Here is a 144,179-nt window from a genome sequence, read left to right as displayed (position 1 = left end):
ACAAGATCACCATGTGAGCACAAAGGCTGCGAAGAAAGGAAGAAAAGTGTGTGATGAAGGTGGTGTGGGTGTGGCCACGCTGCTGTGCAGAAAAAGTCGACTCCCACGCAAACATTCCTCTGCATTATGCAGACGTCCAGAGGAATGACGGTGTGGAATCAGGACGGACACGAGTACCTGCAGCAGGGAAAAAAGGACAAAGAGCGTGTCAGAGGTCACAGAGCCTGACACCGCCGCTGTGTGTGCGCCCACACGTGACAGGACGCCACAGCCACATCACTGACTTCAGCCTCACAGTGGCAGGTGCTGAGCAACGACACACACAGAACCCTGGGTAATCACATAGCTACAGGTCGTCGCTGATCAGCTTCAGCTTTACGACAAACATGAAACAACGTCATGCCAACAGCTCACGTGGACGTGTCCTCGTGTCCGACACACGTTTCATCAAACCAAAGCCCAAAAATGAGACTTTACTGAGCAATGATGGCACACGATGAGCACGTGGCACAGGATCACGTGGTATAGGATCGCGTGGCACAGGATCACATGGTATAGGATCATGTGGAACAGGATCACGTGGCACAGGACAATGTGGTACAGGATCACATGGCACAGGATCACATGGCACAGGATCACGTGGCACAGGATAACATGGCACAGGACAATGTGGTACAGGATCAAGGTGGCACAGGATCACATGGTATAGCATCATGTGGCACAGGATCACATGGCACAGGACAATGTGGTACAGGATCAAGGTGGCACAGGATCACGTGACACAGGTTCACACTACACAGGATCATGTGGTACAGGATCATGTGGCACAGCATCATGTGGAACAGGATCATGTGGAACAGGATCATGTGGTACAGCATCACATGGCAAAGGATCATGTGGCACAGGACTACGTGGCACAGGATCACATGGCACAGGATCACGTGACACAGGATCACATGGCACAGGATCATGTGGCATAGGATCACATGGTACAGGATCATGTGGTACAGGATCATGTGGTACAGCATCACGCGGCAAAGGATCATGTGGCACAGGATCATGTGGCACAGGATCACATGGCACAGGATTGCGTGGCACAGGATCACATGGCACAGGATTGCGTGGCACAGGATCACATGGCACAAGATCATGTGCCACATGATACTGCCACGTGATGCAATACAACATACCAGGACAAACAACCACACATGAGCCAGCAGTGACAGCAACAGTGAGCATCCATACCCTAATGTAGGACACCAGAGTCTTGATCCCCTTTGAGAACACCCAAAACTGAATTGTGGTGACGGTCACAAACACAACCATCCACGCACAGAGACCCAGATCACAGCTAAATATCCGATCACTACTGTGGCTGGTTTGTTGGCCCAAGACAAAAGTATAGAACCTTACTATACGACGTGGACCACTCTGGCATGTCAGGAGCCATACATGAACCGTGCCATCAAGGTAGCAAAGTGGGCCTACAGACAGAAGATCCAGCATTTCTTCTATGACCCCAGCAACACCAGACAACTGTGGCAGGGCATACAGACTGTCACGGGCTACAAAGCCACACCCTATCCCTGCCAAACCAACATCAGCTTCCTCAATGAGCTCAACAACTTCTTCGGGAGGTTTGAAGTGCTAAACAACACCACTGAGGAAAGCTACTCCCCACCACGATGAACAGGTCCTCAGGCTCGAGACCACTGCTGTGCAGAGAGCCCTGAGGAAGGTCAATGCACAGAAGGCTACAGACCCTGATAACATTCCAGGTCGGCTGATCAAAGAGTGTGCAAACCAGCTGGCCGACATGCTCACGAGCATTTTCAACACTTCACTCATCCAAGCCCTCATCCCCCCGTGCTTCAAGTCAGCCACAATCATTCCAGTGGCCAAGAAGCCAATTATTATGTGCCTTACTGAATTTCACTCTGTTGCGCTCACATCCACAATCATGAAGTGCTTCAAGCGGGTGGTTAAGGACCACATCCTCTCCATACTACCCCCGTTGTTTCCATCTGAGCCTGGAGCACCTGGAGGAGAAGAACACCCAGGTGTGGATGCTGTTCCTGGACTTCAGCTCAGCATTCAACACAATCATCCCCCAGGACTTGGTATGTAAATTGGGCCAACTGGGCCTCAACACACCCCTGTGCAACTGGATGCTGGATTTCCTCACTGGCAGAAACCAGTCTGTCCGTGTGGAGAACAACATCTCCAGTGTCATCTCCCTGAACACCGGCTCCCCCCAAGGCTGCGTCCTGAGCCCCCTGCTCTTCACCTTTTTGACCCATAATTGTCGTCCAAGGTACAACACCAACCACATACTGAAATATGCAGATGATACAACAGTTGTGGGCCTCATACAGGACAATAATACACTGGCCTATAGAGAGGGGGTGCGACATCTGGTGGACTGGTGTAAGGCAAACACCCTGCTCCTGAATGTCGACAAAACAAAAGAGCTCACTGTTGACTCAGCCACACAACACTCCTCATCAACGACACAGCAGTGGAGATTGTCAGCAGCACCAAGTTCCTGGGGGTACACATTACAGACAACCTCATCTGGTCACTTCACACTGCCTCCCTGTCAAAGAGACCTCAGCAGCGTCTGCATTTCCTGCGACAGATGAGAAGAGCCCCCCCCATCATCTCCACCTTCTATAGAAGGACCTTCAAGAGCCTGCTGACCAGCTGCATCTGTGTCTGGTCTGGGAGCTGTAAGGCTTCAGACTGGTGAGGACAGCGGAGAAGATCATTTGGACTGCACTCCCCCCCCATCCAAGCCATTGCCAACAGGCAATGCCTAGCCAGAGCTCAGCGGATCCTCGCTGACCCCACCCATGCTGCCAGAATTGACCTTGACCTTGGTATCTCCTGTTTGTGACTGTGCATTACCAAGAACAGTTACCAAGAACTGTATGAACTGTTATGCAGAACGACTAAGAACTTCCAAGTCGATTCTAAAGCCAAGTCCAGCTTAATTGAACTGCATCATAAGACGTGCTGTTGCTGACCTCTGACCTCTATGAACAATTCCTGAACAGTGAACAATTCTTTTATTAAGCCTACCATGAACATTCTGTTGTTAAAGGCTTCCAATGTTACAAGTGCATTCACTCACCTTTGTTCTCCTCATCCTCCTAGAATGTTCCTCATCCTCGGCTCTGTGCGTTCCACCTGGCTCCAGTTCCAGTCCCAATATCCAGGATTCCAATTCACTCTCTAACTCCCAAGCCTGGCTCTGTGTGCATTGCAGCTCCCTGATTTCCACCGCTACAAGCAGGCCCTGTCTCGGCTCTGCAGGCACCGTCTCCAGCTCAGCATTTTAATTCCTGAGTTATTCATTATGGTAAATAAATCTCTTTTGTTCACTACCTGTTCTTATCCTTGCTCCCAGCATTTGAGTCCATTGCCTGTAACAGTCCGGTCCCATCCGGACACCTAAACACAACAGTTTTTGAGTGACAGGAATATGCACATGAAAAAAATTCATTAAACAATTAATTTTGTCAATACAAAACATAAATGTGTTGTTTGTTTTGTTTGTTTTGTTTTGTTTTGTTTTTGGATTTGCAGAACTCCTACTTAACTTAAAACAGTGTAAAACAAAATATAGAAAAATAAAATTTCAGTACCAGTGCAAATATATATTTTTCATGTAATTTAAGTTCAATACATAATCAGTGTTCATGTATCCATCCCCTGACTTGTCTGAAGAGGACTGGATGTAAAAGTGATGGTCATCATGAGTTATACTAAAGGATGTGTTTGGCTTTTAGATTTTATTTCTGCTAATTCAAGGTGTAGATTAGTATTCACTGTGAGTTTAAAGGGTATCATTTTAGAAATTTCTATACCCATTTTTTTTGTTTGTTTGTTTATTTTCATGTGATAAAAAGTTGAAACATGGCAAACCTCAACTTTTCCACAGCACTGTATATTAATCACATGTATTAACCGCTTCACTTTTTCCACATTTTGTTCAGTTACAGCCTTATTCTACAATGGGATATTAGAGGATTAAAAAATACATACCTTTTTATACAAACCACATCTATCCCTGGAGTTGCTTTGTGAACAGCAAACTGTTGTTTGAGTTTTTGGCTGTCGCGTTCCTTGTGTGTCCATCACTGGAGACATGCTGTTTGACTTTGGACAATCCACCATGAGCTCTTCGCCCTGTTCATGTTTCAAATCCTGCAAAATCCCGCAAAACTTTGGAGAGTTTACCACTCTGTGAGATGTCAGTTACACTGAGAAATGCATTGAGACACTGTGATCAGGCTGCAATTTAACCGTTGCACATGGACAACAGCATTAACATTGCAACATAAACTCTTTGTATATTGTGCCTAAAACTCTCGTGAACACGAGGTCTCTTAGATAATAAACCGACCCTTTTATTTTTTTTTTAACTATAGGGATTTGAATGACATGCGATTACACCAATCATGCTTGAACCCTCGTGCGCATGCATGAGTTTTTTTCACGCGTGTCGGTGACGTCATTTCCCTGTGGGCAGGCCTTGAGTGAGATGTGGTCCCGCCCTCTCGGCTGAATTCCTTTGTTTCACACGCTGCTCGAGACGGCGCGCGTTGCTTTATCAAAATTTTTCTGGACCTGTGAGGAATATCCGAGTGGACACTATTCGAGAAATTAAGATGGTTTTCTGTGAAAAGTTTAACGGCTGATGAGAGATTATGGGGTGTTTCTGTCGGTGTAAGGACTTCCCACGGAGCGGGACGTCCTGCAGCGCTTCCAGGCGCTGTCGTCGGCCTGTTTCGAGCTTAAAACATCCTAATTTAAGGCTTAATTCACCCAGGACATCGTGAGAGAACAGAGAAGATTCAGAAGAGGCCGGCATGAGGAATTTATGCGGACATTCCACTGTTTAAGGACATTTTTTTAATGAAAGATGTACGCGCAAATTCGCCGAGTCGTTTCCGGCAAATCTGTGTGCGCCGCGACAGGAAAAACACCTCCGTGTTGAAAACCATTTGTAGAATTCAGGCGGCTTTTAATGGCTTTCAACAAGTGAGTAACTGAGAAATTGTTTAACAGCTTGGGCATGTTCCAACTTGCCGGTTAAGATTTCCAACGGAGGTGTTTTTCCTGCCGCGACCCCCCGCGGTCGGGTCCAGCCCGACATGCGACTCTGCCCGCACGTTCTTTCATTACAAAATGACCGTAACAATGGAATGTCCGAATAAACTCCTCATGCCGACTTCTTCTGAAAGTTCTCTGTTCTCTGACGACTTACTGCGTCAACAGAGCCTGAAATGTGGAAGTTTTCAACTTGAAACGGCGAGACGCTGCCGCCTCGAAGCGCAGATCGCCGTCAGGCGCCGTGGACCGTCTTAAAGCGACACTACCAGACCAAAATCTCTCATCAGCCGTTAAAATTTCTACCGAAAACCAGCTGAATTTATTGAATGGTGTCCACTCAGTTGTGCCTTACAGTTTTGAAAAAATTTTTATCAAACAAAGCAACAGTCTCTGAGCCATTCATAAACAATGAAAAAAAATCGACGAGCGGGTGGACGACTCCTCACTCAAAGACTGCCCACAGGCGAATGACGTAGCCGACAGGCGTGAAAAAACTCTCGCATGCCCACGAGGGTTCAAGCATGTCTGATGTAATCACACGTGATTCAAATCCATATGGTTTTTGAAAAAATAATAAGGTCGGATACTTTTCTAAATAGACCTCGTATATGATCTGGGGTTTATAGACATTGTTATTGTGTTTGTTTTATGTAAATGTGAGAAGCTCATGTTTCTCCGTTATTTTCAATGGGAATCGCTGTGAGCTGCGATCGCTTCCTGTTCGTGTCGTTCTGTGAAGTGAAGTTTGCTCTTTAACACCCTGCTTATTGTCCTTTTGCAACACTGTTTGTCCAGTTTGTTCCAGAGTAATATAAAGATGTCTGAATTCAGTTTGTGTTTATGAAGATCCATGCACATTAAACGTAGCAGACACGGATTATATACATAATGGTCTGTCTGTCTGGTCTGTCCGGATAAACTCCAAACTATATCTGTAGCCCTAAAAAACTATATATATTCTGAATCCTCATGACATGGGGAACAAACTGGTACCATTTTTTTTTTTTAAAGTTGAACTGAAAATTACCCCCAAAATAGCCATTTATGTAAGACCATACAGTGTTGTACCATGTTCTTTTCATGCTGCCACTCTGTCTGTGTTTCTGTCTGTCCAGGATAAACTCCCAAACTATAATATGTAGCCCTAAAAACTATACATTCTGAATCCTTATGACATGGGGAACACAACTGGTACCATTTTTTAAATGTTGAACTGAAATTTACCCCCAAAAAATAGCTGGCTGTGGGTATGACCAGGCAGATTCAAATTTCCAGCTCTGTATATGTGTTGGCCATCTCTGTTTATTTAATCCCTTTCTTCAGCTACTTTATGTTCTTAACTGTTAAGACCGGACTGTCCTGTACAACCCAGTTGCCTTCCTGTCTGAGTACATTCATTTTATGTTTGTAAAATTGCAATGTAAAAACAGTGAAATACACCACTACCTCAATTTTGATTCATTGACATTTACATTTACTGTTACCTACCTTTTGTGTGTAATTTTGTTATAAATTTGATTGCAAAACAACGTCTGCTTGAAGGACTTCAATGTGTTTGTCTTTTAACCAAGTATTTCCACTTAGTTTGGAGAGCCCACCTCTTATAGTTCTGCTGGACAAAATTTAGCCCATTAACTATTATATTTATAAGACATCAGCATTACAAAAACAAATGTTGGGCAATTGTTTTGATTAAAATGATTGGCATTTGGCCTATGTCTAAAACAGGATAACCCAGGCAGCATCAGGTACCCCAGCTAGTATTTGGAATATTTGTTTTAGCAAGTTTTCAGGGTCTTATTAACGTGATGAAATGCTAAAAAAATTACATTCTGGTCAGATAATGTTCATTTGCAATTGTTGTCATGTGGATTCTGTATGTTGTTTGACTGCAGCGAGTCTGTGGCACGCAAGGGATCATGGGATATCTCAATAGGGTGAATTGAAACAGTTTGATGGCAGAAGGTGCAGTGTACCTTGTAAACATCATCATGTACCTTTTCAAGCCATGCATTTCCCTTTTCTCTATTCAGGTCCACAGTTTTGCAGCCTTCTCCTCTTCTTCCTTGGGGGAGTATTAACGGAGAGAGTACTGTCTGCTGTGCTCAATTCCTGTACCGCCACATCCAAGCTGGTGTTCTGTCAAGATGAGGAGCGTCATCGAGGTGAGGTTCTGCACTGAAAAAAATTACTTGATGAAGTTCGCTTATTTTGATGGGCAAGTAAATGTATAAATTGTTCATCCGACCGTAGTAATGTATAAAATCTACTCACTATAAAATGATAAGTATTTTTATTCATTTATTCATTTCCATTTATTTGTACAAGGACAGCATACAATTACAGTATGCTCATCAAGCAGAGATGTTTGTACCAGATTGTAGCTGCAACAGCTAATTTCCATCTGTAGTCCTTGAGGGTCAGGGGGATACACATAGGGCTATTAAATACATCACAAACGAACCTAGAAAATATATAATACTAAATTCATAAATATATAATATTAAATTCATTCTTACATCATTCATTTCTAAAATACTGTGTCATATCAAAACGTTTAAAACAACCAATTATAATTAAGCCCTGTCCCTCATAACATGCAGCATCAAACATCAAATTGTCAAGACATTCATAAATTCATCTAAACCTCTCATTATACTGTACAATATCAAAACCCACTTGTAAAAAATATTCACCCTTCATACAGTTCATCTCTCACACTTTCTATAATAGAATCAGACATACTTATTTACACATGTCTTCAGTGTTACCTTTAGCAGTGTATATATTTAGTGCCTACCATCTTTGGTTTGAAGAAGCATGATGTTAACTTTACAGAAAAGTCTTAAACCGTTCTGGTGTGTCTTTTATTCCTCTGATAATATATTCCACTTCTTTGTGGCTCTGTAAGAAAATGTCGATTATGAAAATGTAGTCTTACATTTGGGAATGGTACACTGCCTCCGAGTGGTTGCTCTTGTTACCCTTGTTGTATCAGAGGACAGGTGAATGAAGTTCTTCAGAGGTGGCGGAGCTTGATTATGAACTATTTTGTATACCATTTGAACCTCATGGAAAAAGATAAAATTTTCAAAGCTGAGCATAGCATATTTGCTCAAAATATGACAATGATGATATTGAATACTTTTTTGATCAAGGGTTTTAAGAACCCTTTTATACAGGGACTCCAAAGGTCTTAATGTTGTTAGATTTGCTTGAGCCCAACTTGTTATACAGTAAGAAAATGAGGTATTATCATTGCATTTAGAAAGCATTTTGCAGCCTCTGTTGTTAATGTGTTTCTTATGCTTTTAAAAGTAACTAAATTAAATTTCAAAGTGTTTGAGATCTTTTTTATATGCTTCTTAAAACTGAGAGTTGAATCTAATGTAAGCCCTAAATATTTGAACTCAGTTACATTTTTTTAAAATTTGATCATTGATAATATATTTGGATATACTGTTGTTTTATTCTTAATAGTGAAATACATGGCTGCTGTTTTTTCCAAGTTTAATGTTAGACAGGATTCCTGTAGCCAGGTAGAAACTCTTCCCATGGCTATAGTTAATTTGCTCACAACCTCAGTCATATTTGTTCCGTGTGTGTATATATTGTATCATCTGCGTACATTTGTATGCTCACATTGTCACATACTGAAGGTAAATCATCTATATATAAAGAAAATAATGCCATAGGTATTAAAGGCACTGCGCTGCGGTGGTTTGAATCATATTTATCTAATAGATTACAATTTGTTCATGTAAATGGGGAATCTTCTTCACAGACTAAGGTTAATTATGGAGTTCCACAAGGTTCTGTGCTAGGACCAATTTTATTCACTTTATACATGCTTCCTTAGGCAGTATTATTAGACGGCATTGCTTAAATTTTCATTGTTACGCAGATGATACCCAGCTTTATCTATCCATGAAGCCAGAGGACACACACCAATTAGCTAAACTGCAGGATTGTCTTACAGACATAAAGACATGGATGACCTCTAATTTCCTGCTTTTAAACTCAGATAAAACTGAAGTTATTGTACTTGGCCCCACAAATCTTAGAAACATGGTGTCTAACCAGATCCTTACTCTGGATGGCATTACCCTGACCTATACTGTGAGAAATCTTGGAGTCATTTTTGATCAGGATATGTCATTCAAAGCGCATATTAAACAAATATGTAGGACTGCTTTTTGCATTTACTCAGGCTGGACTATTGTAATTCATTATTATCAGGTTGTCCTAAAAGTTCCCTGAAAAGCCTTCAGTTAATTCAAAATGCTGCAGCTAGAGTACTAACGGGGACTAGAAGGAGAGAGCATATCTCACCCATATTGGCCTCTCTTCATTGGCTTCCTGTTAATTCTAGAATAGAATTTAAAATTCTTCTTCTTACTTATAAGGTTTTGAATAATCAGGTCCCATCTTATCTTAGGGACCTCATAGTACCATATCACCCAATAGAGCGCTTCGCTCTCAGACTGCAGGCTTACTTGTAGTTCCTAGGGTTTGTAAGAGTAGAATGGGAGGCAGAGCCTTCAGCTTTCAGGCTCCTCTCCTGTGGAACCAGCTCCCAATTCAGATCAGGGAGACAGACACCCTCTCTACTTTTAAGATTAGGCTTAAAACTTTCCTTTTTGCTTATAGTTAGGGCTGGATCAGGTGACCCTGAACCATCCCTTAGTTATGCTGCTATAGACTTAGACTGCTGGGGGGTTCCCATGATGCACTGAGTGTTTCTTTCTCTTTTTGCTCTGTATGCACCACTCTGCATTTAATCATTATGATTGATCTCTGCTCCCCTCCACAGCATGTCTTTTTCCTGGTTCTCTCCCTCAGCCCCAACCAGTCCCAGCAGAAGACTGCCCTCCCTGAGCCTGGTTCTGCTGGAGGTTTCTTCCTGTTAAAAGGGAGTTTTTCCTTCCCACTGTCGCCAAGTGCTTGCTCACAGGGGGTCGTTTTGACCGTTGGGGTTTTTACGTAATTATTGTATGGCCTTGCCTTACAATATAAAGCGCCTTGGGGCAACTGTTTGTTGTGATTTGGCGCTATAAATAAAATTGATTGATTGATTGATAATGCCGGGCCCAAAATTGACCCTTGTGGTAAACCTATATTGCACAGTTTTATCTCAGATACTACATTATTAATTCTGACACATTGATTTCGCCCTGATAAATAAGATTTTAACCAACTTATTGTGTTTTCTGATAGTTTGAATCTTTGTAATTTTGAATAGAGAAGTTCATGATTTACGGTATCGAACGCTTTGCGTAAGTCTAAGAAAATTGCTCCAACAACTCCTCCTTTGTCTAAATTTGATTTTATGTTTTCCAAGAAATAGCTACAGGCTTTTAAACCTGGAGTAGCTTATTTCGACTTGCAAAATATACATATACATACATTTATGCTCCTAACGTAAAATACAGAAAATGTTTTACTTACTAGGCTATAAATACACTGAATACAATTAATTAAAAAAAACTGTGACGGGAAAAAAAAAAAGCGCAGTTGCACGTCGAGCGAGTTACATCATCTCCACATGTGCAGTTGCACGAGGCACCTCATCTCGACGGGTGACGTCTTCAAGTCCGGGATAGAGCGATATGCGCATACGCACGCATGCGCAGTAGCGCAACGCACCTCATCTCGACGTTCAACTCATCTCAACGGGTCACCGGTACCATCCATGTTTGTTTTTGAGACTCTCTTCCAGTATCTTCTACAAGTTACACTGAGTGACAGCGCTTCGACCAATGAAATTAGCGCATTACCGTAAATTCTAATATAAATCGCTCTGTCATTCATCGATTATAAAGCATCCATGTTTGAGTCTCTCCGAAACAAAGGACAAAGTGCATCCTTATCGACTCAATACAGGACATGTATTTTAATTTCCAAATACAGGACAGTTGTGTTTTTCATGGGACAGTCAATAACCCGACTTGGGGCACCTTGAATTGGCTTGAGTTTCAACCTTGCCTGGAGTACCCATTTGGCCTGGATCGAGTATGCCCATAACAGCCAGGGTGTCTTCAGCCACACGGCCTCTCCCCTTTTGAGGTGTGTCTGGGGTATCAGCCCCGTTGTTTCCGGTGGTTGAGGGAGAGGTCGTGTGCCCTCGGTCCAGGCCCACCTACGGAAGTGCCGTCGAGGTGTGGCGTGCCGCCCGTTCTGCTTTGCTAAGGCCCGGACGAGGGCAAAAGCCCATGCAGACCATCGGCGGACCCGGCCCCTGCGTATCGGCCAGGGCAGGAGGTGTGGTTACCACAAAGGACATTCCCCTCAAAGTGGACTCCCCCAAGCTACAGGACCGTTACATCGGCCCCTTCACGATCCTTAAGGTCATCAGTCAGCCGCAGTGAGGCTTCAGCTTCCGGCTCACTGCGGATCCATCCTGTGTTTCATGTGTCCCGAGTTAAACCGCATCACACCTACCCCTCTGTACTCCGGGTCCGGCGCCGCCTCCTGCCGGATCATCGATGGCGAGCGGCTTGGACTGTACCCGGCTCTTGGATGTCCGTTAGGATGGGGGGGGTCTTCCAGTATTGGTGGAATGGGAGGGGTACGGTCCCAAAAGACGCTCCTGGGTGAAGAGGAGCTTCATCCTGGACCCGGCCCTCCTGGCCGATTTCTACCGCCGCCACCCGGACAAGCCTGGTCGGGCGCCAGGGCACCCGTTGAGGGGGGGGTCCTGTTGTGTGGGCCGCCAGAAGAGGAGGTACTGCTGGCCCACCACCAGAGGGCGCCCTGTCTGGAGTGCGGGCTCCAGGCACCAGAGGGCGCAGTCGCCTCACAGGAGCAGCCAGGGTGACAGCTGTCACGCATCACCTGCAACAGCTGTTACCAATCACCTGATCAGCAGGGGTACATCAGCAGGACGACGTCTCCACCTCTTTGCCGAGATATCGCTCTACCTGGAAGGTAACGTTCTCAGCTGACTGTGTGTTCTTTCGACAGTAACCTTTTCTGACTTTTGTGCATTGTATAGCAGACTCTTTTTCCAACGAGAGGTGGAGGTAGTTTTCCTGCCGTGTGGATTGCTGGGTGCAAGCGCGCCCCATTTAATTGTTTTTTGTTCCTCGCCAGCAGTACCAGGTCCGACACGCGGAGGCAGTGGCCACCTGGGAGTTCGGGACTTGGCGGCTCCAGTATTCCCGGGGTCTGGTGGCGGAGGAAATCGTGTGGTTCCGGTTCTACTTTGGACAGACGTCTTCTATCTTCAAGCCTGCCCACACGACACCTTTTGTGATTTGGCTTTTTGTCTATTGTTGTAATCTGTTGTATTTGTTGTGCCCATTCACAACAGTAAAGTGTTGTTATTTGACTTCCTCCATTGTCCGTTCATTTGCGCCCCCTGTTGTGGGTCCGTGTACCTACACTTTCCCAACAGAATATTGGATTTGGTCAGACTTTTACACCGGATAACCTTCCTGACACATCTTCTATTGTCCAAGGAGAAACATGTGAGCAGCTCCTGGTTTTCCTGAATGATCTCCCAGCCAAGTCAGTCAAGAGAGCATTTTCCTCACAACGATTAGCTGCGAAGAATCAGGACCTACAAGCATGAAAGATATGTGAAACCATTGTGTGTTTTGGTAAAAGTGGCAAATTTTGCACAAACGTTCAATATATAATAACAGTATTTCAATATCATGCCAAAATAATTTTTAATTATTACTTCCATGTTTTCTTAACATGTTGCATCCATTCTAATGACAATTATATTGATTAAAGAAATGTGAAAGATCGTGGTATGATACCTATTTTTTTATTATTACATATATATCAAACAATATCTGCATATTTGCTGCTTTTACCGTGTTTTATTGATGCTTGACACATATCTGCTTTGTATCCTGCTTCACTTTTGTGAGTTGACAGGATTTGTTGTGCTTTTAAATTTCATAAATTTATGTTATACAAGATTTTACATATTGATCAAACATTTAAGAAATTACATTTACATATTTAAAAAAACATCCATACATTTATGAAGCAAATTTATAAAATAATATTTGAGAAATAATGTTTTACAATTTTATATAAATCATTAAGCTATTAAATTTTGAAATATGTTTTTACCAAACAAATGTTAATAATTACTATGATAAGAATAATAATTTCTCAATCTGTCCTTCAGGGATTTGACACTTTTTTGGTTGTTTTTTTTTTTTTTGTTTGTTTGTTGTTTTTTTTTTGATAATTGTAATTCTGATGGACTAAATTTCATTAATGTGTCCCTGTATGTCCACACTAATGAGACATTTTGTCTATTTGTTGTGTAATATTTTGCATGTTTTTTTTTTTTTGAATGCTCATTGTCCTTATTTTTATTGTCAGATGTGTTTGTATTTGAAAAGGCTCCAGATGTTCGATTTGTTGTGTCTTTGAGTTTTATGAAATCATTGTTAAAGGTCACATGGTCTGCAGTCACTGCAGCTGAATGAATGTAATGAGCGTCTGACGACCTCTGTGTCTGTCACAAAGTGGCCTTAATCAATCACTGCCTCCTACTGATCACTGGCTATCAGAAATCAAGGCCAGGCTTTTTATGGGGTTTTTGTTGTTTGTTTATTGATAAGTGATTTGGTCATAACTTAAGGCACAGTTCACAGTTTGGTTTTTCCTGTTGAAATATTCACAGTCAGGACTCGGGCGTGTCCTTCAGTTTTAGTGCTGCTGCATAGCCTGCTCGATCAATAAGGGCCAGTCATAATTTATCAGAGATCAATACGCCAGGGCTTTAAAATGCAGCTGTTATAGGGTAGGTGCTGTTTTTTTTGTTTTTTTTTTTTTTTTAGATATACTCAACACCTGATAACATTTGCACACTTTCGGCACAGATCAAAAACTTTGTACTTAAGAAATGATATAAAATGAGAACACTGTCTTGGAATGAAGAATCCATGAACCAATGCTCGGTGAGACTGAGATGGAATTTTTTGCTTTTAGTTCTGTTAGTAGCTTAAAAAAAGAGATTTAACTGTTTTCCCCAAAATGTAAAACCATTTAAATTCATAATTTATGTAACTATTTGTCAGTGCTTCATTTATTGTCTGTTATGAGCCGTTCTATTCCTGTGGTTTTCTTCCACTGCTCTGTTGTATCAGAGTTACTCTGCAGATGAATAACAAAGCCATATCAGAGCTGATATGATGTAACAGTCTGACCTATGACCCCAGAGCAGAGACACCACAGGTACCAACAAAGACAGCAGTCCGTACAACATTATCCATGTGGATGATAGAGGACATAGGCGATGGTTTGGAATACAGGAAGGCTGTCCGTCCAACAACAGTGTCTGTGAGGGAAACCGCAATTGTCTGGTCCAGTAAAACAAGCTTTGATTTCAGTGTACTGTCACTCAGCATGGACACACTTCATTGCACCATTAATGATGTCACTCTTGTTGCCCTATGATGTCACAGAATCAGTCACAGTCTTTTATATGGTAATAATTTCACATTAAACACAAACAGATTCACACCATTTTCCACACACTGTAATAAAAAAGGTTTTCTCTTTTATCAGCTGCGCTTTCTTCCCATTTTCCACTGCTCTTTGTCCCTCAGAGTATTGTGTCCCATAGCCATTTGACACACATCTTCCACATGGACACCATGCCTGTTGCCATGGTTGCATTAAAAAATATAGGGCCACCAACCATCAATCAAATCTTCTGCTAATCTGTTGATTTATAGGGAAGGACTTTAAAATTTAAAGCCCTTACATCATTATGATGGCTATGTTTTAGCTGGGAGGACAGTTTGTGAATTTGTTGGATTCAGTGTATGTTCATCTGTTTGTCCATCTGTCTGTCGGTCTGTTTGTTTGTTTGTCCATCTGTCTGTCCGTCCGTCTGTCTGTCTGTTTGCCCGTCTGTCTATTTGTCTGTCAGTCTGTTTGTCCGTCAGTTTGTCCCTCTGTTTGTCCGTCTGCCCGTTGTCTGTCAGTCTGTTTGTCCATCTCTGTCCAAAATCATTTGCTGGATTTCAGTGAAGCTGCACACAAAAGGCAGCAAATCATATATGACAGAAAACAGTTCTGGTCTGACATCATCAAAGGGACTTTACTTATTGTGTACTTAGTGTATTTCTTGAAGTATAAGTCACTGTAGTTTAGTAGTTTGGGAGGTCCAGTGATTTATGTTCCACTGCAACATACATTCTGAAAAATGACACATTCATTATTAACAATAACTATTTATGTTGGACTTTCCCAGGAATCAACAGACCAAACACAATAAATTCTAATAATAGAAGAATAAATTCCAAGAATAAAAACTACACCATAACAATTCACAAAAATCCAAATTAAAGAGCTGAAAATACAGAAAAACTGTGGGACTTTTATTCCACTGTGACTTTATATGTAGTTTTTCATCTTGAAGAGCCATTTTTATACTCCAAAAACTACAGTCATCATATGATACTGAGTTCAGGTAAAGAGTGAACATGATAAGAGGAGGAACTGGTTCCTGACCCCAGCAGCTGAGGTTCTGACTGAGTGCTGGAAGGTCTGAAACCTACCAAGCAGAAGAGTAGGATCTGTGTGTGAACACATGAATGACAAAGTGAAAAAACAAGCTTTGCTGCTGTGGTTTTGACTTGGCTGGAGAGTCGACGTGACACTGCAGAGTTTCCTGCTGTGCTTCCTTCCTTGGAGGACAACGACACAAAATCGACACACGTGGCCATTATGGCTGATGTTTTGTCGCTCACATCTTGTCCTGTCCGCAGAACAAAGACAGCCAGAGACGGACGAGCGCCGGGTCTGTAAAGAGCAGGCATGTCCAAAATGTCTTCCCCGTCCCCTGACTGACGGCTCCGACATCACGACGCTCACGAGTCGTCAGTAAAATCTGTGGACGGTACTTTGTTTTCACACTCAGATTACATGCCAGGAAGTTTCGTGATCGTTCACCTTCATCGTCACAGTGACCAGAGCTTACTGTTTCAGTTTCTGAGCATCCAACGGATAGAGTTCGGTGAGAGGGACCCCCAGGCACTGATGGAGAAAAGGTTCCTGACTCATCACTGATGGTAGTGTTGACTGGGTGTGATATGTGTTGAAGTAATCCTGATGATGGCGCTGATCCGAGCTCAGCAAATGATGACCCGAGTATCGGTGTAACGCTCCTCCCTGTCCTCCTCCATACTTCGCTGACTGAGTTCCTGTGCAGCAGCAAAGTTCAGATGGGGCGTGATGGCTGATGTGTCGTCAGGCCGTCTCGTCCACACATACAAAGGCCGAGGGTTCTGTGGTCCCGTCTGCCTCAGCGGGACACCAGGACGCAGCAGCCAACGCTACATTCACATCCACGCCACAGGGTTAATCTTCAACCAGGAACTGACACGCCCCCTTGTTGCACCATTCAACAATGCACTCCATTAGTGTATCCTCGGATTACGACAAGAACAACATGCAGTACCACACACAGTCTCACATATAGTACCACAGTATCACATACAGTATCACAGTATCATAGTATTACATACAGTATCAGTATCACATACAGTATTTCATACCGTATCACAGTATTGCATACAGTATCACAGTATCACATACAGTATCACATACAGCATCACAGTATCATAGTATTACATACAGTATCAGTATCACATACAGTATTGCATACAGTATCACAGTATCACATACAGTATCACATACAGTATCACAGTATCACATACAGTATCACATACAACATCACAGTATTGCATACAGTATCACAGTATCACATGCAGTATTGCATACAGTATCATATACAGCATCACAGTATTGCATACAGTATCACATACAGTATCGCAGTATCACATAGAGCATCCCAGTATCACATGCATGTACCACTCTATGACATACATTACCACAATATGAGATGCAGTAAAACATACAGTATCACATATGGTAACACAGACAGAATAACATACAGTAGTCTGACTCCACAGCTCTGTGCTCATTTAATGTGTCACAAACATTTGAACAATGATGACAAACTACTAAAACATCTTCTTTTTTTTTTTGGACATAAAACTTCACACATTTTAGAAGTTTATCAGGTTGTGTTGAGTCTGGTGTTAAAAGACTTAGTTATCATTTGCAGTGGTGTGTGGTGTGTGTGGTGTGGTGTGTGTGTGTGTGTGTGTGTGTGTGTGTGTGTGTGTGTGTGTGTGTGTGTGTGTGTGTGTGCGCATGGGTGGGGTTGACAACTATTAGGTTTTAAAATGGATTTGAAACAAAATTCACAATTTGGGGGGGGGGGGGGGGGGGGTTAGTGTGCCTCAATAGAGAGAGCAGTGTCAACTCAGAACATGCATAAAATACAAGCATAAAATGTGCATGTGACAGACATAAAACGATGGAGCAATTTTTGTAAAATGTTGCTAAACAATTGTCTCATCTGTAATACTAATGTTTAAATTTTGTAATGGACCCACCTTAGAGGCATTATAAAATTGTGTAACCTTCAATCTGACTGGCTGGTGCGAAGGTATACACTCTACTGAATGCCCTTCTATATAACATTTAACACATTTAATGCATATTATTGTTATTAGAATTAGTGTTCAAATGAACATAAGATGAATTAATGAACTGAAAGCAACCAGAAATACTTGTATATGTGGTATAAGATTTAATCTGTCATTCTAGTTAAGATGTTAACCCAATAATTAAGATTAATAATTATGTAAAATAAAATGTATTTTTCTGCAAATAAAAAATTTGTCTGGCAGAAATGCAGCAATATTATCACATGTTTGAGAATGATTTTGATGTATATAACTGGTTGTTTGAATACTTGGGACCACACAAACTGCCTTTTATATTTGCAGGTGTCTGACCAAAAAACTTGTGAGACTGGGTTGTTCTCTGAACACTGGATTGACATGTGCATGCTGTACGTGCACCTTCCAAAGCTGTAAGAACAAAATCATTGAATAAAAAATGACTGTGAATAAACAATGACACAATACAAGTATAATACAACCCCAGTTCCAATGAAGTTGGACGTTGTGTAAAATGTAAATAAAAACAGAATACAATGATTTGTAAATGCTCTTCAACCTAATTTAATTGAATACATCACAAAGACAAGATATTTAATGTTCAAACTGAAAACGCTATTGTTTTTGTGTAAACTATTTGGCTCATTTTGAAATGGATGCCTGCAACACATTTCAAAAAGCTGGGACAGTGGTATGTTTACCGCGTGTTCTGTTTTATTTACATTTCACACAATGTCCCCAACTTCATTGGAATTGGGGTTGTATTATTATTATTATTATTATTATTATTATTATTATACAGAAAATTGCATTTAAATTATGTTTCTAAGGCAAACCTAGTTAAGGTGAAAGTTAAATGCCCAGATATGTGACCTTCAGAACTGACTCGCTCACACATCTGGGCACTCCATCTGTGAGCTCCTAGCAATGTGCTTAGCAACACCGGCTGGGGTGTAAACAATCAGTAGCAAGTTGTTGCAAGTTTTTCATTTTCACTATTGTTTTTGTTTTATTTATTAAATGCCTCAGCAATGTGAGGCAGTAGGTTGTACCAACAAAGCCAGAAAGAAAATTTTCTTTCACGACACACCAAGAGGATTATTCATCAAATCAATTATGTGTTATTTTGGGGGGAAAAATAATTAGCAGCGTGGTTTGTCCTGAGGCAGAGCAGCAATTCATAATGGCATACACCACATAAATGATATAAATACAAAATACCTGGTGTGTCTGAGGTAGGAATAAATATCAGGATACTGAACGTCTGGCCGCTGTGTGGGATCATTTTTCCATTGTCCAGCTTCGTGATGGTACAGACGAGATTCCAGTCCTGCTGCTAATTGGTTTTATATAAAGGCTGAGTGGATCCTTGTCATTTGTTTGGTGCTTTGTATGTCACATGACATGGATTATTCATCCCATTTGTGTTGCATTGCATTTACAGTGCAATTTGGTTCCATTTAGCGTGCAAATTTGGTTCCATACATTTGGTAACATACATGCGATACACACAACACACGTGCGCTCACACAGAACAAATCTGCTGCGTTGTAAGTTGTCTGGAGCCTTGAAAAGCTGTCAGGAGGAAGTTAAAATGAAAAGCTGGACTAATTTCTGACGTGATTATTTTCAGTGCACTGAGGAAGTACGCAGTCTTTTTTTTTTTTTTTTTTTGGAAGTACAGGTGTGCACAAGCACCGTCCCACTTGTGTGAGTGCATGCACAGTGCTTAGCTTTAAAACAAACATTTTCACTGGACTGAGGAACTACACAAAGTCTTTTTTTGTTTTTTCTTGGAGGTACAAGTCAGTGCACAGCATCACTGGACTACACGTTACAATTTGGACTCCTATTTAAAGTTAGTGTTGGACTTTAGCAGCAGTGGAACACCAAAAAGTAAGTATGTAAATGTAAGTATGTTGTTTATAAATTGAATAAAATATCAAATGACAAGGATCTATTTTAGCTGTTCCATAAAACAAATAATGAATGTTTTTACATTCTTTCAATGGAATGAATATTTAATGAGGTGAAAGCTGGAACATACCATTCGACTCGTCTTGTTGAATGGTATGTTCCAGCTTTCACCTCATTAAATATTTGTTCCACTGAAAGAATGCAAAAACATTCATTATTTGTAGATTATATATCGCTCCCTGGCGATATTATCCAAACTTTCTGAATAGCTGAAGGACACACTAAGGTCCCAACAACAGCAATATAATGAAATTCAAACAAATAATTATTTAAATCTGGAATTCAAGAGCAAATACCACTCTCACATACCACATGTATCTCTATTGTAAAACATGTCAACAGCTGCATATTTTCACTCATATTTCATTCCAGCAACGGAGCTGACATGGAAGTAAACCGGCAGTGACGTGGCCGCGACTAAGTCAATAGTTCCACGCATTTCTGGAGTAATGTCAGTTTTGAAAAACTGACATTACTGAATATACTGAAATATACTGAATATAATGAAAATAGTGAAAACACCAAAGGAATGTTGCTGAAAATGAGATTACTCCAGAAAAACACACAGTGTGCTTTCAGGTTTGTGCGCTTTATTACCGATGCTAATTTATTCATTAAATTTCAACAAGTTCTGATTCAAACATGAACCAGTGCTCATGATCCTCAAAACATATTCATTAGCTTCACTGTTCTGAAATTGTTATCAATACGAAAAGCTAAAGGTCATTTTGAGGTCACTACACACTTTGATTTTTGTGGGGGTTTTTAGCAGTTTGTAGCATAGATTAGTTTGCAGTAGCAATAGGAGTTGGACTGCTGGTACATCTACTGAGGTTTGGTTCCAGATTTGTCCACTTTAGGCTGCTTGTCTGGATCCATGAATAAAACACCAAATTAAATTAATGAATAAAACACCAAACATTGTTCTAGTCCACCCAGGAAATGAAGACCAGCCTCAGCTGAGGTCGTACCGTGTGACAGATTATCATCCTGTCCGAGGAGTCGCAGACTCGAACAACACTGGCCCAATGGATTTACTTATTTACAAATGTTTCTATTTGTGGGTTTTTTATGTTAAATACACTGACTTTGGTGTCATAATGAAGCCATGTCTGCAGGATTGTAGGTAAATCTGAGAAAGCCAACGGCGTGTCGCTGATGTGAGAGGTAATCAATCGCCATCACACGTTTCAGGTCTGTGTCCACGACAGAAGAAGGAGCAGCTCTTTGTGCCCATTGGATCCCTCCTGGGCGTGTGGGTGGCGCGTGGCAGCGGTGCGTGGGTTCACCTATACACACAGACACTAAAGGCCCTCCCACACGCTCAGGATCCGCCTCCATTCCAACCATAGCATCCAGCTGGAGTTCATCAGCAAAACAGCAAGTGAGGCAGAAACCATAGAGGAAGAAGACAACAAGATCACCATGTGAGCACAAAGGCTGCGAAGAAAGGAAGAAAAGTGTGTGATGAAGGTGGTGTGGGTGTGGCCACGCTGCTGTGCAGAAAAAGTCGACTCCCACGCAAACATTCCTCTGCATTATGCAGACGTCCAGAGGAATGACGGTGTGGAATCAGGACGGACACGAGTACCTGCAGCAGGGAAAAAAGGACAAAGAGCGTGTCAGAGGTCACAGAGCCTGACACCGCCGCTGTGTGTGCGCCCACACGTGACAGGACGCCACAGCCACATCACTGACTTCAGCCTCACAGTGGCAGGTGCTGAGCAACGACACACACAGAACCCTGGGTAATCACATAGCTACAGGTCGTCGCTGATCAGCTTCAGCTTTACGACAAACATGAAACAACGTCATGCCAACAGCTCACGTGGACGTGTCCTCGTGTCCGACACACGTTTCATCAAACCAAAGCCCAAAAATGAGACTTACTGAGCAATGATGGCACACGATGAGCACGTGGCACAGGATCACGTGGTATAGGATCGCGTGGCACAGGATCACATGGTATAGGATCATGTGGAACAGGATCACGTGGCACAGGACAATGTGGTACAGGATCACATGGCACAGGATCACATGGCACAGGATCACGTGGCACAGGATAACATGGCACAGGACAATGTGGTACAGGATCAAGGTGGCACAGGATCACATGGTATAGCATCATGTGGCACAGGATCACATGGCACAGGACAATGTGGTACAGGATCAAGGTGGCACAGGATCACGTGACACAGGTTCACACTACACAGGATCATGTGGTACAGGATCATGTGGCACAGCATCATGTGGAACAGGATCATGTGGAACAGGATCATGTGGTACAGCATCACATGGCAAAGGATCATGTGGCACAGGACTACGTGGCACAGGATCACATGGCACAGGATCACGTGACACAGGATCACATGGCACAGGATCATGTGGCATAGGATCACATGGTACAGGATCATGTGGTACAGGATCATGTGGTACAGCATCACGCGGCAAAGGATCATGTGGCACAGGATCATGTGGCACAGGATCACATGGCACAGGATTGCGTGGCACAGGATCACATGGCACAGGATTGCGTGGCACAGGATCACATGGCACAAGATCATGTGCCACATGATACTGCCACGTGATGCAATACAACATACCAGGACAAACAACCACACATGAGCCAGCAGTGACAGCAACAGTGAGCATCCATACCCTAATGTAGGACACCAGAGTCTTGATCCCCTTTGAGAACACCCAAAACTGAATTGTGGTGACGGTCACAAACACAACCATCCACGCACAGAGACCCAGATCACAGCTAAATATCCGATCACTACTGTGGCTGGTTTGTTGGCCCAAGACAAAAGTATAGAACCTTACTATACGACGTGGACCACTCTGGCATGTCAGGAGCCATACATGAACCGTGCCATCAAGGTAGCAAAGTGGGCCTACAGACAGAAGATCCAGCATTTCTTCTATGACCCCAGCAACACCAGACAACTGTGGCAGGGCATACAGACTGTCACGGGCTACAAAGCCACACCCTATCCCTGCCAAACCAACATCAGCTTCCTCAATGAGCTCAACAACTTCTTCGGGAGGTTTGAAGTGCTAAACAACACCACTGAGGAAAGCTACTCCCCACCACGATGAACAGGTCCTCAGGCTCGAGACCACTGCTGTGCAGAGAGCCCTGAGGAAGGTCAATGCACAGAAGGCTACAGACCCTGATAACATTCCAGGTCGGCTGATCAAAGAGTGTGCAAACCAGCTGGCCGACATGCTCACGAGCATTTTCAACACTTCACTCATCCAAGCCCTCATCCCCCCGTGCTTCAAGTCAGCCACAATCATTCCAGTGGCCAAGAAGCCAATTATTATGTGCCTTACTGAATTTCACTCTGTTGCGCTCACATCCACAATCATGAAGTGCTTCAAGCGGGGTGGTTAAGGACCACATCCTCTCCATACTACCCCCGTTGTTTCCATCTGAGCCTGGAGCACCTGGAGGAGAAGAACACCCAGGTGTGGATGCTGTTCCTGGACTTCAGCTCAGCATTCAACACAATCATCCCCCAGGACTTGGTATGTAAATTGGGCCAACTGGGCCTCAACACACCCCTGTGCAACTGGATGCTGGATTTCCTCACTGGCAGAAACCAGTCTGTCCGTGTGGAGAACAACATCTCCAGTGTCATCTCCCTGAACACCGGCTCCCCCCAAGGCTGCGTCCTGAGCCCCCTGCTCTTCACCTTTTGACCCATAATTGTCGTCCAAGGTACAACACCAACCACATACTGAAATATGCAGATGATACAACAGTTGTGGGCCTCATACAGGACAATAATACACTGGCCTATAGAGAGGGGGTGCGACATCTGGTGGACTGGTGTAAGGCAAACACCCTGCTCCTGAATGTCGACAAAACAAAAGAGCTCACTGTTGACTCAGCCACACAACACTCCTCATCAACGACACAGCAGTGGAGATTGTCAGCAGCACCAAGTTCCTGGGGGTACACATTACAGACAACCTCATCTGGTCACTTCACACTGCCTCCCTGTCAAAGAGACCTCAGCAGCGTCTGCATTTCCTGCGACAGATGAGAAGAGCCCCCCCCATCATCTCCACCTTCTATAGAAGGACCTTCAAGAGCCTGCTGACCAGCTGCATCTGTGTCTGGTCTGGGAGCTGTAAGGCTTCAGACTGGTGAGGACAGCGGAGAAGATCATTTGGACTGCACTCCCCCCCCATCCAAGCCATTGCCAACAGGCAATGCCTAGCCAGAGCTCAGCGGATCCTCGCTGACCCCACCCATGCTGCCAGAATTGACCTTGACCTTGGTATCTCCTGTTTGTGACTGTGCATTACCAAGAACAGTTACCAAGAACTGTATGAACTGTTATGCAGAACGACTAAGAACTTCCAAGCGATTCTAAAGCCAAGTCCAGCTTAATTGAACTGCATCATAAGACGTGCTGTTGCTGACCTCTGACCTCTATGAACAATTCCTGAACAGTGAACAATTCTTTTATTAAGCCTACCATGAACATTCTGTTGTTAAAGGCTTCCAATGTTACAAGTGCATTCACTCACCTTTGTTCTCCTCATCCTCCTAGAATGTTCCTCATCCTCGGCTCTGTGCGTTCCACCTGGCTCCAGTTCCAGTCCCAATATCCAGGATTCCAATTCACTCTCTAACTCCCAAGCCTGGCTCTGTGTGCATTGCAGCTCCCTGATTTCCACCGCTACAAGCAGGCCCTGTCTCGGCTCTGCAGGCACCGTCTCCAGCTCAGCATTTTAATTCCTGAGTTATTCATTATGGTAAATAAATCTCTTTTTGTTCACTACCTGTTCTTATCCTTGCTCCCAGCATTTGAGTCCATTGCCTGTAACAGTCCGGTCCCATCCGGACACCTAAACACAACAGTTTTTGAGTGACAGGAATATGCACATGAAAAAAATTCATTAAACAATTAATTTTGTCAATACAAAACATAAATGTGTTGTTTGTTTTGTTTGTTTTGTTTTGTTTTGTTTTTTGGATTTGCAGAACTCCTACTTAACTTAAAACAGTGTAAAACAAAATATAGAAAAATAAAATTTCAGTACCAGTGCAAATATATATTTTTCATGTAATTTAAGTTCAATACATAATCAGTGTTCATGTATCCATCCCCTGACTTGTCTGAAGAGGACTGGATGTAAAAGTGATGGTCATCATGAGTTATACTAAAGGATGTGTTTTGGCTTTTAGATTTTTATTTCTGCTAATTCAAGGTGTAGATTAGTATTCACTGTGAGTTTAAAGGGTATCATTTTAGAAATTTCTATACCCATTTTTTTTGTTTGTTTGTTTATTTTCATGTGATAAAAAGTTGAAACATGGCAAACCTCAACTTTTCCACAGCACTGTATATTAATCACATGTATTAACCGCTTCACTTTTTCCACATTTTGTTCAGTTACAGCCTTATTCTACAATGGGATATTAGAGGATTAAAAAATACATACCTTTTTATACAAACCACATCTATCCCTGGAGTTGCTTTGTGAACAGCAAACTGTTGTTTGAGTTTTTGGCTGTCGCGTTCCTTGTGTGTCCATCACTGGAGACATGCTGTTTGACTTTGGACAATCCACCATGAGCTCTTCGCCCTGTTCATGTTTCAAATCCTGCAAAATCCCGCAAAACTTCGGAGAGTTCGCCGCTCTGCGAGATGTCAGTTACATTGAGAAATGCATTGAGACGCTGTGATCAGGCTGCAATTTAACCGACGCACACAGACAACAGCATTAACATCACAACATAAAACTCTTTGTATATTGTGCCTAAAACTCTGGTGAATACGAGGTCTCTTAGATAATAAACCGACCCTTTTATTTTTTTTTTAACTATATGGATTTGAATGACATGCGATTACACCAATCATGCTTGAACCCTCGTGCGCATGCATGAGTTTTTTCACGCGTGTCGGTGACGTCATTTCCCTGTGGGCAGGCCTTGAGTGAGATGTGGTCCCGCCCTCTCGGCTGAATTCCTTTGTTTCACACGCTGCTCGAGACGGCGCGCGTTGCTTTATCAAAATTTTTTCTGGACCTGTGAGGAATATCCGAGTGGACACTATTCGAGAAATTAAGATGGTTTTCTGTGAAAAGTTTAACGGCTGATGAGAGATTATGGGGTGTTTCTGTCGGTGTAAGGACTTCCCACGGAGCGGGACGTCCTGCAGCGCTTCCAGGCGCTGTCGTCGGCCTGTTTCGAGCTTAAAACATCCTAATTTAAGGCTTAATTCACCCAGGACATCGTGAGAGAACAGAGAAGATTCAGAAGAGGCCGGCATGAGGAATTTATGCGGACATTCCACTGTTTAAGGACATTTTTTTAATGAAAGATGTACGCGCAAATTCGCCGAGTCGTTTCCGGCAAATCTGTGTGCGCCGCGACAGGAAAAACACCTCCGTGTTGAAAACCATTTGTAGAATTCAGGCGGCTTTTAATGGCTTTCAACAAGTGAGTAACTGAGAAATTGTTTAACAGCTTGGGCATGTTCCAACTTGCCGGTTAAGATTTCCAACGGAGGTGTTTTTCCTGCCGCGACCCCCCGCGGTCGGGTCCAGCCCGACATGCGACTCTGCCCGCACGTTCTTTCATTACAAAATGACCGTTAACAATGGAATGTCCGAATAAACTCCTCATGCCGACTTCTTCTGAAAGTTCTCTGTTCTCTGACGACTTACTGCGTCAACAGAGCCTGAAATGTGGAAGTTTTCAACTTGAAACGGCGAGACGCTGCCGCCTCGAAGCGCAGATCGCCGTCAGGCGCCGTGGACCGTCTTAAAGCGACACTACCAGACCAAAATCTCTCATCAGCCGTTAAAATTTCTACCGAAAACCAGCTGAATTTATTGAATGGTGTCCACTCAGTTGTGCCTTACAGTTTTGAAAAAATTTTTATCAAACAAAGCAACAGTCTCTGAGCCATTCATAAACAATGAAAAAAATCGACGAGCGGGTGGACGACTCCTCACTCAAAGACTGCCCACAGGCGAATGACGTAGCCGACAGGCGTGAAAAAACTCTCGCATGCCCACGAGGGTTCAAGCATGTCTGATGTAATCACACGTGATTCAAATCCATATGGTTTTTGAAAAAATAATAAGGTCGGATACTTTTCTAATAGACCTCGTATATGATCTGGGTTTATAGACATTGTTATTGTGTTTGTTTTATGTAAATGTGAGAAGCTCATGTTTCTCCGTTATTTTCAATGGGAATCGCTGTGAGCTGCGATCGCTTCCTGTTCGTGTCGTTCTGTGAAGTGAAGTTTGCTCTTTAACACCCTGCTTATTGTCCTTTGCAACACTGTTTGTCCAGTTTGTTCCAGAGTAATATATAAAGATGTCTGAAATTCAGTTTGTGTTTATGAAGATCCATGCACATTAAACGTAGCAGACACGGAATCTATATACATAATGGTCTGTCTGTCTGTCTGTCCGGGATAAACTCCCAAACTATAATATGTAGCCCTATAAACTATATATATTCTGAATCCTCATGTCATGGGGAACAAACTGGTACCATTTTTTTTTTAAAGTTGAACTGAAAATTACCCCCAAAATAGCCATTTATGTAAGACCATACAGTGTTGTACCATGTGCTTTTCATGCTGCCACTTCTGTCTGTGTTTCTGTCTGTCCAGGATAAACTCCCAAACTATAATATGTAGCCCTAAAAACTATACATTCTGAATCCTTATGACATGGGGAACAAACTGGTACCATTTTTTTAAATGTTGAACTGAAATTTACCCCCAAAAATAGCTGGCTGTGGGTATGACCAGGCAGATTCAAATTTCCAGCTCTGTATATGTGTTGGCCATCTCTGTTTATTTAATCCCTTTCTTCAGCTACTTTATGTTCTTAACTGTTAAGACCTGACTGTCCTGTACAACCCAGTTTGCCTTCCTGTCTGAGTACATTCATTTTATGTTTGTAAAATTGCAATGTAAAAACAGTGAAATACACCACTACCTCAATTTTGATTCATTGACATTTACATTTACTGTTACCTACCTTTTGTGTGTAATTTTGTTATAAATTTGATTGCAAAACAACGTCTGCTTGAAGGACTTCAAATGTGTTTGTCTTTTAACCAAGTATTTCCACTTAGTTTGGAGAGCCCACCTCTTATAGTTCTGCTGGACAAAATTTAGCCCATTAACTATTATATTTATAAGACATCAGCATTACAAAAACAAATGTTGGGCAATTGTTTTGATTAAAATGATTGGCATTTGGCCTATGTCTAAAACAGGATAACCCAGGCAGCATCAGGTACCCCAGCTAGTATTTGGAATATTTGTTTTAGCAAGTTTTCAGGGTCTTATTAACGTGATGAAATGCTAAAAAATTACATTCTGGTCAGATAATGTTCATTTGCAATTGTTGTCATGTGGATTCTGTATGTTGTTTTGACTGCAGCGAGTCTGTGGCACGCAAGGGATCATGGGATATCTCAATAGGGTGAATTGAAACAGTTTGATGGCAGAAGGTGCAGTGTACCTTGTAAACATCATCATGTACCTTTTCAAGCCATGCATTTCCCTTTTCTCTATTCAGGTCCACAGTTTTGCAGCCTTCTCCTCTTCTTCCTTGGGGGAGTATTAACGGAGAGAGTACTGTCTGCTGTGCTCAATTCCTGTACCGCCACATCCAAGCTGGTGTTCTGTCAAGATGAGGAGCGTCATCGAGGTGAGGTTCTGCACTGAAAAAAATTACTTGATGAAGTTCGCTTATTTTGATGGGCAAGTAAATGTATAAATTGTTCATCCGACCGTAGTAATGTATAAAATCTACTCACTATAAAATGATAAGTATTTTTATTCATTTATTCATTTCCATTTATTTGTACAAGGACAGCATACAATTACAGTATGCTCATCAAGCAGAGATGTTTGTACCAGATTGTAGCTGCAACAGCTAATTTCCATCTGTAGTCCTTGAGGGTCAGGGGGATACACATAGGGCTATTAAATACATCACAAACGAACCTAGAAAATATATAATACTAAATTCATAAAATATATAATATTAAATTCATTCTTACATCATTCATTTCTAAAATACTGTGTCATATCAAAACGTTTAAAACAACCATTCATAATTAATCCCTGTCACTCATAACATGCAGCATCAAAACATCAAAATTGTCAAGACATTCATAAATTCATCTAAACCTCTCAATTACTGTACAATATCAAAACACTTGTAAAAAATATTCACCCTTCATACAGTTCATCTCTCAATTTCTATATAGAATCAGAATACTTATTACACATGTTCAGTGTTACCTTTAGCAGTGTTATATATTTAGTGCCTACATCTTTGGTTTTGAAGAAGCCATGATTTTACCTTTACAGAAAATGTCTTAAAGTCTGGTTGTGTTTTTATTTCTTCTGATAATATATTCCACTTCTTTGTGGCTCTGTAAGAAAATGTCGATTATGAAAATGTAGTCTTACATTTGGGAATGGTACACTGCCTCCGAGTGGTTGCTCTTGTTACCCTTGTTGTATCAGAGGACAGGTGAATGAGGTTCTTCAGAGGTGGCGGAGCTTGATTATGAACTATTTTGTATACCATTTGAACCTCATGGAAAAAGATAAAATTTTCAAAGCTGAGCATAGCATATTTGCTCAAAATATGACAATGATGATATTGAATACTTTTTTGATCAAGGGTTTTAAGAACCCTTTTATACAGGGACTCCAAAGGTCTTAATGTTGTTAGATTTGCTTGAGCCCAACTTGTTATACAGTAAGAAAAATGAGGTATTATCATTGCATTTAGAAAGCATTTTGCAGCCTCTGTTGTTAATGTGTTTCTTATGCTTTTAAAAGTAACTAAATTAAATTTCAAAGTGTTTGAGATCTTTTTTATATGCTTCTTAAAACTGAGAGTTGAATCTAATGTAAGCCCTAAATATTTGAACTCAGTTACATTTTTTTAAAATTTGATCATTGATAATAATATTTGGATATACTGTTGTTTTATTCTTAATAGTGAAATACATGGCTGCTGTTTTTTCCAAGTTTAATGTTAGACAGGATTCCTGTAGCCAGGTAGAAACTCTTCCCATGGCTATAGTTAATTTGCTCACAACCTCAGTCATATTTGTTCCGTGTGTGTATATTATTGTATCATCTGCGTACATTTGTATGCTCACATTGTCACATACTGAAGGTAAATCATCTATATATAAAGAAAATAATGCCATAGGTATTAAAGGCACTGCGCTGCGGTGGTTTGAATCATATTTATCTAATAGATTACAATTTGTTCATGTAAATGGGGAATCTTCTTCACAGACTAAGGTTAATTATGGAGTTCCACAAGGTTCTGTGCTAGGACCAATTTTATTCACTTTATACATGCTTCCTTTAGGCAGTATTATTAGACGGCATTGCTTAAATTTTCATTGTTACGCAGATGATACCCAGCTTTATCTATCCATGAAGCCAGAGGACACACACCAATTAGCTAAACTGCAGGATTGTCTTACAGACATAAAGACATGGATGACCTCTAATTTCCTGCTTTTAAACTCAGATAAAACTGAAGTTATTGTACTTGGCCCCACAAATCTTAGAAACATGGTGTCTAACCAGATCCTTACTCTGGATGGCATTACCCTGACCTATACTGTGAGAAATCTTGGAGTCATTTTTGATCAGGATATGTCATTCAAAGCGCATATTAAACAAATATGTAGGACTGCTTTTTTGCATTTACTCAAGGCTGGACTATTGTAATTCATTATTATCAGGTTGTCCTAAAAGTTCCCTGAAAAGCCTTCAGTTAATTCAAAATGCTGCAGCTAGAGTACTAACGGGGACTAGAAGGAGAGAGCATATCTCACCCATATTGGCCTCTCTTCATTGGCTTCCTGTTAATTCTAGAATAGAATTTAAAATTCTTCTTCTTACTTATAAGGTTTTGAATAATCAGGTCCCATCTTATCTTAGGGACCTCATAGTACCATATTACCCCAATAGAGCGCTTCGCTCTCAGACTGCAGGCTTACTTGTAGTTCCTAGGGTTTGTAAGAGTAGAATGGGAGGCAGAGCCTTCAGCTTTCAGGCTCCTCTCCTGTGGAACCAGCTCCCAATTCAGATCAGGGAGACAGACACCCTCTCTACTTTTAAGATTAGGCTTAAAACTTTCCTTTTTAGCTTATAGTTAGGGCTGGATCAGGTGACCCTGAACCATCCCTTAGTTATGCTGCTATAGACTTAGACTGCTGGGGGGTTCCCATGATGCACTGAGTGTTTCTTTCTCTTTTTGCTCTGTATGCACCACTCTGCATTTAATCATTACTGATTGATCTCTGCTCCCCTCCACAGCATGTCTTTTTCCTGGTTCTCTCCCTCAGCCCCAACCAGTCCCAGCAGAAGACTGCTCCTCCCTGAGCCTGGTTCTGCTGGAGGTTTCTTCCTGTTAAAAGGGAGTTTTTCCTTCCCACTGTCGCCAAGTGCTTGCTCACAGGGGGTCGTTTTGACCGTTGGGGTTTTTACGTAATTATTGTATGGCCTTGCCTTACAATATAAAGCGCCTTGGGGCAACTGTTTGTTGTGATTTGGCGCTATATAAATAAAATTGATTGATTGATTGATAATGCCGGGCCCAAAATTGACCCTTGTGGTAAACCTATATTGCACAGTTTTATCTCAGATACTACATTATTAATTCTGACACATTGATTTCGCCCTGATAAATAAGATTTTAACCAACTTATTGTGTTTTCTGATAGTTTGAATCTTTGTAATTTTGAATAGAGAAGTTCATGATTTACGGTATCGAACGCTTTGCGTAAGTCTAAGAAAATTGCTCCAACAACTCCTCCTTTGTCTAAATTTGATTTTATGTTTTCCAAGAAATAGCTACAGGCTTTTAAACCTGGAGTAGCTTATTTCGACTTGCAAAATATACATATACATACATTTATGCTCCTAACGTAAAATACAGAAAATGTTTTACTTACTAGGCTATAAATACACTGAATACAATTAATTAAAAAAAACTGTGACGGGAAAAAAAAAAAGCGCAGTTGCACGTCGAGCGAGTTACATCATCTCCACATGTGCAGTTGCACGAGGCACCTCATCTCGACGGGTGACGTCTTCAAGTCCGGGATAGAGCGATATGCGCATACGCACGCATGCGCAGTAGCGCAACGCACCTCATCTCGACGTTCAACTCATCTCAACGGGTCACCGGTACCATCCATGTTTGTTTTTTGAGACTCTCTTCCAGTATCTTCTACAAGTTACACTGAGTGACAGCGCTTCGACCAATGAAATTAGCGCATTACCGTAAATTCTAATATAAATCGCTCTGTCATTCATCGATTATAAAGCATCCATGTTTGAGTCTCTCCGAAACAAAGGACAAAGTGCATCCTTATCGACTCAATACAGGACATGTATTTTAATTTCCAAATACAGGACAGTTGTGTTTTTCATGGGACAGTCAATAACCCGACTTGGGGCACCTTGAATTGGCTTGAGTTTCAACACTTTAAGCCCCTCCTACACAGAAGGCAGGTGCATGGCACATTAGTGCCAACCTTCGGCATTCTATACCAGCAGGTGCGTACAGGTGTGTGTGCGTGTGACCGCTGCGTGTGAGTGACGTTCAGTGGCGTTTAATGTGTAAAACCCGGCCTGCTGCTTCCTGGCCACTGTTGATCAACTGTGTCTTTTTTGTTGTCATGGATGTGGAGTTTCTGAACAGCCTGGTGCTTTTCAACCTCTCATACAGACGGTGTGGCGTTTGTCAGTGGCATGTGCATGACGTGTTAGACCGACTGTGTGAGATGGGCTTTAGTTACTCTGACAGTAAAAATACACTATAATAATATTGCACTCACTCATCTTCAACCTCTTAGTCCAATTACAGGTCCCAGGGGGCTGGAGCCTATCCCAGCAGGCACAGAGCGTGAGGCGGGGTACGCCCAGGACAGGACACCAGTCTGTCACAGGGCCACATATAGACAAACAAACACAGTCACACTCGCACGCACACCTACGGACAATTTTTTTTTAAGTTTCCAATCCACCTGACCTGCATGCCTTTGGATGTGGGAGGAAGCCGGAGCACCCGGAGGAAACCCACGCAAATACGGAGAGACACGCAAACTCCACACAGAAGGGTCACAAGTGGGAATCGAACCCATGTCCTTCGCTGTCGCTGTGAGGCAACAGTGCTAACTACTAATTCACTGCGCTAATAATAATAATAATAATAATTTTTTTACACAGTACTTTAAAAACATCAAAATACCAACAAAAAATTTGAATTACACATCAAACAACATGAAGAACACATGTAAACATTCACATGAAGAACAAAGGCACCATTACCTTTGAACATGGCATATATCATCATGGCGACAATATATGACGCAACAGGCACTACTCTGGTCAAAGTCTAGTTAACAGGACTTGTCAAAAAACACATCAAGGTCAGCGTTTGACTGCCAGAGGTAGAAAATCCCGGCTTTAAAGGTTCAGCCAGACTTTTTTCCATTCACCCAGTAAAACAGCTGATTTGCATTTGTTCAACTCTTTGGGCAGGTCAATGGAATCACCTGTTTTAGGTGCACAGGCAAAAAGAGCACGTGGGTTTTTGACCCCCTGAAGCCAACGTTTTCCTCGTCTGTTGGCTCCATCCGAGACCACAAAACACACATAAGAGGAGCGGATAAAACTCTCTGTCCCTGCATTTTCATATGCAAATGATATTTTGAGAGACTTTTTGGATTTGCAATCATTTTTAAGTCAAGTGAAGAAAAAAGGTTTGTCTTGCAGAGATCACACTTTGGCACCGATTTATGATCAATCTCTTTGACAGTAGGGCTGTGAGACGCGTTTAAAGAGTTTGTCATGAGAGCAGCCTGCAGTCGATGTGTTTGGTGTCCGACTAAAGAGTTCTGGACCTGGTAGTTCTGACAAATAATCTGCAGTATCGGTCACTGCCACAGCTGGTCAGGTGGCGCCCTCTGCTGGTGATATATTAGTAACGAAAAGGACGAGACGAACTGGGACGTCGAACCGGATCATTTCATCCAGATGGCTGCAGACACGAGTGACATCAGAACTTTGTGTAATCTCTCTGTGTGTGTGTGTGTGTGTGTGTGTGTGTGTGTGTGTGTGTGTGTGTGTGTGTGTGTGTGTGTGTGTGTGTGTGTGTGTGTGTGTGTGTGTGTGTGTGTGTGTGTGTGTGCTTTCATTTGTTTATGCCATTTCAAAACAAATACAGAAAAATAAAAATTTCTAAAATGATCTTCCTTAAACTCAAATTGAAAGCAAATATCTACAACTTGATATAAATTAATTGAAAATATAAAAGCTAAGATAATGGGTTGCATAAGTAATGAGCCCCTTTGGTATAATACCTGTAAATAATCGGTTTTATTGCCAGTTTCTTCAAACAAGTCAGGAGATGGACACATGAACATTTCCAAGTAACTGAATATGTCTTGGACTTTTACATGTGCAAAACATTCAAAGCAGCCGCGCGAATGGGCCCACCCATGTAAACTGCTGTCTGACGTATTCAGACGGCACCTCAACACTTTTTGTATGTGGGCCAATTTGTCATTCTGACGTCATTCAGCTTCATTCATGCTATGTGGGATAGGGGACTTAAGATGAAATATATGGATATGATTCAGTGATTTACAGATGGGTGTAACGATCCAGTCACAGGAAAGAAAGCATGGTTAAGCTATAGGACAAGGAATCTAAGAGTTTTTTTTACATAAAATTCAGGGCCAGGTTGTATCAAGGAGACAAGGGAGATGGAGCCAAAGGAAAGAAGAAGGAATCACAGGACTACATATAGGTCACATCATACTCTCAACATCACTGTAAATCATGAAACCGGTCATTGTTTGAGATGCAGGAGGATGGAGACAGTTGAGTGTGTGTTATTGGAGTGACAAACAGCAGGCAGCGAAGAATTTTATTGGACAATGTCACAACACTAGGACAGACCAGTTTAACACTTCAGGGATTACCTTATTTTTCTACAATTACACCACCAGGTTGGAGGAATGTAATTGCATATTTAAAGAAACGAGGTTATTCAAATGAATATAGTATGTAATTTCCTCTAACTTTTTCCCCTCCCCTCCTTTATCTCTTTTTAATATATCATACGTCAGACTCCATTAATGCGCCCCACCCAGTTGGTGGCGGTAATGCACCTTGTCGGTTTGCAAGCCTGCCAATAAACTCCACAGAAGAAGAAGTCAGACGGCGGCAGTGACCGTGTCGTTTCTGTTAGCTACAGCTAGCTGTCTGCTCCTCAGAACACATTAAATTTCACTTTTTAATCCTCTAATATGTTACTTTAAAAACCTTTCTGGAGACATAAAAGTCGACAATAAACCGGATGAAGACTAAGCACCGAAAGTCCAGCAGCCGATGAAACAGCAGCTAACTGCTGCTAACAAAGAAAGTAACAACAAGAAAAAATTAGTGGTTTAAAAGAAGAGAGAGAGAGAGACAGAAAAAAAAAAACAAAAGTGCTGGACGTCGTTTTCAAGCCTGAAGTTCGCTGATACAGAGCAGGTCTGTTCAAATTTTATTTTAAAGCAACTCTGCAAAACGGACGATGTTTTGGGTTTTTGTTTTCCCCACGGAGCCTCCTGCCGCATCTCAAACTCTGAGCGCTTTCATGTTTTCGGTGTTGTTCATTCAGAGCAGGGGTAGGCAACCTGTTCCAGAAAGAGCCATGAGGGTGCAGGTTTTCTTTGCAGCCACTGACTCCACCAGGTGATTTCACTGATTAATATCACTTTGAGCAGATGGAATCAGTTAATCAGTGAAATCACCTGGTGGAGTCAGTGGCTGCAAAGAAAACCTGCACCCTCATGGCTCTTTCTGGAACAGGTTGCCTACCCCTGATTGAGTGTGATTTTAAACCCGTGTGATCGATACGTAGTCACGTGATTACTCCTCTACCCACCACAGTGCCAGCAAAACTTCTAGTAGTTCCACAGAAAAGATGGCTAAATCTGTCATTTTATGATCGACTTATTAAATTGGGACATTACACAGCTGCTTTTCAATTTAAATTTTTCAGTTTTATACAGCGATAAATCACAACAAAGCTGCCTCAAGGCGCTTTACACAAGCATGGTCTAACCTTACCAACCCCTAGAGAAAATGCACAGGCGACAATGGTAATATAAGGAAAAACTCCCTCTGATGAGCCATCTGATCCATTAGTATGTTTCACCACACAACAAGCCATATTAGTTCAGGTGTTTGTCGTAAAATACTCCAAACAAGCAGACGGTACGGTCTCCTCGACCAGCGACATGGAGCAGACAATGAACTGAAGACAAGATGCGGAGATGCTCCAATAGAAGCTATCACTCAAAGCTACCACGCCCTCAATTATACCAAACTTTTTGGCTTAAAACATCTTAAACCAAGACCTTAAAAAAATTCATCCCCCATACAGTTGTCATGGAGGCAGAAAGTGTTGAAAGAGACCAAAACTGTTTTTTGTTTGTTTGTTTGTTTTTTGTACCAGGCTGTAAACATGTTTATTTCTGCTCTAAAGTTGAACGTTTTAATACGAGTCCTGTGGGAAAGTGCTCTGTTTTGAAGGTAGCCTCAAGCGGCGAGTCGAGGTACTGCACTTCCTTGTCAACCTCATTTGTCGCGTGCTCAGGTTGACACTTGGTTTATACTTTCTGTGTGCAGACCAAAATCAGGTTTAATGTCAATAAATTCTGATCTTATCTCTCTTAATGATCTGGCTTCTTAATGAGGTGTTTAATGTGAATAAATTCTGATCTTGTCTCTTAATGACAGGGTTTAAATCAAATGAACAGGTTAATTATTTTTCTACTGGGAGGTGATGGTGTAGTGGTTAAGCAATGGGCTTGAGACCAGAGGATCCTTGGTTCAAACCCCCATCTGGTTGGAAAATCACAAAAGGCCCTTGGGCAAGGTCCTTAATCTCCAAGTTGCTCCATTGTGTAGTTAGTGCCTTGCATGACAGGTGTGTGTGTGTGTGTGTGTGTGTGAGTGAGAGAGAGGCATTATATGACACCTAAATACATCCTTGTCATTTGATTGGTGGTTTGTATGTCACGTGATATGGATCATTTGTTCCATTTACTGTGCAATTTTGGCTCCATACATTTTGCATCATTGCACGCTGCAACCACCTTGACACCGTTACGGTACGGTTTTGGTGACATACGAAGATTTGAACAAGCTTATTGATGGTGCTCCTTCTTCCAACACAAAAAAAAAACAAATCCAGTACGTAAGCCTGGAGACATTTGCAGTATTTCCTGGAATGTCTCCAGCTGAACTAGAACCACTGTCAGATGAAGAGCTCGACAAATTTCTGTAGTAATTTTTCGCTGGACTGAGGAAAGCAGATGGCAGTCTGTACATGAACGATTGGATTGTTTTTGAACTTTATGACTTTTTGCAAGTTGGCTAAGAACAGTTTTGGATCGGATAACTATTTAAAGTTCATGTTGGACTGTTTGGAACCTCTTGACCTCAAAGGACCAGTGACACACACCAAAATGTAAGTCCTTTTTCTCTTGTTTCTAAATGAATAAAATTGCTGGCCAAGTGGTTAGTGCACTTGGTTTCATTGCGGAAGGTTCACGGTTCAAACTCCACCCCTACCACACTTCTCCATGTAATGTGGAGTTGTCAGGTAGGGCATCCAGCGTAAAACTTGTGCCAATTCAACATGCAGATGCACCTCGGATTTGCTGTGGGGACCTCAAGTGCAAAACAAAGGAACAGCCGACTTATTCTTGTTGAATGGAACATTCCATCATTTACCTCATGAAATGGCAAACCCTGCACAGCAGAAGTTTCTTTATATTGTACAAAACAGGTGTTTCACATGAAACCAGATTTTGGTCCACACACAGACAGTGAAAACTCGATACAGAACAAACCTCCGGTTTTCATGGAGGGTAAAGTCAGGATAGAACAAACTTCCGGTTTTTCATGAATGTGCAGATAGTGAATATACAGGGGATGAAATGATTAATCGAGTAATTCAATTACGAAAAATGTTCGAAGCAAATAATTGACTTTGACTTTGGATTGAGCTGCACTCTGTCTGTACAGCATGTATACACTAAACACTGAATAAATCACAGTAATAAAAAGTGCAAATGAAATGTGCAATAAGAAAAAAAAAAGAATGTCCTGTCCGCAGATTGAAGATTTCACAGACTGCATGGGCCTATGGTTTGGCAAAGCTCCAGAACTTTTAATAATGTAAAAAAATAAATAAGTACCCAGGAAAACAGAGAGAGAGGGAACACCCTAAACTTCAAAATCTACATGATGGCACAGCGACATTGTGCCATTGCTTAGGGAGACCCCTGCCACTACTGATATTAAAAACACAAAAGTACTTTTTATCCCATTACTTGATTAATCGATAAAATACTTGATTCCAAAAATATTCAAAAGCTGCAGCCTTAACATGGAGACATGCAGGGATAGTTTAATTGGTACCCTGTTAAATGGAATAATCATGAAACTGGAAAAATTATCTTTAAAGAAAAAAAGAGAGAGAGAGAGAGTAGAGCTACTTAGGTGCCTGGTCTTGAGAAGTAGGGATGGTAGGTTCAAAAGCTTTTTTTTATCCCATGGGAACTCTCCCTACCCACCAGAATATGGACAGCATGTATATAAGTGACATTTACATGACAATTTATATGACAATATTGAGATACAATAATTTGGCCATATTGTACAGCCCTACTGTCAACTAGCTGAAAACTTTGAATATTAATTTACATCTACATTAAAAAAAATGCTTAAAGTGGCAGGGGGTTAAGAGGGCTGTAATGAGGGGGGGTCAGCTGAAAAGCAAAAAAAGAAAAATGCTTAAAAAGGTGGATAGTATGGGGGACAGAGCCCCTCCAGAAGCTGAAAGGTAAAATAAGGAAAATGCTTAAAAAGGCGGAGAGTCTGCTAAAGCTAAAAGGTTTTAGTCATGCTCATGCTCCCAAGAACCATTCTACTGAAAAATGTCTGAAGGGCCTAAAGGATATGGTTAGATGGCGAGGAGCTTTTCCAGGCACATGAGAGGCAAATAAAGAAAAATGCTTAAAAAGGTGGGGGGGTTGCCATGTTAATGCTCCCGTGAAGCATTTACTCAAAATAAAGTCTGAAGAACCTAAATGACATAGTGAGATGCTGACGAGCTTCGCTCGTTCATGTCCGCGACATATGCATATTATTACATGTTGTAAGCTATACCACTGGTCCTGATAAAGTGATGCAAGTAATCTGTCAGAATATTTAAAATAGGTATGCCATAAATTATTGCAAAAAAAACACTGAAATTAAGTAATTAAGTAATGACTATTGCAGCTAGCTTGCACATGTGCAGATAGCAAATATACAAATCTGGTATGGTGGTCATCTCAGTCTGTGACACCTGTAACCCCGCCCTCCATCTTAAAAGTGGTCAAAATATAGTTTTGTTTGTTTTTTAACAACTTTAATGAAGTATGTTTCAATTAACAAACATGACTACATTTGAACAAACTTGTGGAACAGCATGAGGGAACCAAGCGGCAAACTGAGCCCGCTTGAATTCAGGCCCACACGGAAGTGTAGTACCTTGACTGGATGCTTGAGGTTTTCTCCAACGGACGTGGCTATTTGCAAGGCAGCCTTGCGAATAATTTCTTCTCGTGTAATTAAAACTACTGCACTGATTTTGATGAAATTCACCACAGATAGATATTAGGCCATGGAAGACAGGTGATCCGGTGTTGCCGACCGAACGATGCCCCCTCTAAAAATTAGGCCACCCTTCCTTCACTGCGCACGCGTCATTTCGGACCACAGCAGCTTGTCTGAGACTGACTCTTTACACCCTATGCGATCAAATGGATTAATGTGATTGTTAACCATCAGATGACAAAGTAAAAGCTCTTAAATCATTCTAAAGTCAGTTTTAAGCAGAAAACAAGGCGATGATTGGCGAGTCGTTACTGATGCTCTGAAATGACGTAGGCAGCTGCTGCTGCTCTCCATCTTTTATTATAAAATAATGCTGAATTCATGTATGATTGTTGTACAAAAGCTTCAGATATCTGTAAATGGTAAATGGACTGCATTTATATAGCGCTTTTCCATCTGCATCAGATGCTCAAAGCGCTTTACAATTATGCCTCACATTCACCCCGATGTCAGGGTGCTGCCATACAAGGCGCTCACTACACACCGGGAGCAATAGGGGATTAAAGGCCTTGCCCAAGGGCCCTTAGATTGTCCAGTCAAGCGCGGATTTGAACCCATGATCTTCTGGACTCAAGCCCAGCACCTTAACCACTGTCTCTGAGATAGATGATGACTGGAGTGCAGTTTGAAGCAGAAACGAGGTGCTAATCAGCAAAAAGCTGGTGACACTCAGAAATAACACTGCTGTTGTCCAAAATGACGCATGCACAGTGAAGGCAGGGTGGACCGATTTTTAGGGGGACCATTCGGTCGGTGACACTGGATCCGGATTTGGGATCAAGTTTCACTTTATATAGGCTTTGAAGGATTACTTTTAGCAGCATTTCGTCAAAACTACTGCACAGATTCTCACCAAATTTGCACCACATATTCATATTAGGCCATGGAAGACTCCATTAAATTTGGGAGGGTATCTGAATCCGGATTCTGGATCAAGTTTCACTTTATATATGCTTTGAAGAATGTTTTTAATTTTATGTGTGCAGTTGTTTTTGTACAATATCTGTTTTCTTTCTATTTGATGCATAAAAAACAATGGGCTTACATGGACCGTAACTGCCACACCTGGCTGTTTATGGTATGCTTTTTGATTAAAATAATATTATTAATCGAATTTGAATTAAAATCAATTTCTTACCTTCCTGGCAGGAATAGTGGGGCTTTGGTATCATAACACCCTGGCTTAACACTGACGTGGAAACACACTCGTGACTCGATCATCGCTAAACACAGCACGGTGCATCATGAAGTGTCAATAAATTCACGGATAAATTCTCGTGATGTCGTTGTCCCAAGATCCTAATGACATGAAATTTCCAGCTTGCCACAATATGCTCAATAATGCTCGAAGCACACTCTGGAATTCATGTGGGATTAAAGAGACAGAATGCAAAATGTGTCCAAGTAAAAGTCCAAATCCAAGTAAAATCCGTCTGAAAGCAGACCGCAGCACGATCACACCGTATCACTTCTAGCATTGAACTGTGCGATAAACATCACTTTCTGCCCTCTGTGGACATGGCTTGACTCTGCCCTCCAGTTTTCATATATCTAACTCTATGCCTTTGACTTGTCTCTCTGGCTAGCGTCTTATTTTATTTACCCATAATAATATAATGTCACGGATAACTCTCTTGTGAAGTCGGACTCAGCTAATGCATGCTTCAGATGTTGAGCTGCAAATCAGTTTTTGACAGGGAGCAATTATAAATGGACGGAAATCAATCTAACACACATCAGTCTTATATGTGCTTATGGAGCTCTGTTTGCTCACACTGTCACCGCACATATGACACAAGGTGATTGATTTATTTATTTTGATTTGTTTGAGACATGAAATGCTCTTTCCCACACACACACACACACACACCCACACACATATATATATATCATAGATAACATCTGCTGAGAAGCAGGTAACTCATTCCATAGCAAAGCACCAGTATGGTTTAAACTATGCCTGGTAACGGAACCAATGTGATTTATGTGATAACAACCAAAATTATGAACTGATGAGCTGAGGGGGGAAATGTGCACAGATTTAGAGAATCTGCTTTCATTTATCCAGAATTAGTAGATCAGAAAAATGCATTGCTTGGCACGTGCACACACGGAGTACTCCACAAGCTGCTCCACATGCCACTCATGCAGGCCCTGTGTAACTACACGGACCACGCTGAATCTGGATAACACTGCAGCAACTGTGCCTAACTTTCTCAAAGAAGGGTGGACAAAGTCTGTTAAACGTGTCCCAGATGTGACAATCAGAACAATAAGACAATATTTAATAGATAACATTTCCACCAGCAGCTGTAATCCTGTACACACTATGCACACATTTTTCTTCACAGATTTATTTTTTTACACAGTTTGAAGAGTTTTATTTACTGCCCACATGGGCTTTTCTTCTAACAAAATTCGACCACAAAATGCTTTTTTCAGATTTCAGAGGTTTCTCCCACAGTAACTATTTACCACAGATATGCCAAATTTACATATTTCATAGCCAGTATAACTGGCATTAAGGAGCCAAGAAATGGAAAGGCTTCTTTGAGTGTAATGGTATGCTTCAGTGTCTCAAACATGGATGCTCGTAATAGTCAGTGTAATATTTTCCATAGTTTGAGCATACATAAACTTCACAGTTTAGTGTCAATGTATGTTGTTTGACTATAGTCCAAGTCTGGGTGTCCATGACAACTGCCACAGGAAATTTCAGGCCTCTAAGTCCATTATTTGCTGAGATATTCTACCTTGAACATGGCTCCAGAAATGACGGCCATAATTTTTGCCTAAAAAATGGCAGACCCCATGCACATTAAATTGGCCATATCTCACAAACTACTTGGCCTACAGGCCTCAAACTTCAGATTTGTTGTTCTGAATAGTAAGGGAATATGTGTTTACAATTTGAAGAAAATCTGAGACAAAGTGCGTGAGGCCCTCGTTGAATTGACATGGAATGACCCTAAGGTGATCGCCGGCCACTAGCCCTAAGCTTCACTGAAAGACCCAGAATTTAGATAAAGTTGAGGCCGCGGCCCGCTCCATTTACTAATAAAATGAATTTAAAAGAGTAAAAAGCATAGTTACATACTATGCCATTATGCTGGCCATACGAAAAGGGAAATAAGTGCGTCTTAAGTCTGGACTTGAAAGTCTCTACAGAATCTGACGGTTTTATTGATGCAGGAAGATCATTCCACAGAACAGGGGCATGATAAGAGAAAGCTATGTGAGCCGCAGACTTTTTATTCACCCTAGGGACACAAAGTAGTCCTGCACCCTGAAAACGCAAGGCCAGTACGTAGGGTTTAATTAGGTCAGCTAAATAGGGAGGTGCTAGTCCGTGAAAAATTTTTTAGGTTAGTAGTAGAACCTTAAAATCTAATCTCACAGGCACAGGAAGCCAGTGAAGAGATGCCAAAATGGGTGTAATGTGGTCAAACTTTCTGCTTTGTGTCAAAATTCTGGCAGCAGCATTTTGAATCTTATTGGTTTACACTGTGGCCTCACAACACGAAGGTTCTGGGATCGTTTCCTACCTGGTCCATTCTGTGTGGAGTCTGCATGTTCTCCCCGTGTTCGTGTGGGTTCCCTCTGGATACTCCGGCTTCCTCCCACATCCAAACACTCACAGCTTAGATGAACTGGTGACTCTAAATTGGCTGTACGTGTGTGTGTGTGTGTGTGTGTGTGTGTGTGTGTGTGTGTGTGTGTGTGTGTGTGTGTCTGTCTGTCTGTCTGTCTGTCTTTGTGACTCTGTGATAGACTGACATCCCATCCAGAGTGACCCCCCCCCCCCCCCCCCCCCATGACCGTTGACTGGAAGAAGCGGGTAGACAATGAAGGAATGTAATTTGACTTTTACATGACTTTGTCTTTATCAAGAGTAATTAGATCAGAGTTTGCATTTTTGCAGTGATGTTTGACTAATTATTCACTCAACTGTTGTGAAAGTGTCGTGACACGGACCCACAACAGGGGGCGTAAATGAACGGACAATGGATAAGCCAAAAGTAACAATTTAATGTTGTGAATCGCACAACGACGTACAGACAATAACAATATAGTGACTCTCAATCATACACCAGGTGACGTGTGGGCAGGCTCGACGATAGAAGACGCCTGGCGAGAGAAGAGCCAGATCCTACACAGCTTCCACTGCCAACGGAGCTGAAGAACACTGGAGCCGCCAAGCCCTGCGCCCCAGGTGGCCGCTGTCTTCAGCAGTCAGACCCGGTACTGCTGGCAGAGAACAGAAACAGTCCTGATGAGTGTGAGGTCGCACACTCAGTAATCCCACAGTCTGTATTCAGTAAGGAGGGAGCACCTCCACCTCCAATCACACACTCGTGCAGCTCCTGTCTAACCACTTATCTGGTTGGGGTGTTAAGCGAAGCCGTCGCTGATCACACCAAACGCCAATCCCACAGATAAGGCAACACCACAGGAAAACGGCTGCAAAAGAAGTTCAGACTATTACACAAGGTTTTGTTCAGCAGAGAAAATTACCTGATTGGTAGTTGATTTCTCGGCGGGGAGGTGGAGTTGCAGTCCGGCCTTTAAGGTGGTGGTGATGACGTGGATGAGTGACAGCTGATGCTGATGACGAGTAACAGCTGTCACTCCCGGTTGCTATGACGCCCTCTTGTGCTTGAAGCCCCCACTTCAAGCAGGGCGCCATCTGGTGGTGGTGGGCCAGCAGTACCTCCTCTTCAGCGGCCCACACATGGGCAAAAACCAAATGACAGCAAAAACCAAATCAACTGTTTTGTGATCATCCTTGGAGGACTGATTTTGTGTGAAATGAATTATTACTTCTGGAGATTCAAGTGAGGAGTACTTTGTGCCATGACACTACAGCTCTGTGGACTGAAGTTAGCGGTATCTTGAGAGCTGGTGACTCCATGTAGATGACACCAGGACCTGGAAAAGGCTAAGGACACGCCCACCCATAATTTTATCCATTTAAATGCTTCCTTGCAGACATGCAGCAGCTATTAGAGAAAAAACATGTTCTTCCTGAGCAGCTGGAATGGAATGGCAGTCCAGATCAGAAGGATTCAGAGCCTCTAAAGAGTAAAGAGACACAGGAGGAACTTTGGGTAAGTCAGGAGGGAAAGCAGCTTCTTGGACTGGAAGAGGCTGACATCACTAAGTTCCCTTTCACTGTTGTCTCTGTGAAGAGTAAGGATGAAGATAAACCACAGTCATCACAGCTTCAACAAACCCAGAAAGACGAGAGCACAGAAGTGGAGCTTCTCACCAGCAACTCAACTAAACCTGGAACACTGAAAACAGAAGCTGATGGAGATGACTGTAGAGGGTCAGAACCAGCCAGAGACTCAGGTCCATGCAGTCATCTACAACCACATCCTGATGGTAAGACCTACATTATTTCTCAAAACTCGAGATGATATATGTTTTACTGATCTCTGATACGTGATACTTCAATACTTGTGCACATTTGCTTTTATCTAAAATTGAGGTCAACAGCCAACATGTTTGTTTGGTAAGATGACTAACTTCCCCAAGCCTTAATCATGTTCATGTCTTCCCTAACCCAGACTGACCGGAGTAAGAACCCCAGACAGACCCAGTTATGCCCGACCTTACACATTACTGTAAGAAAGAAAAAACTGCTTTTCATCCCACTTTATGCAAAACATATTTTTATACGGTTCATCACTTCTTGGAAGGTGGAACATCACCTCTCTGGGGGGAGCCTGAACTTGTGCAGGCGGTTAAACAATACCACGATACGCACAGCACAGGCTCTGGAACCAAACTCCTGGAGAGGAACTCCCACTGTCTCTTTCACAAGTCTCCAGCTGAGTGCTTTTATTTTGGAGTTTTCACCGGAGAACCAGAGGGCTGCCTCTATGCGACTTTGTGTCGCAGAGAGAAATCTGACTGTACTTTGTGTGTATGCACCAAACAGCAGGTTGTTTTTTTTAACTAGAGGGGAAACTCAAGAGTGTTAGTCGAACCTCAGATTCAGCTGGAGTAACATTGTGGAACAGTGGACCAGCTCTTTATCCTCACTAGGCCATTAGAAGGGTCTTGGGAGTATGATCACCTACTTTACGTGTGCTGTGTGGACTTGGAGAAGGTCTATGACCGGGTCCCTTGAGCCATCTCGTGGGGGTCATGTTCATAACATGCAGTGAGCCCCAATGCCACAGTCCAACCAAACTGTACACATCCAGAAAATAATGATCTGATGTACAGTAGTGTTCAGAATAATAGTAGTGCTATGTGACTAAAAAGATTAATCCAGGTTTTGAGTATATTTCTTATTGTTACATGGGAAACAAGGTACCAGTAGATTCAGTAGATTCTCACAAATCCAAGAAGACCAAGCATTCATGATATGCACACTCTAAAGCTGTGTTCACACCGGGCGCAACGTGAGCGACAGCAGCGACAGGTTGCCATGTAATCCCTATGGAACGACGCGTTTTGGCGCCAAGTCACGCAGCGCGACGCGATGTACGTGAATGAAGTGACGCGAGTGAAGCAATTTTGAGCGATTTGCGCATTTGTGGCGCGATAATGCGTCGATTTACGTCGCGTTGCCCTCCTCCCCAAGTTGAAAAATGTGAACTTTTTCGTCTCGTCTCGTCGCGCTGTGATGACCAATCAGGGACTGAATATGTAGTGACGTGGAGATGTCTGGAGTTTGACTGAAGATGTGAACATGTCCTGTATCTGGTAGCAGCCTGTGAGCAGGACTTATGTCTCTTTTGTCCTTTATTTCACAATTATGACAGAGTTTTTGGAGCGAGCAGCAGCCCCACAGCAGCGGGAGCGGAGTTTCTTTTTCTTTTTATTCTGTGTGTGCGCGCGAGCAATCGTCTGTGGAGATTATTTTACTTATTAATTACACAGATGTATAATAAAACAAATGGTGACTGGTTTATAAAACACAATAATGACAGAGTTTGGGGGAAGAGCGAGCTGCAGCCCCGCAGCAAGCAACGGATTTTCCTTTTTTTTTTTTTTTTTTTTACGTGCGCGCCCGCGAGCGAATCGTCCGTGGAGATTATTTTAGCTACTTATTAACTACACATATGTATAATAAAGCAAATGGTGACTGGTTTCTAAACACAATTAGAACAGAGTTTTTGGAGCGAGCAGCAGCCCCACAGCAGGCAGCACAGTTTCGTTTTTTTTTTGTTTGTTTTTTTACGTGTGCGCGCGAGCGAATTGTCCGTGGAGATATTTTAGCTACTTATTAACTACACAGATGTATAATAAAGCAAATGGTGACTGGTTTTTAAACACAATTATGACAGAGTTTTTGGAGCGAGCAGCAGCCCCGCAGGAGGGAGAGCAGAGTTTCTACAGAGTTTTTACGTGCGCGCACGAGCGAATCATCTGTGGAGAATATTTTATTAATTAATTACACAGATGTATAATAAAACAAATGGTGACTGGTTTCTAAACACAATTATGACAGAGTTTTGGGGGGAAGAGTGAACAGCAGCCCCACAGCAGGCAGCAGAGTTTCTTTTCTTTTTTTTTTTTTTTTGTTTACATGTGCGCGCGTGAACGGGACAGGAGGTCCTCAAACTGGGTCCTGCAGAGGTGGAAGGACCGCTGAAAGCGGCCGTCATCCTGACGCAGCTCCTGCAGCAAATAATGATACTCCCTGAATTGGGAATGTCTTATGACGTTTGTCAGCTTTCCACAACAACTCGCTTCCGTCTGATCAAGGTCCGTCATGTTAACTTGACTGACAACCGGAGCCGGCGACCGGAATGGAAGCTCCTCCTATTTGATGATGCACCGGGGCAAATTTTCGCAGCAAAAGCAGAGCGACACACCAGGCGATGGTGGCGCATCCGTCGCCACGCGACCCCCATGAATTTGTAGCGTCTGATCGCGCCCGATGTGAATGCGGCATAAAGGCTATGAAATTGGGCTATTAGTACAAAAAAGTAGAAAAGGGGATGTTGACCCTTTTTTGTTGAGTGTGGTTCTCCACTTTTTGCATTCTGAGAAACCAACCTTTTGGCAAATAAATAAGAATGAAATAAGAGAGTAGAATAGAAGCAGAAACAATGTGATAATCAGTGAATTGCTGCTGACGCACCGAAATGACGCATGCACAGTGAAGGCAGGACGGGCCGATCTGTAGGGGGGACTGTTCAGTCTGCGACACTGGCACCAACGGGCCTCAGGGTCTACATAGGGTTACTTCTTCTATACAAATGTAGGGACAGGTTTATAACACAAAGTAGAAGTACATTTTTCTTTCATGACCAGTGTAATTGAGTAAGAGTAAAAAACACCTACTCTTAAAAGTACAGTTAAAAAAACTACTCAAATACATGTAACAGAGTTAAATGTAGTGCATTAGTACCCAACTCTGTACCTGACACCAATATACAATCCAGTACAGACTTAAACCACTAGATGTTATCCACATATGTGTTGGATAAGGCTCAACAAAACTTGGAATAGTCACACGGCTACAAAAATAAATTTGTTTTTTGTTTAATGTGTCAGAGTATTTGACAGGAACTTACGCTGCTCTTAGCTGTGGCTGCTGATGTTACTTGTGTCTAGTCACATCCTATCAAGATGAGAATTGTCTGTTTGAGTCAGTTGGACAAATCACCAAAGTTGTCAAAATATCTGGCTGCAGTTCAGGAATGTGTGAAATGTCAAACGTGTGATGTACATTTCTATACCATAAATTCCATCTGTGCAATACCTTACTGTAGTCAGCTCAGCATTATCATGACTACTTTAATGAACATTGATCTAATTGATTTTTTGCAGACATGCAGCAGTTGTTGCCAGTTAAAGAACAACAAATTTTCCATGAATACCAGGAGTGGAAACTGAATGTTGACGAGGAGGACATTAAAGAGGAACAAGACAAACTATGTATCAGTCAGCAGGGACAGCAGTTTCAGCAGGAGACTGATGAAAAACCGCAGTCATCACAGGTTCATCAAGGCCAAAGTGACAAGAGCACAGAGGCTGAGTCTGCAGCCAGTGGCTTGACTGCACACAGAACACTGACAGCACAGGCTGAAGCAGAGGACAATGGAGGGCCACAACCAGCCAACTCGGGTCCAAACAGTCATTTACAACCAGATACCAATGACAGGAGTTCAGACAGTTCTGATTGTGAGACTGACAACAGTTGTGAACGGAAGCAGACCAGAGAACTTCATTCAGGTTTTAACTGCCAGGCAAATAACAGTGTCTCAAAACGACAAAGAAGAAGGCAAGCAAGTGAAAAACCATTTGACTGTTCGGAATGTGGTAAAACATTTGGACATAAGAGCAATCTGCTCAAACACATAAGAATTCATAAAGGGGAGAAACCTTTTGACTGTTCTGATTGTGGGAAAAGATTTGGATATAAGGATGATTTGAACAAACACATGAGAGTTCATAATGGAGAGAAACCATTTGACTGTTCTGATTGTGGGAAAAGATTTGCACTTAAAGGGAATCTAATAACACACATGAGAATTCATACAGGAGAGAAACCATTTGACTGTTCTGATTGTGGTAAAAGATTTGGACAGAAGGGGGGTCTGATTATACACATGAGAATTCATACAGGAGAGAAACCTTTTGACTGTTCTGATTGTGGTAAACGTTTTGGACTTAAGGCAAATCTAATATCACACATGAGAATTCATACAGGAGAGAAACCATTCAGCTGTTCTGATTGTGGAAAATGGTTTAAACACAAGGCCAGTCTGATCTCACACATAAGGATTCATACGGGTCAGAAACCATTCAGCTGTTCTGATTGTGGTAAAAGATTTAGACACAGAGGCAGTCTGAACACACACATGATGATTCATACGGGCCAGAAACCGTTTTTGTGTTTTGAGTGTGGTAAAAGATTTGGACAAAAGGCCAAACTGATCAGACACATGAAAATTCATACAGAAAATGAACCGTTTCGCTCTTAGACGTACGTACTTTGCATCCAGAAAGTATTCACAGCATTTCACTTTTTCTGCATTTTATGTTACAGCCTTATTCAAAAATGGATGAAATTCATTTTGTTTCTTAACATTCTACACCCAATACCCCATAATGGTGATGTGAATCAAGTTTTTGTTTTCGCAAACTTATGTACGTAAGTATTCACAGCCTTTGCCATGATAATCAAAATTGAGCTCAGATACATCATGTTACCACTGATCATCCATGGGATGTTTCTACAGCTTAATTGGAGTCCACCTAGAGTAAGTCTTAGTCAGCTTTATTGTCATTTCTACAATACATCACAGACATATTGAGAACTGAAATACCTGATCTCTGGACTCCCTGACCTCACAAAAGAAGGTATTTAAGAAATATAATAACAAAGTATAAGTATCAAGTGTAGAGATCTAACAGCTGTTAAAAAAAAAAAGTTGTAATAGTGTAATTGTAACAAAATTATACAAAAATAAATTGTAAACAAACAAATACTTGTAGTGCAAAGTGGCAGGACAACATTCAGCAGTAATGGATATGTGCAAATTCCATGACCAGAGCAAGAATATATACAGTTGTTGATCATTGTGCAGAGAGTATTGTATGTATAAAGTGCAATATCTTCACAGCAGCTTAGGTTAGGGAGGTTAGGGAATTGGCGGGAGTGGAAAGTGAAACAGTCCAGTTTGTGTTTATGTGTGAGTGGAGGGCAGCAGGGGGAAAGGGGGCAAAGCAGAGTGTCCTGACAGCCTGGTGGAAAAAGCTGTCTCTCAGCCGGCTGGTCTTGGCCTGGAGACTGCGCAGTCTCCTCCCTGATGGCAGCAGGCTGAAGAGACTACGTAATGGATGAGTGGGGTCACTTACGATCTTAGTGGCTTTCCGGGTGAGGCGGGTGTTGTACAGTTCTTGGAGGGGTGGGAGAGAGGTGCCCATGATCTTCTCCGCTGCTCTCACGATGCGTTGAAGGGACCTACGGCAAGTCGCTGTGCAGGCGCCGTACCACACCGTGATGCAGCATGACAGGACACTCGATCGTACCCCTGTAGAACATGCACATGATGTGTGGTGTTGCTCCGACTCTTCGAAGCTTGCGGAGAAAGTAGAGGCGTTGATGAGCCCTCTTGGCCAGTGATGCGGTGTTAGTGGTCCAGGAGAGATCCTCCGACACATGCACACCCAGGAACTTGGTGCTGCTCACCCTCTCCACAGCAGCACCATCGATGATCAGAGGGGAGTGTTGGGTGTGCACTCTCCTGAAGTCCACAACAATCTCCTTCGTCTTCTCCACATTCAAAAGGAGATTGTTGTTCTCGCACCACATGGTCAGCCGGCTGATCTCGCTCCTGTAGTGGGTCTCGTCGTTGTTCCTGATGAGACCCACCACGGTTGTGTCATCTGCAAACTTGACGATGAGATTTGAGCTGTGAAGTGGTGTGCAGTCGTGGGTCAGCAGTGTGAAGAGGAGGGGGCTCAACACACATCCCTGGGGGGCCCCCGTGTTCAGAGTGATGGTGTGGGATGTGTTGCTGCTGACCCGCACTGCCTGAGGTCTCCCGGTTCAGGAAGTCCAGCAGCCAGTTGCACAGTGAGGTGTTCAGACCCAGTTGGTCGAGTTTGATGACCAGCTGCTGAGGGATGATGGTGTTGAATGCTGAACTAAAATCAATGAACAGCATCCTAACATATGAGTCTTTATTGTCCAAGTGTGTGAGGACTGGATGGAGGACAGCACTGATGGCATCCTCTGTTGAGCGGTTGGACCGGTATGCAAACTGGAAAGGGTCTAGGGAGGGGGGGAGTGCAGACTTGATGTGTTTCATGACTAACCGTTCGAAGCACTTCATGATGATGGGGGTGAGTGCGACAGGACGGTAGTAGTTGAAGCTGGATGGTGTGGACTTCTTCGGCACCGGGATGATGATGGTGGCTTTGAGGCACGTGGGAACGACCGACTGGCGCAACAAGGTGTTAAAGATGTCCGAAAAGACATCTGCGAGTTCCCCCGCGCAATCCCTCAGTACGCGGCCAGCAATGTTGTCAGGACCAGATGCTTTCCGGGCATTGATCCTGCTGAATGTTCTCCTCACACTGTCTGCAGTCAGTGTGATCACCTGGTCACCCAGAGGGGGGGGGGGACTTGTGCGCCGGTGTGGTGTTAAGGGCCTCAAAGCGGGCGAAGAAGTTATTAAGGTCATTCAGCAGGGAGGTGGAGTTGCCACAGGTCTGTGGCGGTGGCTTGTAGTCGGTCAAAGACTGCAGTCCTTGCCACATGCTGCGTGCGTCCCTGCTGTCACTGAAGCGGTGGGCTATTCTCCTGAAGTACTCCTTCTTCGCCATCCTGATGCCGTGTGACAGGTTGGCTCTAGCTGTCCTCAGGCCAACTTGATCTCTCGCTTTGAAGGCCACATTCCGGGCCTTCAAAAGCCTGTAGACTTCACCTGTCAGCCACGGCTTCTGGTTGGCTCGGATGGTGATGGTCTTTAAGACTGTTACATCGTCCACACATTTGGAGATGTACGCTGTAACCGAGTCTGTGTACTCCTGGAGGTCGATGGTGGTGGAGTTGTGTAAGGCAGCTTGCTTGAACACCGCCCAGTCTGTGGTGTTGAAGCAATCCTGGAGTGCCTCTACAGCTCCCTCTGGCCACACTCTGACCTGCTTCCGAACTGGTTTAACTACTTTCACCCGTGGTCTGTAAGCAGGCAGCAGCATGATGGTGATGTGGTCAGAGGCGCCAAGGTGGAGAAGGGGGAAAGCTTTGTAGGCTCCTCTCTGGAAGGTGTAAACATGGTCCAGAGTGTTGTTGCCCCGAGTTGGAAAGTCTATGTGTTGTTGTACTTTGGGAAACACTGTTTTGGGGTTAGCCTGATTGAAATCCCCAGCCAAGATGAGGAAGGCATCTGGGTGGGCTGTCTGCTGCTCACTAATGTTGTGGTGCAGTTCGTTCAGTGCCTCCTTCCTGGTGTTATTGTTGGAGCTAGGGGGAATGTACACCGCAGCTATCATTACAGCACTGAATTCCCTCGGTAGATAGAATGGTCGACACTTCACGATCATAAGCTCCACAAGCGGTAAGCAGAGTTTAGTAACCACCGCAGCGTCCCGACACCAAGCGTCATTGATGTAAACACAGAGCCCCCCCCCCCTCGCGTTTTACCTCCTTCGATGAGGGCTCTGTCCGCCCGGTAGCAAGTTAGCCGCTCGAGCTGAATGGCGTGGTCCGCTACGTTGTTGTTAAGCCAAGTTTCCGTGAACACAAAAGCACAACAGTCTCTCACACTCCTCTGGGTATTCCTCAGGAGCCGTATGTGGTCCAGTTTGTTGTCCAGGGAGCGAACGTTAGCCAGCACGATGGTGGGGATCGCCGGCTTATGTGGGCTAGCTGCTAACCTCGCTCGGATGCCTCCGCGCTTCCCCCTCTTCTGTTTCCTCTCACGCCGCTTGTGGCGCCTCCACTCTCGGCGAGGTGTAGGGGTAGGGGTCGGTGGTAGTCTGAGCCTCCGTAGCAGACCATAGCTCCATAGCGTTTCCGTGACCACTGGGTGTAGATTGGAGATAACTGACGAGTTCCTGAGTAGAAACTCACGGCTGTATGTATGCCTCAGATGGTGTGAGACACGACCCAGTGAAGATGAAGACGAAGACAAACAAAAACAAGGAAAAACTCCTGTGGTCTCGGGAGAGAGAGAAGCCGCAGCGTATGCACGCGCCGCCATTTCTAAGTTTAGTTGATTGGACATGATTTGGAAAGACAGAAACCTGTCTACATACAGTTGTATGTAAAGGTTTTGGCACCCATGATTTCCATGATTTTGCTTTATAAATCATTGGTTTGGATCAGCAATTTCAGTTAAATATATCATATAGCAAACAAACACAGTGATATTTGAGAAGTAAAATGAAGTTTATAGGATTTACAGAAAGTGTACAATAATTCTTTAAACAAAATTAGGCACGTGCATAGATTTAGACACCCCAACAGAAAAAAATGCATCAATATTTAGTAGATCCTCCTTTTGCAGAAATAACAGCCTCTAAACGCTTCCCATAGCTTCCAATGAGAGTCAGGATTCTGGTTGAAGGTATTTTGGACCGTTCTTCTTTACAAAACATCTCAGGTTTGTTGGTTTCCGAGCACGGACAGCCCGCTATAATCACACCACAGATTTTCAATAATATTCAGGTCTCAGGACTGAGATGGCCATTCTAGATTTATTTTTATTTGTTCTTCTGCATGAATTCCTTAGTAGATTTTGAACAGTGTTTAAGGTCATTGTGTTGTTGAAAGATCGAGCCCCGGCGCAACTTCAAGTTTGTCACTGATTCATGAACATTGTTCTCAATAATCTGCTGATATTGACTGGAATCCATGTGACCCTCAACTTTAACAAGATTCCCAGTACCTTCACTGGGAATCTTGTTAAAGTTGAGGGTCACATGGATTTCTACAGCATGGTGGAACCACCTTCAAATTTTACTGTAGGTAGCAAGTGTTTTTCTTGGAATGCTGTGTTCTTTTTCAGCCATGCATACTGCCCCTTGTTACAGTGGGGCAAAAAGTATTTAGTCAGCCCTTGATTGCGCAAATTCTCCTACTTAGAAAGATGAGAGATGTCTGTAATTTTTATCATAGGTACAAAAAATCCATGAAATCACATTGTATTTTTAAAGAATTTATTTGTAAATTATGGTGGAAAATAAGTATTTGGTCACCCACAAACAAGCAAGATTTCTAACTTCTTTAAGAAGCTCTTCTGTCCTCCACCTGTTACCTGTATTAATGGCACCTGTTGGAACTTATCTGTATAAAAAGACACCTGTCCACAGCCTCAAACAGTCAGACTCCAAACTCAACCATGGCCAAGACCAAAAGAGCTGTCAAAGGACACCAGGAAGAAAATTGTAGACCTGCACCAGGCTGGGAAGAGTGAATCTACAATAGTCAAGCAGGTTGATGTGAATAAATCAACTGTAGGAGCAATTGTAAGAAAATGGAAGACATACAAGACCATTGATAATCTCCCTCAATCTGGGGCTCCACGCAAGATGTCATCCCGTGGGGTCAAAATGATCATGAGAACGGTGAACAAAAATCCCAGAACTACATGGAGGGACCTGATGAATGACCTGCAGAGAGCTGGGACCAAAGTAACAAAGGTTACACACTACGCAGAAAGGGACTCAAATCCTGCAGTGCCAGGCGTGTCCCCCTGCTTAAGGCAGTACGTGTCCAGGCCCATCTGAAGTTTGCCAGAGAGCATATGGATGATCCAGAAAAGGACTGGGAGAATATCATCAAGGAAATTTTATTGTCATATGCACAGAACAGAAGACCTTTCCTGCACAATGAAATGTGGTTACTGCATTTAACCCATCCTATTTGCCAGTAGGAGCAGAGGTCGCCATTAGGCGCCCGGGGACCAGCTCCAGATGTACATCCCTGCCTTGGTCAACAGCAGGGCTGAGCAAACCAACACCGACCCATAACAAACAACACACATAACACACAACACATAGGCCGGCCCGGTACATAAAACATATATATGAAGCAAAACACGAGGGAAAAGGAGATGAAAAAAAAACCCTCATAGCCGCTGCATTACACAGCGGCAATGAGGAAAAAAAAAAATCCCATCAGCACAAAAAAACAATAATCACAGAGACAAAACAAGGACACAGGACGACAACCGAGATTTGAAAGGACCAGTTTATCAGAACACTCCGGAAGGTAGCCAGTTTCGGCGCCGTCGACAGCCTTGTTCGACAGTCTGGGGGGGGGGGGGGGGGAACAGCCATGCGCAGGCTGAGAAAGTCCTGGACAGTCCACAGTTCACGTCAGGGCTGGAGAAGCTGAGGGGAGGGGGGAAGACCAGGGAGCGAGGCATAAGAGTGTTGTTCTTCTGAGGAGGTATCTTATCACAGCGACCTTGAAGTGCAGCTGTATTTGGGGAAGCCAAATGAATAGCCAGATTAACAGACGCCTGAAAGATTCCACAGTTCTGAGAACAGAGTGGCTCCCAATGCATCTGAAATGTAGAATGTGGTCTTCACAGACGGTCAAAGCGGGTTTCCAGGGCTGCAATCTTCCCAGAGATGTCATCCAATGCGCGGTTAACCCCCGCCGACTGCGCAGCCACTGCCTTCCCAATCAAATCAATCATATAGGGCAGCTTGGAACGACCAATCAAAGCTGCTTCCACTTTCTTGATTTTCCGGTAAACCAGCAAGTGCCCCGCTCCACACATCAGAAAGCCGGTCACCACCAAGCCGAATATGTACACATCTTCAACGTCCTCCACAGAAAGCATGTAAAGGCACATGACCTGCCATCTCCTCTACGAGTCCATCACGTAACCCATCACATGCGTCCCAGCAGGACAGGTCGGGTCCTCCGCTCCCGAATGTCTTGTAGAAAAAATAGTGTCAATTGCGTTCAGAGACCACTTTAACAGATCCATTTTTGTGGTTTCCAGAAGAGCAACGCTGCAGCCTCACAGACAACACGCCACAAAAGCAGGAAAGATAAGGAGGGAGGGAGAAGAGAAAAGTGCGTCCGTCTCGGTCGAGTGCAAGCTGGCAAAAAAAATGTGGTCAGATGAAACCAAAATAGAACATTTTGGTAAAAACTCAACTTGTCGTGTTTGGAGGAAGAAGAATGCTGAGTTGCATTCCAAGAACACCATATCTACTGTGAAGCATGGGGGTGGATACGTCTTGCTTTGGGGTTGTTTTTCTGCAAAGGGGACTGGACGACTGATTTGTGTTAAGGGAAGAATGAACATGGCCATGTATCGTGAGATTTTAAGCCAAAACCTCCATCAGTGAGAGCATTGAAGATGCAACGTGGCTGGTTCTTCCAGCATGACAATGATCCCAAACACACTGCTCGGGCAATGGAGTGGCTCTGTAAAAAGCATTTCAAGGTCCTGGAGTGGCCAAGCCAGTCTCCAGACCTCAACCCCACAGAAAATTTGTTGAGGGAGTTGAAAGTCCATGTTGCCCAGAGGCAGCCCCAAAACATCACTGCTCTAGAGGAGATCTGCATGGGCCAAAATACCAGCTACAGTGTGTGCAAACCTGGTGAAGACTTACAGGAAACGTTTGACCTCTGTCATTGCCAACAAAGATTATGTTACAAAGTATTGAGTTGAACTTTTGTTATTGACCAAATACTTATTTTCCACCATAATTTACAAATAAATTCTTTAAAAATCCTACAATGTGATTTCCTGGATTTTTATTTCTCATTTTGTCTCTCATAGTTGAAGTGTACCTATGTTGAATATTACAGACCTCTCTCATCTTTCTAAGTAGGAGAACTTGCACAATCAGGGACTGACTAAATACCCCACTGTATGTCCAAATAACTCAGTTTTAGTTTCTTCAGTCCACAGGACCTTATTCCAAAATGAAGCTGGCTTGTCCAAATGTGCTTTAGCATACCTCAGCCAACTCTTTTTGTGGCGTGTACACAGAAAAGGCTTCCTCTGCATTACAGTATCTCTTTGTGCAAAGTGCACTGTATAGTAGAACGATGCACAGAGACACTGTTTGCAGCAGGATCATGTTGTAGGTCTTTGGAGCAGGTCTGTGGGTTGACTATGACTGTTCTCACCATCCTTCGCTTCAGCTTATCTGAGATTTTTCTTGGCCTGCCACTTCAGGGCTTAACTAGTACTGTGCCTCCAGTCTTCCATTTTCTCACTATGTTCCTCACAGTGGAAACTGACAGCTGAAATGTATCCTTCATGATGTTGAACAAAGTTTGTTCAACATCATGGTTTACATGATGTTGAACAAACTTTGTTTTCAGGTCATTTGAGAGCTGTTTAGAGGCTCCCAATGAGCTTACCAAACCAATTTTGTGTTGGAATAATTTGTGCTAATTGTATTCAAATCAAGCAGCTCAGTGGCTTAGTGGTTAGTGCTGTTGCCTCATAGCAAGAAGGTCGTGGATTCGATTCCCACCTGTGGCCTTTCTGTGTGGAGTTTGCATGTCCCATGTTTGCGTGGGTTCTCTCCTGGGTATCACCTCTGGTCTCATCACAGTCTTTGTCGTCTCATGCTTCTTTTCCTACTTTCTCATCTAATGTTTCCCTGTTTATCTGGTGTATGGTTTGGCTCTCTATCCCCCTCTGATGCTCATTTATGTTGTACTCTCTGTCTGGGTTCCCTACTTCCCTCTGGTGTTCATTTAGCAGGGATGAAAATCACCTGCCGATCGGCGGTTTCTCGACTTTTGTGATTAATTTAGTCACCTGTCTATCATTTCAAATTTGAAGAGACAGTTCTCATATTAGCCACTGGGCATTGCTGTTACTGAACAGTGTGGTGTGCACGACACTTGCCAGTAGTAGAAGAAGAACTGCTATGCTAAATAGCTTAGCACCTCGTCTTGCAGTTTGTTTGTGTCCGTAAATGTAAATAAAGCCAGTTAAGGAAACAAAGGTTGGGTAATTCATGACAGGGCAGGGGCACCCTAAACAGTAAAAACTTTACTTTTCCTGAAAACCATCTCTCGTGCGAGATCCCGCATGCCAACATTGCTTATTATGGGATGCATAATGGCGGCAAGTGAAAAAAGTTGTAAAGTTTGGACAGTTTTTTGTGAGGAAAATGCACTGGTAAGGATAAAAGATGAAATTGGCAAGTGTGTCCAAGAAATTGATAAAGACTCTGGAAGGAAAAGTTTGCATGGACGTGGCTGGACAAAGTAAAACCGCTGACAACCTGCAGCCCTGATGTCGGACTGAATATTAACTCCTGATGTTAGTACTTATTAGTGTCAACTTGGATTTTACATTGGCCTGAGAGAAAATCAACATACCTTGGCCCGTATCCATGAAGCAGCCTAAGGCTAAAAATAGCTCAGAGTGACGTTATTCTAAGAAAATCTTTGAATTTCTTGAATTCTTAGACATTTCTTTGAATTTTTCCTTGGAAAGATCAAAGTTGTCCACAAAGCACCTTAGGCCTTAAGAGAGCTCCTGAGGTGCCAAACTGGTAAAAGTAGGGAGGACTTTTAAGAAGCCTAAGAGTGTCTTAGCAGAGAAGATGGTGGAAAAGACAGAGAGGAAGCAGAGATCTTCTCCGTGTAGGATGACAGTGAGTCGGTAACTTGCTACCCGCTTGATCTATGTAATTGTTTTATGTTAATTTGCTGTCTTAATGTATTTATAAATTGTTTATGTTCTTGTTATCATATACACACTGTTTATTATTTATTATTATCAGTATTATTATTTTAACTTCTGTTTTGTCATTTGATTTTTAAATGCGCTACAATGGAAATAAGTGTTTCCACTTTCTTGTGTCATCCATGTATCTTTAACATTTACGGTTATATTATGTACTTACATTGAACTCACTAAATAAACTCATGTACACAAGGTTTTAATGTATAAATAATCAGCATATGAATGATGTACGATCAAACATTTTTCAAGCTGTGTAACAATTTAATTTTGCTGAGTTTCATCATCATGACATTAAATTATTTTCACAATTACACGTCTTAATACAGTTCAGGTTATATGATCGCTTGATTTCACTGTCCATTCATGACTAGCAGTGCAGAGCGCATTTGTCAATCCTGCCTCCTCACAAAGATAGGCTTTTCTGTCCCCTCCTTGCTCAGACTTGCTCTCAGATACCTCTTGGGTCTCTGTTAGGCTAGGATTCCTTGCCAGGAAATTTTACGTTAAATTAGGAGCTCTTTGAGTTGCTTTGTGGATAGGTTTTTAAATTAACAAAAAAAAGTGCAGGTTTTCTTTGCAGCCACTGACTCCACCAGGTGATTTCACTGATTAATATCACTTTGAGCAGATGGAATCAGTTAATCAGTGAAATCACCTGGTGGAGTCAGTGGCTGCAAAGAAAACCTGCACCCTCTTGGTTCTTTCTGGAACAAGTTGCCCACCCCTACCTACAGTGAAGCATGTTGGTTGGCAGCATCATGCTGTGGAGATGTTTTTCAGCAGTAGGAACTGGGAGACTAGTCAGGATTGAGAGAAAAACGAATGCAGCAATGTACAGAGACTTCCTGGATGAAAACCTGCTCCAGAGCGCTCTTGACCTCAGACTGAGGTGACGGGTCATCTTTCAGCAGGACAATGACCCTAAACACACATCCAAGAAATCAAAGGAGTGGCTTCAGGAAAAACTCTGTGAATGTCCTTGAGTGGCCCAGCCAGAGTCCAGACCTGAATCAGATATCGCTGGAGAGATCTGAAGATGGCTGTGCACCGACACCTCCCCATTCAACCTGATGGAGCTTGAGAGGTGCTGCAAAGAGGAAAAATGCCCAAAGATAGATGCATCAAGCTTGTGGCATCATATTCAAGAAGACATGAGGCTGTAATTGCTGCCAAAGGTGCATCAACAAAGTATTGAACAAAGGGTGTGAATACTTATGTACGTGATTTTTTTTTATTTTTAATAAATTTGCAAAAATTTTGTTCATGTAGTCATTATGGGGTGGTTTTGAGTAGAATTTTGAGGGTAAAAATGAATTTACTCCATTTTGGAATAAGGCTGTAACATAACAAAATGTGGAAAAAGTGAAGCACTGTGGATACTTTCTGGATGCACTATATGCAGGGCTCCAGACTCACACTGGTGTGACCAGCTTTCCTGTTGTACCATAACATGATTTTGATCGGGTTTAGAAAATGGATGGATCACACACACACACTCATCTTCAACCGCTTAGTCCAATTAAGGGTAGCTGGGTGCTGGAGCCAACCCCAGCAGTCATAGAGCACGAGGTGGGGTACACCCAGGACAGGACGCCAGTCTGTCGCAGGGCCACAAACAGACACACCCACATGCACACCTACAGAGAAATGAAAGATTCCAGTCCACCTAACGCACATGTTTTTGGATGTGGGAGGAAACCCACGCAAACACGGGGAGAACATGCAAACGCCACACAGAAAAGCCACAGGTGGGAATTGAACCCATGACCTTCTCGCTGTGAGGCAACAGTGCTAACTGCTAATCCACCGTGCTGCCCATGGATGGATCATTCATCTTCTACCACTTAAATCCACTTAAGGGTCGCGGGGGGCTGGAGCCTATCCCAGCAGTCATAGAGCGCGAGGCGGGGTGCACCCAAGACAGGACGCCAGAGTCTGTCACAGGGCCACAAACAGACAAACACAGACACACACACACCTACGGACAATTTTAAAGAGTCCAATCCACCTAACCCATATGTCTTTAGATGTGGGAGGAAACCGGAGCCCCCAGAGGAGACCCCCGCAAACACGGGGAGAACATGCAAATGTCACACAGAAAGGCCACAGGTGGGAATTGAACCCATGACCTTCTCACTGTGAGGCAACAGTGCTAACTGCTAACCCACCATGTTGCCCATGGATGGATCATTTTTTTTTTAATATTTTTATTGAACATTTTCATTATTTATACAAACAGTAACAAAACAAATGCATCAAAAAATATATGAAAACACCAACACAGCACAATTGCAAATTATAGCACAAGAGCAAGCATGGGCAATTTACAGCAAATATGAATGAAACAAAGAAATCGTTGCGCATCCTCCATGTTTACAATATTGTCCTTTTAATTTTAAGACAGTCCAACAACTTTTCCCATTTCTTAAAAGCTTGAAATTTTCCAGCAAGGCAATACCTTAGTTTTTCTAGGTCTACAACTTCTGAAATTAAATTTTTCCATGTCTGCACAGAAGGGGCATCAGCCCCAACCCATTTTACCATTATGGACTTTCTAGCCAGCATAAGCAAGAATTATATTATTTCCTTCTGAGGGTTGAGGTCCTCAGATATGAGCCCTAGAAGACAAAGCAAAGGACGTCTTTCCTATTACTAAACTAATGTACCTGCATACAGCCTGCCAACATATCCCAATAATTTTACACTCCTACAAGCAATGAAATCTTGTCCCTGTAGCTATCTTGCATTTAGAACAAATTGGTGATATTCCCGGTGTGTATTTGCAGTATATGCTAGGAGGTATATATTCATTATGCAAAATATTGTATTGCATTTCTTTATATCAGTTACATATAGATATTTTAGAAGGCTGCAGCAAGATTTCCTCCCATTATTCTAAATTGATTATTGTGTTAAGTTTTGTGTTCCAGGTTGAATGCAGTTTTTCTAGTCGATCCTTCTTTAAAATTTGCAGCTTGCAATAAAATCTTGACACAAATCAAGACATTTATGACAATCCAAAATATTTTTTTCAAATAAAAAACAATCCCCTGGAAACTCCAACAATTCCATTTTTGTCTTGACATAATGCCTTATCTGAAGATATTGCTAAAAATCCCTAGAAGTAATGTTGTATTGTCCCCTTTGGATGGATCATTTTATACACTGTGTGCACAGTTATTGGGCAAGCTGTATTTGTGAGGATTAATTTTATTGGTGAGCAAATACAATGCTCTGAGTCACTCCAAAGTGTTAATAAACCTCAAATCTGAATGCTTAACAGGAAAGTGACTTTTGGCTTCCAGAGGGTATGTGTGCACCAGGGTTCTAGCTGCGGTACTGCAAATTAACGCCCTGCTCTCGGGTTAAAATTGACTGTGCTGCCCAGTACAGAATTTCTGTAAAATGAACTGAAATGTTGCTGAAAATGTACCAGTTCATCGTATTTCAAGCTTATAGAGTCATAGTTTTGCAATTGTAAACTAATAATTAAAGTAATAAGAAATCTATTTCTCATTTTCTTAGTATCAAATCGCAAACAGCAGAGATCAGAGAGTCAGCGCGTTCTGTGGCCACAGAGCTGTGAACAGGAGCAACTGAACAGAGTCTCCACTCTGAGCTGAACCATTAACCCAGGTCCTTCTGGATCCGTATCTGAAGATACATTCAGAAATTTGGTTTCAGCAGATGCGGGGGGGTGGGCACAGAGTCAGTGAAAGGAAAGTGAAACTTATTCACAAAATTTTTCATTTTAAACAGTAGGTTTGACAAATCAGTCCAGGTCTTGTTCAAACAAGGCAATTAGGTGTTGTTTAAAAGAAAAAATAATGCAATCCCACTCAAATTGTTGAAAAGAACAAAACAAAACATTCGGGATGACAGAAAACTGCCTGCTTCACTGGATTAAAAAGCTACTGTGTGTCATTTTTGAAGAAGAGAGTAAACGCTATGCCCATTAAATATTGTGTTTTTAACATTTTCAATGTTATTTAATGTATTAACTTAGACTTTGACAGAAACATGCAAAAATAACTTTGATCTTATGTATATTTCAACATAAATATTTTTGTTTATTATTCTTGTGTTCATTGCTTCTAAAACCACTGGAAATTGTTATGTGCAGACGCGAGTTGAGGAGCGCGACCAGCGTCTGACTGAACCCAGCGCTAAATAACCAGAAAGCGGTTCCAAAAACAAAACAATTTTATTTTTCCTCCCGTGCAATAATTGGTGTACAACATAAATGTGCGTTTGTCTGGCGAGGTGAAGGACGGCGTGCTCTCCAGCGCCGAAATGGATCAAAGCTCGGCGCTTCTGGACCCAGACTCACCGCCGAACACCCCCCAGGTGGATACGACAAACTGACTGTGAAGGATGGAAAAGGTAAGTCAACAGCTACAACAAATATCCTTCAAAGGCACACACTATCAGCAACACATTCAGGTCTGAATTTAAGCTTTATGTAAATGAGCAGCTTCTCACAACAGGTGGAGGATCATCAGTCCGTACGCCACGGCAGTGAGAAGCGAGCTGCACAATTGTCAATGTTCAAATATACTGCGTAACAAAATACCAAATTACTGTTAACACTTATTCAGACAATCAATCACCTCTGATGTGTGCTGACAGCATGTGTCCCTCACCCGTCCTCCTTCACAGGCACGATGTGTCAAACCCTGGCGCGGTCCTCAGCGTCTCACAAACGAACGTCACAAGGTCGAGTTCCCGGCAATTCTGCTTGAACCACTCATGGCTTAAATGCAGAATGCCATCTCATTATCTGCTTCAGCTGAAAGTCTTTAAGTTTACACGTGAGCATCATCCACAGGTGCAGCTAATAATGCTGATGAGGGTGAAGGACTCTTCTGCCAGCACCTTCTCCACAGACAAAAAAAATAGTTTGCATACCACCTGGAGAGCAAAGAAAAGAAAACAACACCAAAATGTCCAGCCAAACCCCCCAACACACAACAGTACCCCCCCCCCCATCAACGGGAAACCTCCCGGCGACCAAACAGACCAGGCCCGAGAACAGCACCTCCCTCCGGGGTCCTCGTCAGGAAGCAGATGGCGTAACGCTCCCAAGGTCCACCGCAGACAGCAGGACAGGGCACCGCGGCTGAAAGGCCGGCTGGCATCAACAAAAAAAACCAAAAAGTCCCATATACAACGCAACATACAAGAAAAAACACAAAACCCACCCAAACCCTCCCCAGGGGGCCGTCCCATCCAACCCCGGGAAGAAAAGAAAAACACCCAAATCCAAAAACCCAACATAGCCCCAACAACACAATACCAACACAAATTCACAAAGAAAAATAACAAACAACCCCCCCAGAACGACTTGCAGAGCCCAACACCCCCCAGAAGACCTTTACCGCCAGTTCCAGGAGTAACAGCCAAAGCTGGAATCCCACAGAGGTCCCCAGGTATTCATGGAGCAACAGCGCCCCCCAGAGGACCGTACCATCAACCCCAGGAGGCACCCTCCCCACAACCCAGGAACCCCAGACCCGGCCACACTTGGCTAGTTGGCCCCACAAGCCAATTCCCCCCCAGAGGACCGTCCCATCAACCCTGGAGGTGGAACCTGGAAGGAAACATAACACAAAAATCCAACCCCCGGCGGACTTCATTAAAACACCCCGGGGGCAAAATAAAACAACTGGCAAACCCTGTTACCCCCCCCCCCAGCACCCCGAAAGACCCCAGATCACTCCCAGAGCATATCATTAGCCCTATTTTGGCGAACGGCACAAAACTACTAAGCTGGGGAAGGAAACAGGAAAAACTAACCCGGTCCCATCCCCGAAGTGCAGCAGAAAACCGGAAAGACGTCCGGTGCCCCAACCCGACCATACCACCAGCCTATCGGGAGGGGTGGAACTACCGAAATGGCGAACGGCAACAGATCGGCCCACCACTCTGACTGAGGTATGTTCCCGCTGCACCACATCCCGGTAACACCAATGACGAACGGTCAAAGGCCCATCGGGGCTGGAGAGGAACCGGGCCCTAACCAAACCCAAAAAAAACGCCCCTGACGACCCCCCCCAGGTGCAGAGGTCATCTGAGAAACGCTCAGCGTGACCAACCTGCACCACCCCACAACCCAAAAGACAAAACCGTCTCAGAGCAATGTGAGGTTGGGGTTAGGGAAGCAGGGAAATAAAAAAACAACAAAACAAAACGACCCAATCCTCAAACAGAAAATACCTAAGTCCAAATAATGAAAACAAACGATACCCTGAGTCCAGCCGAGCTCCGATCTGCCAGTCGTTCACTCCACCAGAACCGCCTCTAAATCCCCAAACAATTTATAACCCCTTACAAAAAAACAAAAACAGCCCAAATAATTTTTTTTTTTTTTTGTGTCCATTATTATGCCTGTCCAAGAACACCTGGAGATATCCTTAAAGGATCCTAACAATGGAGAGTTATTACTCCACCACGCAGTGACCCAAGCTAAGACGTCACCTCGGAGCAGATTTGTCACATATGAGACACGGCTACCATCAAAAGAGAAGGAAGCCGGTCGCTGAGCAAAAACCAGAGAACATTGCATCAAAAACGGAGCACAGGCTTCGACGTTTCCCGCATAAGGCTCCGAATGACCAATAATTGGTTCGGAAGCCGACTCTCTGGGTGACGGAATTATCTGCACCGGTATCGATGGTGCCGCAGCTGGAGCAGCAGGAATCGGAACGGCTTGCGCTGCAAGCTCCGTAATGCGAGCATCTGTTTCTTTAATTTGATTTACGAGAGGCCGTAATTGCTCCTATATCTTCTCCAAGTATTCTTGAACTTTTTCAGCAAGAGGAACCACTTCTGCCGCTGGGTCCATTTTGGAATGGCCGGGAACTACTGTTATGTGCAGACGCGAGTTGAGGAGCGGACCAACGTCTGACCGAACCCAGCGCTAAATAACCAGAAAGCGGTTCCAAAAACAAAACAATTTTATTTTTCTCCCGTGCAATAATTGGTGTACAACATAAATGTGCGTTTGTCTGGCGAGGTGAAGGACGGCGCGCTCTCCAGCGCCGAAATGGATCAAAGCTCGGCGCTTCTGGACCCAGAATCACCGCCGAACACCCCCCAGGTGGATACGACAAACTGACTCTGTGAAGGATGGAAAAGGTGAGGTAAGTCAACAGCTACAACAAATATCCTTCAAAGGCACACACTATCAGCAACACATTCAGGTCTGAATTTAAGCTTTATGTAAATGAGCAGCTTCTCACAACAGGTGGAGGATCATCAGTCCGTACGCCACGGCAGTGAGAAGCGAGCTGCACAATTGTCATCAATGTTCAAATATACTGCGTAACAAAATACCAAATTACTGTTAACACTTATTCAGACAATCAATCACCTCTGATGTGTGCTGACAGCATGTGTCCCTCACCCGTCCTCCTTCACAGGCACGATGTGTCAAACCCTGGCGCGGTCCTCAGCGTCTCACAAATGAACGTCACAAGGTCGAGTTCCCGGCAATTCTGCTTGAACCACTCATGGCTTAAATGCAGAACGCCATCTCATTATCTGCTTCAGCTGAAAGTCTAAATTTACACGTGAGCATCATCCACAGGTGCAGCTAATAATGCTGATGAGGGTGAAGGACTCTTCTGCCAGCACCTTCTCCACAGACAAAAAACCAGTTTGCATACCACCTGGAGAGCAAAGAAAAGAAAACACCACCAAAATGTCCAGCCAAACCCCCCAACACACAACAGAAATTAGTTAAAATAAGGCTTGCCAAGAATGTTTTAGTGGTATAAAACCATATAGCTTTGGGGAGCTGTGAATCCACAGGCCCGCAGCCCCCCAAAGCTATGAGCTGCAATCACATAATTTACTTGGCACTAAAATGGTCCTAGCTAGAACCCTGGTGTGCATCATTATCAGGCAGCTATTAGTGTGCAAAATTATGCAGCTAAATGTGAAAGTACATTTTCTCACCTGATTTTAGGCGGTGGTTAAATCTGACTTTGTTTGCTGCCCGCTTCCCACTAAAGCCTATGCGAGCTTCGAGCTACAGCTCTTTGAAATCAGAATGGATATACCTGTTTTGTGCGCCCTCCTAAATTTAACAAAGATTTTATAAATGACTTTTCTGACTTTGTGGCAGGTATTGCTCTTAATCGTAATGCTGGGGATTTTAATATTCATGTTTGTTGTGGTGTCCTCCACCATTAGGAAATAATGCGTTCCGGCGCGCTATCTGCCCCGCTACTGTGCCACTCTTTTCTGCTGCGTTTCACGTCTTACGATTCTAATTCAAATATTGATGAGTTAGCTTGTTCAATACTACGTGTTCAGAGATTCTCAACATTGTCGCCCCTTTCACTAATCGGTGTGCAAAATGCTCAGAGCCATGGCACAATGACTTTACGCGCGCACGCAGACGGGAATGCCGCCGTGCAGAACGGAAATGGAAGAAAGATCAACTTCAAGTATCACTGGGGATTTTAAGACATTCACTTGCGAATTATCAAGATGCTGTTAAGACCGCAAAATCAGAGTATATGGCAAATATTGTGTCTACAAATCTTCACAAACCCCAGGTTCTTTATAATGTTTTGAACAAGATTGTTAACCCTATTGATTCAACTGGTGCTGTTACCTCTGTTTGTTTGTGTGAAAAATTGTGTCAATTTTTCAGTGACAAAATTTCACTCATTCGATCTTCTTTGCCAACTGTCATCACTAACCCCTGCATCATTCCTGAGTGCACAGCTGTTTTTAGTCAATTCGAGCCCATTTCTCTGTGTGAACTCGGCTTAATTATCCTGCCATGTGAACCCGGCCTTAAGTCAGTTTTAAGCAGAAACGAGGTGATGAATCCCTGCTGACACTCAAATGATGCATGCACAGCAAACTCAGACATGCTGCTGCAGTGCTTTGATCACTTCATCTTTTATGATGAAATAATGCTGATTTTATGTGGAAATGATTGTTGTACACAAAAGTTTCATATATCTGTTGCTGAGATAGATGACTGGAGTGCAGTTTGAAGCAGAAACAAGGTGATAGTGAATTGCTACCGACACGTGCAGTGAAGGCAGGGGGACCGATTTTTAGGGGGGGACCGTTTGATCGATGACACTGGATCCCCTCCAAAATTTAATGGAGGCTTCCATGGCCTTATATGTATCTGTGGTGAAAATTTGGTGAGAACACTGGTACAAACTTTTTTGGAAGTTGCATGCTTCAAAAATAGGACCTGCAAATTTTAGTTTAGTTGAATAAGATGAATACAAATATCACAATAAAAACACCAGACTGGCTATAGTTTTTAAGATATTCTAGTTTTTAAGTTTTTTATCAATATAGAAGGAATCGCAATGATGTCACGCGCTGGGCAGGGCCCACACCGGGAGGCAGAAAACTCATATGCAGCCGCTGACTGTGCAGAATATTTGAATATGTCACCATTCAAAGTGCGTACTCGGTGATCCATCACACGCTGATACGGATACTTTTCTAATAGACCCCGTATATACATATATACACACACACACACGAGGTCTGTTAGAAAAGTATCGGACCTTTTTATTTTTTTCAAAAACCATATGGATTTGAATCACGGGTGATTGCATCAGACAAGCTTGAACCTTCGTGCGTATGCGTGAGTTTTTTCACGCCTGTCGGTTGAGTCATTCGCCTGAACACTGGTCCACCCCTCTCGTCGTTTTTTTTATTGCAAATAAATGTCTGAATGATTTGGAGCGTTGCTGCATCAATTTTTTTTTCCACAAACTGTGAGAGACCTCCAGGTGGACGCCGTTCGGAAAATTAATATGGCTTTCAGGGACGATTTTATGGGGATTATACAGATTAAGGAGTGTTACTGCTGCTTTAAGGACGGCCCACAACTGCTGAGAGCGCGGCCCGCTCCCAGCGCCGATCGACATGCTCAGACCCCGCTGAAACAACCAGATCATTTCCACCGTGAAGGTTTTGTTGATCCGGGACCTCCTCTGACTTTCACAAAAAGGCAGAAGGCATGGATATCAGCACTTTTTCGGCACATTCCACCTTTACAGGAGTTTTTTTTCATGGAAAGAAAAGCGGAGGGACACGCCACGGAGCCGTTCATTACGCGGGACAAAACCACCTCGGTGTTGGTCTCACAGGACGGCTTTGAGATGGCTTTCAGATGGATTCCAGTTACTTTTCAGTCGTGTGATTATCCGATTGTGATTGTGCATGAGCTGGACATGCCCCAACATGTCCTGGAAGGCTTCATCACGGCGTTGCTTTGCGCCATGCGGCTCCACCACCGCTCCTCTTTCCATGACAAAATCTCCTGTAACAGTGGAATGTGCCATTCATTTCTAAAATGGACGCTGTCTTGATCCGGTATGTCGTCTGACTAGCACAGGAATTGTGAAAAGACATGGACATCAGCACTTTTTCAGCACATTAAGACAGACGTGCGGAGGAGTTCCACATGTCGCGGTGGAGCCGCATAGCGCAAAGCAACGCCATGATGAAGCCTTCCAGGACATGTTGGGGCATGTCCAGCTCATGCACAATCACACGACTGAAAAGCAACCGGAATCCATCTGAAAGCCATCCTGTGAGACCAACACCGAGGTGGTTTTGTCCCGCGTAATGAACGGCTCTGTGGCGCGTCCCTCCGCTTTTCTTTCCATAAAAAAAACTCCTGTAACAGTGGAATGTGCCGAAAAAGTGCTGATATCCACGCCTTCTGCCTTTTTGTGAAAGTCAGACGAGGTCCCGGATCAACAAAGCCTTCACGTTGGAAATAATCTGGTTGTTTGAGCATGTCGATCGGCGCTCGGAGCGCAGCACGCTCTCAGCAGTTGTGGGCCGTCCTTAAAGCGGCAGTAACACTCCTTAATCTGTATAATCCCCATAAAATCGTCCCTGAAAGCCATATTAATTTTCCGAACGGTGTCCACCTGGAGGTCTCTCACAGTTTCTGGAAAAAAATTGATGCAGCAAAGCTCCAAATCGTTCAGACATTTATTCGCAATAAAAATCCGACGAGAGGGGTGGACCAGTGCTCACACAAAGCCTGCTCACAGGCGAATGATGCAACCGACAGGCGTGAAAAAAACTCACGCATGCGCACGAAGGTTCAAGCTTGGCTGATGCAATTACACGTGATTCAAATCCATATGGTTTTTGAAAAAAATAAAAAGGTCCGATACTTTTCTAACAGACCTTGTATATTTAACTGGACTACTGTTCGGTGGGATCTGACCACACAGACTGTCCAGGCTTTGCATGTAGTATCTCTGTACTTCAGCACACTGCTCAGTAAGTAGTTCAAGAACCCATCATTCACACACATACACAATCACATCATACACACAACTCCAATTCCAATGAAGTTGGGCGTTGTGTAAAATGTAAATAAAAATAGAATACAATGATTTGCAAATTCTCTTCAACCTATATTCAATTGAATATACCACAAAGACAAGATATTTAATGTTCAAACTGATAAACTTTATTGTTTTGTGCAAATATTTACTCATTTTGAAATGGATGCCTACAACACGTTTCAAAAAAATTGGGACGGGGCAACAAAACATTGGGAAAGCTGATGAATGCTCAAAGAACACCTAATTGGAAACAGGTGAGTGTCATGATTGGGTATGAAAGGAGCATCCCCAAAAGGCTCAGCCGTTCACAAGCAAAGATGAGGTGAGGATCACCACTTTGTGAACAACTGCATGAAAAAAATAGCCCAACACTTTAAGAACAATGTTTCTCAATGTTCAATTGCAAGGAATTTAGGGATTCCATCATCTACAGTCCATAATATAATCAGAAAATTCAGAGAATCTGGAGAACTTCCTACACGTAAGCGGCAAGGCCGAAAACCAACACTGAATGCCCGTGACCTTCATCCCTCAGGCGGCACTACATTAAAAACTGACATTGTGTAAAGGATCTTACCGCGTGGGCTCAGGAACACTTCAGAAAACCTCAGTTAACACAGTTTGTCGCTACATCTACAAGTTAAAACTTTACCATGCAAAGCGAAAGCCATACGTCAACAACATCCAGAAACGCCGCCGCCTTGTCTGGGCCCGAGCTCATTTGAAAAAGACAGATGCAAAGCAGAAGTGTGCTGTGGTCTGATGAGTCCACGTTTCAAATTGTTTTTGGAAATCATGGATGTCTTGTCCTCCGGACAAAAGAGGAAAAACACCATCCAGATTGTTACAAGTTCAAAAGCCAGCATCTGTGATGGTATGGGGGTGTGTTAGTGTCCACGGCATGGGCAACTTACACATCTGTGATGGCACCATCAATGCTGAAAGGTACATCCAGGTTTTGGAGCAACACATGCTGCCATCCAATCAACGTCTTTTTCAGGGACGTCCCTGCTTATTGCAGCAAGACAATGCCAAGCCACATTCTGCACGTGTTACAACAGTGTGGCTTCGTAGTAAAAGAGTGCAGGTACCAGACTGGCCTGCCTGCAGTCCAGACCTGTCTCCCGTTGAAAATGTGTGCCGCATTATGAAGCACAAAATACGACAACGGAGACCCCGGACTGTTGAACAACTGAAGTCGTACATCAAGCAAGAATGGGAAAGAATTCCACCTACAAAGCTTCAACAATTAGTGTCCTCAGTTCCAAAACGCTTAGAGTGTTGTTAGAAGGAAAGGTGATGTAACACAGTGGTAAACATACCACTGTCCCAGCTTTTTTGAAACATGTTGCAGGCATCCATTTCAAAATGAGCAAATGGTTGCACAAAAACAATAAAGTTTATCAGTTTGAACATTAAATATCTTGTCTTTGTGGTATATATATATATATATATATATATATATATACACACATATACATATACATACATACACACACACACGTATGTATATGTGTGTGTGCACACCCATCATACCTGTAAAAAGAAAAAAATTATTATTAATAATAATGAACATTTTTATACCTGTGACTGCTGGGACATGCTGCAGCCCTCCAACTTTAATTTGGTTAAGCAGGTATAGAAAATTCAGTATGCAAGTCACTAGCAATAAAAACATGATTTGTACTCCAGAAAATATGGTGTGCACAGAATTTGAATATCATGGCAAAAGTAATTTATTTTTTGTCAGGTATTGTAGAAAGTGAAAATTTACATATTCTAGTTTCAGTACCAAGAAACTTTTTTTTTTTTATTTTGACAATTATGACCTACAGCACCAAAAAATAGAAAATGCATCGTCACAAACTAAACTGTACTTCAACATACTTAGGTAAAGTTAGAAAGATATTCACAGATTCGAAGTTCACGGCTTAATAGATCTGAAAAGAAACGTTGTAGAAAGACAAACACCACTAGTTTCTAACCTCAGGAAGGTAGACAACGAGCTACAACCTTATTTTTATCCATATGAGCCGTCCTCTGAGCTGAAAAAAATAACACTGATCTGAACGGGCAGGCGGCAGAGTGATATTGGAGTGATATCACCAAATTCACTGCACACATCATTGGTGTCCTGCTGATTATACTACAACACTCACTTTTGGAAAAAGTCATTTTCAAAAATTTTGGAGAATTTTTTATTGTTTATATTTTCAATAGCATCAAAGGCATAAGGTGTAGTGACACAAAGTTTACTGCACACAGCAGTGGTGTCCTGCTGATTATACTACAGGACTCAGTTTGGAAAAAAGTAATTTTAAAAAATTTGGGGGGATTTTTCACTATTTAAATTTTCAATAGCATCAAAGTCATAAAGTGTAGTGACACAAAGTTTACTGCACACAGCAGTGGTGTCCTGCTAGTTATACTACAGCACTTTTATAAGCTGTAGGGTGATGTAAACATCAGCACATATACTCCATATCATGCTGTTTACACTACAACACTTGGCTTGGAGATTTGTCTTTACACCTACCAAAAAGGAAACATCATTTCTGTGTCATCACCTTTTAGTAGCAGTGCTCAGTTTGAACAGCAGGGGTCTCTTTTATTTAGTTCATTAATTGTCATAAATTATTACTATATTTCAAAAGTGAGTGCTGTAGTATAATCAGCAGGACACCACTGTTGTGTGCAGTAAATTTTGTGTCACTACACCTTATGACTTTGATGCTATTGAAAATGTAAACAATCAAAAATTCTCCAATTTTTTTTTTAAAATGACTTTTTCCCAAAGTGAGTGTTGTAGTATAATCAGCAGGACACCACTGTTGTGTGCAGTAAATTTTGTGTCACTACAACTTATGACTTTGATGCTATTGAAAATAAAATCAATGAAAAATTCTCCAATTTTTTTTTTTAAATGACTTTTTCCCAAACTGAGTGCTCTGGTATAATCAACAAGACACGACTGTTGTGTGCAGTGAATATGGCGACACAGCACCTTATGACTTTGATGCTATTGAAAATTTAAACAATCAAAAATTCTCCAATTTTTTTTAAATGACTTTTTCTTAAAGTTAGTGTTGTAGTATAATCAGCACAACACCACTGTTGTGGGCAGTAAATCTTGTGTCACGACAGCTTATGACTTTGATGCTATTGAAAATTTAAACAATCAAAAATTCTCCCAAAAAATTTTTTAAATGACTTTTTCCAAAAGTGAGTGTTGTCGTATAATCAGCAGGGCATCACTGTTGTGTGCAGTATAATTGTGTGTCACTACACCTTATGACTTTGATGCTATTGAAAAAATAATCAAAAATTCTCCATAATTTTTGAAAATAACTTTTTCCAAAAGTGAGTGTTGGAGTATAATTAGCAGGACACCACTGTTGTGTGCAGTAAATTTTGTGTCACTACACCTTATGACTTTGATACTATTGAAAATTTAAACAATCAAAAATTCTCCAAAAATTTTTTAAATGACTTTTTTCCCAAAATGAGTGTTGTAGTATAATTAGCAGGACACCACTAAAGTGTGCAGTAAATTTTGTGTCACTACACCTTATGACTTTGATGCTATTGAAAATTTAAACAATCAAAAGTTCTCCAAATTTTTTAAAAATGACTTTTTCTTAAAGTTAGTGTTGTAGTATAATCAGCATGACACCACTGTTGTGGGCAGTAAATCTTGTGTCACGACACCTTCTGACTTTGATGCTATTGAAAATTTAAACAATCAAAAATTCTCCAAAAAAATTTTTTAAATGACTTTTTTCCAAAAGTGAGTGTTGTAGTATAATCAGCAGGACACCACTGTTGTGTGCAGTAAATGTTGTGTCACTACACCTTATGACTTTGATGCCATTGAAAATATAATCAATCAAAAATTCTCCAATTTTTTTTTAATGACTTTTTCCAAAAGTGAGTGTTGTAGTATAATCAGAAGGACACCACTGTTGTGTGCAGTAAATTTTGTGTCACTACACCTTATGACTTTGATGCTATTGAAAATTTAAACAATCAAAAATTCTCCAAAATTTTTGAAAATGACTTTTTCCCAAAGTGAGTGCTGTAGTATAATCAGCAGGACACAGCTGTTGTGTGCAGTGAATTTGGCGACACCACACCTTATGACTTTGATGCTATTGAAAACTTAATCAAAAATTCTCCAATTTTTTTTTTAATGACTTTTTCCAAAAGTGAGTGTTGTAGTATAATCAGCAGGACACCACTGTTGTGTGCAGTAAATTTTGTGTCACTACACCTTATGACTTTGATGCTATTGAAAATTTAAACAATCAAAAATTCTCCAAAATTTTAGAAAATGACTTTTTCCCAAAGTGAGTGCTGTAGCATAATCAGCAGGACACGGCTGTTGTGTGCAGTGAATTTGGTGACACCACACTTTATTACTTTGATGCTATTGAAAACTTCATCAAAAATTCTCCAATTTTCTTAAATGACTTTTTCCAAAAGTGAGTGTTGTAGTATAATCAGCAGGACACCACTGTTGTGTGCAGTAACTTTTGTGTCACTACACCTTATGACTTTGATGCCATTGAAAATCTAATCAATGAAAAATTCTCCAAAATTTTTTTAAATGACTTTTTCTTAAAGTTAGTGTTGTAGTATAATCAGCACAACACCACTGTTGTGGGCAGTAAATTTTGTGTCACTACACCTTATGACTTTGATACTATTAAAAATATAAACAATCAAAAATTCTCAAAAAGTTTTGAAAATGACTTTTTCCCAAAGTGAGTGCTGTAGTATAATCATCACTGTTGTGTGCAGTGAGTTTGGCGACAACACACGTTATGACTTTGATGCTATTGAAAATGTAAACAATCAAAAATTCTCCAATTTTTTTTTTAAAATGACTTTTTCCCAAAGTGAGTGTTGTAGTATAATCAGAAGGACACCACTGTTGTGTGCAGTAAATTTTGTGTCACTACAACTTATGACTTTGATGCTATTGAAAATAAAATCAATGAAAAATTCTCCAAATTTTTTTTTTAATGACTTTTTCCCAAACTGAGTGCTCTGGTATAATCAACAGGACACGACTGTTGTGTGCAGTGAATATGGCGACACAGCACCTTATGACTTTGATGCTATTGAAAACTTAAACAATCAAAAATTCTCCAATTTTTTTTAAATGACTTTTTCTTAAAGTTAGTGTTGTAGTATAATCAGCACAACACCACTGTTGTGGGCAGTAAATTTTGTGTCACGACAGCTTATGACTTTGATGCTATTGAAAATTTAAACAATCAAAAATTCTCCCAAAAAAATTTTTTAAATGACTTTTTCCAAAAGTGAGTGTTGTCGTATAATCAGCAGGGCATCACTGTTGTGTGCAGTATAATTGTGTGTCACTACACCTTATGACTTTGATGCTATTGAAAAAATAATCAAAAATTCTCCATAATTTTTGAAAATAACTTTTTCCAAAAGTGAGTGTTGGAGTATAATTAGCAGGACACCACTGTTGTGTGCAGTAAATTTTGTGTCACTACACCTTATGACTTTGATACTATTGAAAATTTAAACAATCAAAAATTCTCCAAAAAATTTTTGAAAATGACTTTTTCCCAAAGTGAGTGCTGTAGTATAATCAGCAGGACACAGCTGTTGTGTGCAGTGAATTTGGCGACACCACACCTTATGACTTTGATGCCATTGAAAACTTAATCAAAAATTCTCCAATTTTTTTTTTTAATGACTTTTTCCAAAAGTGAGTGTTGTAGTATAATCAGCAGGACACCACTGTTGTGTGCAGTAAATTTTGTGTCACTACACCTTATGACTTTGATGCTATTGAAAATTTAAACAATCAAAAATTCTCCAAAATTTTAGAAAATGACTTTTTCCCAAAGTGAGTGCTGTAGCATAATCAGCAGGACACGGCTGTTGTGTGCAGTGAATTTGGTGACACCACACTTTATTACTTTGATGCTATTGAAAACTTCATCAAAAATTCTCCAATTTTCTTAAATGACTTTTTCCAAAAGTGAGTGTTGTAGTATAATCAGCAGGACACCACTGTTGTGTGCAGTAAATTTTGTGTCACTACACCTTATGACTTTGATGCCATTGAAAATATAATCAATCAAAAATTCTCCAAATTTTTTTAAATGACTTTTTCCAAAAGTGAGTGTTGTAGTATAATCAGCAGGACACCACTGTTGTGTGCAGTAAATTTTGTGTCACTACACCTTATGACTTTGATGCTATTGAAAATTATAACAATCAAAATTCTCCAAAATTTTTGAAAATGACTTTTTCCCAAAGTGAGTGCTTGTAGTATAATCAGCAGGACACCACTGTTGTGTGCAGTAAATTTTGTGTCACTACACCTTATGACTTTGATACTATTGAAAATATAAACAATCAAAAATTCTCCAAAATTTTTGAAAATGACTTTTTCCAAAAGTGAGTGCTGTAGTATAATCAGCAGGACACCACTGTTGTGTGCAGTAAATTTTGTGTCACTACACCTTATGACTTTGATGCTATTGAAAATTTAAACAATCAAAAATTCTCCAAAAATTTTTGAAAATGACTTTTTCCCAAAGTGAGTGTTGTAGTATAATCAGAAGGACACCACTGTTGTGTGCAGTAAATTTTGTGTCACTACAACTTATGACTTTGATGCTATTGAAAATAAAATCAATGAAAAATTCTCCAATTTTTTTTTTAATGACTTTTTCCCAAACTGAGTGCTCTGGTATAATCAACAGGACACGACTGTTGTGTGCAGTGAATATGGCGACACAGCACCTTATGACTTTGATGCTATTGAAAACTTAAACAATCAAAAATTCTCCAATTTTTTTTAATGACTTTTTCTTAAAGTTAGTGTTGTAGTATAATCAGCACAACACCACTGTTGTGGGCAGTAAATCTTGTGTCACGACAGCTTATGACTTTGATGCTATTGAAAATTTAAACAATCAAAAATTCTCCCAAAAAAATTTTTTAAATGACTTTTTCCAAAAGTGAGTGTTGTCGTATAATCAGCAGGGCATCACTGTTGTGTGCAGTATAATTGTGTGTCACTACACCTTATGACTTTGATGCTATTGAAAAAATAATCAAAAATTCTCCATAATTTTTGAAAATAACTTTTTCCAAAAGTGAGTGTTGGAGTATAATTAGCAGGACACCACTGTTGTGTGCAGTAAATTTTGTGTCACTACACCTTATGACTTTGATACTATTGAAAATTTAAACAATCAAAAATTCTCCAAAAAATTTTTGAAAATGACTTTTTCCCAAAGTGAGTGCTGTAGTATAATCAGCAGGACACAGCTGTTGTGTGCAGTGAATTTGGCGACACCACACCTTATGACTTTGATGCCATTGAAAACTTAATCAAAAATTCTCCAATTTTTTTTTTAATGACTTTTTCCAAAAGTGAGTGTTGTAGTATAATCAGCAGGACACCACTGTTGTGTGCAGTAAATTTTGTGTCACTACACCTTATGACTTTGATGCTATTGAAAATTTAAACAATCAAAAATTCTCCAAAATTTTAGAAAATGACTTTTTCCCAAAGTGAGTGCTGTGTATAATCAGCAGGGACACGGCTGTTGTGTGCAGTGAATTTGGTGACACCACACTTTATTACTTTGATGCTATTGAAAATTTAATCAATCAAAAATTCTCCAATTTTCTTAAATGACTTTTTCCAAAAGTGAGTGTTGTAGTATAATCAGCAGGACACCACTGTTGTGTGCAGTAAATTTTGTGTTACTACACCTTATGACTTTGATGCCATTGAAAATATAATCAATCAAAAATTCTCCAATTTTTTTTAATGACTTTTTCCAAAGTGAGTGTTGTAGTATAATCAGCAGGACACCACTGTTGTGTGCAGTAAATTTTGTGTCACTACACCCTTATGACTTTGATGCTATTGAAAATATAACAATCAAAAATTCTCCAAAATTTTTGAAAATGACTTTTTTCCCAAAGTGAGTGCTTGTAGTATAATCAGCAGGACACCAGCTGTTGTGTGCAGTGAAATTTGTGACACCTACACCTTATGACTTTGATGCTATTGAAACTATAATCAAAAATTCTCCAAAATTTTTTAATGACTTTTTCCCAAAAGTGAGTGTTGTAGTATAATCAGCAGGACACCACTGTTGTGTGCAGTAAATTTTGTGTCACTACACCTTATGACTTTGATGCTATTGAAAATTTAAACAATCAAAAATTCTCCAAAATTTTAGAAAATGACTTTTTCCCAAAGTGAGTGCTGTAGCATAATCAGCAGGACACGGCTGTTGTGTGCAGTGAATTTGGTGACACCACACTTTATTACTTTGATGCTATTGAAAACTTCATCAAAAATTCTCCAATTTTCTTAAATGACTTTTTCCAAAAGTGAGTGTTGTAGTATAATCAGCAGGACACCACTGTTGTGTGCAGTAAATTTTGTGTCACTACACCTTATGACTTTGATGCCATTGAAAATCTAATCAATGAAAAATTCTCCAAAATTTTTTTAAATGACTTTTTCTTAAAGTTAGTGTTGTAGTATAATCAGCACAACACCACTGTTGTGGGCAGTAAATTTTGTGTCACTACACCTTATGACTTTGATACTATTAAAAATATAAACAATCAAAAATTCTCAAAAAGTTTTGAAAATGACTTTTTCCCAAAGTGAGTGCTGTAGTATAATCATCACTGTTGTGTGCAGTGAGTTTGGCGACAACACACGTTATGACTTTGATGCTATTGAAAATGTAAACAATCAAAAATTCTCCAATTTTTTTTTAAAATGACTTTTTCCCAAAGTGAGTGTTGTAGTATAATCAGAAGGACACCACTGTTGTGTGCAGTAAATTTTGTGTCACTACAACTTATGACTTTGATGCTATTGAAAATAAAATCAATGAAAAATTCTCCAAATTTTTTTTTAATGACTTTTTCCCAAACTGAGTGCTCTGGTATAATCAACAGGACACGACTGTTGTGTGCAGTGAATATGGCGACACAGCACCTTATGACTTTGATGCTATTGAAAACTTAAACAATCAAAAATTCTCCAAAAAATTTTTGAAAATGACTTTTTCCCAAAGTGAGTGCTGTAGTATAATCAGCAGGACACAGCTGTTGTGTGCAGTGAATTTGGCGACACCACACCTTATGACTTTGATGCCATTGAAAACTTAATCAAAAATTCTCCAATTTTTTTTTTAATGACTTTTTCCAAAAGTGAGTGTTGTAGTATAATCAGCAGGACACCACTGTTGTGTGCAGTAAATTTTGTGTCACTACACCTTATGACTTTGATGCCATTGAAAATATAATCAATGAAAAATTCTCCAAAATTTTTTTTAAATGACTTTTTCTTAAAGTTAGTGTTGTAGTATAATCAGCACAACACCACTGTTGTGGGCAGTAAATTTTGTGTCACTACACCTTATGACTTTGATACTATTAAAAATATAAACAATCAAAAATTCTCAAAAAGTTTTGAAAATGACTTTTTCCCAAAGTGAGTGCTCTGGTATAATCAACAGGACACGACTGTTGTGTGCAGTGAATATGGCGACACAGCACCTTATGACTTTGATGCTATTGAAAACTTAAACAATCAAAAATTCTCCAATTTTTTTTAAATGACTTTTTCTTAAAGTTAGTGTTGTAGTATAATCAGCATGACACCACTGTTGTGGGCAGTAAATCTTGTGTCACGACACCTTCTGACTTTGATGCTATTGAAAAAATAAACAATCAAAAATTCTCCAAAAATTTTTGAAATGACTTTTCCCTAAGTGAGTGTTGTAGTATAATCAGCACGACACCACTGCTGTGTGCAGTACATTTTGTGTCACTACACCTTATGACTTAGATACTATTGAAAATAAAACAATCAAAAATTCTCCAAATTTTTGAAAATGACTTTTTCCAAAAGTGAGTGTTGTAGTATAATCAGCAGGACACCACTGTTGTGTGCAGTAAATTTTGTGTCACTACACCTTATGACTTTGATGCTATTGAAAATATAATCAATGAAAAATTCTCCAAAATTTTTGAAAATGACTTTTTCCAAAAGTGAGTGTTGTAGTATAATCAGCAGGACACCACTGTTGTGTGCAGTAAATTTTGTGTCACTAAACCTTATGACTTTGATACTATTGAAAATATAAACAATCAAAAATTCTCCAAAATGTTTGAAAATGACTTTTTCCAAAAGTGAGTGTTGAAGTATAATCAGCAGGACACCACTGTTGTGTGCAGTAAATTTTGTGTCACTACACCTTATGACTTTGATGCTATTGAAAATATAAACAATCAAAAATTCTCCAAAATTCTTGAAAATGACTTTTTCCCACAATGAGTGTTGTAGTATAATCAGCAGGACACCACTGTTGTGTGCAGTAAATTTTGTGTCACTACACCTTATGACTTTGATACTATTGAAAATATAAACAATCACAAATTCTCCAAAATTTTTGAAAATGACTTTTTCCCAAACTGAGTGCTGTAGTATAATCATCAGGACACCGCTGTTGTGTGCAATAAATTTTGTGTCACTACACCTTATGACTTTGATGCTATTGAAAATATAATCAATGAAAAATTCTCCAAAATTTTTGAAAATGACTTTTTCCAAAAGTGAGTGTTGTAGTATAATCAGCAGGACACCCCTGTTGTGTGCAGTAAATTTTGTGTCACTACACCTTATGACTTTGATGCTATTGAAAATATAAACAATCAAAAATTCTCCAAAATTCTTGAAAATGACTTTTTCCCACAATGAGTGTTGTAGTATAATCAGCAGGACACCACTGTTGTGTGCAGTAAATTTTGTGTCACTACACCTTATGACTTTGACACTATTGAAAATATAAACAATCAAAAATTCTCCAAAATTTGTGAAAACGACTTTTTCAAAAAGTGAGTGTTGTAGTATAATCAGCAGGACACCACTGTTGTGTGCAGTAAATTTTGTGTCACTACACCTTATGACTTTGATGCTATTGAAAATATAATCAATGAAAAATTCTCCAAAGTTTGTTTTTTTAAATGACTTTTTCCCAAACTGAGTGCTCTGGTATAATCAACAGGGCACGGCTGTTGTGTGCAGTGAATTTCGCGACACCACACCTTATGACTTTGATGCTATTGAAAATTTAAACAATCAAAAATTCTCCAATTTTTTTTTAATGACTTTTTCTTAAAGTTAGTGTTGTAGTATAATCAGCACAACACCACTGTTGTGGGCAGTAAATCTTGTGTCACGACACCTTATGACTTTGATGCTATTGAAAATTTAAACAATCAAAAATTCTTCAATTTTTTTTAAATGGCTTTTTCCAAAAGTGAGTGTTGTAGTATAATCAGCACGACATCACTGTTGTGTGCAGTATAATTCTGTGTCACTACACCTTATGACTTTGATGCTATTGAAAATATAAACAATCAAAAATTCTCCAAAATTTTTGAAAATTACTTTTTCCCAAAGTGAGTGTTGTAGTATAATCATCAGGACACCACTGTTGTGTGCAGTAAATTTTGTGTCACTACACCTTATGACTTTGATGCTATTGAAAATTTAAACAATCAAAAATTCTACAAATTTTTTAAAAATGACTTTTTCTTAAAGTTAGTGTTGTAGTATAATCAGCATGACACCACTGCTGTGTGCAGTAAATTTTGTGTCACTACACCTTATGACTTTGATACTATTGAAAATATAAACAATCAAAAATTCTCCAAATTTGTTAAAAATGATTTTTTCTTAAAGTTAGTGTTGTAGTATAATTAGCAGGACACCACTGTTGTGTGCAGTAAATTTTGTGTCACTACACCTTATGACTTTGATGCTATTGAAAATTTAAACAATCAAAAATTCTCCAAATTTGTTAAAAATGATTTTTTCTTAAAGTTAGTGTTGTAGTATAATCAGCATGACACCACTGTTGTGTGCAGTATAATTGTGTGTCACTACACCTTATGACTTTGATGCTATTGAAAATATAAACAATCAAAAATTCTCCAAAATTCTTGAAAATGACTTTTTCCCACAATGAGTGTTGTAGTATAATCAGCAGGACACCACTGTTGTGTGCAGTAAATTTTGTGTCACTACACCTTATGACTTTGATACTATTGAAAATATAAACAATCAAAAATTCTCCAGAATTTTTGAAAATGACTTTTTCCCAAAGGGAGTGTTGTAGTATAATCAGCAGGACACCACTGCTGTGTGCAGTAAATTTTGTGTCACTACACCTTATGACTTTGATACTATTGAAAATATAAACAATCAAAAATTCTCCAGAATTTTTGAAAATGACTTTTTCCCAAAGGGAGTGTTGTAGTATAATCAGCAGGACACCACTGTTGTGTGCAGTAAATTATGTGTCACTACACCTTATGACTTTGATGCTATTGAAAATATAAACAATCAAAAATTCTCCAAAATTCTTGAAAATGACTTTTTCCAAAAGTGAGTGTTGTAGTATAATCAGCAGGACACCACTGTTGTGTGCAGTAAATTTTGTGTCACTACACCTTATGACTTTGATGCTATTGAAAATTTAAACAATCAAAAATTCTTCAATTTTTTTTTAAAATGACTTTTTCCAAAAGTGAGTGTTGTAGTATAATCAGCACAACATCACTGTTGTGTGCAGTATAATTGTGTGTCACTACACCTTATGACTTTGATGCTATTGAAAATATAAACAATCAAAAATTCTCCAAAATTTTTGAAAATGACTTTTTCCCAAAGTGAGTGTTGTAGTATAATTAGCAGGACACCACTGTTGTGTGCAGTAAATTTTGTGTCACTACACCTTATGACTTTGATGCTATTGAAAATTTAAACAATCAAAAATTCTCCAAATTTGTTAAAAATGATTTTTTCTTAAAGTTAGTGTTGTAGTATAATCAGCATGACACCACTGTTGTGTGCAGTATAATTGTGTGTCACTACACCTTATGACTTTGATGCTATTGAAAATATAAACAATCAAAAATTCTCCAAAATTCTTGAAAATGACTTTTTCCCACAATGAGTGTTGTAGTATAATCAGCAGGACACCACTGTTGTGTACAGTAAATTTTGTGTCACTACACCTTATGACTTTGATACTATTGAAAATATAATCAATGAAAATTCTCCAGAATTTTTGAAAATGACTTTTTCCCAAAGGGAGTGTTGTAGTATAATCAGCAGGACACCACTGTTGTGTGCAGTAAATTATGTGTCACTACACCTTATGACTTTGATGCTATTGAAAATATAATCAATGAAAAATTCTCCAAACTTTTTGAAAATGACTTTTTCCAAAAGTGAGTGTTGTAGTATAATCAGCAGGACACCACTGTTGTGTGCAGTAAATTTTGTGTCACTACACCTTATGACTTTGATGCTATTGAAAATATAATCAATGAAAAATTCTCCAAAGTTTGTTTTTTAAATGACTTTTTCCCAAACTGAGTGCTCTGGTATAATCAACAGGGCACGGCTGTTGTGTGCAGTGAATTTCGCGACACCACACCTTATGACTTTGATGCTATTGAAAATATAAACAATCAAAAATTCTCCAAAATTTTTGAAAATGACTTTTTCCCAAAGTGAGTGTTGTAGTATAATCAGCAGGACACCACTGTTGTGTGCAGTAAATTTTGTGTCACTACACCTTATGACTTTGATGCTATTGAAAATATAATCAATGAAAAATTCTCCAAATTTTTGAAAATGACTTTTTCCAAAAGTGAGTGTTGTAGTATAATCAGCAGGACACCACTGTTGTGTGCAGTAAATTTTGTGTCACTAAACCTTTTGACTTTGATACTATTGAAAATATAAGCAATCAAAAATTCTCCAAAATGTTTGAAAATGACTTTTTCCAAAAGTGAGTGTTGTAGTATAATCAGCAGGACACCACTGTTGTGTGCAGTACATTTTGTGTCACTACACCTTATGACTTTGATGCTATTAAAAATTTAAACAATCAAAAATTCTCCATTTTTTTTAAATGACTTTTTCTTAAAGTTAGTGTTGTAGAATATTCAGCACAACACCACTGTTGTGGGCAGTAAATCTTGTGTCACGACACCTTATGACTTTGATGCTATTGAAAATTTAAACAATCAAAAATTCTTCAATTTTTTTTTTTAAATGACTTTTTCCAAAAGTGAGTGTTGTAGTATAATCAGCAGGACATCACTGTTGTGTGCAGTATAATTGTGTGTCACTACACCTTATGACTTTGATGCTATTGAAAATATAAACAATCAAAAATTCTCCAAAATTCTTGAAAATGACTTTTTCTTAAAGTTAGTGTTGTAGTATAATCAGCACAACACCACTGTTGTGGGCAGTAAATCTTATGTCACGACACCTTATGACATTGATGCTATTGAAAATTTAAACAATCAAAAATTCTTCAATTTTTTTTTTAAAATGACTTTTTCCAAAAGTGAGTGTTGTAGTATAATCAGCAGGACATCACTGTTGTGTGCAGTATAATTGTGTGTCACTACACCTTATGACTTTGATGCTATTGAAAATATAAACAATCAAAAATTCTCCAAAATTTTTGAAAATGAGTTTTTCCAAAAGTGAGTCTTGTAGTATAATTAGCAGGACACCGCTGTTGTGTGCAGTAAATTTTGTGTCACTACACCTTATGACTTTGATACTATTGAAAATATAAACAATCAAAAATTCTCCAAAATTTTTGAAAATGACTTTTTCTAAAAGTGAGTGTTGTAGTATAATCAACAGGACACCACTGTTGTGTGCAGTAAATTTTGTGTCACTACACCTTATGACTTTGATGCTATTGAAAATATAATCAATGAAAATTTCTCCAAAATTTTTGAAAATGACTTTTTCCCAAAGTGAGTGTTGTAGTATAATCAGCACGACACCACTGTTGTGTACAGTAAATTTTGTGTCACTACACCTTATGACTTTGATACTATTGAAAATATAAACAATCAAAAATTCTCCAGAATTTTTGAAAATGACTTTTTCCCAAAGGGAGTGTTGTAGTATAATCAGCAGGACACCACTGTTGTGTGCAGTAAATTATGTGTCACTACACCTTATGACTTTGATGCTATTGAAAATATAATCAATGAAAAATTCTCCAAAATTTTTGAAAATGACTTTTTCCAAAAGTGAGTGTTGTAGTATAATCAGCAGGACACCACTGTTGTGTGCTGTAAATTTTGTGTCACTACACCTTATGACTTTGATGCTATTGAAAATATAATCAATGAAAAATTGTCCAAAGTTTGTTTTTTTAAATGACTTTTTCCCAAACTGAGTGCTCTGGTATAATCAACAGGGCACGGCTGTTGTGTGCAGTGAATTTCGCGACACCACACCTTATGACTTTGATGCTATTGAAAATTTAAACAATCAAAAATTCTTCAATTTTTTTTTTAAATGACTTTTTCCAAAAGTGAGTGTTGTAGTATAATCAGCACGACATCACTGTTGTGTGCAGTATAATTGTGTGTCACTACACCTTATGACTTTGATGCTATTGAAAATATAAACAATCAAAAATTCTCCAAAATTTTTGAAAATGACTTTTTCCCAAAGTGAGTGTTGTAGTATAATTAGCAGGACACCACTGTTGTGTGCAGTAAATTTTGTGTCACTACACCTTATGACTTTGATGCTATTGAAAATTTAAACAATCAAAAATTCTCCAAATTTTTTAAAAATGATTTTTTCTTAAAGTTAGTGTTGTAGTATAATTAGCATGACACCACTGTTGTGTGCAGTAAATTTTGTGTCACTACACCTTATGACTTAGATGCTATTGAAAATATAATCAATCAAAAATTCTCCAAAATTTTTGAAAATGACTTTTTCCAAAAGTGAGGATTGTAGTATAATCAGCAGGACATTACTGTTGTGTGCAGTATAATTGTGTGTCACTACACCTTATGACTTTGATGCTATTGAAAATATAAACAATAAAAAATTCTCCAAAATTCTTGAAAATGACTTTTTCCCACAATGAGTGTTGTAGTATAATTAGCAGGACACCACTGTTGTGTGCAGTAAATTTTGTGTCACTACACCTTATGACTTAGATGCTATTGAAAATATAATCAATCAAAAATTCTCCAAATTTTTTGAAAATGACTTTTCCCAAAGTGAGTGTTGTAGTATAATCAGCAGGACACCACTGTTGTGTACAGTAAATTTTGTGTCACTACACCTTATGACTTTGATGCTATTGAAAATATAATCAATGAAAAATTCTCCAAACGTTTTTTTTTAAATGACTTTTTCCCAAACTGAGTGCTCTGGTATAATCAACAGGGCACAGCTGTTGTGTGCAGTGAATTTCGCGACACCACACCTTATGACTTTGATGCTATTAAAAATTTAAACATTCAAAAATTCTGCTTTTTTTTTTAATGACTTTTTCTTAAAGTTAGTGTTGTAGTATAATCAGCACAACACCACTGTTGTGGGCAGTAAATCTTGTGTCACGACACCTTATGACTTTGATGCTATTGAAAATATAAACAATCCAAAATTCTCCAAAATTTTTGAAAATGACTTTTTCCCAAAGTGAGTGTTGTAGTATAATCAGCAGGACACCACTGTTGTGTGCAGTAAATTTTGTGTCACTACACCTTATGACTTTGATACTATTGAAAATATAAACAATCAAAAATTCTCCAAAATTTTGAAAATGACTTTTTCCAAAAGTGAGTATTGTAGTATAATTAGCAGGACACCACTGTTGTGTGCAGTAAATTTTGTGTCACTACACCTTATGACTTTGATGCTATTGAATATTTAAACAATCAAAAATTCTCCAAATTTTTTAAAAAAAATGACTTTTTCTTAAAGTTAGTGTTGTAGTATAATCAGCACAACACCACTGTTGTGGGCAGTAAATCTTGTGTCACGACACTTTATGACTTTGATGCTATTGAAAATTTAAACAATCAAAAATTCTCCAAATTGTTTTTTAAATGACTTTTTCCAAAAGTGAGTGTTGTAGTATAATCAGCAGGACATCACTGTTGTGTGCAGTATAATTGTGTGTCACTACACCTTATGACTTTGATGCTATTGAAAAAATAAACAATCAAAAATTCTCCAAGATTTTTGAAAATGACTTTTTCCCAAAGTGAGTGTTGTAGTATAATCAGCACGACACCACTGTTGTGTGCAGTAAATTTTCTGTCACTACACCTTATGACTTTGATACTTTTGAAAATATAAACAATCAAGAATTCTCCAAAATTTTTGAAAATGACTTTTTCCAAAAGTGAGTGTTGTAGTATAATCAGCAGGACACCACTGTTGTGTGCAGTAAATTTTGTGTCACTACACCTTATGCCTTTGATGCTATTGAAAATATAATCAGTGAAAAATTCTCCCAAATTTTTTTTTTAAAATGACTTTTTCCCAAACTGAGTGCTCTGGTATAATCAACAGGACACGGTTGTTGTGTACAGTGAATTTGCCGACACCACACCTTATGACTTTGATACTATTGAAAATATAAACAATCAAAAATTCTCCAAAATTTTTGAAAATGACTTTTTCCAAAAGTGAGTGATGTAGTATAATTAGCAGGACACCACTGTTGTGTGCAGTAAATTTTGTGTCACTACACCTTATGACGTTGATGCTATTGAAAACTTAATCAAAAATTCTCCAAATTTTTTAAAAATGACGTTTCTTAAAGTTCGTGTTGTAGTATCATCAGCATGACACCACTGTTGTGTGCAGTAAATTTTCTGTCACTACACCTTATGACTTTGATACTATTGAAAATATAAACAATCAAGAATTCTCCAAAATTTTTGAAAATGACTTTTTCCAAAAGTGAGTGTTGTAGTATAATCAGCAGGACACCACTGTTGTGTGCAGTAAATTTTGTGTCACTACACCTTATGCCTTTGATGCTATTGAAAATATAATCAGTGAAAAATTCTCCCAAATTTTTTTTTTTAAAATGACTTTTTCCCAAACTGAGTGCTCTGGTATAATCAACAGGACACGGTTGTTGTGTGCAGTGAATTTGCCGACACCACACCTTATGACTTTGATACTATTGAAAATATAAACAATCAAGAATTCTCCAAAATGTTTGAAAATGACTTTTTCCAAAAGTGAGTGTTGTAGTATAATTAGCAGGACACCACTGTTGTGTGCAGTAAATTTTGTGTCATTACACCTTATAACTTAGATACTATTGAAAATATAATCAATCAAAAATTCTCCAAAATTTTTGAAAATGACTTTTTCCAAAAGTGAGTGTTGTAGTATAATCAGCAGGACACCACTGTTGTGTGCAGTAAATTTTGTGTCACTACACCTTATGACTTTGATGCTATTGAAAATATAATCAATGAAAAATTCTCCAAAATTTTTTTAAAATGACTTTTTCCCAAACTGAGTGCTCTGGTATAATCAACAGGGCACGGCTGTTGTGTGCAGTGAATTTGGCGACACCACACCTTATGACTTTGATGCTATTTAAAATTTAAACAATCAAAAATTCTCCAATTTTTTTTTAAATGACTTTTTCTTAAAGTTAGTGTTGTAGTATAATCAGCACAACACCACTGTTGTGTGCAGTAAATTTTGTGTCACTACACCTTATGACGTTGATGCTATTGAAAACTTAATCAAAAATTCTCCAAATTTTTTAAAAATGACTTTTTCTTAAAGTTCGTGTTGTGGTATAATCAGCATGACACCACTGTTGTGTGCAGTAAATTTTCTGTCACTACACCTTATGACTTTGATACTATTGAAAATATAAACAATCAAGAATTCTCCAAAATTTTTGAAAATGACTTTTTCCAAAAGTGAGTGTTGTAGTATAATCAGCAGGACACCACTGTTGTGTGCAGTAAATTTTGTGTCACTACACCTTATGCCTTTGATGCTATTGAAAATATAATCAGTGAAAAATTCTCCCAAATTTTTTTTTTAAAATGACTTTTTCCCAAACTGAGTGCTCTGGTATAATCAACAGGACACGGTTGTTGTGTGCAGTGAATTTACCGACACCACACCTTATGACTTTGATACTATTGAAAATATAAACAATCAAAAATTCTCCAAAATTTTTGAAAATGACTTTTTCCAAAAGTGAGTGTTGTAGTATAATTAGCAGGACACCACTGTTGTGTGCAGTAAATTTTGTGTCACTACACCTTATGACGTTGATGCTATTGAAAACTTAATCAAAAATTCTCCAAATTTTTTAAAAATGACTTTTTCTTAAAGTTCGTGTTGTAGTATAATCAGCATGACACCACTGTTGTGTGCAGTAAATTTTGTGTCATTACACCTTATAACTTAGATACTATTGAAAATATAATCAATCAAAAATTCTCCAAAATTTTTGAAAATGACTTTTTCCAAAAGTGAGTGTTGTAGTATAATCAGCAGGACACCACTGTTGTGTGCAGTAAATTTTGTGTCACTACACCTTATGACTTTGATGCTATTGAAAATATAATCAATGAAAAATTCTCCAAAATTTTTTTAAAATGACTTTTTCCCAAACTGAGTGCTCTGGTATAATCAACAGGGCACGGCTGTTGTGTGCAGTGAATTTGGCGACACCACACCTTATGACTTTGATGCTATTTAAAATTTAAACAATCAAAAATTCTCCAATTTTTTTTTAAATTACTTTTTCTTAAAGTTAGTGTTGTAGTATAATCAGCACAACACCACTGTTGTGGGCAGTAAATCTTGTGTCACAACACCTTATGACTTTGATGCTATTGAAAATATAATCAGTGAAAAATTCTCCCAAATTTTTTTTTTAAAATGACTTTTTCCCAAACTGAGTGCTCTGGTATAATCAACAGGACACGGTTGTTGTGTGCAGTGAATTTGCCGACACCACACCTTATGACTTTGATACTATTGAAAATATAAACAATCAAAAATTCTCCAAAATTTTTGAAAATGACTTTTTCCAAAAGTGAGTGTTGTAGTATAATCAGCAGGACACCACTGTTGTGTGCAGTAAATTTTGTGTCACTACACCTTATGACGTTGATGCTATTGAAAATATAATCAGTGAAAAATTCTCCCAAATTTTTTTTTTAAAATGACTTTTTCCCAAACTGAGTGCTCTGGTATAATCAACAGGACACGGTTGTTGTGTGCAGTGAATTTGCCGACACCACACCTTATGACTTTGATACTATTGAAAATATAAACAATCAAAAATTCTCCAAAATTTTTGAAAATGACTTTTTCCAAAAGTGAGTGTTGTAGTATAATTAGCAGGACACCACTGTTGTGTGCAGTAAATTTTGTGTCACTACACCTTATGACGTTGATGCTATTGAAAACTTAATCAAAAATTCTCCAAATTTTTTAAAAATGACTTTTTCTTAAAGTTCGTGTTGTAGTATAATCAGCATGACACCACTGTTGTGTGTAGTAAATTTTGTGTCATTACACCTTATAACTTAGATACTATTGAAAATATAATCAATCAAAAATTCTCCAAAATTTTTGAAAATGACTTTTTCCAAAAGTGAGTGTTGTAGTATAATCAGCAGGACACCACTGTTGTGTGCAGTAAATTTTGTGTCACTACACCTTATGACTTTGATGCTATTGAAAATATAATCAATGAAAAATTCTCCAAAATTTTTTTAAAATGACTTTTTCCCAAACTGAGTGCTCTGGTATAATCAACAGGGCACGGCTGTTGTGTGCAGTGAATTTGGCGACACCACACCTTATGACTTTGATGCTATTTAAAATTTAAACAATCAAAAATTCTCCAATTTTTTTTTAAATTACTTTTTCTTAAAGTTAGTGTTGTAGTATAATCAGCACAACACCACTGTTGTGGGCAGTAAATCTTGTGTCACAACACCTTATGACTTTGATGCTATTGAAAATTTAAACAATCAAAAATTCTCCAAAAATTTTTTTAAATGACTTTTTCCAAAAGTGAGTGTTGTATTATAATCAGCAGGCCATCACTGTTGTGTGCAGTATAATTGTGTGTCACTACACCTTATGACTTTGATGCTATTGAAAATATAAACAATCAAAAATTCTCCAAAATTTTTTGAAAATGACTTTTTCCCAAACTGAATGTTGTAGTATAATCAGCAGGACACCACTGTTGTGTGCAGTAAATTTTGTGTCATTACACCTTATGACTTTGATACTATTGAAAATATAAACAATCAAAAATTCTCCAAAATTTTTGAAAATGACTTTTTCCCAAAATGAGTGTTGTAGAATAATCAGCAGGACACCACTGTTGTGTGCAGTAAATTTTGTGTCACTACACCTTATGACTTTGATGCTATTGAAAATATAATCAGTGAAAAATTCTCCAAAATTTTTTTTTAAAATGACTTTTTCCCAAACTGAGTGCTCTGGTATAATCAACAGGACACGGTTGTTGTGTGCAGTGAATTTGCCGACACCACACCTTATGACTTTGATACTATTGAAAATATAAACAATCAAAAATTCTCCAAAATTTTTGAAAATGACTTTTTCCAAAAGTGAGTGTTGTAGTATTATCAGCATGACACCACTGTTGTGTGCAGTAAATTTTGTGTCACTACACCTTATGACTTTGATGCTATTGAAAACTTAATCAAAAATTCTCCAAATTTTTAAAAAATGACTTTTTCTTAAAGTTAGTGTTGTAGTATAATCAGCATGACACCACTGTTGTGTGCAGTAAATTTTGTGTCATTACACCTTATAACTTAGATACTATTGAAAATATAATCAATCAAAAATTCTCCAAAATTTTTTAAAATGACTTTTTCCCAAACTGAGTGCTCTGGTATAATCAACAGGGCACGGCTGTTGTGTGCAGTGAATTTGGCGACACCACACCTTATGACTTTGATGCTATTTAAAATTTAAACAATCAAAAATTCTCCACTTTTTTTTTAAATGACTTTTTCTTAAAGTTAGTGTTGTAGTATAATCAGCACAACACCACTGTTGTGGGCAGTAAATCTTGTGTCACAACACCTTATGACTTTGATGCTATTGAAAATTTAAACAATCAAAAATTCTCCAAAAATGTTTTTAAATGACTTTTTCCAAAAGTGAGTGTTGTAGTATAATCAGCAGGACCCCACTGATGTGTGCAGTGAATTTGGTGATATCACTCATTACAATGATTTATTCAATAATTTTCTGGTGTCTTTTTTTTTTCCATGTATGCACTTTGTAGACGGTCCCTAAGCTTCCGTTTCTCTGCCGCCTGCCCGTTCAGATCAGTGTTATTTTTTTCAGCTCAGAGGACGGCTCATATGGATAAAAATAAGGTTGTAGCTCGTTGTCTACTTTCCTGAGGTTAGAAACTAGTGGTGTTTGTCTTTCTACAACGTTTCTTTTCAGATCTATTGAGCCGTGAACTTCGAATCTGTGAATATCTTTCAAACTTTAAGTCTTCAACTTCATCATGCAAGATCGCTATTTAAACTAAAACAACATGGGTGTGTCATCTGCAGTGTACTGTGTCCATCCAGACGTGAAGAGAGAAAATCTGTATGGAAACAGTGACGCTTCTTTTAATGTCTCACTGATAAATAATGAGTTAGAGTCAAACATGATCATGATGAGGGATAGTCACCACGGTAACACTGTTTGAATCCATCTCATTATCTGTCAGTGAGACATTAACGAAGCGTTATCTGCATTCATTTACTGTCTTTGATTATATGTACGTAAATGTTCTAAAACGAGACAGAAACCCTGATGAGTGCCATGTGAAAGAAAACCCATTTGTTAAAATGAGAACTTTTTAAAACTTGAATTTTAAGTTTTCTCATCGCCCATTTGTTCAAACACATCATGTGATACAAAGGCACACGCTGATTGGCTATTGCCTCTTTCTGTTTCAGGCTTCAAATAGAGACAGAACTACAAATCTGTTCCTGCTGGAGTGTTGTGTTTCCAAGCTTGGTGTGGAAAAACTGCATCCTCAGTACCAACGGCAGCAGAAAAAATAGTGTCATCATATTTTCAGTTCAAGTTTGACTTTTTGTACACAAGCTTCGGGTTCTCATGACGGCCTTAATGTGAAGACTTAACTTTGGTTGTTTAAAAGCAATTTCCAGACAAAAATAATCTATATTTCTCAGTCAGAAACGGGAATATCTGGTGCGTAATTCACTCAACACTTTTGTGATCAGAGCTGAGAAAAGTCACTCCGTCACACCTGCACAAAACAATGGTTAGATACACAAGAGGGAAACAGGAAAGATACAAGACAGGAAAAAACAGAAGAGAACAAACATGAGAGATACAAGAAAGAAAAAACAAAAGAGATACAGAAGATACAGGAGGCAAAAAACAGGAGGGATATAGGAGAGAAAAAAACAGGAGATACAGGAGTGAAACAGGAGAGAAAAAACAGGAGGGAAACAACAGGAGTTATACAGGAGATACAAGAGAAAAAAAATTGCAAATGGAAGTCATAGTTACAAGAGTTTATATATTTCATGAGACAGACGTGACAGTAAATATGAATTAATGCCATCGGAATTTCAAACATTTTCAAGAACTTTTCAAACCTCAAAAACACAGCAATAAAATTCAAGCATGTTCAAGGATTTTAAGCACTTGCACAACCATGAAAATGTTCATTTGTTATCTGAACACAGTCACAGATGGTAATGTGTCCATGTTGCCATAAAACACACAACACACTATGAAACGGGATTAGGATGAAATATGGTTGTTTTTGGTTCATGAGAAGTCAGCTACACCGATACAGCAGCTTCCAGGAATGTCACGGTTTTTTCCTGGCTGCCTGGAAGATGACGATTTTTTTTCCCTTTGGGGGGGGGGGGGGGGGGGGGGGTGCTGTGGCTCCTGTTGCTAAACAGGAAACAGTGCAGTGATGGTGAGGACATACATTTCAAAATAAGCTTCCAGGAATTTAATTTCTATGACAGCACTTCATGCGGCTAACAGTTTAACAATATGAGGGGATTTAATTTACAGCCTTTTATTTTCAGTCCATTTTTAACAATAGATTTTTTACACTCACACTAAATCCCAGCAGTTCTTTTAAAGAAAACTGCCCCCCAGGCTAAAGGGGGTGAACTTCTGGGCCTGCTGGGCTCCAATCTCAGCCACATACAGAGCCCCGGTCTTCAGGTCCAGGTCTACCAGGTGGGGCTTGACTTCGTCAGCCAGCTGGATCACACTGACCACGTTGCACTGGCCAATGACGCCCACCGGTGGAGCGTCCAGCAGAGAGATCTGATTGGTGTTAAGCTGGACAACCACAAAGTACTTCCTGTCCGGGGTCAGGCGGACGGAGTAAGGACCATCCTCGCTGAAGCAGCTCCCCCAGGTGCCGAGCCACTCCCCAGTGACGGCATTAAAGACTTGGATCCTTTTGTTCCTTCTGTCAGCCACCCACACCCTCTGCATGCTGTCCAGGGTCACGCTGTGAGGGATGTTGAACTGAGCCAAACCGCCTCCCTTCTCACTGTGGATCCAGATCACATCCCACTCCTTTGACAACTTCATGAGGCGGTTGTTCATCCCTCCATCACCGTCCACAATGTACATCTCTCCAGACTCGCAGACAAAGATCTCAGCTGGTTGGTCAAACTGCACAGGATCCAACCCAGAGCCAGCCATCCCTGGAGTGCCCAGAACCTGGTAAAAGAAAAAAAAACACCTTCAAACCGTTTGCGTCGCCTGCACGCACAGGTGGACATGACGTCATCCCTCCCATCCGTAAGCAACAGACACAGTTTTTAATGGAACTTTGTGGACTGTCTGTCACGGAAGACCCGAACACGTACTGAGATCTTGTCCCAGGTCAAAGGTCATTCCTCACCTTTCTAACACCACAAATGCGGTATTTTTAAAAAATAATTATTTAACCCTCCTATTCTCAAATTTTACTAACACCTTTTACCCTTTGGGGTCAATTTGACCCCAGGGACATTTGCCTCCAAAAATGATTCACAGAAAATTGTTGACCAAGTTTTTGTGCCAAGCACTTTGTTTATTTGTTGAATATGTAAATACCCCTTGATAATGAAAGCATGACCTGTTCTCTAGCGCCACCATCAGGCCAAACTTTACAATAGAAATAATTCATCTCGAAATGTTTTTAAATCTTCTAAAATTTACTGACAGCATTAATGATGTTAATGAAGAGCTTTGGTGATGGTATGACCTTTCCTGCAGCACCACCATCAGGTGAAACTTTCACAGAATGAACCACATTGATTGATGTTGGTACCCCCACCTTCCTCTCATAAACAAATATACTTATTTTATTTCCTTTTTTGTAACATATTTTTGGCTAACTATAAAGCCTCACTCCCGCCTCTTTTGTTATCTGGGTTTGGGACCAGCAAAGACAGAGTTACAGAGTTTGTTTGTTTTTGTTTTTTTGCTTTTTTGGTGTGAGTGAGGGGGTTTACATGTTAGAAAATTCACCCATTTGTGAAACAGAAAATCATAACAAGTCAGATAGAACATGGAACAGTTCCACAGTCAAGCTTCTAGTCTGCACTACTTTACACAGCATGTGCAGACAGTGTGCACATGCTCTTTGCAGACATATTTCTTGCATAGTGAACAGGTCATGCTGGTCTTCGAATCATTTCGGGTAGGACAAACCTGACACCTGCCGTGTTTCTTTCCCGCGGTTTGTGTCACTGGAGGAGTTGGGGTGTTTGTCTCTGACTATGTCCTTCACAATAGCTGCAGCAGCTGTTGATGCTCTTGGAAATCATGGTCTTCTCTCAGTCTGAGGTTTCACCAGTGCATTTCCAAGCTCCTCCAGGAAAATCCTCCTTCGACTCAGTTTTCTCCTGTTCCAGTCCTTGTTTATTTCACACCATATCACAAACACACTGTATGCACTCACATCAAAGATGTGGAAGAAGATGACAAAGGCCCAAGGGGCAGTCATGTGTCGACAACTGTAAGTAGCTGTGACCCTGTCCGGGTTGTCCACCCCTCCCTTTGTCTCACTGTAGTCCAGCACCATTTGTGGGGTTTTTTTGTTTGTTTGTTTGTTTTTTTGTTTTTGTTTTGTCTTCTCTGCTGCTAGGGCAGCATCTTTGTTCATGGTGCTGAGCAGGAGGACATTTTTCCCTTTCTTGGGGCAACAGGAGACCACAGTTGCTTTGTCAGTGAAGGCAAAGACTGAAGACGTTACTTTCCTGTTGTTGACAGCAAGAACTTCAGAGGGAAGCTCTGGGTTATTCTTATTAATAAATGGAATAGTTTTGTCTGTGATAAATGTTTGGTCTCCAAAGTAAGGTCAATCAAGGCTGACGTCCACTGGATTCTATGACATGTGACATATGTTACCCCATAGCATAACTAAGCATGACAGATGGTCCAAACTATTCCTTTTTAAAATTTTATTAACTCAACCAATAAGTTCTATCGCTTTTTACTAAAATTGGAGCAACTTCAACTTTTGAACCTTGCACAAACTGAAACTGACCTTTGTGATCCTTTTAGTTGTTTTTAAAAAACAATATTCAGTCATAGATGGTCCAAACCTTTTTAGAATCATTATGATGAGGAAAATAATATGGTACACCTTTCAATATGATTGTAACATTTTTAATTTTGACCCCTGTGTAATTCTTCACTGACCCCTGCACCACTAATATAAAATCAGTAATGAAGTGGTTAGTGCACTTGGTTTCCATGTGGAAGGCCCAAACCCCACCCCTACCACATGTAATGTGGAGTTGCGTCAGGGAGGGCATCAGGCATAAAACTTGTGCTAATTCAACATTCAGACCAACCTCAGATTTGCTGTGGCAACCCCGAGTTAACACAGTTAAGTTTTTGTCAAAACGTCTAAATAATTGTCATCAATACATTTCCACATAAAAACTACCTGAATTTCAGGGGCAGCACAGTGGCTTAGTTTTCAGCATTGTTGCCTTGCAGCAAGAAGGTCACGTGATCAATTCCGACCTGTGGCCTTCTGTGTGGAGTCTGCATGTTCTCCCCGTGTTTGTGTGGGTCCGGGTGCACCGGCTTCCTCCCACACCCAAAGACATGCAGGTTAGCTGGACTGGAAACTTTAAATTGGCCGTAAGTCTGCGACAGATGAGATCAGACAAGAGTCTCCATGGACTATGATGTTTGCAGATGATATTGTGGTCTGGTAAAGCTGGCCAGACGCCCTTAATGTCCTACTGTAGGTGCACAAAGTTAAAATTTCAGACAAGTAGGGAGGTGCAAGGCCATAAATAGCTTTAAAAACAAACATTAAAATTTTAAAAATCAATTCTAAAACAAACTGGAAGCCAGTGGAGTGAGTACAGGACGGGCGTAATATGCTCACGTCTAAAAGTGTGTTTGTTAAAAGACGAGCAGCAGCATTCTGCACCAACTGGAGATGTGCAAGAGACGACTGATTAATGCCCGAATAAAGTGCATTAATCAAGTCTGGAGCTGATGAAAGCATGAATGGCTGTCTCAAGATCACGTCTACTATACTATACTACGTCTAATAAATATAGTAACCATATTCCATTTCTATTTCAGTGCATCAAAAGACATACAGGCCAGGAAATCAAAGCAGACAACTATTTGATTCTCTTTAATAATAGCCTAAATGACATGTTTTCTCCTGTGAGATGGGAGGAGACACAAAATGTATGCATCTCTTATTGTATGCGCATAAATTCTCAGCGTTTCGCGGGTGCAGGCGGGACTGGACAGACACATTGCAAGAACAGGCGGGAGTGTAACACACACATTGCAGGTGCAGGCGGTAATGGTATGAAATTCAGCAGGAGCAGGACGGAAAAATTAGTCCCGCGCAGGGCACTAGTATAAACGACCACATCTAGAACTTGTGGTTGCCCGCGGATCAGCGTCCTAGCAGTGAAAGATCAGGACAGGACACATGTCTGTTTGTTACTTGATGGTGAGGTCAGTGCAGTAAAGTTTTGCCCATCGTTTCACACTGAGTCGTTATTTTATTATCCTGCTGTAAGTGTCAACACAACTAAAACCTTGAGTTACATAAACTTTTATGTTAATTTACTCAGCTTTCGAGGATGATGCAACTTCACTTTCAGTCCCTTTTCATGCTGCTAAAAAGTGCAGATGTTCTCACATTTATTTCAACTACAACCCCTGGCAATAATTATGGAAACACCGGCCTCTGAGGATGTTCATTCAGTTGTTTAATTTTGTAGAAAAAAAGCAGATCACAGACATGACAAAAAACTAAAGTCATTTCAAATGGCAACTTTCTGGCTTTAAGAAACACTATAAGAAATCAGGAAAAATAATTGTGGCAGTCAGTAAAGGTTACTTTTTAGACAAAGCAGAGGGAAAAAAATATGGAATCACTCAATTCTGAGGAATAAATTATGGAATTACCCTGTAAATTTTCATCCCCAAAACTAACACCTGCATCAAATCAGATCTGCTCATTAGTCTGCATCTAAAAAGGAGTGATCACACCTTGGAGAGCTGTTGCACCAAGTGGACTGACATGAATCATGGCTCCAACACGAGAGATGTCAATTGAAACAAAGGAGAGGATTATCAAACTCTTAAAAGGGGGTAAATCATCATGCAATGTTGCAAAAGATGTTGGTTGTTCACAGTCAGCTGTGTCTAAACTCTGGACCAAATACAAACAACATGGGAAGACTGTTAAAGGCAAACATACTGGTAGACCAAGGAAGACATCAAAGCGTCAAGACAGAAAACTTAAAACAATATGTCTCAAAAATCGAAAATGCACAACAAAACAAATGAGGAACGAATGGGAGGAAACTGGAGTCAACGTCTGTGACCGAACTGTAAGAAACCGCCTAAAGGAAATGAGATTTACATACAGAAAAGCTAAACGAAAGCCATCATTAACACCTAAACAGAAAAAAACAAGGTTACAATGGGCTAAGGAAAAGTAATCGTGGACTGTGGATGACTGGATGAAAGTCATATTCAGTGATGAATCTCGAATCTGCATTGGGCAAGGTGATGATGCTGGAACTTTTGTTTGGTGCTGTTCCAATGAGATTTATAAAGATGACTGCCTGAAGAGAACATGTAAATTTCCAAAGTCATTGATGATATGAGGCTGCATGTCAGGTAAAGGCACTGGGGAGATGGCTGTCATTACATCATCAATAAATGCACAAGTTTACGTTGATATTTTGGACACTTTTCTTATCCAATCAATTGAAAGGATGTTTGGAGATGATGAAATCATTTTTCAAGATGATAATGCATCTTGCCATAGAGCAAAAACTGTGAAAACATTCCTTGCAAAAAGACACATAGGGTCAATGTCATGGCCTGCAAATAGTCCGGATCTTAATCCAATTGAAAATCTTTGGAAGTTGAAGAAAATGGTCCATGACAAGGCTCCAACCTCCAAAGCTGATCTGGCAACAGCAATCAGAGAAAGTTGGAGCCACATTGATGAAGAGTACTGTTTGTCACTCATTAAGTCCATGCCTCAGAGACTGCAAGCTGTTATAAAACCCAGAGGTGGTGCAACAAAATACTAGTGATGTGTTGGAGCGTTCTTTTGTTTTTTATGATTCCATAATTTATTCCTCAGAATTGAGTGATTCCATATTTTTTTCCCTCTGCTTGGTCTAAAAAAGTAACCGTTACTGGCTGCCACAATTTTTTTTCCTGATTTCTTATAGTGTTTCTTAAAGCCAGAAAGTTGCCATTTGAAATGACTTTAGTTTTGTGTCATGTCTGTGATCTGCTTTTTTTCTACAAAATTAAACAACTGAATGAACATCCTCCGAGGCCGGTGATTCCATAATTTTTGCCAGGGGTTGTATGTAAAGGTGCCCTGACATGAGCATGTTTTTGATTCACGCAACAGCACGACCTGTGTCGTGATGTGTCATGCTGGAGAGTAAACTCATCTTTAACTGGTGCAGACAGGATGCCAGAGGGGCGCCGCTACGTGCTATTGTGCACAGAGAATTTTGAAATGTTCAAAAAATCTAATCTCCGATCTAATCTGCAACACAACGTGCAGCTCGTCAAGTGGAGTAAACAAGAAGTAAACAGAGCGAATGGTGACATCAGCGGATCGCATCAGAGCGCAGCTCGTATGAATGATTATAACAAGAAGTTAAATCTGTTATAAACATAAAAATAAATACTGTAACAGCTGCACACAAGAAGGAAAAAACACGCAACTGTTTCATGAAGCCGTGACAATGTAAACATGTCAAATAATTACCTTTTTAGACGTCTCAAAGTGCTTTCTGCAGCTTGTTAGGCGCGTGCGAACGGCTTCGGCTGCAGCCTCCTCTGTGATTCAGGAAGTGATTAGAGCCGTTTTCAATGGCCAATTTGCAGAAAAAATAACGATTAATCGGCCACCAAATAATTATTTTCTATGCTGCCATGCGCTGAGCGCATGGCAGCCGGTAGAACAAAGAACGGCGTCCAGCTGTGAACACAGCAGGTGGGATCGTCAGGACACAGGACATGCTGTTGCGTGAATCAAAAACATGCTTGTGTCAGGGCGCCTTTACACACTATACACGTTGTCTATACAGCATATAAATGCCAAAAGCTTATCTTTGTCAATGAGACACATTGCCTTGAACACTTCGTTACCTAAAGGCTGTGTCACACCAAGACTGATAGAACAAAAGGATTAATTACGTATTTAAATATTTTGTCCATTGAAAAATTTGTTGCTCTTCCTTGGATTTTTGGCTCTGATGGACAGATGACACTGCATTTCCACAGCAGCACAGAGAGCTGCATTTAGAAGAAAAAGGATTTTCCCAGTTTAAAGATACATACTATGCACTGGGGGTTTTGAATGAAGTTTCTCATTGTCTGAAGTCATAACATCATTTTTTTCCACTGTGAGAATGTCCTGTCTGACCTGGAATAGGCACCATCGGGCAGTCGCAGGATTTTAAACTTATGAGTGTCTTAGTAGAGGACAAAATGATAAAGGTGCAGGCAGCGGGAAAGCTCTCCGCCTGATTGTTCCTCAAAGTTTTGAGCATGCCTCAAAACTTTTTGATGGATTCAGTGGACATTAGCTGACGGGAAAATGAGTTGTCTGTAAAAAACAAACTGATAGCATCAGCTCCTCATACATTTCCTTGATCAGTCATGGTGTGACAGGGGCTTTAAGTAGGAATCGCCATTAACATTGATAATGTAATCATCAAATCCTACACAAAGTCTCACCTGCAGAAGCTTCCCAGAAGGAGAGTACTGTTTGATGCAGTGTCCATACGGCCCATTTCCCATATCTGTGATCCAGATGGTCGGATTTGAGGAAGCAGCATCTGCTAAAAACATCCCATGAGGCATCTCCAATGTGGTCGTGTTCCAGGACATAAGGAAATCTCCATCTGCAGTGAACACCAGGACTTTCGGGACATTGTCACCTGACAAGAGACAAGAGGAATACACTGGTTCACAACTCTGATCCAAATACACAATTACAACAACACAGCAACAAAGTGAGAACAGAGATCAACATCCACAGATAGACTTCAGCAGATATCAAACAGGATCAGAAAACATGGAGACAAATCTGCAAGTGGAACAGGAAAGAGGAATCTTAAGGGCCTGTGAGACAGACAACAGACAGAAAGACAAGTAGACAGACGCAAGAAAGTGCCAACAGTTAGATCTATAGTTCAAGATAGCTTTAACTGCCCTTAATTCCAAATACTGACACTATAATTTTAAATATATTACACTCAACAAAAATATAAACGCAACACTTTTGGTTTTGCTCCCATTTTGTATGAGATGAACTCAAAGATCTAAAACTTTTTCCACATACACAATATCACCATTTCCCTCAAATATTGTTCACAAACCAGTCTACATCTGTGATAGTGTGCAGTTATCCATTGCTGAGATAATCCATCCCACCTCACAGGTGTGCCATATCAAGATGCTGATTAGACACCATGATTAGTGCACAGGTGTGCCTTAGACTGTCCACAATAAAAGGCCACTCTGAAAGGTGCAGTTTTATCACACAGCACAATGCCACAGATGTCGCAAGATTTGAGGGAGCGTGCACTTGGCATGCTGACAGCAGGAATGTCAACCAGAGCTGTTGCTCGTGTATTGAATGTTCATTTCTCTACCATAAGCCGTCTCCAAAGGTGTTTCAGAGAATTTGGCAGTACATCCAACCAGCCTCACAACCGCAGACCACGTGTAACCACACCAGCCCAGGACCTCCACATCCAGCATGTTCACCTCCAAGATCGTCTGAGACCAGCCACTCGGACAGCTGCTGAAACAATCGGTTTGCATAACCAAAGAATTTCTGCACAAACTGTCAGAAACCGTCTCAGGGAAGCTCATCTGCATGCTCGTCGTCCTCATCGGGGTCTCGACCTGACTCCAGTTCGTCGTCGTAACCGACTTGAGTGGGCAAATGCTCACATTCGCTGGCGTTTGGCATGTTGGAGAGGTGTTCTCTTCACGGATGAATCCCGGTTCACACTGTTCAGGGCAGATGGCAGACAGCGTGTGTGGCGTCATGTGGATGAGTGGTTTTCTGATGTCAATGTTGTGGATCGAGTGGCCCATGGTGGCGGTGGGGTTATGGTATGGGCAGGCGTCTGTTATGGACGAAGAACACAGGTGCATTTTATTGATGGCATTTTGAATGCACAGAGATACCGTGACGAAATCCTGAGGCCCATTGTTGTGCCAACATCCAAGAACATCACCTCATGTTGCAGCAGGATAATGCATGGCCCCATGTTGCAAGGATCTGTACACAATTCTTGGAAGCTGAAAATGTCCCAGTTCTTGCATAGCCGGCATACTCACCGGACATGTCACCCATTGAACATGTTTGGGATGCTCTGGACCGGCGTATACGACAGCGTGTACCAGTTCCTGGCAATATCCAGCAACTTCGCACAGCCATTGAAGAGGAGTGGATCAACATTCCACAGGCCACAATTGACAACCTGATCAACTCTATGCGAAGATGTGTGGCACTGCATGAGGCAAATGGTGGTCACACCAGATACTGACTGGTATCCCCCCCCCAATAAAACAAAACTGCACCTTTCAGAGTGGCCTTTTATTGTGGGCAGTCTAAGGCACACCTGTGCACTAATCATGGTGTCTAATCAGCATCTTGATATGGCACACCTGTGAGGTGGGATGGATTATCTCAGCAAAGGAGAAGTGCTCACTATCACAGATTTAGACTGGTTTGTGAACAATATTTGAGGGAAATGGTGATATTGTGTATGTGGAAAAAGTTTTAGATCTTTGAGTTCATCTCATACAAAATGGGAGCAAAACCAAAAGTGTTGCGTTTATATTTTTGTTGAGTGTAAATTAGATTTCAGCTCATCAAAATGACATTGTGGATCTCAAACTGGAATTAGTCATAATGTTAACTGTAGGCATTTATTATGAAGTTAATGGCATATTGAAAAGAAATGTAGAGATATCTGAAGTTACAGATACTCTGCTCTGGAAACTACGAATGAGCAGCTTGTTATTCAAACCAGACCACAATGTTACAGGGGTTTTAATTAATGCTGCAGCTCGTGCACAACAGGAGCAATCATTGAGTGCTCAACACAAATTCCATGGCAATAAGCAATATTTCCTGGCATTTTCTGAAAAATCTCCTCCACCACTACCACCTCTCTTCAGATCTCAGTCAAAACAAATATAGATGAATATCTAGATTTTGAATATCCAACGTCTGTGTTCATTTGCAATAGTGTAAAATAGCCCGAAGATGTTTTACAGTCATGTAAAAAACAGCCCATAGTAGCATTAATTTCATCAGAGGAGACAAGACAAAGTATATTCAACAATCTTTTTTTTTTCATGACTATGACGAATTGATGTCACTGTTCTAAAATGCTGACCAAGATGACAAAAGATGAGACTAGAATGTTTTGCATGAAGTAAAAACTGAAATAAAATCTCTTTATTTTCGCCTACAAGTGCAAAGCGTGTTGCATTCAGAATGTTATGCAATGGCTGCTAGACAGCCACTCTATTTTGTGTACTACTGCAGTCACCTTGTGGCTGAGTACTGAAACAATGACAGTAAAACTTGAACTAAAAGTGAAGCGCTGTGAATGCTTTCTGGATGAACTGTATATTGTATATTGTTATCTGTGCTCCATGTTTGGTAGTGATGCATCATTCGCAAATGAAACGGCTCTTAGACCCAGGCTCTTCGAAGTGAACGATCAGAGCCGGCTCCTGCCTGGGAGCCGATGTCCCGTCGGGATGAGCTTCACTACGCAGCTGTGCATTAGAGGTGGGCGATACCGGGAATTATCCGATACCAAGTAAATACAGGTCCAGTATCGCCGATACCGATACTTTTTCATATTTAAGCTTCATAGATCCAAAGGATCCAAAAGACCTAGGATAGAATTTTGCCAAACATTGGATGTGACAACAAAATACTTTATTATCACAATCAACATTTTTGTTAAAAAAAAATATCACTCAACACAAAACAAAATCTCCTGAGGCAGAGGACTGACAAACCACAATACAAGGGTGTGCTGTTCCATGTTGTGTGACACAGCGCAGCACTACTCTTACAGACAGCAGACTTTGATGAATCTGCGTGCGCAGCAGTCAGTGCGTGCGGGAGAGGAAAAAAAGCTTGAGTATCGATCTTTTTACATAAGGATTGTTCAATATCAATACCAGCATTGGTATCAATATTATCTATATTAGGATCGATCCGCCCACCTCTACTGCGCATCTCTCTCTACCCTGGACTATAACACCTCACCCATCGAGTTGAGCTACCTCTCTTTACCACACCACTGCACATGCGCATCTCCCCATTGAGATGAGCATCCCGTCATCCAACGACAATATTTTGCTTTGAGATGTTAGAGATGAGGTGTTAGAATCTGACTCTCTGAGTCTGATTTGCTACACTCAAAGCGATCAAAGGGAATACAAGTAATGTGACTATTAACCATCAGATGATAAAGTAAAACCTCTTAAATCATTCTCAAGTCAGTTTTAAGCAGAAACGAGGCGATAATCTGTGAATCCCTGCTGACACTCTGAAATGACATAGGCGCAGCAACACTTCAGACTCAGACATGTTGCTGTGGCACTCTGGTCGCAACCCCCCCCCCCCCCACCCCCCATCTATTATTATGAAATAATGCTGAATTTATGTGGAAATGATTGTTGTACAAAAACATCTGATATCTGTTGCTGAGATAGATAATGACTTGAGTCCAGAAACGAGCCAATAATCAGTGAATTTCTTCTGATGCTCTGAAATGACACATGCGCAGTGAAGGTAGAGGGGACCGATTTTTAGGGGGAAACCGTTCGGTCGGCGACAACGGTGTCGCTACACCTGGACCACAGCAACACGTCTGAGTCTGACTCTCTACACTCAAAGCAATCAAAGGGATTAATGTGACTATTAACCATCAGATGACAAAGTAAAACCTCTTAAATCATTCTAAAGTCAGTTTTAAGAAGAAACAAGTAGTCCGTGGGCTAGGGTGGGTTACCTTGCACCCCCCCAGGACTCATCGCCATTGGTGTTTTCTGATGCTCTAGGGTATATAAAAGAAGACTAAAGACATTAACAGTGAAATTTTGGGATGCAACCACCCTTCTGATAGAAATTCTAGAGTAACCCTCAAGAGATTACCCAAAAATGCAAAAATGTGTGTTTTTTAAACCTAATATTGTAGCTTCCTCATACCTTTTTTGTTAACAGCAGGAAAAAAAGTTGATTTGCCTCTATGTGGACACCTTTTGGATGTACAAAACAACAAACTAAATTTAAAAATCTCATCTACTTAAGACACAGTAGCTGTTTTACAAAATACTGTCTATTCGTTAACTTATAGTTGCAGTTTTGACAAAAAATATAACCCAAACGTTTTTTGGCAGCTACTTGTACCTACAATTTGGGATTTTATTGACTTTAGGTCTTGACCACAATGTCTTGGGAAAACATTTAAGCCATCAATGACTTTCCTGTGATGTATTTTGACACATTTACAGCCAATATGCAAACCACACCCCCATTCTGGTTTTTACAGTAAACTATTATCATATCACAAATAAGCCTATTTAGGTGAATTCTGGTATAAACGTTTTATTACTGCTGTTCTGATCACTTTATAAATGACAAAACCATTCAAATGAAAAGCATTTACGAGGTCTGTCCAAAAAGTATCGTACCTTTTTATTTTTTGCAAAAACCACATGGATTTGAATCACGTGTGATTGCATCAGCCAAGCTTGAACCTTCGTCCACATGCGTGAGTTTTTTCACGCCTGTCAGTTGCGTCATTCGCCTGTGAGCAGGCTTTGTGTGAGCAGTGGTCCACCCCTCTCGTCGGATTTTTATTGCAAATAAATGTCTGAACGATTTGGAGCTTTGCTGCATCAAATTTTTCCAGAAACTGTGAGAGACCTCCAGGTGGACACCATTCGGAAAATTTAGATGGCTTTCAGCGATGATTTTATGGGATTACACAGATTAAGGAGTGCTCCAGCCGGTTTAAAGACCGCCCACAGCGTCTGAGAGCACGGCGCGCTCCGAGCGCCGATCGACAGACTCAAACAACCAGATCATTTCCAACGTGAAGGTTTTGTTGATCCGGGACGTCGTCTAACTTTCACAAAAAAGGCAGAAGGCGTGGACATCAGCACTTTTTTGGCACATTCTACTGTTACAGGAGTTTTTTTCATGGAAAGAGAAGCAGAGGATTGCGCCACCATGCCGCTCATGGCGCAGGACAAAACCACCTCCGTGTTGGTCTCACAGGACGGCTTTCAGGTGGCTCAGACGGCTTCCGGTTGCTTTTCAGTCGTGTGAGTATCCGAGAAATTGTGCATGAGCTGGACATGCCCCAACATGTCCTGTGAGGCTTCATCACGGCGTTGCTTTGCACCATGCGGCTCCGCCGCAACGCGCGGAGTTCGTCCGCTCCTCTTTCCATGACAAAAACTCCTGTAACAGTGGAATGTGCCGTTCATTTCTAAACTGGACGCTGTCTTGATCCGGTATGTCGTCTGACTAGCACAGGAATTGCGGAAGACGTGGACATCAGCACTTTTTCGGCACATTGAGACAGACGTGCGGAAGAATTCCGCGCTTCGCAAAGCACCGCCGTGACAGGACATGTTGGGGCATGTCCAGCTCATGCACAATTTCTTGGATACTCACACGACTGAAAAGCAACCAGACGCCGTCTGAAAGCCACCTGAAAGCCGTCCTGTGAGACCAACACGGAGGTGGTTTTGTCCCGCGCCATGAGCGGCACGGTGGCACAATCCTCCGCTTCTCTTTCCATTAAAAAAACTCCTGTAACAGTGAAATGTGCCGAAAAAGTGCTGATGTCCACACCTTCTGCCTTTTTTGTGAAAGTTAGACGACGTCCCGGATCAACAAAGCCTTCACGTTGGAAATGATCTGGTTGTTTGAGCGGGGTTTGAGCTCTCCGACGCTGTGGGCGGCCTTTAAACCGGCTGGAGCACTCCTTAATCTGTGTAATCCCCATAAAATCGTCGCTGACAGCCATCTAAATTTTCCGAATGGTGTCCACCTGGAGGTCTCTCACAGTTTCTGGAAAAATTTGATGCAGCAAAGCTCCAAATTGTTCAGGCATTTATTCGCAATAAAATTCCGATGAGAGGGCTGGACCACTGCTCACACAAAGCCTGCTCACAGGCAAATGATGCAACCGACAGGCATGAAAAAACTCACGCATGCGCACAAAGGTTCAAGCTTGGCTGATGCAATCACACGTGATTCAAATCCATATGGTTTTTGCAAAAAATTAAAAGGTCCAATACTTTTTGGGCAGACCTCGTATCAACAAATTAAATATGGCTGCTTTTAATAGACAGAGATTCCGTGTAAGCAATATCAGAAGGTTTACATCCTGACAATCAGTGATGCCGGTAACGCGTTACTCTAATCTGACCACTTTTTTTAGTAACGAGTAATCTAACGCGTTAATCTTTCCAAATCAGTAATCAGATTAAAGTTACTTCTCCAAGTCACTGTGCGTTACTATTATTTTTGCATTGTGGGTCGATAGCAGCATTAAACTTGTTCCGTGGGAAGGAGGTCGGGGCTCGACTGAACTGCTCACTTTAAACGAGCTGTGAGCTTTTCATCCGCGGTTTTCTACAGCAGCTACAACTCGTCCTCACCTCTTAAAGCACTGTGATAACAGCACACCTGCACTGAGATTTACAAAGACATTTTTATGCTTTTTTTTCTCCTTTATTTAGAATTCTGAGCTGAGCCGCTCCGTATCTGCTGCTAAGAACAGCTGATCCTCCGCGACACGTCAACAACTAACACTATTTTCCACTCAAATGCACATAAACTCTCTTTCTGAGGACCACATGATGTGAAAACGCAATAAAACTTTCTTACCTGTAAATCTGGTCATGTTTTCTGCATAAATAAATGTTATCCATTCTTTGTGCCCAGACGCCAAAGCAGGGGCGAATCCAGATTGAATGGGGGCGTGGGGCAAGGATGTGCCCCCCCCCCCCACAACACCCCTAGATTAAAGGTCCAGTTTTGAAGCCTTTTTTGTTTACTACAACTACTAATACTACTTATAATAATAATTTGGACAAGTAAAATGTTTCGAGAGAATTTAAATGTTAGAAAAATGTTAGAAAGAATTCAACAGTTACATTTATAAACAATGTAGGTTAGAAATGGCAAGTTTTACTGTTACAGTGCTGTCAACAGTTAAATATGAGGTCAAGAAAGACGTCTTTATTTTACTTTTTATAAAACAAGTATTTATTTTCATTGAAGTCAAGAAAGGGTGACTATAAAGTGAGTTTTGGCAAAACAGGTATCAATGTCATGTTGAGGTGGCAGAGGGTTGTTGTCGGCAGCTGGGAAAAGTAACTAAAAAAGTAACTAGTAATCTAACTTAGTTACTTTTCCAATTGAGTAATCAGTAAAGTAACTAAGTTACTTTTTCAAGGAGTAATCAGTAATCAGTAATTGGATTACTTTTTCAAAGTAACTGTGGCAACACTGCTGACAATAGAGCATTGTGTTTGGATCTCTTCTCTAAACACTATGCTGCCCACAATTAAAGTGAATACAGCTGCATAAAAGGTTACTGAACAAAATGCTATGGTAACTATAAAAAATAGAACATAATTATTATACAGTAGTTACACATATGAATAAAAGCATGACTTGGGCAAAACTACATTAATCATCAAGTCATCATATGCCTCTTTATGTGCCTGGTCAATATCTTCATCAGAGTCACTAGTGTTTTCATCAATATAAATGTCTAGAAGACTTTTTGGCAGTATTTCCTCATCAGTCCACAGAGGCTCACTTCCTCCCTACCAAAGTAGCCTGTGGCAGCATGTAAAGAGGGTAAACTACCAAGTTGGCATTTGGAAAAAGTCACACATTTCATTGCCTGAATTACCAACCCCTTCTGAAACAAACGGCTGGGAGATGAAAGATGGGCATTTGGAGCCTCTGAGGACCGATGAGGAAATACTGCCAAAAAGTCTTGTAGACATTTATATTGATGAAAACACTAGTGACTCTGATGACGATACTGACCAGGCACAAGAAGAGGCATATGATGACTTTGAAGAAGATCTTTATGATTAATGTAGTTTTGCCCAAGTCATGCTTTTATTCATATGTGTAACTACTATATAATAATTATGTTCTATTTTTTATAGTTACCATAGCATTTTGTTCAGTAACCTTTTATGCAGCTGTATTCACTTTAATTGTGGACAGCATAGTGTTAGAGTAAGAGATCCAAACACAATGCTCTATTGTCAGGATGTAAAACATCTGATATTGCTTACACAGAACCTCTGTCTACTAAAAGCTATTGTCAATATAATAAATAATGTGTATTTACATGGCAGCCATATTTAATTTGTTGATAAATGCTTTTCATTTCAATGGTTTTGTCATTTATAAAGTGATCAGAACAGCAGTAATAAAAAGTTTATACCAGAATTCACCTAAATAGGCTTATTTGTGATATGATAATAGTTTACTGTAAAAACCAGAATGGGGGTGTGGTTTGCATATTGGCTGTAAATGTGTCAAAATACATCACAGGAAAGTCATTGATGGCTTAAATTTTTCCCAAGACATTGTACTCAAGACCTAAAGTCAATAAAATCCCAAACTGTAGGTACAAGTAGCTGCCAAAAAAACTTTTGGGTTATATTTTTGTCAAAACTGCAACTATATGTTAACGAATAGACAGTATTTTGTAAAACAGCTACTGTGTCTTAAGTAGATGAGATTTTTTAATTTAGTTTGTTGTTTTGTACATCCAAAAGGTGTCCACATAGAGGCAAATCAACATTTTTTTTCCTGCTATTAACAATAAAGGTATGAGGAAGCTACAATGTTAGGTTTAAAAAAACATACTTTTTACATTTTTGGGTAATCTCTTGAGGGTTACTCTAGAATTTCTATCAGAAGGGTGGTTGCATCCCAAAATTTTCAGTTAACATCTTTAGTCTTCTTTTATATACCCTAGAGCATCAAAAAACACCAATGGTGATGAGTCCTGGGGGGGTGCACGGTAACCCACCCTAGCCCACGGACTAAAGGCCATTTTAAGCAGACAGGAGGCGATAATTAGCAAGTCATTATTGACGCTCTGAAATGACATAGATGCCACAGCAGCTGCTGCGTGCTCTGATCAGTGAATCGATGAAATAATGGTAAATTTATGTGGAAATGATTGTTGTACAAAAGCTTCAGATATCTGTCGCTGAGATAGATGATGACTGGAGTGCAGTTTGAAGCAGAAACGAGGCAATAATTAGTGATGTTAAGCTCGAGTCAGTCTGCTCGACACTGCATCGAGCTTTCTGAACCAGAAGTGTCAGTGAGCAGCGTTTCGAGCACGCCCCCATCACGTGACCACTGCGAGCTAGGCCTCGTTACGTCACACCACGTGTCGAGCTTCGCGGAAAATTTGAATAATCTGGGCGTGTCAATACGACCCGCCAAGTATTTAAATGAGATCTGAATCGCAGCTCAAACCGTGGGTTTTTGAGAGGAGATTGCTAGCGACACTGTTATTGCCAATTACCACGTGAATCGGAGCCAAGGAAAGCATTAATTTATATGTATATATATATATATATATAACTAGACCTCATATTTAGGTCTAGTTTAGAGTTCATTTTGTTGTATGGCTGGGGGGCCTGGCTGCCTTTTTGTTTCTGTCTTTTGTTTTTCCTTCCAGGTGGCTTGCATTTGGGACTGAGTGGCTGTGTTGCTGAGGTTATCAGGACCTCACCCTGATCACCTGCGGCTCGTCAGGACTCACAGCTGAGGTGCATCTATATGGATTGGAACATGGTGGCATTTAAGACTGGAGTATACAGTGTGTATTTGCCAGAGACTCGACCTTGTGACCAGACGGGTGAGATCGTCGTCTCGGGAGCCATCTCATCATCAGTGGATGCAGAGAACGTCCAGGGTTTGATGCACGGTCTGTGAAAGAGGAGGGGGTGAGGTCTCACGCTCGTCAGCACACTTCCTGAGGTACGTTAGATTTTGTGACTAACATTTATACAGTCAGTAAATGTGGTGTCCCTCACACCTTTATTATAATGAGCTGTATGTTAGTCATGTATCGGCTTCCACTGCAGTGGAGTTTTGTGAACTGGATGTTCCATGCCTGCAGGTTGGGAAGCTGATTAGTAATCAAGCCAGGAAGTGTTTGCTGTTTGTACACCTTTAAGTGTTCTCTCTGTGTGTAGAGTGTGGACTCACATAATGGTTCCTTCTTTCACAGACTCGGTTTGTTGCGGCCACCTGGGGGGTGTCGGCAGGGTCCTTGGGTCCGAACGGCTTCTGGCTCCGGACCGTTAGCGCTGCTGGGAGCGCACCACGCCAGACCGCACTTTCTTTTGTTATTTTTTTGTATCACTGTTATGTATTAAATTCAGTTAGCCTTTGTACCGTGCTCTGCTTATTTCATACTGGGTCCTTCAAACGCTGGTCGGTTCTCCGAGCTGCGTCCGACACATAACACATTTACTATAGTTACCTACATACACATAGGATCTAACATAGACAGACACACACCAAACAACAGGCATCCTGTTGTGTGGGCCGCTGAAGAGGAGGTACTGCTGGCCCACCACCACCAGATGGCGCCCTGCTTGGAGTGCGGGCTTCAAGCACGAGAGGGCGCCGGAGCCACTGGGAGTGACAGCTGTCACTCTTCATCAGCACCAGCTGTCACTCAGCCAACTCATCACCATCTCCATAAAGGCCGGACTGCGACTCCACCTCCTCGCCGAGAAATCAACTACCAATCAGGTAACTTTCTCTGCTGACTCAAAACATTCAGTAATAATCTGAACTTCTTTGCAGCCGTTTTCCTGTGGTGTGTCCTTATCTGTGGGATTGGCGTTTGGTGTGATCAGCGACGGCTTCACTTCACACCCCAACCAGATAAGTGGTTAGACAGGAGCTGCACGAGTGTGTGATTGGAGGTGGAGGTGCTCCCTCCTTACTGAATACAGACTGTGGGATTTCTGAGTGTGCGACCTCACACTCATCAGGACTGTCTCTGTTCTCTGCCAGCAGTACCGGGTCTGACTGCTGAAGACAGCGGCCACCTGGGGCGCAGGGCTTGGCGGCTCCGGTGTTCTTCAGCTCCGTTGGCAGTGGAAGCTGTGTGGATCCGGCTCTTCTCTCGCCAGGCGTCTTCTATCGTCCAGCCTGCCCACACGTCACCTGGTGTATGATTGACAGTCACTATATTGTTATTGTCTGTACGCCGTTGTGTGATTCACAACATTAAATTGTTACTTTTGGCTTATCCATTGTCCGTTCATTTACGCCCCCTGTTGTGGGTCCGTGTCACGACAATTTCACAACAGGATTTCTCGGCCAGCGTCATGGATCCTGAGGGGCGTCAACCATCGCTTGAACAGCCAATGGAAGAGCGAGGTGCACAGGCGCCAGCAGGAGGCGTGTTGGGTGAGCTGCAGCACATCTTATCCGCCTTTACCGCTCGGTTGGACTTAGTTACCGAGCAGAGCAGTGTTCTCAATCGTAGGATGGAGGCTCTCACCGCCCAGGTGGAAGCGCGTGCTCAGGGCGCTGCTGCAGCACCTCCTCCTGCTGACCGTGTGCCAGAAACAGACATTCCGCTGGTCGTTCAACGAACCCCCCCACCTTCCCCTGAAGCATACATAAGCCCTCCGGAGCCGTACGGAGGCTGTGTGGAGACGTGCGGGGACTTCTTGATGCAGTGCTCGCTCGTCTTTTCACAGCGTCCCTGTTGTGTGGGCCGCTGAAGAGGAGGTACTGCTGGCCCACCACCACCAGAGGGCACCCTGCCTGGAGTGCGGGCTCCAGGCACCAGAGGGCGTTGCCGCCTCAAGCCGGGGTGACAGCTGTCACTTGTCACCTACGACAGCTGTCACCAATCATCCGATCTTGAGTGGTATATCAGCAAGACGACATCTCCACCTCTTTGCCGAGATATCGCTCTACCAAGAAGGTAACGTTCTCAGCTGACTGTGTTGACTTCCTGACAGGAATATCTGTTGCTTGTGTGTGTTGGACAGCAGATATTCTGTTTCTTTTTTCGACGAGAGGTGGAGGTGGTTTTCCCACCATACGTGTTGCTGGGTGCACACGCACCCACATCTAACTGTTTTTGTTCCTCGCCAGCAGTACCAGATCCGACAAGCGGAGGCAGTGGCCACCTGGGTGTTCGGGACTAGGCGGCTCCAGTATTCCCGGGGTTCGGTGGCGGAGGAAATCATGTGGTTCCGGTTCTGCTTTGGACGGACGTCTCTTATCTTCGAGCCTGCCCACGTGACATATTTTTTGTGAATTGACTACTTGTCTACAATTGTAATTCGCCGTGTTGGTTGTGCTTCTTCACAACAGTAAAGTGTTGTTATTTGACTTCCTCCATTGTCCGTTCATTTGCGCCCCCTGTTGTGGGTCCGTGTTCCTACACTTTCACAACAGTCCCGTCATGTACGCAGCAGACGCCAGCCGGGTGGCTTATGTGATCAATTTGCTTCGAGGAGAGGCACGCGCCTGGGCTACGGCCCTTTGGGAGCAGAATTCACGGCTCCTAACGGTTTATACTGAGTTTGTGAGGGAGTTCCGACAGGTGTTCGACCACCCTCATAGAGGCGAGACCGCTTCAAGTGTGCTGCTGTCGATACGGCAGGGGCGTCGGAGCACAGCGAAGTATGCAGTTGACTTCCGCATCGCGGCAGCGCGAGCCGGCTGGAATGCTGTTGCGCTCCGCGCCGCCTTTGTAAACGGACTGTCTCTGGTCCTTAAGGAGCACCTGGTAGCGAAGGACGAGCCGCGGGATTTAGATGGGCTTATCGACCTGGTTGTACGGTTAGACAACCGATTAACGGAACACCGACGGGAGCGAGACGAAGGGCGTGGTCAGGCACAAGCCGTCCCTCTTCCTCCCGGGTCCGAAAGGAAGCCGACTTCCCCACGCTCCACTGCCAGGGCTCTCCACGTGACAACAGCTCCCCCTGCTGACGTTGCTATGGAAACGAGCAGGGCCAAAAAACGATCAGATCAGAGACAAAGGAGGCTGATCCGTGGAGAGTGTTTTCTCTGCAGCTCTATCGAGCACACACAGAGAGAATGCCCCAAACGGTCAAAACAGCAGCACTCGTCCTTAGAGACTGGGCTAAGGGTGGGTCACAACACCCACGTGGGGAAATCCCGACGATCTGCACGAATCCCAGTTACGATCCTGAGTGGGGATCTAACCCTTCATGCCCCAGCACTGGTGGACACGGGGTCGGAGGGGAATCTGCTGGATAGCAGATGGGCAAAGGAGGTTGGGCTCCCTCTAGTGGCCTTACTGTCACCATTGTCGGTGCGGGCGCTAGATGTCACCCTTCTTCCACTAATCACACACCAGACACAGCCAGTGACATGGGTGGTGTCTGGGAATCACAGGGAGGAGATTGTGTTTTATGTAACACCTTCTACCTCCCGAGTAATTTTGGGTTTTCCATGGGTGTTAAAACACAATCCCCGGATTGATTGGCCGTCTGGGGCTGTGGTTCAGTGGAGCGAAACCTGCCACCGGGAGTGTTTAGGATCCTCGGTTCCACCCGGTGTGACAGCTAAGGAGGAGGTTTTAGTCCCCCCCAATCTGGCGGCGGTGCCAGCCGAGTACCATGACCTTGCTGACGTCTTCAGCAAGGATCTGGCACTCACGCTGCCCCCGCACCGTCCGTACGATTGTGCCATTGATTTGATACCAGGCGCTGAGTACCCGTCCAGCAGGCTGTACAACCTCTCACGTCCGGAACGCGAATCAATGGAGACCTACATCCGGGACTCATTAGCTGCCGGGTTGATCCGGAACTCCACCTCCCCGATGGGTGCTGGTTTCTTTTTTGTGGGCAAGAAGGACGGCGGACTCCGTCCATGCATTGATTACAGAGGGCTGAACGAGATCACGGTTCGCAACCGATACCCGTTACCTCTGTTGGATTCAGTGTTCACGCCCCTGCATGGAGCCCAAATTTTCACGAAATTGGATCTTAGGAATGCTTATCACCTGGTTCGGATCCGGGAGGGAGACGAGTGGAAGACGGCATTTAACACCCCGTTAGGTCACTTTGAGTACCTGGTCATGCCGTTCGGCCTCACCAATGCGCCCGCGACGTTCCAAGCATTGGTTAATGACGTCTTGCGGGACTCCCTGCATCGGTTTGTCTTCGTATATCTAGACGATATACTCATCTTTTCTCCGGATCCTGAGACCCATGTCAAGCATGTTCGTCAGGTCCTACAGCGGTTGTTGGAGAACCGGCTGTTTGTGAAGGGCGAGAAGTGTGAGTTCCACCGCACTTCTTTGTCTTTCCTGGGGTTCATAATCTCCTCCAACTCTGTCGCCCCTGATCCGGCCAAGGTTGCGGCAGTGAGAGATTGGCCCCAACCAACGAACCGTAGGAAACTACAACAGTTCCTTGGTTTTGCAAATTTCTACCGGAGGTTCATCAAGGGCTACAGTCAGGTAGTTAGCCCCCTGACAGCCCTGACCTCCACAAAAGTCCCCTTCACCTGGTCGGATCGGTGTGAAGCCGCGTTTAGGGAGTTGAAACGCCGGTTCTCGACTGTACCGGTTCTGGTGCAGCCCGATCCCAAGCGCCAGTTTGTTGTTGAAGTGGATACCTCTGACTCAGGGATAGGAGCCGTGCTGTCCCAGAGCGGGGAGTCCGACAAGGTTCTCCATCCATGTGCCTACTTTTCCCGCAGGTTGACCCCAGCTGAACGGAACTATGACGTCGGCAATCAGGAACTTCTTGCGGTGAAGGAGGCTCTTGAGGAGTGGAGACACCTGTTGGAGGGAGCATCGGTACCATTTACGGTTTTCATGGACCATCGGAACCTGGAGTACATCCGGACCGCGAAGTGTCTGAACCCCAGGCAAGCCCGCTGGTCGCTGTTCTTCGGACGTTTTGACTTCCGGATCACCTACCGCCCCGGGACAAGAACCAACAGTCTGACGCCCTGGCCCGGGTGCATGAAGAGGAGGTCAAGACTGAGCCGTCAGACCCCCCTGACACCATCATCCCCGAGTCCACTGTCGTGGCCACCCTTACCTGGGACGTGGAGAAGACCGTCCGGGAGGCCCTGACACGGAGCCCGGACCCGGGGACAGGTCCGAAGGACAAGCTATATGTCCCACCAGAGGCCAGGGCTGTGGTCCTTGACTTCTGTCACGGTTCCAAGCTCTCCTGTCATCCAGGGGTACGAAGGACCGTGGCAGTGGTCCGGCAGCGCTTCTGGTGGGCGTCTATGGAAGCCGACGTCCGGGAATATGTCCAGGCCTGCACCACCTGTGCCAGGGGCAAAGCCGACCACCACAAGGCCCAAGGCCTCCTCCAGCCTCTGCCCGTGCCTCGTCGCCCCTGGTCTCATATTGGCCTGGACTTTGTCACGGGCCTCCCGCCGTCCCAGGGCAACACCACCATCTTAACGATAGTGGACCGGTTCTCCAAGGCGGCCCACTTTGTGGCCCTCCCGAAGCTCCCGACGGCCCAGGAGACTGCAGACCTCCTGGTCCACCACGTCGTGCATCTGCATGGGATTCCATCAGACATTGTCTCGGATCGTGGTCCTCATTTCTCCTCCCAGGTCTGGAGGAGTTTCTGCAGGGAACTGGGGGCCACCGTCAGTCTCTCGTCTGGGTACCACCCCCAGACGAACGGGCAGGCAGAGCGGACGAACCAGGAACTGGAGCAGGCCCTCCGCTGCGTGACCTCCGCGCACCCGACGGCCTGGAGTGACCATCTGGCCTGGATCGAGTACGCTCATAATAGCCAAGTTTCATCTGCCACCGGCCTCTCCCCGTTTGAGGTGTGTTTGGGGTACCAGCCCCCATTGTTTCCGCTAGTGGAGGGAGAGGTCGGGGTGCCCTCGGTCCAGGCCCATCTGAGGAAGTGCCGTTGGGTGTGGCGTACCGCCCGCTCTGCCCTGCTCAGAGCCCGGACGAGGGCTAAGGCCCATGCAGACCGCCGGCTTTCCCCGGCCCCTGCATACCAGCCCGGGCAGGAGGTTTGGCTATCCACAAAGGACATCCCCCTGCAGGTGGAATCCCAGAAGCTCAAGGACAGGTACATAGGACCTTTTGCCATAACCAAAGTCCTCAGTCCGGCCGCAGTGAAGCTGGTAGCTTCAGCTTCACTGCGGATTCATCCAGTGTTCCATACCTCAAGGATCAAACCCTACCACACGTCGACTCTCTGCACCCCCGGACCGGCGCCGTCTCCTGCCTGGATCATAGATGGAGAGCCTGCCTGGACCGTGTGCAGGCTCCTGGATGTCCGTCGAAAGGGCCGGGGGTTCCAGTATCTGGTGGACTGGGAGGGGTATGGACCCGAAGAACGCTCCTGGGTGAAGAGGAGCTTCATCCTGGACCCGGCCCTCCTGGCCGACTTCTACCGGCGGCACCCGGACAAGCCTGGTCGGGCGCCAGGAGGCGCCCGTTGAGGGGGGGGTCCTGTTGTGTGGGCCGCTGAAGAGGAGGTACTGCTGGCCCACCACCACCAGATGGCGCCCTGCTTGGAGTGCGGGCTTCAAGCACGAGAGGGCGCCGGAGCCACTGGGAGTGACAGCTGTCACTCTTCATCAGCACCAGCTGTCACTCAGCCAACTCATCACCATCTCCATAAAGGCCGGACTGCGACTCCACCTCCTCGCCGAGAAATCAACTACCAATCAGGTAACTTTCTCTGCTGACTCAAAACATTCAGTAATAATCTGAACTTCTTTGCAGCCGTTTTCCTGTGGTGTGTCCTTATCTGTGGGATTGGCATTTGGTGTGATCAGCGACGGCTTCGCTTCACACCCCAACCAGATAAGTGGTTAGACAGGAGCTGCACGAGTGTGTGATTGGAGGTGGAGGTGCTCCCTCCTTACGGAATACAGACTGTGGGATTTCTGAGTGTGCGACCTCACACTCATCAGGACTGTCTCTGTTCTCTGCCAGCAGTACCGGGTCTGACTGCTGAAGACAGCGGCCACCTGGGGCGCAGGGCTTGGCGGCTCCGGTGTTCTTCAGCTCCGTTGGCAGTGGAAGCTGTGTGGATCCGGCTCTTCTCTCGCCAGGCGTCTTCTATCGTCGAGCCTGCCGACACGTCACCTGGTGTATGATTCACAGTCACTATATTGTTATTGTCGGTACGTCATTGTGTGATTCACAACATTAAATTGTTACTTTTGGCTTATCCATTGTCCGTTCATTTACGCCCCCTGTTGTGGGTCCGTGTCACAACACTTTCACAACACATCCATTCATATGCAACATTTATTCACACAGTACGAGGGTAGGCCGAAAAGTTCTAAGGCTCACTATAATGCAGTTAATGCATTACTCCTTCATGGGGAGCCTTAGAACTTTTCAGCCTACCCTCGTACATCAACATAGGTTATAGGTTAGACTATATATTATAGGTAGATCACAGACTGAGCTGAGCAACTGAAGAGCTGTGATTTTGTTAAAGTGAAAGGTGCGCGTGTGTGTGTGTGTGAGAGAGTGAGTAGTGGTAAGGAAGGGACATGGAGGAGCCAGTTCCAAAAAGAGCACGATCAGTTGCTTGGGAGCACTTTGATCTAATAAGCCCCAAAAAGGTCAAGTGCTTGATTTGTGCTCAAGAGTTGAGATACAGTAACAATACGTCTTCAATGCTGCGACACCTGATGTCCAAACATCCAGAGACATCAATGGCTGCTGTTTCAGTTGCTGCTCCTGGAGCAGGAATCAGGCCATGTAACCTGTATTTTATTCTTTATCTAAGATTAAAACGTACTCATAAACAAAAATAGCTCAGCATGTCAGACTGTATTTTCATTAAAGGCAGACAAGCTGGTTTGGATGAGGCACTGGTGGACTATGTTGTGCAAGATGCACAACCGTTCAAAATAGTGGAGATCAAAGCCTTCAGGGCTTTACTACAAAGGTTTGACCCAACATATGCCTACCTCCAGAGGAGAAGACTAGCCCAAATACTGGGCGACACGAGCCGCAGTCTATCCCAATTTACAGAGAATGGCAAAAAATATGTGTCAATACCAGCAACATCAGTGCCTTGCGAGCGGGTCTTCTCCACAGCTGGAGAGGTGGTGAGGCAGAAGAGGAGCTGATTAAAGTCCAGCACTGTTGAAATTATTCTTTTTTTGAATAAAAATTGTTGAAAGTTGCACAATCACCGTCTCCTATCCCCTGTATTCTACACTCAACAAAAATATAAACGCAACACTTTTGGTTTTGCTCCCATTTTGTATGAGATGAACTCAAAGATCTAAAACTTTTTCCACATACACAATATCACCATTTCCCTCAAATATTGTTCACAAACCAGTCTAAATCTGTGATAGTGAGCACATCTCCTTTGCTGAGATAATCCACCCCACCTCACAGGTGTACCATATCAAGATGCTGATTAGACACCATGATTAGTGCACAGGTGTGCCTTAGACTGCCCACAATAAAAGGCCACTCTGAAAGGTGCAGTTTTATCACACAGCACAATGCCACAGATGTCACAAGATTTGAGGGAGTGTGCAATTGGCATGCTGACAGCAGGAATGTCAACCAGAGCTGTTGCTCGTGTATTGAATGTTCATTTCTCTACCGTAAGCCGTCTCCAAAGGCGTTTCAGAGAATTTGGCAGTACATCCAACCAGCCTCACAACCGCAGACACGTGTAACCACACCAGCCCAGGACCTCCACATCCAGCATGTTCATCTCCAAGATCGTCTGAGACCAGCCACTCGGATAGCTGCTGAAACAATCGGTTTGCATAACCAAAGAATTTCTGCACAAACTGTCAGAAACCGTCTCAGGGAAGCTCATCTGCATGCTCCTCGTCCTCATCGGGGTCTCGACCTGACTCCAGTTCGTCGTCGCAACTTCACACAGCCATTGAAGAGGAGTGGACCAACATTCCACAGGCCACAATTGACAACCTGATCAACTCTATGCGAAGATGTGTTGCACTGCATGAGGCAAATGGTGGTCACACCAGATACTGACTGGTATCCCCCCCCCCCCCAATAAAACAAAACTGCACCTTTCAGAGTGGCCTTTTATTGTGGGCAGTCTAAGGCACACCTGTGCACTAATCATGGTGTCTAATCAGCATCTTGATATGGCACACCTGTGAGGTGGGATGGATTATCTCAGCAAAGGAGAAGTGCTCACTATCACAGATTTAGACTGGTTTGTGAACAATATTTGAGGGAAATGGTGATATTGTGTATGTGGAAAAAGTTTTAGATCTTTGAGTTCATCTCATACAAAATGGGAGCAAAACCAAAAGTGTTGCGTTTATATTTTTGTTGAGTATAATTTACTAATTACAGCAACATAAGCACCAGTTGCAGAAGCACGTCTTTCTCACTTTTCCCGTCACATTTTATCCAAATATAGTTTGAGGAATGATAACACAAATCTACATATAGTCTACAATAAAGGCTTTCAGAACCATTATGTGTGCATCTGTAGGGACTATTTATTACATTAAAAAGACACAATAACACATATGACATTTTTATTATTTTTCAAGAACAAACCACATCAGTCATGAATTAATGCAGACATTTGTCAGGGCACTCGCTCAAGGTAATTCTCAAAGCAATCCAGCAGATGTCACCCTTCAAACTGTATCAAACGCGTCGAGGCAGTGTCTCGATTTTCAGCCAGTTGTGTTGCAGTGGCTCATTGGTTCATGAGGCTTCGAAATTGCCATCACTAGCGATAATCAGTGAATTGCTGCTGATGCTCCGAACTGACACATGGGCAGTGAAGGTACAGGGGACTGATTTTTAGGGGGGGACCGTTCGGTCGGTGACACCGGAATTCCCATCACTAATGTATATGCAGTCTGTTTATGTTTTACGGTAATTACGCCCAGTTGTTTGTTTGTCTACTCTTGTTTTATTTTTTGCTGGTGTCTACTGTGTAAAGTGAGCAGAGTGAAGTCAAATGACTGGTTTCGAAGCCGCTTTAGATTTGTCGCCCCCTGTGGGTCAGTCATTGGTAACACCGCTGCTTTACCTCTCTGGGCCACGAACACCACACCGGAGAACTGGTTCACGGCCACCGCGAACACCTTCCCGCTGAAGACTTCGGGGTTCCGGGGCCAGCCCAGGTCCAGTTTGTACAAGGGACTCCCCAGAAGCTGGTAGTCGTGTCTGAAGCTCGACCCGCTCCTGGTTCCGTAAAGAACCACGACAAGCACAAGCACGGAAGCCGTGGTGCTGACCAACACGCACGTATGGCTTCTCTTCCTCATCAGCGCGCGCATCCCTTTAACCCCCACAGAACCTGACGACGACTCGGTTCGGTACAAATTTCACGGCTCCGTAAAGCTCTGCATCCGCGGCCCGGCCCACTCCGCTCGTTTAGTTCGGTCCTTCGTCTCCGCTGCCCAGTGACGTCACACACCGGAAGTGGGGACTTTTTTTTTTTGACTTTTGCTTGCTGATAGTTGGGCAAAAAACAAACAAAAAACTAACTAACAGTACTATAAATAACTTGCGTGTTATATGTAAGTGGCAATTTAAGAGTATGATGTATTTACCAAAAAATCCCTTCCATAAAAATAAAAAATATTAAAAGATTATCCTGAAGAGCAGAAGTTAAAAATTAGATCAAGATGCCCCACTCTTCCCATTTCACCAAAAGCTAAAGAAACCCATTTTAAACGATGTCAAGAATTTCTGACAAAGACATTTAACTTTGATTAAAAAAACTGAAAGTTTTGTGATTCTGATATCGAAACATTAGAGCATCTTTATTTATTTATTTATTTATTTATTACACTTTACCCACACAAAAATCCTTCTGGGATCTTCTCCAAAACTGGTTAAATGAAAAACATAAACTCTTACCTAAACTGGAATCTTATGATGTTAAATCTGGTGTTGTTTTGCCTGACAAAAAAAAGAGAAACAATATTATATAATAATCTAATTTTGATGGCCAAACAATTTATTCATAGATGCGGATTTTTCGGGTCCAAACCTCTTCAAGAAAAACTTTGGGATTTTGAAATTCATTGAAATATATAAAAGCCAAACAAGCCTCGACTGTTTTCAATTTCTGGTATAATTTATTATATGAACAGACCTCTTGGGCTTTGTTTTTGTTTTTGTTTTTTTGTTTTTTTGTTTTTTTTCTGTTTGCTTTTTTCAATGGCTCGTAGTTGTTTGTGTGGATTGTTACTTTTGTCCTTGTGTGAAGCGTCTAAACAACACAGAGAATCCACATGACAACTGCAAATGAACATTATGCTACCAAAATGTATTTTTTATGCTTTTTATGTTCCTTTTGTATCGCTTTCCATACATAATTGCGGCCCTGTCTTTTGTTCGTTTACTGTTTGTTATTGTATTTGTTGAAATAAAGATTTTGAAAAAAAGACATCTGGCAGAGTGGCGAGTGGCGACCTCTTCCAAGTTTTGCGGGATTTAAATGAAATAAATAAATTTATCTATCGATACTGTTAGAACTAAATCGTTCAGATTCAGAGGTCTGAGCTGTGCTTTTAACCGAATACCTCAAAGAAACTGGTTTAATGGAGAGAATTAAAGGGTATTTAATTCTTTTTCTTCTGCAGCACCTGTCTGAGGCTCCAGTCCGGTAGGGGGCGGTAAAAACAAACTGGTTTGCGAACCACCTGCAGCTTGCGATGACGTCATGACGCGGTGTTGACACAGCGTTGTTCGTTCGGGTCTAATTTTTGATGATTTTGAAGGTTGTAACTGTTCTCTTGTAGCGTGGATGACAGGCGGCGAAGTACAGAAGCGGTTTTCATGTAGTCTAAAGAGTCCAGACGGTGTCTCCATGGAGGTCGTGGACAGTCCGCTCAATCTGGTGAGTTTTGGTGTGACGATGTTAGCCGTTAGCTGTCTTCACGAATACCATCAACACCTTAAATCTGAACGCTTAAAAACGCTTCAAGTGTCAAGTATACAAGTCACATCACATCAGTACATGTCAGATTATGACACTAAAAGTACGATACAGTCAGTGGTCCTCAGAACAAGTTAAACGAAAACATATAGGTATTTTTATATAAAAAGATGTTGAGGAACATGATTGAACAAAAATGATTTAGAACATTTAGAGCCATACTTTCCGTTACTATTTGCCAATTTCCCAACCCAAATCACGGGCGCGGTAGATTTCACCAGCTAGGTTCCGGTCCGACGCTGCATTAAGATCTCCGTTCGCTATCGCTTGTTTGCTTCGTGGTTTCTCTTCTTTAAAGATGAGTATGAAGCTTGAGTATCCACCTTGTTCATAGCCCTCATGAGGCTTTGGGTTATGGGTTATGATCCGGAGCCGGCGATTGTTTCCATGTAAACTGTTTGCGTGAATCCACTTTCTACGAGGCTTACGTAAACAACAGCTAAACAACAGCTGTCAAACGAGACAACATTACAATCCTGCTGTCTGTCACAGAGGTGGGAGGACGACATGAAGAAGTGGAGTAAGATAACATACAGTAGTATTTTTAGTTCCTTTCTTAGCTCTCGCTTCTACAGAAGCGTATTGCATTCACTGAGTGTTCATTACGAGATCAGGATCTCGAGATCCTGATGTCGTAATTACAAGATCTTCCTCGTAATTACGAGATCAGGATCTCGTAATTATGAGAAAAGATCTTGTAATTACAACATCATCCATCCATCCATTTTCTTCCGCTTTATCCGGAGTTGGGTCGCGGGGGCAGCAGCTCAAGCAAAGCCGCCCAGACCTCGTAATTATGAGATCAAGCTATTTTGTGTGTGTGTGTGTGTGTGTGTGTGTGTGTGTGTGTGTGTGTGTGTAATCGCTTCTGTACAATGTGCTTCCGTACGTCCAGTCCCTCGGTAAAGACAAGCATGAGAATGCCCGCGAGTCATAATCGAAAATCGGCCAATTTGTAACCTCCAACACTGCACTGTGATCCACACCACAGCACACACAAAGTGTGGATTTTCGACTAAACTGTTCCTGGATGAATGAAACTCCTCCAGCGAGGTGAGGCACAGCTCGGGCACACAGACTGGCATGTGCCAGGGTGGGAGTGAGCCCCGCTGTGTCCCTCAGTGGTCGGTGGGGCTGTGTGAGTGAAAGCTGGAAGTCGCCCTGTCCGGATGAATGTCCAGGGAGGACATTCATCTGGGAGTACTTCAGGGGAAAAATTCACACTTTGTGTTTGATTATAGTGTGTTATCATCGGCTGAGCTCAGCTCGTGTCTTTACTGAGGGACTGGAAGTACGGAAGTATATGCATAAAACAATTTAGACACCTGATCTTTTCTCATACTTACGAGATCTTTTCTCGTAATTATGAGATTTTTTTTCTCGTAATTACGAGATCCTGATGTCAATTATGAGATCTTTTCTCATAATTACGAGATCTTTCTTTATCTCATAATTACGAGAAAATTACGAGATCAGTGGTCAAATTTTTTTTATCCAGTGAATGCAATACCCTTCTGTATGCTTCAGACAGGGAGGCAGTGAACAGTCTGAAAAGCTGTGAGGCCTATCAGGACCTGCACAGTAATAAGGTCGGTCTCGTTCTGCTAAAAGATGATTTAGGGCACAAATTGTTGAACTTAAGGCAGACATAGAGGCCAGCAGAAGCCTTTAAGTCCCTGATCACTGAGCCTGGGTTTGAGTTTCAGCATCAGGTGAATACAAAGAGCAGACGTTCATGCAGGTCAGGACAGATCTCCAGGTGAATACATTTTGTTAAGAGACAATATTTTTAAAGTTCAGGCAGGTTTACATTAAGATTCAAGCTGACTCAGATTTCAACAAAACGTGGCAGAGAGATGGAACCTACCAAGAAATGAACTTTTCCAAAATTTCTCGACCGAAAACCAAACAGTGACCGTGCCAGAGGTCATCAAAGTTCAAGGCAAAAATACGCAAAAACTGATATTTCATTAAATTCCCATATTTCAAGTATTCAGTGCCATCAAGTCCCCAAGCTAGTTTAACTATCAAATGACATAGGGAGGCAAACTCTTTCAACTTATGTACATATTTAGTTGGGGGATCGATGGCGCTGAATATAGGGGGCGCGCAAAGTCTGGTCATTTTGCGAAATTGGCTGTTCTTAAAAGGCCCATAACCCTCTGCGCCATCAAGACCCCAACTAGATTTCAATGTTATCAGTAAATATCAGCCCTACTCTGTCAAATGCAACTGAAAAAACATTGGGGTCTTGATGGCGCTGGCCACCAGGCGGCACCACAGTACTCAACTTGCCCAATTTTGACAAAGTGGCCCATGCCATCAGCCTTTTTAACGAAATTTGCAGAAGTGGATAAACCAACATCTCTACTTTATATAATTTTGGGGACTCCTCTTATGTTGATTTGATAAAATCAGGTCATTGGTCAGGCATTTATCTCTCAATCTGCGTCATCTGCAGTACAAGAGTTCATGCATGACTTACTTGGATATGCCTCAAATTGCCTTTTCCCTTGGCAGACTTGAGGATTTAGGTATGGGAAAAATAACGTCAGGAAAATTCTTATGTTGTATTGAACAGAACATGTTCACAAGCTTGTTGCCATAGCAACCGATACAATACACATTGACTGTACATAAGGGAAGGAGAATCAAAAGAAAATATCATCAGATCATACATGCATTCGTGTGATAATTCATGCCATTGGGTTAGCGAGCATGTGTTCAATGACCTGATTAAAAAGGGGTGCATAAGAGGAGTCCACAAAATTCTACAAACTGTTATAAACCCTCTTAAAAGCTGTGTCTGTGTGGCAGTGTTCCCTGACATTCTCTTCTTTTCCCTGTTTCTGTCTGTTTGTCCTCAGGCTCATCAGCAGTGCAGGAAAGCAGAGCGTTCGCTGGCAGCTGGAAAGTATGAAGACGCCATCTCCTGCCATGGCAAAGCAGCTGGTAAAGTCTCTTTTATCATGAATTGTCCTGCCCAAAGTTATTGGCACCAGGAAACTTTGAGAGCAGAATTTAACAATACTGCATTCAGTAGTAAATGAAAGTGAATCAATAATGTTTCATAAACGTCCAAAGTTTTTGATCAGCACAACAAAACAATGCTTTCGTACTGTGAAATGACAAATAGATATGAAGCATACACCTGACATAGTTATTGTTACAGCAAATCATCTGAGATCAATCTGGGGACATTATTAAACAAAAGAAGCACTGAAGCAGTCAGTAACGAGGAGCTCGGCCACCATCTTGAGAGGCGGCTTGAATGATGTCACACAATGTAAACAAAGCAACGCTTTTGTTGTTTCCACAGCAAAAAGCATGGGACTCGTGTACAAAGCATGCGTACACACAAAACTGGCGTATGTCCATCTCCATGCCAACGTTTAGATGTATCAAAAGTAGAATGACCCTGGAATTTGTGCAGTGCGTCATGCAAAAATCCTGGGTGGCGTACGCACGTTTCTACAGCTGCTGACACGTAGAGGTGATGCTGGGAACCGTTAATGGTGTGAAAACAAGAAGTCATCAGAGTGATGTGAACATCAGAGATACACCGATTAACAATTAACACACCCACGTGTTTGCAGTTATATGGGTGGATATAAAAGCATGTGCAAAGTGATGAGTAAAATGGCACTAACGATGGCTGCATTAGCGTTGTTAGGAAACCTGCAAATGGTGCAATCTGAGGTGAGCCTGTGTTCAGGGAATGCAAAGATTTACTTTATGCAAATATTTGCTCATTTTGAAATTGATGCCTGCAAAACGTTTCAAAATATTTGGTACAGTGGTATGTTTACCACTGTGTTACATCACCTTTCCTTCTAACAACACTCAATAAGGGTTTGGGAACTGAGGACACTAATTGTTGAAACTTTGTAGGTGGAATTCTTTGCCATTCTTGCTTGATGTACGACTTCAGTTGTTCAACAGTCCGGGGTCTCCATTGTTGTATTTTACACTTCATAATGCACCACACATTTTCAACGGGCGACAGGTCTGGACTGTAGGCAGGCCAGTCTAGTACCCGCACTCTTTTACTACGAAACCACGCTGTTGTAACACGTGCAGAATGTGACTTGGCATTGTCTTACTGAAATAAGCAGGGACGTCCTTGAAAAAGATGGCAGCATGTGTTGCTCCAAAACCTGGATGGACCTTTCAGAATTGTTGGTGCCATCACAGATGCTGGCTTTTGAACTTTGTGCTGGTAACAATCTGGATGGTCATTTTCCTCTTTTGTCTGGAGGACTCGACGTCTATGATTTCCAAAAACAATTTGAAATGTGGACTCATCAGACCACAGCACACTTTTCCACTTTGCATCTGTCCATTTCAAATGAGCTCGGCCCAGAGAAGGCGGCGGCGTTTCTGGATGTTGTTGATGTATGGCTTTCGCTTTGCATGACAGATTTCAAAATGACCAAATATTTCAGGCCTTGGTATTTTTCCGGCCTGAGCCGGATTTCCAGCTTTTGGATCCGGATATAATGCAGCGGAGGCGACAGGTTGCCATGTAATCCCTATGGAAGGACATGTTGTGGATATGTAGTGACGTGGAGATGTCTGTCTGGAGTTTATACTTGACAAGGACATGTCCTGTCTCTGGCAATCAGCCTGTGAGCAAGACTTACGTCCCTTTTGTCGTTTATTTAACACAATTATGACAGAGTTTGAGGGGGAGAAAGGGAGGAAGTGCAGCAGCAGCCGGTGTTTTTTTTTTTTTTTTTTTTTTTTTTTTCACGTGCGTGCATGAAGATAATTTTATTAATTACACAGATGTATAATAAAACAAATGGTGACTGGTTTATGGTCCGCGAATGACGTTTAGCGCTGCGAAATATGCCCTGTTCTTTGTTTAATAACACTATTTTTCATTGGTCTAGCTCGATGTGATAACCAATCATTGAATGTGTTTTAATGTGGCTCGATCTGTATCAGAACAAAAATCTTTTCTTAGATTTTGCAGGCACCCGTTAGACAAAGCGATCAAAATGAAGAAAGAGATTATTTAGTGGATATGATTTTGACCAGTGCAGCCGATTGCCGTAAGTAGACATGGGCCGATAACCGGTTTCACGGTATACCGCGGTATCAAAAAGCCACGGTATCAAAACCACTAAAATTTTCCGTTATATCGTCCCTGTGGTATGAGCGGGTTATGAGAATTCTTGACAGGCAGAGCGGAGGCAGCCGCTGCCACCCTTCCCCTGGCGCGCACCTCTGTCTGTGTTTACAAACAGGCAGCTAATGTTAGCTAGCTCTGAATCACGGCTGAAGGACCAAGAGGACCAAGTCGGCTTTTTTCGTTTTTATTTTCTGCGGAATTTCCCTTCAAGCCAGAAACGGTGGCAACAAAGCACCGTAGCTTTGGCCTGTGTCTGACTCGGAGCAATTCAAGATACGATACGATACGATACACTTTATTGTCCCCTCAGGGAAATTTGTCTTGGACTCATGCTAGGTGCCTTACAAGAAAAGAGAAAACAAACAATACAGATAAAAACACAACCACATCCATAACAAATTAACATGACAGGAGTCAGGAGAAACACCATAAATATTGCATAATTCCAATTTTAAACATTATTGTTTAACAATTTAATAGACATGGGGACGAATTAATTTTTAAATCTATTCAGTCTACTCCGAGGAACTCTGTACCTTCTCCCAGAAGGAAGGAGAGTGTACTCTGCATGAAGAACATGAACTGAATCCATCAGTATCCTCTGAGCTGCTTTCAAAACAGACTCTTCATAGAGTGTATTGAGGGACTGATATTGTTTCTTTCCGATTATCTTCATTGCATCATCAATTTGTCTGTTAAGTTTCGTTTTAAATTGTACAGAAAGATTGCCGTACCAGGCAGTCATGCCATACCTAACTAGGCTCTCTAACACTGCCTGGTAAAACAACAACATAATTTTCTGATTGACTCCATACAAACGAAGTCTACGAAGGAAATGAAGTCTTTGATGGAATCGGGAGCACAAACTGTCCACATGTGCAGTCCAGTTGAAGGTATTGTCTATGTGCAGCCCCAAGTACTTGTATGAGTTGACCTGGTCAATGGGAATACCATGTATGACCACAGGAGTATGGTCCCCAACAGTCCTTGGATCCAGAATCATTTCCTTGGTTTTATTGACATTTAAAACCAAGTGGTTGTCATCACACCACTGCACAAAGTGTTTCACTTCAAGGAAGTACTTTGTTGGACTTCAATCCTTGTGCAGTAGGCTCAAAATAGCTGTATCATCAGAAAATTTAAAAACAAAGTTATTGCAGTAGTTATTTGTACAGTTATTAGTATAAAGAGTGAAGAGAACAGGAGAACTGACACAGCCTTGTGGTACACCTGTATTTGATGATTTGAGTACCGAAAGAGCTTGATTAACTCTAACTTGTTGTAATCTATTAGTTAAAAAGGAATGATACCATCTGATTAAAAGTGGGTTAACATTCATTTCCTTTAACTTGGACAACAACAGGTATGGCTGTAATGTATTAAAGGCTGAGCTGAAATCAACCAATAAAATCCGTGCATAAGCAGTAGGATCTTCCAAGTGCTTAAATGAAAAGTGGGTTAAGCTGTTAATGGCATCGTCAGTGCCTCTACTCTGCCTATAAGCAAATTGGAATGGATCAAGTACAGGGTTAACAACCGTTTTAAGGAAAAATAGCATAATCTTTTCAAAGCACTTGCTTACAACAGATGTTAAAGCTATTGGCCTATAGTCATTATTTCCAAGTGAGCACGATTTTTTGGCGATTGGAACAATAATGGATCTTTTCCATAGGGTTGGTACAGTATGAAGGTCTACGGACTGCTGGAAGACAGGACACCAAGCAAGGGCCAGTTCTTCTGCACATGCTTTTATAAGCATTGCAGAGATGCCGTCTGGGCCGGTGGATTTTTTTGTAGACACCTTCTTAAAGATTGATTGAACTCTCCATGAGTCGATTACAATCCTAGTATTTTGATCAACAGGAAGATTTTCCAGAATATTCTTACAATCATCAGAAAAATCTTGTGTTTCAAACCTCAGAAAAAAATCATTTAACTCATTTGCTTTTCCTTGATCATCATTTGTTGCAAGTGTCTTTTTAGCTGGATTCGTATTTGTTATTATCTTGATGTTATCCCACAGCCTTTTAATGTCTGATTCGCTAAAGTTCTTCTCAATAGTTTCCCTGTGTAATATCCTGGCCTTTTTCAGCAGTGTATTAAGTTCTCTTTGTACCACTTTCACACTCATTCTATCTTTGTTCTTAAATGCTATTTTTTTCCTATTAATACACTCTTTCACCTGTTTAGTTATATACGGCTTATTATTTGGGTACACTGTAACTTCTTTCTTACTCATAACACTGTCTACACAAAATTTAATGTAATCTGTTATTACTTCAGTGGCTTCATTTATTTCCATTTCATGAAATATTTCCCAAATAGTGCAGAGAAAGGATCCTTTAAGTATCTCCATATTGTCTTTGTCCCATAAAATCACTGTCTTTGTTTGTGGCTTACTTCTTTTAAGAGCAGTCTTATAAAGCGGGATCAACTGGACAATATTATGATCCGAATTTGAAAGTGGAGGCTTTGATTTGGCAGTGTAAGCATTTTTCACACTGCCATAGCATTTATCCAACACTTTGTTTCCACGCGTTTCGCATTTTACATATTGTTGAAAACCAGGAAGAGATAATTCTAATTTACAATGATTAAAATCACCCAAGACAAACACTGGGGCCACCGGTGTACGTTGCAACTGTTTATGAATGCATTCAGCTATAAGGCTTGCTGCTCTTACTGCATTCCCACTAGGTGGAACATAAACAACACAAATGGTTATATTCCCAAACTCCCTCGGGAGATAGAAAGGCCTCAGTGACAGACACAATAATTCTACATCCGATGTACACGTAGTCTCCCTCACGGTATAGTGCCTGCACCAGCTGTCATTCACAAACAGGCAAACCCCGCCCCCTCTGCTCTTTCCTGACAACTCGGATCTGTCCCCTCGGATAAGAGAGAATCCCTCAAGTTCAACAAGAGAGTCAGGAATATCTTGATGAAGCCAGGTCTCAGAAAAGACCAACATACCAGCTTCCCGGTATTCCCAGCAAACTTTGGCGTCTATATGGAGCTCCTCGATCTTGTTTTTTAATGATCTTACGTTGCCAAACAATATGCCAGGTAATGGAGGTCTGGTTCCTCTCCGCCGGAGACGCTGACGTATTCCCCCTCGTCTGCCTCTCTTTCGCTGTCTGCCAGTTATCGGTTGTACTTTCACAACATCAAGGAAATCCGCTGGTGCTGTTATTTCCCGGGGACGGAGGGCCAGCAATGCGTCTTTGGAATACCGCAGCGGTAACGGATCCATGACTTCGCCGTGGAGCATTGTTTGGCATACCGCCACCCCCAGCCAAAAAACGACGGACAACAAAAGTTTGTATGCAAAATTCATGATAGTGCTTCTTCAAGCGTTCCTGACATCCCGCACACTCGCGTGCTAATAAAACAGAAACATGTTAAAAGGCATAAAATAAGTTAAAAAGGCATAAAAAAAGGCATCCAAACCAGCATGAGCCTGGGTCGCCAGCCGTGCAGCGCCACCGGAAACTCTGACCCGCAAAGGATTACATGGAAGGAGTAAACTTTATCTCATCTTTGAAACCACTGAGAAGTACAAGCGGTGGACTTGAGTCGTGCTTGTGGTCAACGAAATTTCTCCCACAAACATGTCAAGAAGGACAAATACATCTATTCCAAGCACTTTGTTGGTGAAGCTGGGCCAAGTATTGAGCATCCGGAGTTCCGGACCTTATTCCAGTCACGTTTCTCCCTAAGCAAGTAAGTCACTGGGCAGATGCTATATGTCTAAAAGAGAGACTATCATTTTGGTGTTTTTTTTCCTAAATTTATCAGTGGTATAGTGCTTGTAGCGGTAGACATTGCGTCAATTAGTGCGCCTGAATCACGCGCGCTTCATATGCAAATAGCCATAATGTTGTTAAAGCACATTTTAAAGCTGTACATAATACAGTGAAACCGTAAAACTGCAGTATTTTTGCCCACGGATATCATGTCGTCCAAATCTCATACTGGCCCATGCCTAGCTGTAAATAGTATTTCATGTTTTTTATCTGTGTAGTTTGAAGAGGTCTTAGTGAAAGGATTAAGCATCCATGACGAGTGTTCGATAAATTTCAAAATTCAAATTGGTTACGAATTTTGGCATTTTGAAAATGAAATGCTTAGCTCATGTTGTAAGTTAATAACCATTCATTTATTGAAATAATAATTATTTTACACATATTTGAAACTCGGAGTGGATGCAAACCCAACCCCTTTTCATTTTCTGCCTTGCTTTTCTTTCCATAGTGATGTTCGCTTGGACTGGTCTGTTAAATAAACCCCTCGACAAATTAAGTTTAGGCTTAGCTATATTGCCTCAATGCCAGCCCTGTATTTGCACAAAAACAACAAAGTTTATCAATTTGAACATTAAATATCTTGTCTTTGTGGTGTATACTGTTATGTGTCGACGCGGGTTGAGGAGCGGACCTGCGTCTGACGGAACCCAGCGCTAAAATAACCAGAAAGCGGTTCCAGTAACAAAAACAATTTATTGAGTCACCCTCTGGTGCTAAACAAAGTGTAGAAACTAAAACAGCATCATTCTGGTGGAGTGAAGGCTGGCACGCTCTCCAGCGCCCAAAAGGATCGAAGCCCGGCACTTCTGGACTCACTGTTACCGCCAAACACCCCCCAGGTGGACACGACAAACCGACTCTCTGTGAAGGATAGAAGAGGTGAGGTAAGTCAGCAGTTACAACCAATATCCTTCAAAAGACACACACCATCAGCAACACATTCAGGTCTGTATTTTAAGCTTTATGCAAATGAGCAGCCTCTCACAACAGGTGGAGGATCACTTGTCCGCACGCCACAGCAGTGAGAAGCGAGCTGCACAATTCTCATCACAATTCAAATCTACTGCCTAACAAAATACCAAGTTACTATCAACAAGTAGTCAAACAATTAATCACCTCTGATGTGTGCTGACAGCATGTGTCCCTCACCCTTCCTGCTTCACAGGCACGATGTGTCAAACCCAGGCGCGGTCCTCAGCGTCTCACAAACGAACATCACAAGGTCGAGTTCCCGGCAATTCTGCTTGAATCACACATGGCTTAAATGCAGAACGCCATCTAATTATCTGCTTCAGCTGAAAGTCTTTAAGGTTGCATGTGAGCACCATCCACAGGTGCTGCACATGATGTTGATGAGGGTGAAGGACTCTTCAGCCAGCACCTTCTCCACAGACAAATCAGTTTTCATACCACCTGGAGAGCAAAGAAAAGAAAAGAACACCAAAATGTCCAGCCACACCCCCCCCAACACACAACAGTATACTATTGAATATAGGTTGCAGAGAATTTGCAAATCATTGTATTCTGTTTTTATTTACATTTTACACAATGTCCCAGCTTCATTGGAATTGGGGATGTGATTGGGGATGTGAATATATGGCTGTGTGTGTGTATTCATACATTTTAACAACCTGAAAGCCACCAGACTTGTTCAAAGCGAGCCGTGGGTTCTTGGACATTCTCCTTTGCGTTTCTTCTGGCTGGTTTTATTTCTGCATGGTTTTATTTCTTCCACGCCCCCTAGTGCCGACGTTAGCAACGGTGTTTGATCCTTAAGATGGCCAAAAACTCTTCCGGGAGCTCTTACCGTCTATGTGTAAACAGGGTTTTACAGTCATTTTGACGCCGGTGAGCCCAACTTCACACCTTGTGTTCGTCCGTTTGTCTCCAAAATCACTCTTTTGCGCATGTTGATACATTTTACACAGCGTCCCAACTTCATTAGAATTGGGGTTGTAATCTGAGCTACTGACTGCACACACATTGCTATAAAGGTGCCATGACATGATGAATTTTTTTGTTATTAGGAAACAATTTCATTCCATCAATGTTCAAACCTATGTGATGTAGACATGCATCCAACTATAACGTCATGGCAGGGTGGCCTGGTTCAGCGTATGACAGTCTCATGCTTTTTTCTTTCTTTTTTTTTTCCATTCTCCTGTCACAAAACGAGTCACATTTCTGTGACGTGGTCTTTTTAATTTTACTGTTTCTAATCCTAACCATAACATAACTGTTTCCGTAACCCCCCCAGACCCCCACCCCTCATGTCACCCCGCACGTCGTGCTCCCGTCTGGCACGTGCATGATGAGTAAATAGTTTACTCGCGTAATTGTTCCAAATGAAACCAGCATGTGCATGTGTGCATTCAAATATTCTCCATCTTCTGTTTTTTCTTCTTCGTCTGTTTCTTCTTGCTTCTTGATAGTGGAACTAGAGCTTCTTAACAGGCCCCTGATTGCAGCTGAACTTTCAGGTCTTCTTTTTAAGAAAGTTCTCCTCTATACTACTTCATCTCGAAGCTGTATAACTGGGGATAAAATGCAAAACATGCACTATGCAGTGTATCAGTGCACCCCTACATATGTTAAATGTTGGAATGATCAGATTGTGGTAGTTCAGATAATGATATGTGATTATTTTATTCTCAGATCTTCTAACAGATGCTATGAAGATGACAGAATGTGAGCAGGTGAGTGTTTCCTGTTATGTAGTTAACTCTTCTATTCACCACTCATTCATCTGTTGGTTCACCTTTCTTCAGAGATTTTTTTTTTATCACACTGGACTTAAGTTTTACTGGAGTTCTGGACTAAGTGGACTGAGACACACAAGTTTAGTTAGTTAACTTAGCTAAAGTGGGATTTAAAGCAATATCTTTTTTAATGTAATGTCTCAAGTCGAACATTACTGGATCTGTTCAGGGTTCTACCTTCAAAATCAGGTCAGTTAGGATGAGGGACGCCAAAATTCTGAAAATGATTATAGCTCTTGTAGTTAGTAATCTTATCAAACAAACATACTGGTTGTGATATCAACTTTGGTCAAAGACTAAGAAAAGGTGAAAATGGGCAAACACAAATACAACACACAGTAAGCAGAACAACTAAATTGGGGGATCAGGATGTGAAAATAGTAATCAAAACAACCAGAATGCATCCCTGGACATCAAAACCCCAACGTTTCTGTGGGCCTTGAACAGCGTCCGGACCCCCTGCAGACAAAAGTCCCTTTCACCAAAAAAAGAAGCGCTTCTTTATTGATCCCTTGGGAAGTCTCCCTCAGAGAAATTGAGGAAGTTGTTGCCAATTTAGCAGCTATTCCCACTCCTCTAGCAACTTTTCTTTTTCCTTTGATGCGCTGTAAGGCGGGGCATATAGCACCGGGTTGTCCATCTGTCCGGCCGCAATTCGTTCGCCGCAACGTAGCTTGGCACCTATTGCTCGCAGAAACTTCATATTTGGTGGATACATGCCTTGGAGGAGTACTTCACATTGGTTCAAAGGCCAGTGACCTGACCTACCTTTGAAGGTCACCAGTGGTCACAACTGTCAAATCCTTTGCCGCAATGTAGCTCGCACCTATTGCTTGCAGAAACTTAATATTTGGTGGGTACATGCCTTGGAGAGTACTTCGCATGGGTTTACACAATGATGTCAGTTTTTAATTCAGAGCTGCCTGAGGGATCGAAGGTGACATGCATTCAATGTTGGTTTTCGGCCTTGCCGCTTACGTGTAGAAAGTTCTCCAGATTCTCTGAATCTTCTGATTATATTATGGACTGTAGATGATGGAATCCCTACATTCCAAGCAACTGAATGTTGAGAAAGATTGTTCTTTAACTGTTGGACTATTTTTTTTCACGCAGTTGTTCACAAAGTGGTGATCCTCGCTCCATCTTTGCTTGTGAATGGCTGAGCCTTTTAGGGATGCTCCTTTTATACCCAATCATGACACTCACCTGTTTCCAATTAACTGTTCACCTGGGACTGTTCCAAACAGGTGTTCTTTTGAACATTCATCAACTTTCCTAGTCTTTTGTTGCCCCTGTCCAGGCTTTTTTGAAACGTGTTGCATTTTGCATTTCAAAATATTTGCACAAAAACAAAAAAGTGTATCAGTTTGAACATTAAATATCTTGTGTTTGTGGTGTATTCAATTGAATATAGGTTGAAGAGGATTTGCAAATCGTATTCTGTTTTTATTTATATTTCACACAATGTTCCAACTTCATTGGAATTGGGGTTGTAAGTCGCAGAGGACGATAAGTCGCAGAACCTCTCAAACTAGTTAAAAAAAAAAAAAACCTAATACTCGGGAAAATAGGGTAATCTTTATGTTAAATTAAACCTGATTCACTAAGTCTGTGCACATTTCCTCTCGCTGTGTTTTCACATGCACAGGGTTCAGTCACAGTGCATGTTTTATAGTATGTGAACACTTTGCTTTAAATATGCAACACGTCTGATTTGTTTCGATTTTAACACACCTGTTTAAATAAAAGGATGTGTTCTGTTTTGCCACTGTTGAGTTTTGAGGTTGAGTGATGTTGGTTTGGATTTGGCTCTGTGAACTTGTGTCCGCTCACTTTGAGGGTTCTGTTGGCTCTTGTCAGGCTCGTCTGTCCATGGAGCTGCAGAGGGACAGTCACATCAAGCAGCAGAGACTGATCCAGGAGCGCTGGAAAAGAGAAGCTCGGCATGAGGCAACAAAGGCTCGACGGGACCTGACCCAGCTGCCCTCTGGAGCCCAAAGCCAAACCAAACAGGGCACGGGCCAGCTCCAGCTGGACTCTCCCTCAGGTGCTGACAAGTGTGAAGCGGTTACGGAGAGAGAGTACGACACCTTGCTGTTCCAACTCCAGACCCGCCAGGCCGGAGGCTGCCCACCTGTCCTTCCATATGCCCAGTTCGAAGACTACCAAAGATGACAAAACCCGCCTTGGAAGAGCAGCGAACCACCATCGATTATCTGCGGCGCCTCGTTGATCAACTGATGGACGAGAATCAGCGGCTGGCGGCTGAGAATGAGCGGCTCCAGTCAGAAAATGCTCGGCTTCGCTCCGAGGCTGCAGACTTTGTAGAGCGGTCGGAGCTCTGGGTCCTTCCACAGGCTGGTGGCACTATTGGACCAGAAGGTGGGCAGCAGCGGAAAAGTACAGGGAAGGGGAAAGAGATCGCAATCCCTCAGCTTCCCCCGCTGGAGATGCCAGCTCAGGAAGATCTGTGCCTGGACGGCCTCCCCCCCCTGGATTTCCCAGAGGACACAGAAGAACTCCAGGAGCTCCTTGACCGAGACAAACTGTGATCTGTCTCTTTCTCACACACACAGCCGTGACTCTAGACTGCCTCCAAACGGAGGAGATATCTGTGCAGGTGCAGCATCACACACATGAACGTGTCCAGTCAAGCCAGAGTCCAAAATAAGATGTTCCCACTGAACTCAGGCACCAGATGAAGCTTCCAGAATCCTGTTCTTCAGAGGGTAAAGGATTTTTTTGTTGTTCTTGTTGTTTTTAATACCTGCAGTCACAGTCGACTCGTTGTGTACCTGCTGGACTCTGCAGACATCCTGAAATGACGACATGAAGCTGAAACGTGTGTTTAGATTATTTCATGAACAGGTTGAAATGTTTTGTTGTCTCACAGACTGCTGAAGGTGGTACAAAAGTTATTTTGAATTTGTTTTCCACCACAGATAAGTTCTCAAGTCAAAATGTCAGTGTGTTTTTTGTTTTTTTTTTCCCCAGAAAGTCTTGTTAAATTCAGATGAAGTTGTTCTTCTGTCTTCATGTGTGTAGTTTACTGATGTTCCAGAGGGACACGTGTCAAGGTGTTGAACATCAGCAGATGTCATCGATGTGTAGTTGCTGACCTTTGACCTCACAGAAGCTGCTGCACAAACTGTTGGCTGTCATTTTCTGTCCTTGGCTGTAATGAACGACACCGTATCAATATTAATGTGACAAATTACAATTTCTGAACCTCTACAATCACACAAACTAGTCTTTAGTTTTATTTAATTTGTTGTTGCAGATTTGACTGTTTTCACTTTGTGTCAATTGTTTTCACCAGCAGTGATGAATCCAGTTCTGACTGCAAATTCATATCATCATCATCCCCTGTGCCGCCCGTCTCTCCATTACGCCCATGTGTGCTCAGCCAATCGAACTGCAGAGCTGACACATCCACTGTCACTGTAGGAGATACACATGAAAGACAGGTCAGGTGATCTGCAGGAGCAGGGTCATGATTCCTCTGTGTGTGGGGTGGGGGGGGGGGGGGGGGGGGGGGGGGGGGGGGGGGACTTGCAGTCTGTTCATGAGATGAGGTCCCATTGTAGTATTTTTGAACATGCTCAAAGTTTATGTGCATGTTACACACTGTACATTACTACTGCACAGAGGTATGAGCTCACACACACTCGACACATTGACACTTGACACAGAGTGACACACTCACCTATTGCCAAATACTGCGGTGTTGTAGGTCCAACCTCTGCAGGCTGCTGAACTTCCATAATGAATTAGTGTGAGGTGGAGACTGATGTTTCTGTTACTGAAACCTGAGTGGGTGGGAGCAGAAAGAAAAGGAAGAAAAAAAATAGCTACACAATGAAAGGAATGAACTCCAAGTATTCCTCTGCCACTATTTGAGTGTGTCTAGAACATGCCCAAGAAGCTCCAGAGTGCCCACAGAGAGGAAAAATGACATAAAAAAAAAAACAAAGAGAGCGATCAAAATGTTTATATGCCGACGACATGCACTTTGTTCTTTGGTTGATTAACTGGGCAAAGATGCATCATTTTGGCAGGACTTCATTATTCCTACACCTGGAAGAGTCTGCTCTGTTGTGCCGCCCATCTGCCATGTTTCTCTGTGCAAGCAAAAAGTCTGTCCTTGCTCAGTCCACGTGAACACAGTACTTCTGTCCTACCGTATCGTTCTCAATATAATGGTCAGAATTCTCACCATAGGAAACTTGACATCCCACAGCATGAACGATACAGTTGTGTTTTCGTGTGCGCTGCATCTGGACATCTCGTGCAGAACCAAAGCAGCCATGCAGAAGGTAGCGAGGGTGAAGCTGACTATAAGCTACATGATGATGTTGCATCAATGACACATCAATGTGATGCTGAAGAGTTTTGTCGACGGTCAGGATAACGGACCTCCTGCAAGAACATTTTCATATTCTTAAGCTCACATTCTCTTTTTGTACGAAGGGTTCATCCGAGTCCCACGTAACAACACATTCAACAAAGGACTCTGAACTTCAGACCAACTCTGTAATTGACCTGTATAAGCACCATGAATGGAAAGTGGATTACCAGTAATAATTCCAAATGGCTACACTTCGTCCACACAGGCCAGAGGTGGCCAATCAGGATAGTGAAGAGGAGCTTTAAAAAGATCAAATAAAGACTGATGCTACTAGTGTGAACAGCAGAAAAGTGGAATGAGGTCACACTAAAGCCAGTGAACATTGGAACATTGAGTGCTTTTAGTGCTGTTTGGTTTACCTGAGAGTGTTGCTGAAATAAGGAAGAAATTTGGTTTTGACAAATAGATTTAAAAAAATCTTTCCAGAACAAAGTGACAGGACAGCTGTGGACCCACAGTAGGTAGGTTGCTGTCCCTCAGTGCATTACAGAGTGCACATTACTTTAAAAAGTAATTATAGTTACTAGTTGCTTCTCCCAAAAAGTAACTGAGTTGGTAACTAAGTTACAGCATTATAAAGTAATTAGGGAAAGTAACTTGCGTTACCTTTTTGTGTCGTCAACCTGTTGTCTCCATACGGTTTGGATGCCATCGTGCAGGTGTGGACGAGGTAGCCTGGATGCGTTCTGACACTGCTGACCATGCCTCTTTTCTCTTGGATCATGGTAATATTTGCTGAGTCAGCTGCTTCCTGCACATCTTGCTAAGTGTGACAGGGGCTTAAGAAAATCCTCCTCTATACCACTACATCAGGAAGCTGTATTTTATATTTATAATTCATTTCTACCAAGTTGTAGAGATTTGCTGTCAGATTTTTTTTATACGTGAAATTGCATCAACAAATTAAATGTGTGAAATACCAAGTGTTCCAAGACTTTTGAGGGCAACTAAGAAACAGAGCACTGAGAGCATGAATCAGCTGATGCCTGCTCATGTTATTAATCTAATCATGCAGCAACACGTATATATAAGGCAACCTGAATGAGAAATGCCGCTTTTAAACAACTGGACTCATTTCTGGCGTAAAATACAACTGTTTACTCACCAATATAACTTGGAGTCCGTGGTTCAGACGATGTGTTCAGGTTTAAAAACTGGCTGAAAGCTTTTTTTTTTTCTTCTACTGAAGTGGATTAGAACTTTTTTGTGGTACACAGCACCAACTACTGTACAAGAGGGACCTATAGCAGTCAATATGTGTCACCGATTTCAAAGTGGCTCTTTTCATCCAGACGTGTGGTGCCGTGACATGTCAATCTTTTTTTTTTTTTCATTTGCCTTGAATTTCCTTCAAGAGTGCAACCTCCACGTACCCTTTATATTCGTTTTATTTTTTCCAATAAATCACTATAATACTTTCTTTTACACGATCACATAATGTATGTTAGTTGACTTGATGACTAGATGACTTATATCTTAGCTCAGCTTCAATTGTTCTAGATTTAATAACTGCTTATACAAAAAATGTTCTTTTTACAGCATTCTGAAGTCCCTTATGATCAAGGTTTATCTTTGCTTAGCTTTTTTCCATTTTTAACACACAAGGGCAATGTCTATCATATACTTAGGACAATAATAGAAATGATAATTCGTAAGATTGATCACATCCTCAGTATAAATGTCACTCCAATTTTGCTGTCTTTTCCATAGTTTCCTTTGTTATTTTCCTTGTGAAGTTTGTAATATTAAGAGGGTCGAATTTATCAACTAATGAATTGAAAACAACAAACAGCGCAGATGGTCACTGATATCACTAATGAGAAGTCCACCCATTATGTTTCCCATAGTAATGTTTGTCAATATATTGTCAATAAGTGTTGATGAATTCCTAGTTATCCTAGTGGATGAGTAATTACTGGATACAATCCCATACTACATACGGAATTAATAAATTCATCTATATGTGATTGACAATTGAGGATTCAGGAAATCCATATTGAAGTCTCCACAGATAAACAAAAGCTTATTATTTTATAGGTGTTATACATATCTGTCAATTTATCCACAAAAATATTTGTGTTTGATCCAGGAGCTCTGGTAAATACAACTTATGATTATGTTTTTGATTTTTTCACATTTAATTTCCACTGAGACACATTCCATAACATTATCAAAAGAAAAGACATTGACAATTTCACACTGATAACTAGAACTGACATAAAGTGCCACGCCACCGCCCCCTTTTATTCATCCTATTTATAACAAAAAGATCATAACCATCGAGCCGGACCATGTCCATGTGCTCATCCCTCAACCATGTCTCTGTAATCACAATGACCGAAAAGGGGTTATTGAACTTTTTAAACAATCCTGAATTTTGGGCCAAATTCATAGGAAGACTATTAAAATGTATAATGAGAAAGAACCGTTTATCATGGAACAGTCCTTAAGTTGTTCCTCAGTAAAGTAATTGCAGTGGTGAGTAGTATTTTTGAGAAAAAAACAATCCGGATCTATATTGTAATCAATGCTATGAGATTATGTTCAGAGTAATCAAACACTTTTAGATCAAGTTCCTGTGCAGAAGGCAGTTGAAAAGAATCAACTGACATCATAAAAGGGTTGTAATCGACAAACCAAAATGCGGCTAAATATGATATGACTATTTCATGTAAACGGTATGTGATATGGATTTAGTCAAGAATTGTCTCATAACAAAAGAAGAAAATGAAACAAAAACATACCAAAATCCCTTCAAATAAACAATATAGAAACAATAAGGAACATGTTCATCCAAAAGGAGCAATCATTTAAATTTATCCAAATCCACAAGCTCTCTTATCATTATGACCTTCGCTTCCTCCGGAGTTCCATTTAGTTTGAATCCACACTTTACAGTTCCTGGTCCATGTCGCTTGAATTTTTTTCTGCTTGCGAAGGACTCTGGCTTGTCTTGCAATCTCCGCAATTTTCTTCTTGTCAAATGTTCGTTCAATATACCTCGGTTTCTTTCAACTTTTTGTTTGCCTTAACATTCATTCTTAAACTTTCTATTTACAAACCGGATGATGATCACCGGTTTCGCCTTTTTGTCTCTTCTTGCAACTGAATGGCAATCTGCAATATCAGTACTATTCATGTGGATATGTTGGAAGAAAAAACTGAACAACCTGTTGCTCCAGGGAGTGAGTTTCTTCTCGCGTCATCTGCATCATCGGCACCGCTGCCCACAGCAGTGGCCCGAGCGTATGTCCGATGCTTAATGTTCAGTCCTGAAACAATTACTTCCTCCATCCTCATTTGTTTGCTCAAGGTCATCGACACGATTTTCCAATGATCTGATTTTATTGTCTGTCTCTTGCAAGATTTTTTAGAGATCACAAACCTCCTTCAGCAGTTCGGTTTGCTTTTTAACCACTGAGTTCATCTGACATGAAATTCAGGGAGAGTTTGATCTCATCCAGATCTTCACTACTTAAGGCTTTTTTTTTGGCATTTTGTACAGTTAGGAAAAAAAGGTTGTACCTTATGAGGCAGTAACTACAAACCGACTTACCGCGGGGGGCTCAGTCCACCTTGGAGACCCGTCCGCTCCGCGGCAGCCTGCTGCTGGAAAACCCTTCGTCGGCGGTCGTCCGCCGCCTTCGAGGCCCGTCCGCTCCGCGGCTGCTGCTGGTGGAAAACCCCAGTTGAACTGAAACGGGAGAAATGTGGGGTGAATGTAATCGCAGAGTTATTACAAACAACATCCTTATAAACTTACTTGTATGTTTTTTTCAGCCGATCAGTGCAGTGTGACGGCGAACTACGGGGGGCCGGTGATGAACACATTTAAGCAGGGGTGTAAGCAGCTCTCAGTTGAATGGAGTCAGAGCTCCATCTACTGGACAAACAGTGCAAAGACATTTTACATTGTCGACACAAACATTATTTCAGTAACTGTTCTGTTTATGAGAAATTATCGGCGTTCTATCAGCAAAATTTTGGCCGATAGTGAGTACTTTGAAAAGGGCTTATATCGGCCGATATATCGGTCGGGCTTTACTAATAATGTTACAATACAATTTTAGAGAAAGAGACAAAAATAACCTCATGAAACAAAACACAACAGAAAAGATAAACCATGTAACAATGAAAATAAATAATACATATACAACCCCTGGCAAAAATTATGGAATCACTGGCCTCGGATGATGTTCATTCAGTTGTTTAATTTGTAGAAAAAAAGCAGATCACAGACATGACACAAAACTAAAGTCATTTCAAATGGCAACTTTCTGGCTTTAAGAAACACTATAAGAAATCAAGAAAAAAGATTGTGACAGTCAGTAACGGTTACTTTTTTAGACCACGCAGAGGAAATAAATATGGAATCACTCAGTTCTGAGGAATAAATTATGGAATCACCCGGTAAATTTTCATCCCCCAAACTAACACCTGCATCAAATCAGATCTGCTCGTTGACATTGACCCTATGTCATGAAATCAACCCTATGTGTCTTTTGCAAGGAATGTTTTCACAGTTTTTGCTCTATGGCAAGATGCATTATCATCTTGAAAATGATTTAATCATCCCCCAACATCCTTTCAATTGCCCAAAATATCAACGTAAACTTGTGCATTTATTGATGATGTAATGACAGCCA

General features: G+C 41.6%; 3 protein-coding genes and 1 long non-coding RNA gene across 6 annotated transcripts; 3 read left to right on the top strand and 1 right to left on the bottom strand.

Moving 5' to 3' along the window:
- Positions 1-3,081: 3,081 nt before the first annotated feature.
- LOC117505620 lies at positions 3,082-22,421 on the top strand. The gene is made up of 4 exons (XR_004559176.1): positions 3,082-3,096; positions 15,258-15,262; positions 17,979-17,983; positions 22,250-22,421. It is a non-coding gene; the product is annotated as an uncharacterized LOC117505620 (long non-coding RNA).
- A 21,707-nt stretch (positions 22,422-44,128) lies between these two features.
- On the top strand, positions 44,129-49,682 carry LOC117505621 (gastrula zinc finger protein XlCGF57.1-like). Of its 3 annotated transcripts, none has more exons than XM_034165203.1 (3): positions 44,129-44,761; positions 48,170-48,699; positions 48,868-49,682. In XM_034165203.1, exons 1-3 carry the CDS (start codon positions 44,368-44,370, stop codon positions 49,324-49,326), a joined length of 1,383 nt encoding a protein of 460 aa, XP_034021094.1. In that variant the 5' UTR covers positions 44,129-44,367; the 3' UTR covers positions 49,327-49,682. The 3 variants fall into 3 exon arrangements, with proteins under 3 accessions (XP_034021094.1, XP_034021092.1, XP_034021093.1); XM_034165202.1 differs by having other exon boundaries at positions 44,162-44,484; positions 44,566-44,761; positions 48,170-49,682; XM_034165201.1 differs by having other exon boundaries at positions 44,160-44,761; positions 48,170-49,682.
- A 43,737-nt stretch (positions 49,683-93,419) lies between these two features.
- Positions 93,420-121,870, bottom strand: LOC117505618 (NHL repeat-containing protein 3-like). The gene is made up of 3 exons (XM_034165198.1): positions 121,501-121,870; positions 101,101-101,303; positions 93,420-94,563 (listed from the first exon to the last, which is right to left on the bottom strand). Exons 1-3 carry the CDS (start codon positions 121,748-121,750, stop codon positions 93,964-93,966), a joined length of 1,053 nt encoding a protein of 350 aa, XP_034021089.1. The 5' UTR covers positions 121,751-121,870; the 3' UTR covers positions 93,420-93,963.
- Positions 121,871-123,113: 1,243 nt separating this feature from the next.
- LOC117505619 (nuclear receptor-binding factor 2-like) lies at positions 123,114-138,052 on the top strand. Its single transcript, XM_034165199.1, is given in 6 exon segments — positions 123,114-123,321; positions 126,288-126,372; positions 135,022-135,062; positions 136,986-137,269; positions 137,271-137,310; positions 137,312-138,052. Coding segments are annotated over 6 exon segments (909 nt in total). The 5' UTR covers positions 123,114-123,228; the 3' UTR covers positions 137,678-138,052.
- The last annotated feature ends 6,127 nt before the right edge of the window (positions 138,053-144,179 follow it).

Source organism: Thalassophryne amazonica, unplaced genomic scaffold (genome assembly GCF_902500255.1).
Source record: "Thalassophryne amazonica unplaced genomic scaffold, fThaAma1.1, whole genome shotgun sequence".
NCBI lineage: Eukaryota > Metazoa > Chordata > Actinopteri > Batrachoidiformes > Batrachoididae > Thalassophryne > Thalassophryne amazonica.
Note: the sequence above shows the minus strand (reverse complement) of the source record. Positions and strands in the feature narration are given on the sequence as shown.

Excerpts from the sequence above, each read along its gene's own strand:
- LOC117505618 (XM_034165198.1), bottom strand. The coding sequence starts at position 121,750 with ATGCGCGCGCTGATGAGGAAGAGAAGCCATACGTGCGTGTTGGTCAGC. Across the intron at positions 101,304-121,500 it reads GGTGTTCGTGGCCCAGAGAG|GTGACAATGTCCCGAAAGTC; the intron begins GTAAAGCAGCGG and ends GTCTCTTGTCAG. Across the intron at positions 94,564-101,100 it reads CTTCTGGGAAGCTTCTGCAG|GTTCTGGGCACTCCAGGGAT; the intron begins GTGAGACTTTGT and ends TTCTTTTACCAG.
- LOC117505621 (XM_034165201.1), top strand. The coding sequence starts at position 44,368 with ATGCAGCAGCTATTAGAGAAAAAACATGTTCTTCCTGAGCAGCTGGAA. Across the intron at positions 44,762-48,169 it reads TCTACAACCACATCCTGATG|ACATGCAGCAGTTGTTGCCA; the intron begins GTAAGACCTACA and ends GATTTTTTGCAG.